The following is a 144179-nucleotide window of genomic DNA, read 5'->3' on the forward strand; positions in this document are numbered from 1 at the left end:
ACCCTAGGATGGAATGGAGTCTCACAAGAATGCCACCATGAGTTAAAGTGCCCAAATCCTTCAATTGGCATTTGAGTATTCCTAACAAGTCTCACCTGTGCAGAGATCTCCATTTGGTAAAGCGCAAATTAATAGGCTGCCCCTTCACTCAGCTCTAAAGTGCAGCATTCAACTCCTCCCTCAAGCCCTTAGAACTTTCCCTGTCAATTTTTTTAAGAGCTTATTTTTGTACTGTCATTGGATCAGCTTTCAAAATGGTGGCCAGGTTTTATTATGAGACCAGTTTCTAACCCCACCCCGCACCCCTCCCAGTCACCATTGAAGTTCCCCCATCATGCTGGAAGAGCATCATGTGCAGGTTTCCCTCCCTGCAATCATTATCCTTCCTTCCCTTCAAATCCTAGATCCCATCCTGATTGCTGTTGATATCCCAATCCTCCCCCTGTACCTTTTGACATTGATGTCCTAATGTCCCATATCGACCTGACCCCTCTCGATCTTGAAGCCCTATGCACAGTGACGTACTGACACACCACCTTGGCATGGAGTTGGAGTAGTGGTGAGTGCAGCGCAGGAGAAGGCAGGCGACCTGTTGCGCACACAAAACTCAAGGTCATGAGTGAAGTGCAGTTTGTCTGGTGCATATCATTTACATCCATTTACATCACGCTGGTCTGATTTGCTGCCGGCATGGCCATTTGATCTGGAATTTGGGGGTGGGGGGGAGGGGGGGGGGGGGGGGGGGGCACGTGATTCCAGTAGGCTGGGTTTTTAATGAGGATTCATGATATTCAGGCGCACACAGATGTATTATCTGACATGGTGTGGCGGGTTTACCCAACCCCACCATGAAAGTCGGGAGTGGAAAATTTCCAACTATTTTCACACTGGCAGGAAACTGACTCTTGGGCACATTGCAAATTTTCCCATCCCACCCGCCACGATGTCTGCCGCTGGCAAGATTGGAAAATCCTGGTCTTAGATTCAAACTGTTCCTAAACAATTTGGCTCCTGACTTCTTCCCTTGAGAGCCATCCGTGTTTATATCCTCAGCCTAGTGACAGTGTCTCCCTCCGTCTTTCCCTCCCTCTCCCTCTCTGTCCTCCTCTTTTCTCCTTCCTCTCTCCTTGCTCCTACCTCCATCCTCCATCTCTGCCTCCCTCTCCCTCCACTCATATACGTTTATTCTTGCTAACACAGATGGGAGAGAGAGAGAGACTGACTGAAACCTTTTGTCTCTCAGTGCATCAGATTGCCACTCCAAAGCAAAGAGTGAAAAAGAACCGTCCTCAGACCCTTCCTCTGCCCGAATGTTGAAAATTAGCTTGTTGAGCTATCTGAAATATCATCTTTCTGTTGTGGAACTCCATGGCACTTGCATTGTGTGTTTAACAAAAATGCCTGCCAGGATCAAATGTAATGAATACTACTTCTACTGTCAGGGTAGAAATGGCTTTGGAATAATTGCACAGTGACATTTTGTTGTTTGTCAAATATCATTATATGCAAAGCACGCACACTGATTTACCATTCTGAGTGGTTGTCTGTCTAGGGGAGTTGACTTTTGTAAGCAGAACCTGGCCTTGTATGAGTAACATAACATAAATTCAAGCAAATTAGATTTCAGGCAAAATAGGTCAAAGTCTCAACAGCCCCTTACAACTATACACATTATACTTTACTTCTTTTGATATAATGGTTTTCGAAAATAGGCGCCACTTCACTGGTGTGCACAGGGACCTGGTTTTGGAAATGGTGCTGGATAGCTAATGAAATAATTGGCACATTTCCCATGCCTACAATTCCCTTTACTGCTATGAAAGCCATGTGACACTCTGCTTCTTTCAGCCTTGGGTAGATCAGCTGATTTATCTAGGAGGCAGTAATACTGCTGTATATGTGGTCCATGATATATGCAGTGTAAGGAAAGTAGAAAGAAACATGGGCTCTTTTAGTGCCAATTGGTTCTATCAGTCACGAGTGCCAGCTGCAGCACTCTAACCTCTGGGCCACAAGATTTTGGGTTCATGTCTCACTCCAGGATTTGAGCACAAAAACCGAGGCTGAAACTCCAGTGCAGTATTGAGGGAATGCCGCACTGTTGGCGCTGCTGTCTTTCTGATGCGATGTTAAACCAAGGCTCCATCGGCTCCCTCATGGCATGATTTTGAAGAAGAGCAGGGGAGTTATCTCTGGTGCCCTGGCCAATATTTATCCCTCAACCAACATTACAAAAACACATTATTTGGTCATTTTCACGTTGCTGTTTGTGGGAATTTGCTGTGTGCAAATTGGCTGCTTTGTTCTTTGTGTTACAGCAGTGGCTACGCTTCAAAAGTACTTCATTGACTGCAAAGTATTTTAAGACATCCGGTGGTGATGAAAAGTGCTATATAAATACAAGGCTTTCTTTTATGAAAGTGTAAACATCCCTCATAGCCCCTTATAGCCTTCATGCGAACTTAAGGCCAACAGATGTCAATCCATGCCCCACTCTGTGACTTTACACCCTCCACATCAGCTCACCCAGTGTCCACCATGAACAGACATCAAGACAGCATATCCACCCTTTATGAGCATTTACAGCTCCTCCATAAAAGCGTGACTCCTACACTGTGGGATAAGTTGCTTCAGTGAAAATGAGGTCTGTTTGAACTTAGCACTGAGTTCAAATGGCCCTGCTAGTTTGGGCCTCCTGCATGTGTGAATCATGCCCTGCCCCTTTCCCCTACTGATAAAAATGGGATCTGCTGGAAATGGGATGGGATTTCCAGATCCAAGTCCTGCCCATGATTTTTAAAGGATCGCAGAGTGTCCAGAACTCTGAAAATCCGGCCTTTGGTATCTTAGTCACAACTTTCTTTCCTACCTATCTTTGTATCATGAGTAAATTTGGCTGTGATGCATTTGATCCCTTCATCCAAGGCATCAATATAGATCATAAATAGTCCAGGCCCCAGCACTGATCCCTGTGGCACTGCATTACTTACAGTTTGCCAGCCTGAAAATGACCCATTTATCCCGATTCCCTGTTTCATGCTATTTAGGCAATCCTCTATCCATGCCAATATATTATCCCCAGAGATCTTGTGTGGCCTTTTGGAAATCCAAATACACTCCATCTAGGGTTCCCCTTTATCCACCCCGCTTGTTACATCCTCAAAAAACTCTTAAGAAATTTGTCAAACACAATTTTCCTCTCATATAACCATGTTAACCCTGCCTTATGATTTTCTAAATTTCCTGCTACAACTCCCTTAATAATGGATTCCAACATTTTCCCCATGACCAATGTTAGTCTAGCTGGCCCATATTTTCCTACTTTCCGTCTCCCTACAGATAATCAAATAAACCTCATTCCCCATTAGTGAAAGGCCCATTGCCATGGTAACATGCTGGTTTGTTTAGGCATGTCGAGCTGCACGTCACCTGTCAAAAAAGTCACAGGCCACCATTTTTGTGGCTAATGAAAAGCTAAGTATTATTTAGTCTGCCATACTGCCTCTTGCCAAATTCGTATGAATTTGCACTGTTCCAGTTCTTCTTATTTACCATAGACAGTGCACAAAAGGCTTGGAGGCACAATTTTGTGGTCAATTAAACTGGATATTTCTGAATATAGGAGAGAAACAACATTTTATCATTATAGCAGATCACTGCATAGCAAATGGCTCTGTGCTAGAACATTTGATATTCATCTAGCTTCCCATCTGCTTGGAAATGGTTAAACTGTGTCAGTGATGACTATTATTGAATCACTTGCTGAGGTGTTATAATCAGTGGTGCCAAACCTTGATGAAGTCGTAATTCATTTGGCAAAAAAAATGTACTTGCATCAGGGTTTTTTTTGTGAACTAAGAACAAAAATAACCAATTTATATCTCAAGCCATTTATCATTTTTGTAATAATTTATACTGAACAAAAATACCTTTCCCTATGTGGCTGTTGGTAAAAGGCTGTTGAGGAATGCCCTAGGTTTGACCTCCACTCTGTGTTCCCCCTGATCTCAGCTGGACAGCTTTTGGTTTTGGCATAAATAACCTCATCCCAGAAGGAAAAGAGCAGTAAAAGCTGGGAAATAAGAATACTGGTCTAAACTGGTCTTGTATACCTTAAAATGGAACACCAGTAAAACTGGGAAATAAGAGCGCTGGTCTGAACTGTTTTTCCTTCTGGGATGTGAGTGAGGACAGAAAATAATAAAATGAAAAAGGATGAAGAATGAATAAAATGCAGAAAGGCTGTGAAGTAGTCATACAGACTCAAAACATTAGCCCAGTTTTTCTCTCCGCAGATGCTGCCAGACCTGCTGGGTTTTTCCAGCATTTTTTGTTTTTATTTCAGAAAATAATAAAGACAGGACTCCTGATTTGCAACAGTTTCCAGTAAACTGCATGGAATAACAGTTATGGGCAGGGATAAGACTCAGCTGTCTTACACAGCACTCTCACTCCCCTGCAATGTTTGAACATGCTGCTGGCGATCACTAACCAAGCTTACACTTTGGCTGTATTTTACTAGTCTCAAGTGAGGGAAGGTGCGGATGGCTTATAACTTGCTAAACATTTGTTTGTCCAATCCTGAGCTAACTCTGTAAACTCCTCCAGCCCCTACAACCCTCCCTAATTCTGTAACTTCCTCCAGCCCAGACACCCCTCCCTATCTCTAACCTCCTGCAGCCCCTTCAACCCTCCCTATCTCTGTAACCACCTCCACCCCAACAAGCCACCCTACGTCTGTAACCTCCTCCAGCCCCTACAGCCCTCTATCTATGTAACATCCTCCAGCCCCTACAACCCTCCCCATCTCTGTAACCTCCACCGCCCCCCACAGCCCTCTCTATCTCTGTAACCTCCTGCAGGCTCTACACCCCTCCTTATCTCTGTAACTTCCTCCATCCTGACAACCCTCCCTTTCTCTGTAACTTCCTCCAGCCCAGACACCCCTCCCTATCTCTGACCTCCTGCAACCCCTTCAACCCTCCCTATCTCTGTAACCACATCCACCCCAACAACCCTCCTTATCTCTATAAACTCCTCCAGTCCCTCCAACCCTCCCTATCTCTGTAATCTCCTCCAGCCCCTTCAACCCTCCTTATCTCTGTAACCTCCTCCACCCCATCAAGCCTCCCTATGTCAGTAACCCCCACCAGGATGGTCTGAGGGCTCTTAGCTTCTTCCTTGAACAGAGGCCCGAACAATCCCCATCCACCACTACTCTCCTCCGTCTGGCTGAACTTGTTCTCACTGTGAACAATTTCTCCTTTAACTCCTCTCACTTCCTCCAAATAAAAGGTGTGGCTATGGGTACCCGCAAGAGCCCCAGCTATACCTGTCTCTTTATGGGGTATGTGGAACATTGCTTTTTCCAGTCCTACTCCGGCCCCTTTCCACAACTCTTTCTCCGGTACATTGATGATTACTTCGGTACTGATTCATGCTCTTGTCGGGACCTGGAAAAATTTATTAATTTTGCTTCCAATCTCCACCCCTTCATCATTTTCACATGGTCCATGTCTGACACTTGCCTTCCCTTCCTTGACCTCTTTGTCTCAATTTCTGGTGATAACTGTCCACCAATATCCATTACAAGCCTACCGACTCCCACAGCTATCTCAACTACAGCTCCTCACAACCCGCTTCCTGTAAGGACTCCATCCCATTCTCTCAGCTCCTTTGCCTCCGTCGCATCTGTTCTGATGATGCTACCTTCAAAACAGTTCCTCTGACATGTTCTCCTTCTTCCTTAACCGAGGTTTTCCACCCACGGTGGTTGACAGGGCCCTCAACCGTGTCCGGCCCATCTCCCGCGCATCCGCCCTCACGCCTTCTCCTCCCTCCCAGAAACATGATAGGGTCTCCCTTGTCCTCACTTATCACCCCACCAGCCATCGCATTCAAAGGATTATCCTCCACCATTTCCGCCACCTCCAGCATGATGCCACCACCAAACACATCTTCCCTTCACCCCCCTGGCAGCATTCCGTAGGGATCGTTCCCTCCGGGACACCCTGGTCCACTCCTCCATCACCCCTTACTCCTCAACCCCCACCTATGGCACCTCCCCATGCAAACACAAAAGATGCAACACCTGCCCCTTCACTTCCTCTCTCCTCACCGTCCAAGGGCCCAAACACTCCTTTCAAGTGAAGCAGCATTTCACTTGCATTTCCCCCAACTTAGTCTACTGCATTCGTTGCTCCCAATGCGGTCTCCTCTACATTGGAGAGACCAAACGCAAACTGAGCGACCGCTTTGCAGAACACCTGTGGTCTGTCCGCAAGAGAGACCCAAACCTCCCTGTCGCTTGCCATTTTAATACTCCACCCTGCTCTCTTGCCCACATGTCTGTCCTTGGCTTGCTGCATTGTTCCAGTGAAGCCCAACGCAAACTGAAGGAACAGCACCTCATCTTCCGTCTAGGCACTTTACAGCCTTCTGGACTGAATATTGAATTCAACAACTTTAGATCTTGAACTTCCTCCTCCATCCCCACCCTTTCCGTTTCTACCCCCTCCCTTTTGTTTTTTTCCAATAATTTATATAGATTTTTCTTTTCCCACCTATTTCAATTATTTTTAAATCTATACCTGTTATGCCCAGTTAGTCTTATTCCATCCCACCCCCACTAGAGCTGTACCTTGTGTGTCCTGCCATCCATTCTTAATTAGCACATTCATTTAGATAATATCACCACCTTCAACACCTCTTTGTTCTTTTGTTTGTGACATCTTTTGATTATCTGCTCCTATCACTGCTTGCTTGTCCCTACAACCACACCCCCCCCCACTTCTCTCCCCCAACACCACCCCCCCGCCCCCCACCTTAAACCAGCTTATATTTCACCCCTCTTCTAATTTCACTCAGTTCTGTTGAAGGGTCATGAGGACTTGAAACATCAACTTTTTTCTTCTCCGCCGATGCTGCCAGACCTGCTGAGTTTTTCCAGGTAATTCTGTTTTTGTCCTGAGGTATGCAAGTTGTGTGTGGAATCCTTATATGGCAAGAAATCGAAATAAGATTGAAGCGAACCAACGACGTTTTGCACAAAGCTGCACAAATCAGTCTTGGAAATGCACCAGTGTCACATTCTTGATCAAAGATATGGAATTGGAATCACTACAGCAAAGGAAGGAAAAAATAGACTGACCATGTTCTATAAAATATGGAATGGACTGGTGGGAATTGACAGTAACAAAATACCTGGTGCACTCCAGCAATGACAAAACACATGGCAGCCATCCACACAAACTACAAAGACCATTTGTTTCCAAGACACTGTTAGGAAATAGATACAGTTTAAGTAAGTTTTATTGGTACTTGTGGGTGTTAGGAATGAGTTTTGGGTTTAAAATTTAAGTTTGATTTGTATTTCTTTATCTGTGTTAAGAAAGGTCAAATGGAGTTTTTGTTTCACTTTAAAAATGTGCTTGCATTTATAATAAGGAGTTTACGACTCTGATAAAGAGAAGGTAAACATACAAGAGCAGAAGGAATGGACTGTTGCTTAGCAACAGGGGCCCAGAGAGGCAGGTCCTTTCCACAGAAACACACACAAGAAGGAAAACGACAGTTTGTTTTGGAAGTTGTTTGAGTTCAGTTGGTTTAAAGACAGATGTGGAGCTGAATCAGCCCAAGCAAGTCCCAAGCTAAGGAAAACCCCAAAAATCCAGGGGAATGGAAGAATAGAAAGTCCAAAGATGATCATTTAGTCAAAGGAAGGACAGAAACCTGGAAAAGGTCCTGTTAAGTAAAGTTGAGTGAGGGGCAGAGAGAAAGGCTCCAAGCTTCAGATTTAAAGAGATGAAAGCTGAAGAAAGCACATTTAAAGACCTCCGGACACCTCAACCCCCTAATACCCTATCCACTTACTTTAGACACTTACCTTCACCTGGCCTGTCAACATAGCTGCTTTACAGCAAAAAGCATTGTAAAAAAAGTGGACATGGCCTCCTTGAATATGCTGGATCTAGACTTCGCTGGGGCCTGCGAGGATTCTTTCCATGCAGGCCCCAAGCAACTCTGGCGAATGGAAGTGGCAATGCAATTTTCAAGACCAGGTTAAGTGTGCATTTATTTCTTCTAACTTCTACAGGCCAACACTTTCTGACGCTAGTCAGAGGTTATGGCCTCTTATTTTCATTATCAGGACGACCATCTCAGCAGGTTTAGCTGGTGTTACCCATATAAGTGTGGGCAGAGTACAGATATTAGTCTGTAATGCCGACACGGCTAAAGCAGTAGTAGAAGAGTGCCTGTCACCTTCCAGATGACACACAACTTTATCAGTAGCAAGGAAGGTGTAGGACGGCTTGACCATCCAGAGGCCAAATGAAGCTCTTATGAGGCTAAATAAGAGCTACTATGGGCCTCTTTCTGCCTCTGCTGGCATTTTATCTTCAGCAGCTCGTTGGCCCCACCATGTTGGAGAGTCTACCTAGCAGAACCAGACTGGGCACCTATGAGCAATGGAGGGGACCCCTGGTGGCAATGGCCACCCATGAAGAAAGAATGTCCTGCCTGCAAGAACCGCCCTCTCCCCCACAACTCTCATTGGGACGTGCTTGATTGGCTCCAGCAGCCCCCAACGTCACTTACCTTGTTGCAAGAAAGGCCTGCTCCCATGGCGTCCTCCCAGCTAGATGCAGCCCCAGCAATGCTAGTGAAGTGTGGAGGTGGATTTTCATCCTTTAATGGGATGGAAGGTCCGGCAACTAATTAGTTGCTGGACAGCCGAAAGTTTCTGCTGGGTGTACCACACATGGCCAAGGTGGCGTTGCTCAATTTTGGGGCCTGTCATTGGGAACCCTTCTGCAAATCCTGGTCATTGAGTATACCTCAGTACCCATACTCTTTCCTGACAGACATCAGCTTTAATAGTAGCATTGTCCCTGAGTCTGAAGGTTGTCAGTTCAAGCCCCATCCCTGCAACTTGAACAAACAATCTAGGCTGACATTTCAGTGCAGTACTGAGGGAGGGTTACACTGTTGGAGAGGCCGTCTTTCAGATGAGGTGTTAAACCAAGGGTTCTTTCTCCTCTCTCAAGACAGTGTAAAAGATACCAAGGGCAGAATCTTCAGGTCAGCAATCAGGGGCGGGCCATGCTCACCGATGCGCAGTGACATCAGGCATGCGTCCCGTGGTCACTTCGTGTCATTCAGATCTTCAGTTAGGCGGGCATGCACTGGAGTTAGAGTGCGCCCATCGAACTGTCAAAGGCTTATTAAGGCAACTTAAATTACAATTGAAATAATTAAGTGAGCTGCCAGTCCAACTTTATGGTTGGCGGGCAGGTGAAGAGCCCAGGCAGTTTTCACATTTATCATGAAACCTTATCCATGGGCAAGGTGAAGTTTCATGAAGGTTTTAAAACATTAATAAAAATTTTTAATAAAATTCATAGAGATGTCCCAGCTCTGTGCCTCACGGAGATTGCTGCTCTCTTTCGCGTGCATGTGCAATAGAGCGCAAGCGCCGACTCAGCCTACTCCCCCTGCCCGCACAGGGAGCGCTCAGCGCTTCCGTGCGCGCGTCATGCTGGGCGGGCTTTAATTGGCTTGCCCACATAAAATGGCAGCTGCGTGCCCGCTCCCGCCCAAACACCCCCACCCCAGTGGCGGGGAGAAAATCCTCCCCATGACACTATGCAAAGAAAAACAATCCTCATTATTCCAGTATATTCAAGCTGTCACAAGTCACGGCATAGATTACAGCAGTGATTACACTTCATAAGTATTTATTGGAGTGCTTGGGAATGTCTGAAGGCTGTGAAAAGTGCCATATAAATCTAAATTTGTCCTTTTTATCTAAGCAAAAGTGGAGAGCTGGGTGAAGAAACAAATAAACAGGCACACAAACGAATGAAAACACTCAATTCTGCCTTTCTCTCGGTTCGGTGTGTATGTTTTGTTGTGACCTTGAATGATTCCACAGCGCCGAGAGTAAATTCTGTGTGAGTGCAGCCACAAAGTGGTGTCTTCAGCACCAATTTTTTGCTGTTGATTGAGTGCAGGACCCACTTTCTGATTGAAACTGCCAAAAGCTGTGGCCTGGCCTCAAAACATAATGGACTTGAACCTGATACTGTGCCTCGCATCACTTCACGGCACTCACAGACTCGCATCCCAATCATTTTGTTGCACCAAAGTGACAGGAAATCTATTTATTTTTCAAATGCTTAGGAAGCACACCATCACCAACCTTAACAGTTTCTTGGGCGTCTGACCCATCCAGCCTCCTGCACTGAGAGAACACGTTGCTATCTGGCCACATCGCAAAGTGCTCTCAGTCTCTTATTTTATGCCTGCTCTTGAATCAGTTTTCAGCAAAAGGAAAACTCCAACAGACTCTTAACGTACAGCTTTGGCAACCGCTCTCCTGCACGCTCCCCCCCCCCCCTCCCACCCCACAACTGCTATAATTTGAAGAATTGGGAAATGAGTACTGGTCCGAACTGGTTTTGTATACCTTAAAATGGAACACTAGTAAAAACTGGGGAAATAAGAGTGCTGGTCTGAACTGTTTTCTTTTTCCTTTTGGGAGGAGGTCTGCTGACTCAGTGGCATGTTAAACGTTAGTGAAGACTGCACCAAACATGTTCAGTTTTCAACGATGTGAGAAGTGTCCTCGTTATCCCGAGGAGAGCTATACGATTAAGTACCGATGAAAGGGGATAAAAGCAAAACACTGTAGATGCTGTAAATCTGAAATAAAAACAGAAAATGCTGGAAAAACTCAGCAGGTTTGGCAGCATCTGTGGAGATATAGCCCTGTAGAAGAGTCATATGGACTTGAAACACTAAGCGATGTAAGGAACTTTGTTTTGGTCAAGCAGAGTAGCACCAAACCAGTGGTTTCACTAGAACAAGCCTCAGTGCCAAACCCAGTACCAGTAGGCCCAAGAAGGCCATCAAAGTCCTTTTACATTCCCTCATGGAGTCATGCTAAAAGAAAATGGTTGCTCAATAACAGGTCAAGTTTCTGTTGAAGTAATACTTGGACCTCTCCTTGCAAAAGGCCAGTAACAATTAACTGGTTTTCTTCCAGATGTTTTTGAGTTGGAGTTAAGTTGAGATTTGATTTGTCCCATGACCATCAGTAAAATGTGACCTCCTAGATTAAGCAAAACGTAATTTTGTTGGGCAGGATAGTGAATGAGTTAACATCTGGTGTGGCCCTTTTTTGCCTGATCTAATGCTGAAAAAGTGCCAGGCTGGGGGGTTGGAATGAACCTGATAAGTGTTTTGCTTATGATGTGCATTTATTGAAAATCTTCATCATCAGTGCCTTCATATTGAGAAGAGGAAGAATAAACTTTTAAGTTCAGATTTTTAAAAAATATTTTTTGCTCCTCAGTGGAACTGTTCATTTCCAAACCCAACTCGCTGATCCAAAACTGCACACCTTATTCACCTCACTGAATAAATGGTTGTGAGGTAATTGAAAATGCGTTTTTGTTATGGTTTCACTTCAGCTGTACGAGCATTCTGTCATGGTGCTGTGGAATAATGGCCTCATTTGGAGCCTGAGAATCTAACGGCCCATTGCCTTGCTGGCTGTGTAACAAAACAGAGGCAAAGCATTTCTATAAAATGGCATGGATACCAGATCAGAAAAATCACTCACTAACTTTCCCTACAGCTACAGTTGAATAATTTGCTGATGGTCCACTGTTGAGGGAGGCTGATAAAACATAGTCATGTAGGCAGGTGTGGGAGGGGCTGCTTGAATATATGTTGGGAGTATCTAAATTGAGGGTGATGTCATGGATTTGTAGACCCTGTTTGCTGTAGTATTGTATAGCAATGGTGGAAGACCAATATCTTAGCCAGATTTGTCTTTTCCGGCTAATGAAAAATAAGCAAAGTTGCCAATTTACAGTGACTCAGTCAAGTTTTGTATTTAGTATGTGAAATTTTGGGCTGCACTCACATTTTGGAGATTTGCTCCAATAATAATTTGGTCCTTGGTTTATTGGGCCTGTGGTAATTTTATTGAGTTGATGGCTTTTCTTACGGTTATGCTCTGGGCTTCTAATTATTAACTAAAGAAATACAAATTAATGATCTTGTGTGTAAATTAACGTTTTAAGGCTTCTGTTCTTGTGTTTACAACTCTTCACTTACACTGTGCTGTTATTTAACATTCAGAATCTTGGACTGCATTAGGAATCTGTGTTCTAATTGCAAAATCATCTCGCACAAGTTGCGAAACTTTTGTCCCATCAGGAGACAGTTGAAATTGTTATCCATCCGTCATTCAACCCAACCTGGCTAAACATAAATTGGATTCCTGAAGTGTGTTTTAGAAGCTCATTTTTGCTGCAAAGCTTCCGTATCTTGGGATTTTCAAGTATGAATTATTTGGGTTTCAAAGGAATTTTCCTTTGAGGCTAAATGAACACCAGCACTCCAGCCATAATTTCATCCTTTACCTTTCTTTTCTGACCTCTTTCTGGATTTGGAATTGGGGATTAAAGTGGTAGCCCTGTCAAACATATATTAAAATTTCCATGTATGTCCTCAATTGGATGAGTCATACCTGTAGCTGCACATTTCCACCACTGGATAGAGCTTCAGTAGTTACAGATCCCCCCCCACACCCCCACCCCCATAGATACACACACACACAAAACACCTCCCCCCCACCACCTCCCCAACCTGTCCGGCCTCTAGACAACTTCACGAGTGCACAGTGCGAGAAATTCACTTTGTCCTGATTTTCTATGGCCAAGGGTTGTAGGAAATCTGTGGTTTTCTGGATTCTTTGATAGGGCCATGGGTTCCCCAAGGCTGAGACTCTCTCAGCTGCCTACCAAGGCACATATAAAATTACCTTGGACTTACAAAGACCAGTGGCCTGGAAGATGCCCAGAAATAGGGGTCTATGGAGCAGTTTTACAGTTAACTTACAGTGAGCTGTATGAGACCTGAGCTCAGGGAACCCAGCAACAGTATCACAATTCTCACGCAAGATGCAAGTGCTTTCTGTGGTTGGGTATTAATGCCTCCTTTTGCTCTTCAGTCATTTCAACTGCTTACCGACCCTCTCCTCCTCCTCTCAGTTATTGAGCAGATTCACAAGATGGTGGGTTTACAAATTAGAAATTTGTTTTTGTATTAATGACAGATCATTATTTGCTATCTGTCATAAACCTGGTAAGAAAGAACCACAGTGGAGTGTACTTCTGACTGTGTGCATCTTCAACAATGCAAGGAATTGTCCATTAACTGGAGCAATTTGATAACTGTTGCATTCTGCTTGCTGCAAGCCTTGGTGATGAGTTCTACTCTATCAACATTAACAATCCTGACGGTTTAAGTGGCATTGGAATGTATTGGCTTTTACAGTGCCTTTCGCAAATTCCAGAAAGACAGCAGTCCAGAATCCAATTACTTGACATTTAAACCAATTTTGTGTGTAAACCTATTCCTGATCATTCGTTCATTTCCTGAGACAGAATGATTATATTAATAGCTGGATTCAGATGCAAATTACAAGATACACTTGTATTGTGTATCAGTTCTGGGCAGTGATGCCAAAGTGACCTTTGTACTGCACTCTTTCTTCATTGTTCTTTGTCTCTCCTATCCTGCTGTTCCATTGGGCAGCTGATTCAGAAAAATGAAAAATTTACCTCCATGTTTCCCAATCAACCTCTGACAATCTTACAGAGCAGAGCCACAGGGTAATGTAAAACATTCTTCTTGTAACCTAAAAAAAATGAGGCCATAGGCCTAGAAGAAGCTTTGATTCAGCTTTTTGCTCACACCTTGAAAGTAATTCTTTGTTACGATGGAAAATATGCTGATGCACTGATCCAGCTCAATGCATTTAGCAGCCTAAATGATGGTTATTTCTTCCGACAGACTGAAGAAACCACTGGTCTAGGTTGCTGCCAAGTGTTGGAGAGCCTCCATGAGTGCTGTCAACTGTGGGAGACCTGCTTATAAGCCATCAAAGACACTCATGAAGTAGCAATGTTTGTTGACATAGAGGAAGAAGGCCCATCTGAGCTAATCCTACCACCTCCCACCTCCCACTGACCTCCCACCTTTGGAATTTGGGTTCACATTCAGCCTAGACTGATGGATTGAAAGTCTCTGCTTTCTGCTGACTGTAAATATCCTTTCTCGCTACGTGTTTGAGTGCATTTAAGCAGCCCACTCACACTCTAAGCAATGTATCCAAAAAAGATAGGAGTAAAATAGAGGTGCAAGTTTGCAGCTTATTGCAGCTCTGACAAATGATGGTGAATCCTTGAAACCTTGTGTCACTGGTTTTCACAACTGATCAATGTATTGACCTGCCTCACTTCTCCCAAAGGCTGATTAATGTATTCCCTTCCCTCTCTCCATCCATGCTCCCAATTACCTGATCCATTCCCACAGAAGTCCTTGAAGATAAATGAGAACTTGCACAGTGAGAATAAGGAAGAGGAAGAAACACTTGCCTTTGTATAGTGCTTTTCATGGCCTCAAGACATCCCAAATTGCTTTACAGCCAAATGCATACTTGTGAACCACTAAGACTGCTGCAATGCAGGAAATGTCCAATTTGCATACAGCTAGGTCCCATAAACAGCAAAAAGATAACCACTTTCAGTGATGTTGGCTTAAGGGGTGAATGTTGGCCTGGACATTGGTAGATCATCCCTGCTCTGTTTTGAATAGTGCTGTGCAATCTTTTATATCTCCCCCTGTGAGGGCAGACAAAGCCTCAGTTTAATGCTTCATTTGGACAGGCGAAAGGTGGCACCTCTGACAGTGCAGCACTACCTTCAAGTCAGCCAAGGTCTTGTGCTTAAGTCTTTGGAGTGAGACCTGAACCCGTAACCCTCTACTCCAAAACAGACATACAAGCTACTGAGTCAGAAATGACACTATCGTCAAGGTTACAGACTACACTCCAAAAGTCAGCACTGGGTTTTATATTATGTGTAAGGAGGTCTCTGGTGGTAATGTTTATGGTTAGTCACTGTTTTGTATGAACAGGAGCATTCTGTCAAGTGATGCACCATGTGTGTCCCTTTAAGGTCAAAAAGTGTGCAGGCACAATATGTAGTTAATTAAAGGCAAAAGGCTTGATCCTGAGGTCAGTTAATAGGTGTTGTTTTATGTTGTTGAAGAAATTTTATAAAACCTGAATGAATAATATTTTAATAAACTTTTTCTTAAAAGGAATAGAGAAAAATACAGATGGGATAGTTTTTTTTATTCGTTTGTGGTATGTGGTCTTCACTGGCTAGGCCGGCATAATTACCCCTGGGAAGGTGGTGGCGAGCTGCCTTCTTGAACCGCTGCTGTTCGTGTGGCTTAGGGCATATTCAAAACTTTTAAAGCAATTTCAATACTTTTTGTAAAGGAAATTGTCTTTTATTCAACTTGTGTGGTTTACTGAGAGCTGCAACTGGGTAATAAACTAATTTTTGACCAAATTGCTGCAGTTTAATAGAGTAATATTTTGAAGCCCATCACAGCCCAATTATACACTTTAATACAGCACATGTCAGACCTGAATGTGCCCTTGGGACATAAAATGACAGCCTTTGCAATAAAAAGGCAGAAGGGATGATCGCAATCAACAGAGATATTTCTCAAATTATAAGAACATTTTTGGTAATCAACAGTGAAAACTTCGGAGGATAATTTCATCATCAGAAGTAGCTATCATGCAGCCCAGCCTCTGTGACATTCAGCTGTGAAGAGGGCTTAACGTGCCATGCAGGCCACTCAATTAATTCAAGCACAGCTCAATTCTCATTTCTGTTAATCAGGACTCGAGGCTAAATGAAGGCTGCACCTTTAGGTATTTTATAATCAGAATATAATTCCTGCATTATTTACATTGGTACCATCCCTTTCTGCAAATATTTACGAATCATATTTCAACATTTACTTTTCTCATTTTTCAGGCTTTTCCCAAGCCCTTTACTAATGTCCATGTCCCCATGAGCTGTAGATCATCCTGAGTGAGCAATGGAACATGGACAGCTTACTCAATAACAGCGTTCCCCAAACATTCTCCTCATGTTTTCCCATCTTAATGCCTCAGACTTAGTGTGTGCGTGTGAGGGTGGATGGTGGTGGGGGCAGTTACCTTCAGCTGCTGAGCAGGATTGGGGGTGTTTAGTTCCTGGAATGGGGGGGTGTTAGGTGGTGATGCAGTGGTGGCGTTGGGGAGAGAAGTTCAGAGTGGTGGGAATTGTTTAAAGTGCAGGGCTTTCAAAGTAAAAACAAACACCTATCTTTTCACAAGTTTTTTTTTTGCAGCAACAATCTGGCCTCAAAGATTTGCCTGTTAGGCTTTGCCCACCAATAGAAAAAATGCGAGGATTTAAAGAGGCTTTGTTAGCACTCAGTCCAAGCTCCACAGCAGTCATTGCTGCCTTGGAGCTCAGAGCCCCAAAATCATGTATGTGGGGCGTGATCTACAGTTTGGGAAGCTCTGCCCTAGAAAGAAAGAACTTGCATTTTTATAGCACCTTACACAACCTCAGAACATCCCAGAACAGTTCAGAACAGTGAAGTAGCTTTAAAGTGCAGTTATTGTTGTAATGTGGGTAACACATCAGCCAACATGCACCCAGCAAGCTCCCACTGCAAGGAGATAATGGACAGATAATTTGATTTAGTAATGTTGATTGAGGGGTAAATATTGGCCAAAAACACTGGAGAGAACTCCCCTGCTTTTCTTTGCAGTTGTATCATGGGATCATGTGCACCCTCCTGAGAAAGGAGCTTGCCCTTACTTACACTGGTGTTGCTCTGTATTAGCTAGTGATCAATTGATATCTTGTGGCAATTCATTGCCTGGCTTCACACTCTCCCTGTGAATACATGACTCCCTAGAGTTGCCACCATCTGCCAAGATCAAGACTGAATAGTATATCTAGAATCCTAATGTTTTACTTGCTGTTGATGAAACATTGCAGGAAATGTTTAATACCTTTAATTGGATAGGAACACCATCACTTCCAAGTCCCTTTCTCAGCCATGTATCATCATGGTTTTGTTAGAGTGGATACAGAGAGAATGTTGTGGGCAGGACCATAACCAGAGGCCATCAATATAAGATAGTCCCTAAGGAATCCATTAAGGAATTCAGAAAAAAAAAACTTATTTACTCAAAGAGTGGTGAGAATGTGGAATTTGCTACCATAGGGATTGTTTGAAGTGAATATAGTATGGATGCATTTAAGGGGAAGCTAGACATGTACATGAAAGACAAGGGAACAGGGTTTTGGATGATGGATTTAGATGAGGAAAGATGGGAGGAGGCTTGATTAGAGCATGAATTGATTGGGCCAAATGGCCTGCTTCTGTACCGTATACTCTTTGTAATCCTATATGATCCCAGCTTGGACATTTATCATTATACTTTCATCATCATTAGCTCAAAATCCTAGAACTCTCTTATCTAACAAAACTGTGGGAGCACCTTGCAGTGATTCAAGAAGGTGGCCCCATAACATCTTCATGGGCAACCAGAGATGGGCAATAAACACTGTCTTGCTGCTGTTGCCTATATCTCTAGAATGATTTTTTACAAACTCGTTCCCAAAACAAATTAAAGGTAAGACTGTCATCAGTAAAAAAAACTCTAGTTTTCAGAGGGTTATAAATTATCACAGTGTTACCAAATATACTGAATATCGAAGAAGGGAAAATGTAATTGTTTTTTTCTGCAGGCACAAAATTCCAGAATTTCTTCTCTCAAATATATTGCTCTTAAAATGAATATATTCCACAGTCTGTCTCAAAATTTTATTTGTCGCTTTGAATTGAGAGATGGTTTGACAGTTTTGACAAGGTAATTGAAAGTTAATTATTTTCTGCCCTGTAAAGTATGCCTCCAAGTCAAAGCATGCAAGATGAAAATTTCTCTTCAAATTTTTATTAAAGCTGATTATTCCTGAGCAGCAATTGTGGTGCATAACGTTCAAGCATTAGTCAGGAAGGGAAGAAAGCAATCAAGTGATTGTGTTTTTGGAGGGTTGCTAAGAAGCCACATCGTCCTAGCTCAGCCATGGTTCTGCCACTTACCAAATTGTTTTCATAAGCATAGTTACCCTGCTCCCCAGAACCTCACTTGGACAAGCCAGATGACTGCAGGCTACTTGCCTCAGAGGATATCACATCTGTACCACATTAGGTTGTTCGATTGCCCAACATGTCACCAGGACAACTCATTGTTTGGGAGATCTTAACAGCCATTTGAAGGAAAAGCTAAGTGTTCATGTTGTGTGGCTAAATCTGCATTCTGAGATGGTCTGCCTTGTTTCATTTGTGACGTGTGATATATTGGCTCTAATAGCTACTTTTTGACTTTAGCTGTACAAACCTGAGATTTGACACTCAGTAAGCTGTTGATGTTGGCCAATCTAGACATTGCCAGTGGCCCGGGAGTCACTGTTTCTCTAGGAATTGGCGGAAAGTCCTTGTGGACCATTGTTGTGTTTGCCTGGCTGTCAACCTGAAGGCCAACATTGGCAGAGATCTGGGGAGCCTCCGGAAGGGGATGAGAGGGCTAACATATGAGGCCAAGCTGCTTAATTTTGAACTGTTTGCTGATGGGTATAGAAAATTGAGGTACTTATCAACAAGCAGTGTTAAGGTTTACACAAACAAATGACACTGGGATGAGGTGAAGCAGGGTGGAGGTTGGAGGGGTGGATTCTAACAGATGTTCATTCTCTGATGTCAGAATCCCACAGAGGAGTGAAAAAACTGAGAGATAAAATGGTACCACCATTCTTGTTAATGCAGCTGAAAGCAAAACCAAACAAAAAAATGTCAAACTATTTCTATCCCTTTGAAAACTCAAAATTGTGAAAAATTATGTTGCACTCAAAATGCACTGTTTAATTTAAACTGTTGGTTTATAATATCACTCGATACTGGTTAGGAGGAGTTATTGTGCCTTCATTGAGAATGAGCTGACTAAGGTCCACACACAATTAAAATAGCTGCCATCATTGAGTCATGCTGAGTAAATTACTTCCTCTTTGGATTTCTTTAGGATCTGACACTGAAGCCACCAAGGCTATGAGGTAAATTCAAACTTTTAGTCAGAAGCTGTGATTCTCAAGCAATGACTGCAGTTACATAAAAGTGGTCACATGGACTGCAGAGGATGGCCAAATAATGCAAGTATCACCTCATCTCCCATTTCTTTGCTCTGATGTTCTCTATCTTTGTCCCTTAGAACATTTAGGCAGCAATTTAAGCAAATCAAAACGTGAAAAAAAACTATTTATTAAATAAATATTTTTGACTAATTTTGCCATCTTTTCAGTTAGATGAGGTACACTGTTCTATAATGGATTCACTGGGGCAAATTTTATGCTGGGGACCGGGGCCCTGCACCCCTGTTGTAAAATGTCAGTGGTGAGCCTGCCTTGGTGAGTTTGCCCCAGGGCCACTTAATGGCTGTTGGGCCTTTAATTGACTTGAGGCAGGTCTTCTGCCCCCTTTCAAGAGGAAGTCCTGCCTCAGAGAACTGTTTGGCAAATAGCCAGCAGCTCTATTGGCCCAATAGTGCCACCAGGAGAGGTGGCAATTTTTGGGACAGCGACAGTCCCCAAGGAAGGAGTTCAGTGATGGAGCCCAGACTGAGATGAGTCTGGGGCCTTGCTGAAGTCAGGCTGGCAGGCCCCAGTGAGGGGCAGTTGGGGAACAGGGGTTACAGATTAAGGGGGTATGTTGGGGGGTGGTGGGTGGGTGGGTGCATGGAGATGGGGAGTTCACACCTTGGTAGTGATCTCCGATGGGCACAGGGTGCCTGACCAAGCAACACCCACAGCCCATCCATCAAGCTGGCAGCTCTTGCTAGGTGGCCTGGAGACTTGGCATGGTTCTGCTCACTGTGAGTAATATCCCAGTGCTGATGGGAACAGGGCCATTAATTGGCCTGTTGAAGGCCTCAATTGGCCAACATGCAAATGCGCTGCTCAACGCTGCAGTTAAAATACCTGTAGACAGACGATGGGCACTGTGCCACTGAAATGGAGCCTAATTTTGCTCCAACCCATCTGCCATCCCACCCCGAGAGGAATGTAAAATTCCAACTATTATATTCAGCATTATGTTACACTAACTGTTTGTTCAGTTCATGTAAAAACCGTGTGTTAAATGTTACAGGCTTTGAAATTTTTCTACCATAGGGAACTAGAGTGGATGCCCATCCCAATCTTGTTGGTAGGCTACATGGCATTGTGATCTCTCAAGAGGCGGCCAGTTAACAGGCTTTCCATGTTTGGCATCCAGTTAAGGACAGCGGGATGCCCAAACAAAGGGCCCCAATCTATGGATGGACGACAGGCCCACTGGGAGAGCTGGCACTGCTGAGGCAGTTTGGAAATCATGAGGGCACCTCAAAATGGAGGATTTCTCCTGAAAATCTAACAATAAAGGATGGCCGTAGCAGTCGGGCCTTCACTGCAGATGAGGAATCCCTCCACAGGATAACTTATGAGAAGGCCACAGCCATGGTCACCCCAGCAGCTCTGTGACAGGGGGATTCGGAGGAAGAGACAATGGCATCCCGCCCAGCTACCATCCTCAGCCATCAGGAAGTTCCTGATATTGTTAGAATCTTTTCCCTAATTGGTATAATTGGCTACGCAACACTGCTGGGCAGGTAGTCACTGCCCCATTGACGCTCTCTCCAGCAAAGTGCTCGGAGATGAGAATGTGTGTGGAATCTGCCCAGACAGCTATTTTCACAGCTCCTGGTCTCAGCTCCAGCCTTGCCTCGAAGGGGTTGTTGCGGTCCATCCTTCTGAACGTGATGACATCTCTTTATTTTGTAGACTTTGCCTTGATAAATGGCTGTGAGATAACTTCACTGTCTTGTATTATATCAGTACTTTCAGTTCAGTTTGGTGACTGTTAGCTGGTTGAACAAGGCAGCTTTTACTGCTGAATCCCAATTGTAATTTCTTGGCAGTTCTGTGTGATTCTGTGCATCACTGTGTTCTAAGTTCATGACACCATCACTGGAGTGTCAGAACTCTCCTATTGCCCAAAGAAACAATACAAAATGATGAGATTTCTGTGTTTTCAGCTGTATGTGATTACCTTAGTTAATAAAGAGCATTTCTGTTTTCCTGGATACAGCTTGCATTGGGATGAGAGCACATCTTCTTGATGAAAAATTTGTCGAGTAAATTGGTGCATTGTTGTTCAGTGACTTCAAAGAGGGAACAGAATGACTTGCAAAACTGCGGCTTAGAGAATAAGTGGACCGTTTCACGGTGTATGTTACCTTCAATTCAATTCTCAGTACATTTAAATGCATAGCACAAAACTATTCATAATTTTTAACTGAATTGGCAATGTCTCTCAGAGAAGCTATGAAGGTTGCTGATATCGGAGATATAAATGGTGTGAGGTTTGGATATGAGGCTCATTGTCAATATAATTTTATTTTGCACCTAACTTGCCCTGTTTATGAACTGGAAATGACTGATGCCGACTCTTGGTAGGAACGAAAACCCTTTCTCCATGACCAGCACAAAATCCACCAAAATGTTTACTGAAACACCAAAAAATAAAACGCTTGAGTGATTGTGTTTTGCTTTTTCCTTCAAGGGCAGTAAGCAGACTGTACTACATGGAGATTGGTATGTTCTGCCTGGAAGGGTTATATTCATGAGTGAGGATTCTGTGAACTTCTGACTTACTAACACTGGTGTAGCTGAAAAATTGAGAGAATGTGGCTATTATTGGGGCACTTGGTGAGGAAACACCGAAATGAAAATTCTGTTCATCGGAAAGTGCGGAGGTTCCATCTGAAACTTAGACCTTTAATGTCTGTGAAGAAAAGCAAGGGCATTGTTACTTATGTAGATTTTGGAAATTCACTTTTAATCAAAACACAATGACCCAAATCTTCCAGTCTCCGGATCATTGGAGATGGGATGTACGTGGGGAAATGCACGTCAGGATCCCCTAGAAGTCCTGTGTCACGGCCAGAAGACAGGAAGGAAAAGTTATATATATCTACATCAACCCAGCTAATTTATAAAATTATTATTTTTATTTTTAAAATGGGCTAGGTTTTACCCTGACTAGCCATGACTAATACCAGAGGAATTTCTAACCTTCAGAAACCAGCAGGGGCCTCATTATTTTTAGAGAGGTGCTAATGCCCTCTGTGGTGACAGACAATCAAATTCTAAAGAAATGCACCAACCTCCTTTGGTTTTCTAAGGCAGAGCTCCAGCCAATGAAGATGGTATGTTTTCAAAGAACAAAGGGACCCTGGCTCCTCTGTTAAATACCTCAAGTTTCCAGGCCTGGAAAAATACATCCTTTGTCCAACACCCAGGAGAAGAAGTTGGAGGTATTTTACTGACCTCCTCCAAGCTGTTAGAACCTGTAATATCACCATGTGGAGTTGAACCCAGGCAGTCTACCATTTTATCATCTAGCAGGTGGCAGCAGAAAGAGCTCTGTCCAGATGAAGTGCCTGGTCCCCAACTATGCTGTGAACAATCGGAACATTGGAACTTATGTATCTGTGCCTTCAAGACTAACTCATCACTACGTGCCTTCTCCCATTGTGGAAGTCCTCGCTTCTGGAAAGTCTGACCACCCTGCAACAGTTTCAGCCTGTTAACCTCTGAAGGAAACGCCACTGGACTATTGATTCTGGACTCTGGACTCACATGAGACCATAAGTGTTATTTTTATCATGGTCTTGCCCTGTACCCCTTTCTTCCCCTTATCCCTCTTTTATCGTATAAGTGCAAACAGGGTTGGATGTTGTAAAATCCCTTTCCTGCATTTTGTGGTGTGAGCAAAATAAACCAATCTTCCTATTTTACCTTATCTCGCTGTGGGGTTATTAATAGAGGATTCACTCCAAACTGAAGGGTTGGGGAAAACACACCACCACTTATAAAGGGGGGAAATCAGAAATCAAAAACACCTTTCTGTTTATGGACAGTTGGCGAAAGGAGAAATCAGGGCTGTTCAAATTAATCTCCCTCCGGTCCGTAACACCTGGTCACAGGTATACTTGAGAATTGCTTGAGATGTTTAAATTTCCAGTGGGCTGATCCCCTCCTGCCTGAGGCCCTCTGTGAATGTCTCCGACCCTGAATTCAGAGCAAAAACTTGGACCAGATATGCAGGACATACTTGCATGCCTAACCACGAAATGTTAGACAGTTCAATACCTGGTCTAATAGCTGTGTAACTCAACTGAGCATCACAAATGACCCCACCAATCACCTTCCCTGACCACCCGACTATCCCATCCAATTAGCCCACCCTCCAACAGCCTGACTACCACCCCTCAGACAATGTAACTACTTTATTGACCTGACCAAACCCCCAACCAGACCTGACTACCCCCCCCCACTGACCACCTACCCACCAATTTTTCACCCACCTATACTCTCACCCACCCCATGCGCCTCATCCATCCTCCTACCTCACCCTTTTACCCACTCATTCACTAACCCACACTCATTCTTTAAAAGACTTGGACCTTTAAAAACTTACCTGAATGTGGCAGCTCCTGTTGTTTAAAAAGGGGCGTGCCCTCTCCTTCCTCCAACTTCCCTATGCTCGCCGAACTTACCCTGAAGTTTCTGCGCTGCCCATTTCTGCTTCAGCTAGGTTTGGAAGATCCCAGAATAAATGGGCAGTATCATCAGGTTGAGAAAATCTTCATGGGCAGAGGCAATGTGCCCAGCACTGCGCCTGACCAGAAGATCAAAGCCATTAAATTATTTGAAATAAGTTTTCGGGAAGATGAGCAAGACTTGAGGTAGTCCCATAACAGCTGTGCTCTCAACACAGACTTTGCCGACCAACATTTCGCACTGAGGTGGCCTTTGTGGATGATGTTGCTAAGGGGCAGCATATAGATAAGGAATAGGAGGGGCCCAAGGATAAATCTAGGTAATATGCAGATGCTCCCTCTACATCCAGATTCCGATCCAAATTTGACTGGCTACAATATTGACTGAAAAATTACTAATGTTGACAATGGTTGGAGCTATCAGAAGAAGAGCACACAGTGCTGGCGAACAGGCTGCAATCTGTGCTTAGCAGGGTCTCTTCCATTATTTACTTTTACTGGATTTTCTGATTTTGTTTTTTGCAAGAATGTAGATGCTGAGGGCAACTTACTGTAGCATGTTTAAAGATTAATCCTAAACACTGGAAATTGAAGATTTGAAAAGTTATCCAACAATTTAAAGCAATTTCCGGGGCATTTTGACAGCACAGTCAGCCTCTTTCCCACAGGAGAGGAAGAGCCACCAGGCTTAAGCATCAAAACAGTATTGTGAGTACTCTAAATTGAAAGGAGAATAATGAGGTAGAGGGTATGCTAAACATTTGCTGAGAGTTAGAATTGTTTACTGTCAGTCTCAAAGTTTCATTTTGTACTTTTCCACCAATTTATCCCTCTTCTACTGGAAGCACTTTGAGTTATTTCCGCAAAATTAAAGAAAGTAATCTCACGATGTGTGACACCAACAATGTTTGTCTCTACTTGTCATGAAAAGTGATATTGGGCTGTGTTATTGAACCATTGCAGTCCACGTGGTGATGGTGGTAACACATTGTGTTTAATACAGACTTCTAGGATCTTAAGCTAGTGATGACGCAGGAATGGTGAATATACCCACATCAGAAAGAGAATTTGCAGTGAGGCAGGAAGTGAATTTTTATGCAAGAGGTTTTTCTCAATGTAGATCGATGGCGCACAACCTGCAGCCCATGGGCTGTATAAGACCATATGACATAAGAGCAGAAATCAGGCCATTCAGTCCATTGAGTCTGCTCCACCATTCAATCATGGCTGATAAGTTTCTCAACTCCCTTCTCCCGCCTTCTCCCCGTAACCTTTGATCCCCTTACCAATCAAGAACCTATCTACCTCAGTCTTAAATACACTCAATGACCTGGCCTCCACAGCCTTCTGTGGCAGTGAATTCCATAGGTTCACCACTCTCTGGTCAAAGAAGCTTCTCCTCATCTCTGTTCTAAAAGGTCTTCCCTTTACTCTGAGGCTGTGCCCTAGGGTCCTAGTCTCTCCTACTAATGGAAACATCTTCCCCACATCCACTCTATCCAGGCCTTTCAGTATTCTGTAAGTTTCAATCAGATCCCCCCCTCATCCTTCTAAACTCCATCGAGTATAGACTCAGAGTCCTCACAAGTTCCTCATATGTTAAGCCTTTCATTCCTGGGATCGTTCTCGTGAACCTCCTCTGGACCCTCTCCAAGGCCAGAACATCCTTCCTGAGATACGGGGCCCAAAGATGTGGCCCATCAGGGTTCTGAGTGTGGCCCGCAAGACATTTTGTTGACCGCTGTCTATGCGCAAGGTTGCCATATTCCGTTGGTTTCTGTACACGTAGACCAGTATTACTAAACTGATACGCACGCAGTGCAAGAGCACGTGAAGTGAGATACATGCTGACTGCACACAACATTGATTGTGAGAGCTGTGTGCTCCCTCTGTGCCCAATCAAAGTGCTGCTATGGTTCAGTTGGCACACTCCGCAAATTCATATTCATGGGGTCATGATTAGTGCACATGCCCGATTTCAATCTTGTGGCCCACTAAGATGAATGAGGGATACTCATGCACCCACTCACTAGCCTAGGTTGCCTATCAATGGTGCAGAGGCTGTTGTAAGGTGTTGGGTGTAGGTTGGTAGGTCTTAAGGTATTCGTAGTCCTAGGAAGTTCAACAGTATGTATATATTAAATGATAGAAACTATATACATGGGTACAGCAAAGGTCCAAGCTAGGAGCTGTCTCCGTGCTTACACACAGCTCTGTCCAACACTACATTGACTCCTAGATGCGAGTCATGGGCCCTCTTACATCACTGTGTGGGCAGAACTGTACTGTCTTAGGTTAACTCTTTATGTGCCAGGCCCTTATATTACAGAGGTTGCAGGGCTCGGAGTCCCTGTACGGGTACGGTGGCACAGTAGCTATGTTACTGGACTAGTATTCCTGAAGCTTGGACTAATGATCTAGAGATTCATCTCAACAGCTGGGGAATTTAAATTAAATTAATTAAATAAATCTGAAGTAAACAGTATCAGTCGTGGTAACCATGAAGCTACTTGTTTGCCATTAAAAAAAAAGATTCATTAATGCCCTTTAGGGAAGGAAATCTGCTGGACTCCAGACTTATAGCAATGGGATTCAGTCCTGACTGCCCTCTGAAAAGGCCTAGCAAGTTATTCAGTTGTATTCAAGAAAGGCAGCTCATCACAACTATTTCAAGGGTAATAAGTAACGGACAAAAATGCTGGCCATGCCAACAACACCCACTCTGTGAATAAATAAAAAGAAATCCCCTGGGCAGAACTGTATTTTTGTCATGCTTAGCCCCCTGTGTTAACTTTTCCAGACAGTTGGCAGGCAGTTCATGGAGGGCATAACAGATAAGCCTGGCTCAATTAACTTGGTATTCAGGCATGCACTTTTGATCAGGAGTCACTGGACATCAAGCAGGAGAGGGAAAAAAAAGAGGAAAACTTACATTTATAACAAACATTTCCCAATCTCAGGACAACCTAATGTATTTTATAACAAATTCAGAATTATTAAATTGTAGCCACTTGTTGTACCATGTAAAACGTGATTGTCAATTTTCATGCAGAAAGTTCCCACAGACAGCAATGCAACAACGACTAGAAATTCTGTTTTGTTAGGTTAGCTGAGGAGCAAAATTTGGCCAGGAACTCCCTGCTTTTCTTGAAGATAATGCTATGGGGTTTTTTAGGTCTAACTGAGAGGGCTCTCATTCAAAATACAACACCTCAGAAAGCGCAGCGCTTTCTGATTCACCAGCTGATAAATGCAGAGGTCAAATGAGTATAGTAATATTGACGATTTGGACGTTTGTCATGAACTAAATCAGCATATCAAATGATTGACTTGAGAACTTTTCATATCTGTTATGGTTAGTTCCACATAGTGTATAGTGCACATACCAACTCAGGTACTGGAGCCTTAAAATAGTTTCATAATCAATGTGCCCAATGAGACAACAAGTGCAAATCAAAAATCACAAATGAACATTATCATGGCTGATCAGGTACTTTTGGACATTTTTTCTTTCAGGTTAATGTATAAAGAATGTGCAGTATTATGGAGAAAAAGCAGGGTATTGGGGCTAATTGGACAGCTCTTTCAAAGAGCTGGCATAGGCACAAATGACCAAATGGCCTCCTTCTGTTCTATAAGAAACATGGGCTATAAAAAAACAAGTTGTTGTTGTTATTGTACTGATTCTACTTAGCAACAGTATTTTGCAAGATAAAACCTTGCCCTTTTATAACCTTTAGATTACTGGACTTGGCAGCTAAGACTGTAGTTGTCGGATCTTCATTCATGTGCGCTAGAGTAAATGGAAGCAATTGAAGTCTGACAGCCTCTCTCAGGGAGCAGCGTTTCGAAAAGAAAATTAGAAAACATGCATTTGTGATTCTTCTAAGAAGGTTCTAAAGAAGGTTATTCTAAATGCCCTCATTAAAATCTTAGGAGCTCTGAGATAGTTACTTTCCAACCAGCAAGCATCCTGGGATTTGGCATAATTATAATTTGCAACATTTAAATTACAGCTCATCCGAATAAATAACATTGGGTCAAACAAGTTAATTGTGTAATGTTGTTGATACAAAGTGATCCTAAGAGGTCTGAAGACTGTGATGGTGGCTGTGAATGGTAGGTGAGCGTAAATCCCATGGTTGTTGGCTTCTAAAAGTTCTGGCTGTCGTGGCTTTGGTGAAGTTTGTGTACAAGAAACATTTCTATCTAGGCAATGTCCAATGCCGTTAGGCTACTCCGCATTATGGAGTGATGTGAGCTGGATGAGGAGTTGGACCTGGGCCCTCTATTGCTCTTTGCAATGGTTCGAGTTGATGTTAACTCTCCCCTGGCATTAGCAGTGATGCTTTGGGAGTGCCACAGATAAGCTTGGCAGAAAGTGGTTGTGCAAAAAAACCGTGGGAAGAGAGTAAATGTGGGGACATTTAATGTTTCTGCTTTTGTAATGTGGATCGCATAAATTCATGCTGGTTGTGAATTGTGCACAAGTTGGTCAAATAGAGTTGGTGCATACAACAATAGATGGTTGTTTTCACAAAGTCATGACTATAGTTTGAAGCCTTAGGATTCTTTGCTGATTATGCAAACTCATAGAAAAACCTGAATCCCTTCACTCCCTTGATAGCTTAGTCAGTAAAATTGGCCCCTGATGCTATACCAGTTCACATAGACCCCGGGTTTGTGAATGTATTCCTGCCAAGTTAGTTGATCTCCACTAATTTGGTGCAGAACAAAATTTTCTTAGTGGCTCTTGGCTGGAAATCCACCAGGACTCACATTTCTGATTGCCACTGCTTCATTCTTGCTAGAAAGTATATGGGTTTGGCTATGTGATGAGGACATGTTTGAATTATATTGTGATAATACTCATAGTTGAATGACAACCAATACATCACGCACCAAGAATGGTCAAAGTTATGGCAGGCTGCCAGCAAAGGTAGAACTGTACCTTGGTAAGAACTGGGGCCTTCAGTGAGAAGGTGGAAGAAAATTAGGGAAAGTATCAATATCAGATATATCAATGCATTATAGCGTTCGACCTAAGCTTGCTGGTAAATAGACATGAATCTACATGCACAGAATGGAGTGGCAAGAAATTCAAGGGTTAACTTTCTTTGGAAGACATTTAACCAATTAGAATTCAAATTATAGTAAAGCCATGTGTAGCACAGTCATTAATTTAATGTTTCCACACAGGCTTCACAGTGCTGAAGTCAATTATTAAGAAAGATTATTTTTAAATAAAAATTCAATCTCTCCTTAATGCTTTGTGTGAGAGATTGTCAGGTAATGAACTTTCTTTTTTTATGGGCTATCATCAGAGATTCAGTTTCTTGATGAGTTATTTTATATTAATTTCAGAACTTGTATTAAATCTGTTTGTTCTAATTCATCAGCCACCTCACTCTTGTGTGTCGGTCATTAGATTCCAAAAAAAATACATTTTCATTACTTTATTCTGTTGGAAAAAGCTTATGGAATATCAGTTCATCAAAACTGAATAACTGCAAGTGAAATGGACTTTGAACAGCCACTGAGGGAAATAAATAGTGATAAAACATATCATCAGCAATTGAATCTGGTACATTTTATATCCAGTATTCACCAATCAGAGTTTAGTGTCGATAAATGTTTAAACTATGATATGCCTAGACTATATGGGCAATGCTGGAGGGCTGGATAGGCACTCCAGTTGGCAGCCCAGTCCCCACTGATATTGAAAGTTGATCTACCCTCTTATGAGCTTGACTGGCATTACTAAGCCACCTGGAAGAGAAGACCAAGATTGACACTAGCCTTTCCTCCTCTTTCTGAATTTTTCACCACAGTGATACTAGAAATGACAAGTTATACTTATGAAGAAAGACCTGAAGCATGGTTGATTTTTGGGTTTAAGGGGAAGTTGCCAACAGAGGATGTTGCAATACTGGAATCGTCCCAGATTTGCACTAAATGCGGTAGCAGGTGGGTAAAACGAAGTTTCACCGGTCGGCCGCAATGGCAGCTTTTCATGCTGTATTGTCCCAAACCTGCCACATTAATTATGCATTCCCAGGAAATATGCCATTTCCATGGCAGGCGGGCTCTCATTCGCCCACCACACCATCAACTCGCCACTTCATCACGCCAGGCGCCAGAGGGTATTTATGAAAAGTTGCTTTGGCTGTTTGACATATCAGCAGCAAGGGGACATTGACTCAGGATGATAACTGGAAGAATGAAGGGGGGATCCCCTCAGCATAGTTAGAACAGATATGTGGGCATATGTGTGGGTATGTGTGTATATATTGTTGAGTTACAAAGAATATACAGCACCCAAACAGACAGCTGGAATGCTTTACAAAGTGTCTGTTGAAACAGAGGCAATTATGTGGTTTCTACAGGTAAATGTAAAGAATGAATAGTATAAGATGTGGACAAAGAGCAGAGGAAAAGGGAATGATTTCATTCTGTGCTGAAAACATTCACTTTTTGTGAATAAACATGGCTGCTCATGGACTGAGAGTTGTAAAGACAATGGAGTGATACTTTGTTTGGCTAGACAAGATTTGTGGCTACTTTGAGCAACATAGCAGTGGTATGAGAGAGATTTGGCTATGGCACCAATATGGTTACCAGTGAGCTTTATTTATTTAAAATCAAAGATTTAAATATGGCGCCTGGCATGATGAAGTGGCGAGTTGATGGTGTGGTGGGCGAATGAGAGCCTGCCTGCCATGGAAATGACGTATTTCCTGGGAATGCATAATTAATGTGGCAGGTTTGGGACGATACAGCATGAAAAGCTGCCATTGCGGCCGACTGGTGAAATTTTGTTTTACCCACCTGCTACCGCATTTAGTGCAAATCTGGGACAATTCCACCCATTGTTCCTACAAATTGCAGAGTTTCAAAACCCAAGTTTGATAATGTCTAATCACAATTATTTATTTTGTCATCTTTTCTTATACATTTCAACCATGGCAGAGAACTGAATGTAGTCCAAAGGTTGAAAAGAGAAGTATTGAGGAAAGAAAGAAGATAGGAAGATTTATATGGCACCTTTCATGACTGCAGGAATTCCCAAAATGCTTAATAGCCAATGAAGTACTGTTTAAAGTGTATTCAGTGAAGTAGTGAAGTAACTCAAGATATAAATTGATTTGCCTCATGGAGGGGGTAAGTTACACCTTCACCGCCTGGACAGTGATGTGGTGAGCCAGATTGTTATCCCAAATCATAAGAGTTCTAAAATGCATGAATGATGTACCCTTAGACTCATAGACGTTTACAGCACAGAAAGAGGCCATTCGGCCCACCATGTCCATGCTGGTCAACAAAGATCTGACTAAACTAATCCCATTTTCTAGCACATGGCCCATAGCCCTGGAGGCTATGGCAATGCAAGTGAATATCTAAATACTTCTTAAATGTTACAAGGGTTTCTGACTCAACCACCCTTTCAGGCAGTGAGTTCCAGACTCCCATCACCCTCTGGGTGAAAACATTTCTCCTCCACTCCTACCCCTTACCTTAAATCTATGCCCCCTGGTCATTGACCTCTCTACTAATGGAAAAAGTGCCTTCCTATCCAACCTGTCTATGACCCTCATAATCTTATACACTTCTTTCAGGTCCCCTCTCAACCTTTGCTGCTCCAAGGAAAACAACCCCAGTTTATCCAATCTTTCCTTATAGCTCAGACCTTCCAGCCCAGGCAGCATCCTGGTAAATCCCCTTTGCATCCTCTCCAGTGCAATCACATCCTTCCTATTATGTGCTGACCAGAACTGCGTGCACTACTCCACTTGTGGCCTAACCAGTGTTTTATACAGTTCCAGCATAACCTCCCTGCTCTTGTATTCTTTGCCTTGGTTAATAAAGGCAAGTATCCGACATGCTGCCTTATCCACCTTACCTACCTGCCCTGCTACCTTCAGGGATCTGTGGATATGCACACCAAGGTCGCTCTGATCTTCAGTACTTTCCAGGGTCATACCATTCATAATGTAATCCCTTGCCTTGTTAGCCCTTCCCAAGTGCGTTACCTCACACTTCTCCGGGTTGAATTCCATTTGCTCATGCTCTGCCCACCTGAGCAGTCCATTAATATCCTCCTGCAGTTTTTGCTGTTACCCTCCTCACTATTTACCACCCTACTAACTTTTGTGTCATCCACAAACTTCTTAATCATACCCCCTACATTTAAGTCCAAATCATTTAGTACACGATAAACAGCAAGGGCCCCAGCATCGAGCCCTGCAGAACCCCACTGGAAACAGACTTCCAGTCACAGAAACATCCGTCTGCCATCAACCTCTGCTTCCTGTCTCTCAACCAATTTTGGATCCAATGTGCTGCTTTTCCTTGTATCCTATGGGCTCTTACTTTCTTGAACAGTCTGCCTTGAGGGACCTTATCAAAAGCCTTGCTAAAGTCCATGTGGACCACATCAAATGCACGACCATCATCAACACCTCCTCAAAAAAGTTGATTAAATTTGTCAAACACGACCTTCCCTTAACAAATCCATGCTCTCTATCCCTGATTAATCCATGTCTCTCCAAGTGTATATGTATTCTGTCCCTCAGAATTATTTCTAATAACTTCCCCACCACTGAGGTTAGACTGACTGGCCTGTAATTTCCTGGTCTATCCCTTCCTCCCTTTTTTAATAATGGGACAATGTTAGCAGTCCTCTGGCACCTCACCTGTGGCCAGAGGGGATTTGAAAATTATTGCTAGGGCCCCTGATATCTCTTCCCTTGCCTCCCTCAACAGCCTGGTATACATTTCATCCAGACTTATCCACTTTTAAGGCTGCTAAAACCTCCAGTATCTCCACTCTTTCTCTGTTAATTTCCTCTAATATTTCACAGTCCACCCTGATGCCTATAGCTGCATTATCCTTTTCCATTGTGAAGACCGATGCAAAGTATTAATTGAGGACTGTATCCACATCTTTCGGGTCCACACATAGATTAACTCTATGGTCCCTAATTAGCCCAACTCTTTCCCTAGTTATTCTTTTGCTCTTTATATATTTAAAAAACCCTTTTGGGTTTTTCCCTTATTCTACCCACCAATGCTTTCTCATGCACTCTCTTAGCTTTCCTAATTTCCTTTTTATTTCCCGCCTGCACTTTTTATACTCCTCTAGAGACTCTGCCGTATTGAGCCCTCAATATCTGTCACAAGCTTCTCTTTCTTTCTTAATCCTAACTTTTATGCCCCTTGACATCCAGGGTTCTCCAAACTTGGTTCCCCCATTGCACCCCCAGCACCCCCCCCGCCCCCGACCCTCACCTTGTCTTTATGGGAAAATATTTGCCCTATACTCTTGCTATTTCCCACTTGAATGCCTCCCACTGCTCTGACACAGTTTTATCTCCAGTAGCTGCTCCCAGTCCATTTAGGCCAAATCGTATCTCATCTTAGCAAAAATAGCATTTCCCCCATTTAGAACATTTATTCCCAGTCCAACTTCATCCTTTTCTATAGCTATCCTAAATCTAACGTTATGGTCACTATCTCCAAAATGCTCCCCTACTGATATGCCTTCCACCTGTCTGGGCTCATTTCCGAATATTAGGTCCAAAACTGCCCTTCCTTTGTTGGGCTTTCTACGTACTGGCTAAAATGGTTCTCCTGAATGCAACTTAAGAATTTTGCTTACTCCCTACTTTACACACTTAAACTATCCCAATTAATATTTGGGTAGATAAAATTCCCTACAAATACTGCCTTATTGTTCTTACACTTCTCTGAAATTTGATTACATATTTGATCCTCTATCTCTCCCTGACTGTTTAGGGGCCTATAATACACACCCAACACCGTGTCTGCCCTTCTTGTGTTTTTTACTTCTACTCATATGGCCTCATTTGATGATCCTTCCAATATATCATCCCTCCTCACTGATATAATTGATTCCTTGATCAATATTGCAAACCCCCCTCCTCTTTTATCCCCCTCTCTATCTTGTCTGAATATCCTATAACCAGGAATATTGAGCTGCCAATCCTGCCCTTCTTTTAGTCAATTCTCGGTCATAGCTAGGATATCATACTCTCATATACTTATCTGTGCCCTCAGCTCATCTGTCTTATTCCTCAGGTTCCTTGCATTAAATTATATTCCATTTAGCTTTGCTAAACTCATTTCTTTCTTATCTAGCCTATACTTCTTCTGCCTTCCAGAATCACTTACTAGCATTTTAACTTCAAATTCCATCGCAACTTCTCTCCCCTCTGAACTACTTTTCAGGATCCCATTCCCCTGGCAATTTATTTTAAATTCACCCCAACTGCATTAGCAAACCTCCCTGCGAGGATGTTGGTCCCGTTCCTGTTCAGATGTAACCTGTCCAACTTATACAGGTCCCGACTCCTCTATAAACAGTTCCAATGCACTAGGAATCTAAAGCCCTCCCTCCTGCACCATCTCTCCAGTCACGCATTCATCTGCTCTATCCTTCTGTTCCTATACTCACTACCTCATGGCAACAGGAGTAATCAGAAGATTACTACCTTTGAAGTCCTGCTTTTCAATTTCCTACCCTAACTCCCTAAAGTTTGCTTGCAGGACCTCATTTCTCTTTCTTCCTATGTCATTGGTCCCAACATGGAGCATGACCCCTGGCTGTTCCCCCTCCCCCTTCAGAATGCCCTGCAGCCATTCTGTGACATCCTTGACCCTGGCACCTGGGAGGCATGACATAACATTCTGGAGTCACCCCTACGGCAACAGAAGTGCCTGTCTACTGCCCTCACTAATTAATCCCCTACCACTATTGCCCTTCCACACTTCTTCCTCCACCCCTCCCACCCCCCTGCCAAGTAACTGGACCACCAACAGTGCCATGACCTTGGCTCTGGTTGGCATCCACAGAGGAGTTGTCACTCTCACCATTTTCCAAGACCGAAAAATGGTTTGCGAGCGAGATGCACTCGGGGGCCTCCCTCATTACCTGACTAGTCCCCTTCTTCTGTCTGGTGGTCACAAATCCCCTCTCAGCTTGCACTTCCTAAAGCAGTGGGATGACCACATCCTGAAACTTGCTATCCATGAACCTCTTAGCCTCGTGAATGCACCGTAATGCCCCCAACAGCCGCTCAAACACCAAAACCCGGAGCTCGCGTTGCTCCATTCAGAGGCACTTCCTGCACACATGTTCAAGAAGACCACTAGGTGTGTCTAGGATTTCTCACATAGCGCAGGATGTGCAAATCACTGGACTGAGCTCCCCAGGCATGTCTTAACTAAATAGCATATGGACCCTTGCTTTTACTTTACCTTTACTCCCACTTGAGTACAGAATAGATGCTAGATCCTCCAGATAGACTAGATCCTCTAGGTGCAGCTGTCTGCCTGTCAAAGGGTCCACCTTTCACAGTCTCCTCAAATCTTTCCTCCTCTCCCTCTCTCACGCTTTTAACAACCCCCCCCCCCCCCGAGTTCTCATCGACTCTCGGAATGAACCCCTGCACTCTCTCTCTGCGCTTTTATCCCTCGCTGTTCTTGCTGACTCTCGGAGTGAACTCCCATTTGCTCTCTTGCTGCACTTTTACTCCCCCCTGTTCTCACAGACTCTCGGAGTGAAGTCCCACTGCTCTCTTACCGTGCTTTTACTCCCCCCTGTTCTCGCCAACTCTTGGAGATTGTGACAACTCTTGCCAGATTCCATCTCACAACCCTAATCCCCACCCCCTCGTCCCCGCCTACTACTGATAATGGCAGGCTGGGTTTTTGAATATCAGTGAATGGTAAGGAGCTCCCCATTTTGGGGACTGGAAAAGAGTTGAAACAAGATGGTTTTCCCAGTTTTTAAAGGACAAAAACATGTTAGAAATCCCCTGAGGAGCTATTTGGTTTAATGTTTCATAAATGTGAAAGCAGAACTGAACCTGTGATTGCAGGTCTAACACTTGCTAATTATCTTCTTGTTTTGCATCGTAATCTGGCTGTTTGCCACTTGTCTCATTACGGTAAATGATATCTCATTTTATGCTTTTATAAAAATATGAATTAACCGTCAAGGATAAAATACTTCAACCTTCTACAGCTTGCCTGCTTTTAATATGCAAAAACCATAACTCTTATAAAATTAGTTGTGATGCAATTTGTTCTATTATTTTATGCCATAAATGTATTACTTTATGAATAGCACTAATCCACTAACTAATCATTTAATCTCTTCATACCAATTTACAATAATTCTACTGCTGAATTTATACCATTGGCGCAGGGCTTTGATGCAAACAAGGTGTTGTTGTGACATTGGAAAGGTCAGTGGTCAGAAACGCTGGAGCTGTTAAAGCGGCAACATCAGTGCAATATCTGCATACCTTCAGTTCCACAAAAATCATGATTTCATGTGTAATAAATTCAGAATACATTTACATTGCAAGGTTAGCGTCAGTGCAACTAAACTTGTGAACTGTAAATGCACAAACAGACTTCCAAGTGGAATAAGGCTCAATCCTTGACAAAGTCTCACTTCATTTCCCTCCACATCTATTTTGAATCCTGATCCCAGATTGAGGCTGCATTTATACTATAGCTGTGGCTTCAATGCAACACCAGCACAAAACCTAGTGTCATTGTATTCTCAGTGTCATTGGTGTTTCCACTCAAAGCCTTGCATGGTGTTACAACTGTGGCATGAAATGCTGTGTCTCAAGTAGTCCCAATGTGGAGTAACAAGCCTGAAGTTGTGTCGGTGTGGTGGAGCAGGACTGTTGGCCACCAGTCTGTTCTGGTTAAGATATTTTGCCAGCATACATTGGAATAAGTGTAAGAAATGTGAATCTTTTTATACTTTTTGTATTTTTATGTTTTTTGTACCTTTTATACCTTTTTATGCTCTGTGCTATGAATTATTTTTTATGTGTATTTTGTATGAACTCTTGGTGGATGAAGGGTAAATTCTAAATGTATGCTTGATTGACATATGGCCTGATGTGTGACTTGAGTTAAATCAAAGTCACACTGTAATGGGGATTGAAGGTGAAAACTGATAGTATAAATAGGAAAAGGGAAGAAGGGACAGATGCCTGAACTGTGTTACCAGTTGTGATCAAAGGCTGTGCTTTGAAATGTATAGACCCATTGACTCTGGAGCTATAACTAAATGAATGTAAGGGTTATTAAGTCTGGAAAATGGTTAGTAGGGAGAAGTTAACAATGGGCTGTTCAGTGTTGAGGATATCCAACTCAACCATGGGTACATTGACAAATGGAATAACAAGATCAAAGTATGACAGCAATAGTAGAATACAGCAAGAGCCCTGGTTACAGCAGATAAAAGGAAAGGACTCAGAAAAGCTTGTTGCGCAGATTTCAAGAAGACATAAGGCGAGAAAAGAAGAGCAGGAGGCATGAGCTATTTGTGTCGCTAGAAGGTGGTCGGAAGCATGAGCCATCTAAACAAGGATATCGACTGCCTTTGTTAAGTATAACTTTTGTTGCTTGATAATTTGTCCTGACACCGCTGCCTTAAGAGTGTCCTTGTGCAAAACTTATTGCATGGTCTCTGAACCACTTACAGGATCATTCTTGTGCATCTCATTGTGCTTTATTTGATCTGGTTATGCTAAAAGCAGGTGCCTGAAATGGTATGTGTTCTGTTCCCAAGCATTAACATCCCCCACCTCGATGAGCAAAAGCAAAACTCTGAACAATAGTTTTTAAAGTTGTAGATTTAACAAAGTAGCAAAACTACTCTTTCATCGTGCTACAAATACATGGTCAAATTGCAAATAAATCCTAGATATTTAGGGGTAGAAATTCATCTTGGGCTGCAGCATTAAATGGGTAAAACTAACATAGTGGTTATGTTACTAAATTAATAACTCAGAGGCCTGCACTCCCAATGTGATGACAAGTGATTAAATCTCACAATGCCACCTGGGGAAATTTAAATTTAGCTAATTAAATAAAAAAATATAAAAATATAAAAATCCCCCATCACTAATAATGACCATGTAATCCAACAGACTGTGGTGAAAAACAGGTTCACTGATGTCCTTTGGACAAGGAAATCTGATACTCTTATTCAGTCTGACCTCTATGTGACCCCAGACACAGAGCAATGTGGTTTACTTTTAACTGTCCTCTGAAATGGCCTAACGAGCCACTCGGTTATCAAGAAGGTGACTCACTGCAACCTTTTCAAGGGTAATTGGAGATTGGCAATAAATGATGGCCTTGACAGTGATGTCTGCATGCCATGAATAATCTTTTTCAGTTATCTTGCTGGCCACCTGTTATAAAGCCTGCCTGAAACTCACTCCTGTTGACTCCAAACACTTCTGAATATTCTCTGTTACTTGGCTGTCTCTCTCTTTGTGAATTCCCATACTTTCTGCCTTCTTCTCTGTAAGTCTCTCATTCCCTTGGGTGGGCTTGATCGGGAATGGAATTGATTAAGAGTATCGGGGCTGGTCTGTGATTTACATTATATGAAATATATCTGTATCCATTCAAGGTTTGTAGTTGAAATTAATGTAATATAATGAATAAAATACGAATAATTTGGCAGTTTAGCTACAATTAGTGCTCCATACATAGTATTTGTCATGTTTCTAGAACCTTATAGTGCCTCTCACAACTTCAAGATGTCCCAAAGAGCTTCACGGCTACTGAAGCACATTTGAGGTTTTGTAACTACTTTTTAACTGATGTAAACAAATAATATTAATTTACTTAATGCTTAATTTGAAAACCTATATAATATATAATTGAGCTAGGGGATGCACACATTAGCATGCACGCACACACACACAAACAGACACACAAATACACTCACAAACACCAGTGTTGTGAACTGAGAGTCTTCTGGTTAAGTTTGTAGGCATTATCTCTCCACAGAGTCAGAAAGTTCAAACTCCACTTTCAGGGTATCAGCACATATAGATCAAATGATTATTAATAAAAGAAATGATTTTAGACACATACATAGATTTACAAATTACTACTATGATAACTTCTAAATCCCTTAGTTAATCTGACTTCCAGTTACAATTTCATTAAGCCAACAGTAAGACACACAGATTTTAAAAGACCCAGGCAAGGTGACACCCAATAACCTGAACCAGCCGAACTTAAAGTGAGTTTTCTTAACTTCAGTTCTTTGAGAATAATAGCCTGAGGCATAGATGCTGAAGGCTTTTCACACCTGTTAGATCTTAAAAATGCCTACTGTTACACACAACCTTTGTTCCTTTATACATATTTTCCCCTTTGAATGCAAATTCCCATTGTTTCACTATGTCTTTGGACTTCATCCTTATGATAAAAAAACCTTTCATAGCACGAATTTTTACCAGTAATCTTTGGGAAAAATAAATACACTGTTTCTAAACTTCACCTGCCTAGGTGATACATTTCACCCCTTCTTTGAAAACAATCTAGCCTGGTTTATTTAAAAATGCAAATGTCCTTTTACACATTACATTCTAAACTTCCCCCATGTTTACATCAAATCCTTCAGACCAGCAGCCTTTAATTGAATTAAGTCACACAAAAACACACACACCACTATTTTACAATAAGTTCCAATAAGATTATGAGAATTATTTTATTTTCCTGAGAAACAATAAAACAAGTTCCTATGGAACTTGGACATCCTCATCATTTTCTTGGAAAGGCAAACAACTAAGTGCATCAGCATTTGTGATTTGACTGCCAGGCCTATATATGTAAATATACTCATATGATGCCAGAATGAAAGCCTTATTTGTGTTCTCATGACTCCTTTCCACGTGCTGTCTTCTTCCTAGCGCTGACCTTAATCTCAGCCTTCTTTTCGACTTCAGTATTGGCCAGACTACTCACAGATGCAAGCTCGACTTGAGCACAGTGGCTGAGTCTCCCAGAATTTCACCATTTGTCTGCTTCTTGGAAAGTTCAGCGACTTTTGCCTCCAAACCCTCTTTGATATCATTTAGCTGATTCTTCAGCTTTTCCAGCTCTTTTTTGTATTTGTTTACTGTCTCCTGGAAAATTGAACATTGTTGTGTCTTCTCTGCCAGCTCATTCTTCAGCTTATTCAGAGAAGTGCTGAATTCATTCTGTATCTTTTTGTACTTTTCCAGTGGTACAAACTTAGACCTGAGGGAATCTTGTCATGTGTGAAGGTCTTTCAACAGGTTTCCTTTTTCCTTTTGAATGTTGCTTACCTCATCTCAAGCTCTGTCACTAAGCATGATTTCTTCAAGTTCCTTCTGCTGTTCTACCATGTTTGGTTGAAGACAACCTGCATTTCTTCAGGTTGTTAGTCCTTACACAATTTTTTTTCAAAACAGGAACATTTCCAGCTTCCTTTTGGAATCCCATTGGCCATTCAAGGTCAATTTCCCTTAGCCAATTTTGCCCTTGAAGGCTGGCTCCCCTGCCTTTCAATTCCAACACTGGTAGCTTTACCGATTGGCTTCCATAATGGACAGTTACTCTACTTATGCCTCTGACTTGAATGTCTTCACCCATGTATGTTTTTAATTGGATAATTATTTCTTCTAAATTTAATTGATGTTGCCCATTTTTGAAGGTATGTTGCCCAATTACTGTAGCGAAAGCTCCTCTATCCACTTCCATTCTAACACATCTACCATTTACTTTCACTTTTACAAATATTGGTTTCTGTCTTTCCAATCTTCAAATTAAACAATTAGTAAATATCTGAATTTGTTGTTTCAGGCTCTTCTACATTGTAGATCTCATTGAGTTTTTTTTCTTTTGTTTAAAAGTATGCTTGACTCTTTCCTTGCAATGTCAAATTACATGTCCATTTCTGAGTTAATAAAAACATTCATATTTTTAAACTGGCAATCGTTAAATGACTGCTTGTTTCCACTTCCATTGAAATTATTCCTGTTTTTTGCTGCTGTCATTTTCTCTCATTTTCCAGTGCGCTGGGGCTGATTCCCACTTCTTGGCAGAGTCTTGCACTTTCACACCCTTTTTGGCTGGGGTTTCCTGCCCAATGTGGAAGACGGTGCCATTTTGCGATGGTTTTTGAATCTCTTACTGCATTTTCCATGGCCAGTGCTATCTCTAGTCCCTTCTTGAAATCCAAATTCACTTCAGATAACTTTCTCTTCTGAATCGTGTCCTCATTCACACTGCATACTAAACAATCTCTGAGCATGCTGGCTAGAGATGTACTAAATTCTCACTGTTCTGTTAACTGCTTTAAACTTGCCACATAGCAGGCAAATGTCTCCCCCGAAGCTCTATTTCTTAAGTCAAACTTTAACCTTTCCATCATTACCAAGGGTTTTGGTTGGTAATGACCCTTCATGAGGTCCACTAATTCATCAACATTTTTCGAACTTGGGGCACTAGCTGCCATAAAACTTTGAATAAAGCCATAGGTTTTATTCCCACATGTACTTAAGAAGATTGCTCACCTCTTCTCTTCCCCTGTAATCTCGTTTGCTTCGAAAACAAATGTAAGGCGTTCAATATAATGAGACTAATCATCTGTGGCTGGATTGAAAGTATCAATTCTTCTGAATTGCAGCATTCTGAGAGGGAATTATTTCTTCTATTTGAACAGAACTTCTACTTACAATTACTGTGTGAGGTATAGTGTTGATTTTGTTTCACTTCTGTTAAATTTGTTTTATCCTCGTTGCCAACTTGTTGGATCCTGTGGATCCTCGTCACCAGTTGTTATGAGAGGTGGCCGAGTTGTTACTGTTGTTAGATTTGACCAGCAGACACTTCTTAGTTTCCACACCTGAGTGGAAAAGCACTCAGCAGCAACTACATGTGTGCTTTCACTTCAAACTCCATCTCTACACTACTAACTACTGTGGTAACCTGTGCTACTCTCCTATTGGGTATTAAAGATTATGTGATCTTCCTTAACATTCTTCTTAAAGGTTTATTATACATTAAATAAACCCATAATTACCACAGTCTACGAATTTGCTATTGGATTTATGCCTCCAGTTGTAGGACGTTAAGTGGCTGGAACAAGGTGCCATGCACTTGAATAGCCAAATGTTCTTATTTCAATTCAGAACTCAGAAAGTTTTGGAGGAATGACATCCAATGGCAAAATATTGTCTCAGACAATGGGAAAATTCCCTGCTGTTAGAACAGAACCATACAATCTCTGAGGCATTTGGGATTTCGCTTCCACCTGAAACACTGAACTGTCAACTGAGATTAGGCACTCAAATCCTATAGTCGGCCTTGGACACAAAAATGTTCTGAATCAGTGGTAAGTGCTACCAGCTGAGCCCATCTGATCCACAGCATGGAGCATTGCAAAACAAAAACAGAATTACCTGGAAAAACTCAGCAGGTCTGGCAGCATCGGCGGAGAAGAAAAGAGTTGACGTTTCGAGTCCTCATGACCCTTCGACAGAACTTGCGTTCGAGTCCAAGAAAGAGTTGAAATATAAGCTGGTTTAAGGTGTGTGTGTGGGGGGCGGAGAGATAGGGAGACAAAGAGGTGGAGGGGGGGGGTGTGGTTGTAGGGACAAACAAGCAGTGATAGAAGCAGATCATCAAAAGATGTCAACGACAATAGTACAAGAGAACACATAGGTGTTAAAATTAAAGTTGGTGATATTATCTAAACGAATGTGCTAATTAAGAATGGATGGTAGGGCACTCAAGGTATAGCTCTAGTGGGGTTTTTTTTTTATATAATGGAAATAGGTGGGAAAAGGAAAATCTTTATAATTTATTGGAAAAAAAAGGGAAGGGGGAAACAGAAAGGGGGTGGGGATGGGGGAGGGAGCTTACGACCTAAAGTTGTTGAATTCAATATTCAGTCCTGAAGGCTGTAAAGTCCCTAGTCGGAAGATGAGGTGTTGTTCCTCCAGTTTGCGTTGGGCTTCACTGGAACAATGCAGCAAGCCAAGGACAGACATGTGGGCAAGAGAGCAGGGTGGAGTGTTGAAATGGCAAGCGACAGGGAGGTTTGGGTCATTCTTGCGGACAGACCACAGGTGTCCTGCAAAGCGGTCGCCCAGTTTACATTTGGTCTCTCCAATGTAGAGGAGACCACATTGGGAGCAACGAATGCAGTAGACTAAGTTGGGGGAAATGCAAGTGAAATGCTGCTTCACTTGAAAGGAGTGTTTGGGTCCTTGGACGGTGAGGAGAGAGGAAGTGAAGGGGCAGGTGTTGCACCTTTTGCGTGGGCATGGGGCGGTGCCATAGGAGGGGGTTGAGGAGTAGGGGGTGATGGAGGAGTGGACCAGGGTGTCCCGGAGGGAGCGATCCCTACGGAATGCCGATAAGGGGGGTGAAGGGAAGATGTGTTTGGTGATGGCATCATGCTGGAGTTGGCGGAAATGGCGGAGGATGATCCTTTGAATGCGGAGGCTGGTGGGGTGATAAGTGAGGACAAGGGGGACCCTATCATGTTTCTGGGAGGGAGGAGAAGGCGTGAGGGCAGATGCGCGGGAGATGGGCCGGACACGGTTGAGGGCCCTGTCAACGACCGTGGGTGGAAAACCTCGGTTAAGGAAGAAGGAGGACATGTCAGAGGAACTGTTTTTGAATGTAGCATCATCGGAACAGATGCGACGGAGGCGAAGGAACTGAGAGAATGGGATGGAGTCCTTACAGGAAGCGGGGTGTGAGGAGCTGTAGTCGAGATAGCTGTGGGAGTCGGTGGGTTTGTAATGGATATTGGTGGACAGTCTATCACCAGAGATTGAGACAGAGAGATCAAGGAAGGGAAGGGAAGTGTCAGAGATGGACCACGTGAAAATGATGGAGGGGTGGAGATTGGAAGCAAAATTAATAAATTTTTCCAAGTCCTGACGAGAGCATGAAGCGGCACCGAAGTAATCATCGATGTACCGGAGAAAGAGTTGTGGAAGGGGGCCGGAGTAGGACTGCAACAAGGAATGTTCCACATACCCCATAAAGACTGACCTCTACCTCGCGGAGGCTGAGCGTCAACTCGCAGACTCTTCCTCCTACCTCTCCCTGGACCATGACCCCACCACTGAACATCAAGCCATTGTTTCCAGGACTGTCACTGACCTCATCTCCTCTGGGGATCTCCCTCCCACAGCTTCCAACCTGATAGTCGCCCAACCTCGGACGGCCCGCTTCTATCTCCTACCCAAAATCCACAAACAGAACTGCCCCGGTAGACCGATCGTCTCAGCTTGTTCCTGCCCCACAGAACTCATTTCTCGTTATCTTGACTCCCTTCTCTCTCCCCTTGTCCAGTCCCTTCCCACCTACATCCGTGATTCCTCTGACACCTTACGTCACATCAACAATTTCCAGTTCCCTGGCCCCAACCGCTTCCTCTTCACCATGGACGTCCAATCCCTCTATACCTCATCCCCCACCAGGATGGTCTGAGGGCCCTTAGCTCCTTCCTCGAACAGAGGCCCGAACAATCCCCATCCACCACTACTCTCCTCCGTCTGGCTGAACTTGTTCTCACACTGAACAATTTCTCCTTCAACTCCTCTCACTTCCTCCAAATAAAAGGTGTGGCTATGGGTACCCGCATGGGCCCCAGCTATGCCTGTCTCTTTATGGGGTATGTGGAACATTCCTTGTTGCAGTCCTACTCTGGCCCCCTTCCACAACTCTTTCTCCGGTACATCGATGATTACTTCGGTGCCGCTTCATGCTCTCGTCAGGACTTGGAAAAATTTATTAATTTTGCTTCCAATCTCCACCCCTCCATCATTTTCACGTGGTCCATCTCTGACACTTCCCTTCCCTTCCTTGACCTCTCTGTCTCAATCTCTGGTGATAGACTGTCCACCAATATCCATTACAAACCCACCGACTCCCACAGCTATCTCGACTACAGCTCCTCACACCCCGCTTCCTGTAAGGACTCCATCCCATTCTCTCAGTTCCTTCGCCTCCGTCGCATCTGTTCCGATGATGCTACATTCAAAAACAGTTCCTCTGACATGTCCTCCTTCTTCCTTAACCGAGGTTTTCCACCCACGGTCGTTGACAGGGCCCTCAACCGTGTCCGGCCCATCTCCCGCGCATCCGCCCTCACGCCTTCTCCTCCCTCCTAGAAACATGATAGGGTCCCCCTTGTCCTCACTTATCACCCCACCAGCCTCCGCATTCAAAGGATCATCCTCCGCCATTTCCGCCAACTCCAGCATGATGCCACCACCAAACACATCTTCCCTTCACCCCCCTTATCGGCATTCCGTAGGGATCGCTCCCTCCGGGACACCCTGGTCCACTCCTCCATCACCCCCTACTCCTCAACCCCCTCCTATGGCACAACCCCATGCCCACGCAAAAGATGCAACACCTGCCCCTTCACTTCCTCTCTCCTCACCGTCCAAGGACCCAAACACTCCTTTCAAGTGAAGCAGCATTTCACTTGCATTTCCCCCAACTTAGTCTACTGCATTCGTTGCTCCCAATGTGGTCTCCTCTACATTGGAGAGACCAAACGTAAACTGGGCGACCGCTTTGCAGAACACCTGCGGTCTGTCCGCAAGAATGACCCAAACCTCCCTGTCGCTTGCCATTTCAACACTCCACCCTGCTCTCTTGCTCACATGTCTGTCCTTGGCTTGCTGCATTGTTCCAGTGAAGCCCAGCGCAAACTGGAGGAACAACACCTCATCTTCCGACTAGGGACTTTACAGCCTTCAGGACTGAATATTGAATTCAACAACTTTAGGTCGTAAGCTCCCTCCCCCATCCCCACCCCCTTTCTGTTTCCCCCTTCCCTTTTTTTTCCAATAAATTATAAAGATTTTCCTTTTCCCACCTATTTCCATTATATAAAAAAAAACCCCACTAGAGCTATACCTTGAGTGCCCTACCATCCATTCTTAATTAGCACATTCATTTAGATAATATCACCAACTTTAATTTTAACACCTATGTGTTCTCTTGTACTATTGTCGTTGACATCTTTTGATGATCTGCTTCTATCACTGCTTGTTTGTCCCTACAACCACACCCCCCCCCCTCCACCTCTTTGTCTCTCTATCTCTCCGCCCCCCACACACACACTTTAAACCAGCTTATATTTCAACTCTTTCTTGGACTCGAACGCAAGTTCTGTCGAAGGGTCATGAGGACTCGAAACGTCAACTCTTTTCTTCTCCGCCGATGCTGCCAGACCTGCTGAGTTTTTCCAGGTAATTCTGTTTTTGTTTTGGATTTCCAGCATCCGCAGTTTTTTTGTTTTTATGTTATATATATATTATTATGGAGCATTGCATTTTGTTTGTATTCATTGGTGTCTCATTGATCTTTGTACTACTGCATTGAATGCTTGTAAACAATTTAAAAAAAGGTTTGCCAAGCACGAAGATGGTATCTCTTTAATTTGAAATCAGCTATTCAAAATCCTAAACAAAACTGATATCAATGTAGGTAGTGACTGGTGTAAAGTGCTTTCTCTGAAAAGGTTCATTTTATGCATGAGTTTAACATTCACATAGGGTTGCATTATCTTTCAAGACTGAAAAGGAATTTACTATCTCTCCAACCCACAAAATGTTCAGTGAATCTTCCTAATAGTCCTGCAATTATCTTTTCTTAGCCTAGATGAGTGAATGGAAACACTGCTGAGGTAGTTGTCAAATATACATTTGCTAAAAATCTGCATAGTTAAAGCTTATCAAAATCACACAAGCTCCCTCTGGGAAATCACTGACCATTCTTTAGGGAACTCTGTATATGCAGCTTTGCAGGGTCTATACTTTATTTTTAGCAACAAACCGAAGCTATATGACTGTGTTATTTGACTTCTTTGTGCTGCATTCGATGGCATAGATGACAGAAAGCTCGTTTTTTGGAAGCCCATCTTTTTATCTGGATTCCAAAAGTCAGAATCGCCAGAAAGGCCCACATCACAAATGAAACAGTTTGACCATCAAGAAGGAGAAATCCCAAAAGTACAGGAGCCTTTGACTTCTTTGATGTACATAGAAATTTCTAAATGCTTCAAAAAGTGTAAAAGTCCACCTCGGTTGTCTAACAACCGGTTGACAAATTGCATTTCTTCTCACAAGCTGCAAGTTTAGAAGATTTAGGTTTTAAAGGTGACACATTAATAAACAAATGGGCAAAATTCTTTATTATGAGGAAAGTTTATGTGCAAATCAAAGTTTATTCATCGACCATTCCTTCTCCTCCCACCTCAGAGAACACTGATGATCTGCTGCCTTATAATGTCCCTATTGCTGGCAACCCCCTTCGAGCTCAACCAAATGACTTCATGTGCAGGGATCATCAAACTGAAATGTTAACACTGCTTCTACCTCCACAGAGACCACCTGGCTGTTGAGAATTTCTGGCATTTTCTATCTTCATTCTCACCGAACAACAGCCACGCTGGTAATTTGTCTTCCTTGAAGGCACCTGGCTTAGGTTCGCTAATTCCAAAAAAGGGGTATTATTATTATTATTATTATTATTATTATTATTATTATTCCATCTTCTCAGTACGTGGATAAGGCTTGCAAAGCTTAATGTTCTGTCCATCGACAGTTGCTCAAAAATGAACTCCTGCATTCCTTGTGCTGAATATATTCCAACAATGGGATTGAGTAGGGAATTCCAGAATTTTGACTCAGTAACTGTGAAGGAATTCAAGTCAGGATATTATATGGTTTGGAGGTGATGAAACAAAACTTGAGACATTTCCAGCACTGTAGTGGGGACAGCACTTCATGAGGTGGAGTGTTTAACCTTTGGAACATTAGTGAGCTGTGAGTACAGACTGAATTCTTTGCAATCCTTCATTCTATATAACCATGTTTCACCTCAAATGTCAATATAATTCTTGTGGCAAATTCCCTGAAGATGAAGTATCAAATTCACTTATGTTTTAACTGACCTAAGACTGAAAATTAAGTAACATTTTGCAGTTCTCAATCGTGAGATGGTCTTTATTGTTTCTATGCAGTGAGCATTATTCTTCATCTGTGAGATGAATTGTGGCAATGTGTGATGCCTGAGGTAAGGTGTGTTGTATTTCACTTTTATTCCAAAGGGACTGTTATTCTGAGGTGCAATTTATAAAGAAATCTGGCAAAAGAAAATATGAAACAGCTGGTGGCTAAGAAACAGCATGTCTGAGTCACCCAACATGGTGTTGCCATCGCTTCACCTGCGAAGCTATAATCGACAAGCATCTGGTTTTAGCATTGTTGTAGTTGCATGCAGATCTCGTATTAAGCAAATGCATTGTCTACAGTTTTAACCCTTTTTGAAATTACTGCAGGTTAATAAGTAAAGCAGCTTGGCAGTCTGTTTTCAAATACCATTTATAGTATACCCATTACACTGTTCAAGCTTTCGGTCCAGCTCCAGCACTCAGAAAGCTTTGCTCGTGACTGCTTGTTCTGCTATGACTTACTGACCGCCCTTCCCGTCATGTTGTTATAATGATATAGACACCAATTGTTCATAAGGGATTGTGTAAATATGTTGAGGATCAATTTATCTAGTTGAGGCACATGGGAACATTTACACATAGGTAGAAAGCTTGAAGACATCAACTGTGTGTCAAGCTGCAAAGCTTGAAGAACTGTGTGTCTGTGCTCTGCTTTAAAGCAAAAGTGAAGGTAAGACTGAACTGCATGACACACTTCACTTCTAGTGACATTATACTGTTATCCCTTAAAGGCATATTATAGCAGGAGACTAAGCTAGAGAGTGACTCATCATAGCTCTATATAAGAAAGGGACTTTTAAAGTGCATGGTCAGTAAGAGGCGCACAGTGACAGAGGAGAGACTTCAGCCTGAGTAAGACAGAGGCACAGTGAATATATTTGGGAATCTGGTTCGAAATGGCATTTTTGGTGCGTAGTGGGAGAGAGGTGCTTTATGTAAGGTTTACTGCAAGAAGTAAAATGTGCTGAGTGGGGAGTTCAGTGAAGGAAGGGGAGGACATGCATTTTTTTCTACTCTTTTTTCAGCCTCTAGTATTTGATTTCAACTTTGGTGCAGCAGAAGGATCAGGTAAACCAGTAACCACTGTTATTAGTTTTATTAGTGTCGTAAGCACTGTATTTTTTTTATCAGTTTATAAAGTAAACTGGCAGTTCAAAAACCTATTGAAAAGCATAATCTTTATTAATTATAAGTTCAAGGTAATCAGGTAGAGTCAACATGGTTTTGTGAAAGGGAAATCATGTTTACTCAACTTATTGGAGTTCTTTGAGGAAGCAACATGTGCTGTGGATAAAGGGGAACCAGTGGATGTACCATACTTAAATTTCCAGAAGGCATTTGCTGAAGTGCCACATCAAAGGCTATTTCGGAAAACAAAATCTCATGCTATAGTGGATAACAGCATGAATAGAAGATTGGCTGGCTAACAAGAAGCAGAGAGTAGGCATAAATGGGTCTTTTTCAGGTTGGCAAGATGTAATAAGTGGTGTGCCACAGGGGTCAGTCCTGGGACCTCAACTATTTATATTTTAGATAGATGACTTAGATGAGTGGGTGGGTGAGATGGTTGCCAAATTTGCTGATGACACAAAAACAGGTAGGAAAGTAATTTATGGAGAGGATACTAGGAGGCTACGAAAAGATACAGATAGGTAAAGTAAGTGGGCAAAAATCTGGCAAATTGAGTATAACGTGGAAAAATGTGAAATTGTCCATTTTGGCAGAAAGAACAAAAGAGAGGCATATTATCTAAAGCTTGCAGAGTTTGGAGATGCAGCGGGATCTAGGTGTCTTAGTGCATGAATTGCAAAAGGCTAATATGCAGGTACAGCAAGCAGTTAGGAAAGCTAATAGATTGTTATCATTTATTGCAAGGCGAATTGAATACAAAAGTAGAGAGGCTACGCTTCAATTATATAGAGCGCTGGTGAGACCACATCTGGAGTATTATGTGTAGTATTGGTCACCTTATTTAAGGAAGAATGTACATGTGTTGGAAGCAGTTCAGAGAAGGTTTACCAGACTAATACCTGGAATGGTTGAGTTGTCTTATGGGAGAAGGTTGGACAGGCTAGGCTTGTACCCGCTGAAGTTTAGAACAGTAAGAGGTGACTTGATTGAAACATTTAAAATCCTGACGGGGTTTGACAGAACGGATGTGGAGAGGATGTTTCCTCCTGTGGGAGAATTTAGAACTAGAGGGTCACTGTTTAAAAATACGGGATTGCCCATTTAAAACGGAGATGAGGCAATTATTTTTTTCTGAGGGTCGTGAGTCTTTGGAACTCATTTCCTGATAAGTTGGTGGAAGCAGAGCCTTTGAATAATTTTAAGGCAGAGCGAGATAGTTTCTTGGTGAGCAAGGGTGTGATAGGTTATTGTGGGGCAGGCTTGAGATGCAGGTTTGAAGTTACTATCAGATTAGCTATGATCTTATTAAATGCAGAGCGGGCTCGAGTGACCAAATGGCCTACTCCTGCTCCTTGTTTGGATGTTTGTATAACACTTCCCACCTGTATTTTACTCCATCTGGCTTTTTTTCTTCTTCCTGCTTTTATCTCCTTCACTCCTAAAGATTTTGACTCCTTACTGCAGTGTGGTTCCATGGACACAGGATCATATTTACCTTTTGGTATCCCATAATGTGATCATTATTAAACATGCGAGCTTGGGCAGTGAGTGACAGCAGGCAAATCCATCACAAGAGGCATTATAACCAAACCAACCCTTATGTGAGCAATTCCAGCAAGGAACCTAAATCCTTGGATGACAACCAGGAATGAGAAACCGAAACATACTTTACTCCCTCTTAAACAGTATAAAATCCATCATATTTCTACTTTTCTTTTTAGCTCTGAAGAAGAGTCATATGGACTCGAAACATTAACTCTGTTTGTTTCTCCACGAATGCTGCCAGTCCTGCTGAAGTTTTTCCAGCATTTTCTATTTCTATTTAATAGTTTTCTTAAACTTGCCAGTCCCACCCCTTATAACTGTCACTGCACCCTCACCCCCTGCCCCCTCCACCTCACTTCCTTAATCACTCCTAGGTGAAGCTGCACTCTGTACTGGTGAGCTCGGCTCAGTGAACCATAGGGTAACTGTAGTGACTTTTAGGATGAGGCTACGTCCTGCTTGCGATGTTCATGTCACATTAAAGCTATAAGCAGCTGCTAAACGAAATGGAGAAAAAAAATATTCAAAAGCTCCAAATTTGAAAATGAGAAAACTGTTTACACTCAGTAAGAGATAAGAGCACAGAGAGCTAACTGTTTTAGACAGGGACAAGAAATAGCGATCTTTTGTGTAAGATGTCACATCAGGTGTTGCATAAATACAAATCTACTGTCACTTTTCATATCCAAATTGATAAAGACAGATGTGACATTTTGTTCCTGGTTTCTGTTCTGTTTTTCTTCTTTCTGTGCTGCATTCTGAGAGAGCATTGAGAAATACTTTTCCGCGTGCACAAGTTGTTGTGTTGGTTTCATTGAACTTGTCTTATGCATTAAAAAAATCAAAACATTCAGGGTTCTTTAAGCTGTTCTTCAATTAGTATTTCATAGCTAAGGTGCTCACCAAATGTAGTTGTGAGTTTTTGGCCTTACTGAAGACTTTTAGAGTCAGGCAAAGGCATATTTCCATGTGCTTGTTGCCCTTGTCCTCCGAGGTGTTGGAAATCACAGGTGTTGCAAGTTCTGCTGAAGAAGCCTTGGCGACTTGCTGTAGTGCATGCTGCGACAATGGTACAAGAGTGGTGGGGCGAGTGGATATTTAAAGTAATAGATAAGATGCTGATCAAGTGGGTTGCTTTGTCCCAGTGGAAATGAACTATTTGCTGCAGACACCCTCTCCAGGCAATTGGAGAGCATTCCATCACACTCCTGACCCAATTTTGGCCTTGAAGTGGAGGACAGACTTTGGGGAATCAGGAAGTGAGTCACTTGCCACACCATACCCAGCCTCTTGTAACCACAGGTATTTATGTGACTGGCCCAGTTAGGTACCTGATTCATGGTGATTAACCCAGGATGTTGATAATGGGCGCTTGGCAATGGTAACACCATTGGATGTCAAGGGAAGTATATCTGTGGGTTAAAAATGTTATTTACCAATTGTAAACTGAAGCTACATGTTACTCAGGTCTTGCTGCACCTTATGATGGAGAAAAGGTAATTAAAAAGCAGCAGAGCACAGATGTATGCAGGATGCTGCCCTGTGGAACTCCTGCAGCGATACCCCGGGGCTGAAATGATTGACCTCCAATAACTACAACCATCTTCCTTTGTGTTAGGCATGACTTCAACTAGTGGAGACTTTTCCCACTGACTTCAGTTTTTCCAGGGAGTATTGGTGCCAAACCTGGTCAAATTGGTGTCAGGCAGTCACTCCCACCTCTAGAATTCACTTCTTATGTCCATGATCAAACCAATCATGTCTGTAGATGAATGACCCTGACAGAATCCTGTTTGAGCATTGGTGAGCATGTTCTTGGTGAGTAAGTGTTCCTTGATAGACTTGGCAACTCCTTCCATCACTTTGCTAATGACTTAGAGTAGACTTGTGGGTGGTAATTGGCCAGGTTGGATTGTCCTGGATTTGTTAACAGGATGCACATGGGCAATTGGACATATTGCCAGATAGTTTCTAGTATATTGTAGTTCTACTGTAATGGGAAGGTTAGATGCATGACTCATTTCAGGGACTAGATCTTTAGCACTACACTTGGGATATTGTTATGACCTGTGACCTTTGCTACATACAATGAACTCAGCTGTTTTTTGATATCACATGATATGAATCAAATTGTCTGAAGACTGGCATTGGTGATGATTGAGGTCTCATGAGGAGGCTGAGAAGCAAAAGGATAAGGTCAGATCCAACCCTAGGCACACTCTGAGCACAAGGGATGTAAGTTGTGAAGAGAGACTCAGAAAGCTGTATTTGCTTATAGAGCAAAGGAAGTTGAGATATGGTGAAAATGTTTAAAAGGCTGTGAGGCAGAAGTGATGAATGTGAATAAATAAAAGGCTGCAACTTTTAAAAAAATCTTTCACAGGACTTGGGCATTGCTGACAAGGCCAACATTTGTTGGCCATCCCTAATTGCCCTTGAGATGATGGTCAGCAACTGCAAAACTAGAAAGCACAAGTTTTAAATATGAACAGGTCTCAAACTGGATTAAAACATTTTCAGAATTGTAGATTTGTGGAATTGAATTCTGCCAAAACAAGTTGAGGACATGCAGCAGGAAAGTGAAACACTGACTCAATTTGCAGGGTGCAAAATACTTCATGAACAATCGCAGTTGCTCCCTTCTCTTATAAACTATTATGATACAGCCAATGGTAAAGGCTGAGTTGTTCAAATCCCAGAGGGAAACTTGAAACGACTGTCATAATCCATTTTTTACAATTTGTAATTTTGAAATGCAAACTTTGCATTTAAAAGGAATAAGACCATTGAGTCTTGTGTTTTTTTAAATAAAACTAAATTAAACATTTATTAATTTAACAACAAGTCAAACACATACACATGGCTACAAATTACTACTATAATAACTTTTTAACAAATCCCCAAATTAATCACCCCTAGGAAAATCTCCACTTAGGCAAAAGTAACCCATAGGCTTTAAATAGATACCAGACAAAAGCACATTTGACTTTATGAATTCCAAATGAGGTGCTTTTGCAAGTTGGTTGGAGGTGTACAGACTGGTTAGGCCTTAAATGCCTCTACTTTACACACACAAACTCCTTTCTTTAAATACCTAGCTTTCCCTTTGAATGTAAATTTTCTATTGTATCAATAGAAGGTCTTTTGAACTTCAGCTCTTCTAACAATAAAACCCCTTTCATAGCACCAATTTTATAAGTAAGCTGAAAAAAATAAACATGTTGTTTGGCTTCTTCTAGCTAGGTGCAAAATTTTACCCGCAGTCTTGAATGATTTATTCAATGAATGCAAATTAATACTTAACCTTACTGTTTTCCTTACACTTCATCTAATTAACATCTCAAAACTACTATACATCAAAGCACCCAGACTAGCTGGTTTTAATCCAGTTAAGACACACATAGACACACACCTAGACACAGACCCTCACTAGAATTCTATTTTAAGAAATAATTTTTTAAAACGTTATACACATTAATACCTCTTCATGACATAAACACTTTGTGGAAATAATCCAGGAATACCCAGTACTCCTGATATCTCTGTTAAATGCTATAAGGAGTGTAAATGTAAACTTTCGGGTGCAGTTAATTCAATACAGAAGAATGTAAAGGACAAGAAAAGGCCATTAAACTTACAAAAGCTCATTTACCTTGCACCCCATGTCTTCCACAGTGGCATTTAATCGCGCTTTGATGGTTCCTAATGTTTAGGGCTGGCAGATTGTTCTAAAACATTTATCACTTGTGGGGTAAAGTAGTTCTTCCTAATATCTGTTATATTTATTTTTCATGAAATACTCCAACCCAGCTATCGATTTCATTCCTATCCCTAGCAATAGTTTGAGATTAAGCAGTCTGTTCACAACTTTCATGTCACAATTGCTCCTGAGATGAGCTTCCACCTCATATTCATACCATCAATAAGACCATCTATTTCCACCTCCGTAACTTTGTACGACTGCTCCTGCCTCAGCTCATCTGCTGATGAAACCCTCATTCATGCCTTTTTTTATCCCTAGACTCGACTATTTCAATGCACTCTTGACTGTTCTCCCATATTCTACCCTCCATTAAACTTGAGGTCATCCAAAGCTCTGCTGCCTGTGTCTTAATATATATATCTCAACAACAGTTTTTTTTCCCCCCTGGACTGTATACCCTAAGCCCTTCTCTTTCCTTTTGGCTCATTCCCTTTCCATTTGGAATTAGCCTTGTTGAAGGCTTTCGGACCTTCTCCAATGTTCGTATTTCCAATATGCTTGAATTCATACTTCATACATTTTTACAGTTGTTAAATGGTTCATTTTGAGCTAAGTTTATAGCAACAGATATAAAATGACTGTCACCGTCTGCTCAGTTGCTTTTTCTCAAATCTACAATTCTCCATTCCAGAGGATGCATAATCAATATTTGGAGAGCTGGAGGGAGAACTGGCTCTGGTCTGTGTTTAAATGATTTTCTTTAAATGAACAGATTTAGGATGACAAGAATGATCAAAACAATTACACCCCCTTGCAAATATATTCACCTGTATTCTTGGTTTGAATATGGCATGTTAAATAAAACCCAAGGGTCACATGAACAGAATAAATGTATTTACTTTTTAGCACAAAAATTTGCCTTAAGTTCTCAATCTTAATATTAGCAGAGGTAGATCTTCCCTGAACAGTCATTAATCATCATCATGAGCAATGAAGGAAAGAAGATGGTCCTGGCTAAAAGTTAAAACAGTTTTAATCGCATTTTATTGAGTGATAAATAGGTGAACAGGTAGCTGGAGATGGAGCATTTCATTATTGTTTGGAAGTCCCAGTTTCAAATGCTGATTTCCGCTGCCATTGAGTGTCTTGACTGTTAAATATACTGATATTGTGCTTGGTAGCACATTTGGCTTCCTCTGAATGGAGAGGCATTACTTACTTACACTTCTGATGCAGTTATGTTGCAATTCAATTCAAGTAAGTTTGACTGCTGCTCTGATATAAGAAATTACTGAGGAGTGAAGCAGCACAAAGAGATGAAAAGCTCTTGCTTCTGAGGTTGGTTTCCACATCATCGAGTTACAAATAGCAAACACAGAAACAGGCCATTCAGACCAAATGGTCTATGCTGTTGCTAATTCTTCACATGAACCTTCTTCCAGCCTCTTCATCTAATCCTATTAGTATATCATACCATTCATTTCTCCCTCATATCACTGGAGTGTCAGCCATGGCTCAGCTGGCAGCACTCTCACCTGTGAGGTACAAGGTTCTAGGTTCAAGTCTCACTCCAGTACAGCACTACTGGGGGAGTTCTGCACTGTTGGAGGTACTATCTTTCAAATGAAATATTAAACCAAAGCTCTTCTTGTGTGGATGGATGGTGCTATTTTGAAAAAGAGCAGGGGAGTTTTCCCTAGTGTCCTGCTGTTTGAGAGTTTGCAGAGCACGTATTGGCTGCTGCGTTTCTGACATTACAACAGTGTCTACACTTTAAAAAGTAGTTCAATGGATATAAAGCACTTTGAATTGTTCGGTGGTCATGAAAAGTGCCATATAAATGTGAATCTTTCTTTCTCATGTGCTTATCTAGCTTCTCCTTAACAACATTTATGCTTCCTGCAACAGCTACTCCTTGCGTATTCACATTCTTACTGCACTTTGGCTAAATAAGATTTTCTTGACTTCCTTATTGGATTTATTGGTGACTATCTTATACTTATGGCCCCTAGTTTTGAACTTTCCACAAGTGGAAATGTCTTTTCTATAACTACCCTATCAAACCCCTTCATTATATTAAAGACCTCTATCGGCTCACCCTTCAGCTTTCTCTTTACTGCGAAAAGAGCCCTAGCTTGTTCAGGCTTTCCTGATATTTCTGGTTTCATCCTTGCCCATATATTTTTGCAACTTTTCCAATACCTCCTTTCATAATATGGAAATCGGAAATGTGCCCAGCTCTTCAAGTGTGTTCAAACTAACATGATTTCCTTACTTTTCAATTCTGTCCCTCTGGGAATGAATTGCAGTGTTTGGTTCAATTTATTTTTTGCCTCCGGTGTCCTTATAACCTGCATTACTAATCTGAGTGATTTGTGTATATGCTTCTCTACCTCATTTAGATTCTTCTTATCCAAGCAGTATCTGGTCTCCTTATTTATTCTACAAAAATACACCAACTTGCACTAATCTATATTGAAACTTGTTAGCTAATTAAAATGCCAATTCTGAAAATGTATTAATGTTGTCTTGTATTTTGTTGCATGCTTCCTTTGGATTAACTTTCCCCTCAACTTGATCTTATACACAAATTGAGAAATTGAATTTCCAATAATTGAGTCCAAATTGCAAGTTGTACAACTGGTAACTCCAGTGATCCTAGCAGTGATCTGTGTAAAATTACTTCTCACTCTTTGCCAGTAGTTTCCCTTATCTGCTCTCCATTTTCTGATTTGTAGCCAGCTTGCAATTTATTCTGCTACAAGTCCCCTGTGGAGTCTACTTTGAGGTACCTTATTAAAGGCCTAATGAAAATCCAAATATAATGCATCTGCTACATTATTGTTGTCTATTCCTTCTGGTTATTCTTCTAAGAATTCAATAAGGGTGACCAAGTATGACCTTCCCTTTTGAAATCCATGCTGACTAATTATTATATTCTTTGTCTCTAGAAATTTTTCTCTGACACCTATGAGTAAAGATTTCATTGCCCTTCCTATCAAAATTGCACTCGAGTGCAATTGAAACAAGTACATAGTTGAAATGTAAATCTTTCCTGGTTCCTTGTAAACTGTGAGGTTATCTTGTCCATCTGAGCCAGTGAAGCAGTTTTATGCTCATTGCTCATGTGCACATTTCCCTGGCCATTACGAATGGTGTGGTCACGAAATAAAAACAGGAAGTCACACCCATGTGAAGCACTTCCCTTTGTGAGCAACTCCACCTGTCAGCTTGGCTCGGTTGGTCACCGCTCAGCTTTAATTTGGAGGACTGTAGGTTGAAGTTCCATTTCTAGAAAGAGCACAAAATCTATGTTAACTAGTGGAGTCTTGAAGGAGTGCTACATTGTCAGAGGTGCCTTGTATGATAGACATGTTAGTCTGAGGACAAGTTTGGTAGTTCAGGTTTAAAACCTTGTGGCACTATTTGAAAATGAATTTCTGTCTCAAGCAAAATCAAAAATAGAGTCATAGAGGTCTACAACATAGAAAAAGGCCCTTCAGCACATCAAGTCAGCACTGGCCAAACAAGTACCTAACTATCCTAATCCCATTTTGCAGCACTAGGCCCATAGCCTTGTATGTCATGGCATCGCTAGTGCACATCCAAATACTTCATAAATGTTATGAGGTTATCTGCCTCTACCACCCTTTCATACAGTAAGTTCCAGATTCCCACGACCCTCTGGGTGCAAAAAATCTTCCTCACATCCCCTCTAAACCTCTTGCCCCTTACCTTAAATCTATGCCCCCTGATTATTGAATTCTCCACCAAGGGGAAAAGTTCCTTCCTGTCTACCCTATCCAAGCCCCTCATAATTTTATACACCTCAATCATGTCCCCCCTCAATCTCCTCTGCTCCAGTGAAAATAACCCTAGTTAACTAGCCCAGTTAATGTTGGGGAAGTTGAAATCCCCCACTATTACTACCCTATTATTTTTACACTTCTCTGAAATTTACCTACATATCTGCTCTTCTATTTCTCTCTGACAGTTTGGGGGCCTATAGTACACTCCCAACAATGTGATTGCTCCTTTTTTGTTTTTCAGTTCTACCCGTTTGGCTTCATTTGAGGAGCCTTCTAAGATGTCATCCCTCCTTACTGCTGTAATTGATTCTTTGATCAATATTGCGATAAGCCCTCCTCTTTTACCCCCTTTCTTGTCTCGCCTGAAGACCATTTACCCTGGAATATTGAGCTGCCAATCCTGCCCCTCTCTCAACCATGTCTCTGTGACAGCAATGACATCACACTTCCATGTGTTAATTTGTGTCCTCAACTCATCTGCCTTATTTGTCAGACTCCTTGCATTAAAATAAATACCATCCAACCTTGCCAAACTCCTTTGTGCCTTAACTGGCCTATAATTTCTATGCCTTTTAGACTCACTTTCTCTCTCTTCTAATTTTGGCTGTGCATCTCCCCCTGCTGAACTTCCTCTCAGGATCCCATCCCGCTGCCAAGTTAGTTTAAACCCTCCCCAACAGCACTGTCAAACCTCCCCACAAGGATGTTGGTTCCATTCCAGTTCAGGTGCAACCCATCCGCCTTGTACAGGTCCCACCATCCCCAGAAATAGTCCCAATGTCCCAGAAATCTAAAGCCCTCCCTCCTATATCATCTCTCCAGCCATGCATTCATTTCAACTAACCTCCTATTTCTATACTCACTAGTGCATGGCACCGGAAATAATCCATAAATTACTACTTTTGAGGTCCTGTTTTTCAACCTGTTTCCTTGCTCCCTAAATTCTGTTTGCAGGACCTTATCCCTCTTTCTACCAATGTCATTGGTACCACAATCTCTGTCTGTTTGCCCTCCCCTTTTAGAATGTCCTGCAGGCTTGATCCTTGATCCTTGATCAAGTGACATCCTTGATCCTGGCACCAGAGAGGCAACATACCATCCTGGAGTCACGTCTACAGCCGCAGAAACACCTGTCTGTTCCCTTTACTATCAATTCTCCTATCACGATTGCTCTTACCGTCTTTTTCCTCCTCCCCATGCAGCTGAGCCACTCACAGTGTCATGAGCGTGGCTGCACTACCCAGTAGAACCGTCACTCTCACCATTTTCCAACACAGAAAAACGGTTCCCAAGCGAGATGCACCCTGAAGATTTCCGGGTTACCTGCCTGACATCTTTCTTCTGACTGATGGTCACCCATCCCCTTTCTGTCTGCACTTCTATAAGCTGTGGGGTGACCATGTCTAAAAACGTGCTATCCACGACACTCTCAGACTCGCGGATGCACCTCAGTGCCTCCAGCTGCCGCTCAAACTCCGAAACCCGGAGCTCAAGTAGCTGCAGCTGGTGACACTTCCTGTGCATGTGGTCGGTCAGAGTGCAAGGAGTGTCTAGGGCTTCCCATATGTTGTAGGCAGTACATAACATGGGGCTGAGCTGCCCTGCCATGCTTCTAGCTGAAAAAAAACTTTACTTTAAGTTAAATACAGTAAAAAAAAGTTAAATTATTTATATACTTTTAATAAAAATTAGATTCCTTACCTTTCCTTAACTTAATCTATTTTAAACTGGAGAAAAAAACTGGAGAAAAACACTTACCCACTACTCACCAATCAGCTCTCATCTTTGTGCTGACGTCACTTTTTGAAGCTAACCTGCATTCGCTCTGGTTTTGACCTCTCCGCCTCGCTCTCGCGCTGTCTTGTGATGTCACTCATTATTTTCCAACAAGAACTCACTGCAGGATACTCTTCCCAGACTGCTTCACCGCGATGCTGACTGCAGGACATTATGTAGGCAGTACATAACATGGGGCTGAGCTGCCCTGCCATGCTTCTAGCTGAAAAAAAACCTTACTTTAAGTTAAATACAGTAAAAAAAAGTTAAATTATTTATATACTTTTAATAAAAATTAGATTCCTTACCTTTCCTTAACTTAATCTATTTTGAACTGGAGAAAAAAACTGGAGAAAAACACTTACCCACTACTCACCAATCAGCTCTCATCTTTGTGCTGACGTCACTTTTTGAAGCTAACCTGCACTTGCTCCGGTTCTGACCTCTCCGCCTCGCTCTCGTGCTGTCTTGTGATGTCACTCATTATTTTCCAACAAGAACTCACTGCAGGATACTCTTCCCAGACTGCTTCACCGCAATGCTGACTGCAGGACATTCTTCCCAGACTGCTGGGAATAGGTTAACTGGGCATGTGTTGTTTGCTGTTTTTGCACCCATTATACAATCACTTTCATTAATATGTTCAGCTTTCAAGGTTTTTAAACTGGGGAAAGGGAATTGATAACCTTAGAAATACAGGTTCTATATATTTGAGAGGCAGAACTGTGTTCCTTAACTTAGACTCTTCCCAACATAGAATTTGGAATAGGAGCAAAAAAGGAAGAGGTCTGCACTCGATATGTAAATTCCAGACTTCTAATTCTTATCCTCCTCTTAGCTCATATCTCTGAGCTAATGACATTGGAAAAGTGAATGGATGTTTGTAGACAAGGAGATTCAGCTATATATTTTGTCTGAGAATATAGAATAGGAACTAGAGTAGCCAAATTGGCCCTTCGAGTCTGCTCCATCATTCAATAAGATCAAGGCTGATCTTCTACCTCAACTCCACCTTCCTGCACCATACCCATACCATTTAATTCCCTTAGTGCCCAAAGATCTATCCACCACTGTCTTGAATATATTCAACAACTGGCAATCACAGCTCTCTGAGATGGAGAATTCCAAAGATTCACAACCCTTGAGTGAAGAATTTTCTAACCCCGATGCTAAACGGTCAACCTATTATTCTATTACTGACCCAATATTCTAGGTTCCCTTCCAGGAGAAACATTTTGTCAGCATCTATCTTGTTAAGCCTCTTAAGAATTTTAAAAGTTTCAATTAAATCACCTCCTATTCTTCTAAACTCCAGGGAATATATACCTATTCTATACATAGGACTTTCCCATCATTTCAGGAAGCAGTCTAATGAATCTATTTTGCACTCCCTCTAGGGCATGTATGTCCTTCCTTAGGTAAGGAGACCAAAACTGCACACTGTACTCCAGGTATGTACTGAAACTCCAAGTATTTTCAGGAACACTAAAGGACCATTTTGGATAGGTTGAATCCATCAGCAAATCAAGTTTTCTTTAAATTATTTTCATAAGAAGGGATGAAGTCAACTACTTAGAGGCATTCAAGTTCTAATGAAGAGTCATAGAACCATAGAAAAGTTATGGCGCAGAAGCAGGCCATTCAGTCCATCGTGTCTGCACAGGCCATAAAAAGAGAAAAAAGAAGCTAGCCGCTCATTTTTAATCCCACTTTCCAGCACCTGGTCCATAGCCTTGCAGGTTACAGCACTTCAGGTGCAGATCCAGGTACCTTTTAAATGAGTCGAGCAGTTCAGCCTCAACCATCAATTTAGGCAGTGAATTCCAGATGCCCACTACCTTCTGGGTGAAAAGGTTTTTCCTCATGTCCCCTCTAATCCTTCTACCAATCACCTTAAATCTATGCCCCTGGTAATTCACCGCTTAGCTAGAGGAAACAGGTCTTTCCTGTCTACCCTATCTAGGCCCTTCATAATTTTGTATGTCTCAGTTAAGTCACCCCCTCAGACTCCTCTGTTCTAAGGAAACCAACCCTAGCCTATCCAATCTTCCTTCATAGCAGCAATTTTCAAGCCCTGGCAACATTCTTCTAAATCTAAGATAAAAACAAAATACTGCGGAGGTTGGAAATCTGAAAGAAAAACAAAAATTGCTGGAAAAGCTCAGCAGGTCTGACAGCATCTGTGAAGATAAAGACAGAGTTAACGTTTTGCGTCTGTATGACTCTTCTTCAGAACTGTTCTTGGTACTCTTTGTTCTTGGTAAGTGTGTCACATATGGACACATCCTCCAACTCAGTTTCCTGCACCCTGTCTATACTGTATTTGTGCACAGAAACACACATCTTTCCCTTCTGAGTATGTCCCAGCTGGAAATCCATGCTTTCTTCATTGAGTCTCTGTTACAGGCATGCATGTGCCTCTGTTGTTATTAAACAAATAGGCTTTAATTATGGCTATTTTGGATTTACTGTGTAAAAAAAAAATCTTTGCCTCCCATGGTTTACTTTCCACTTGTAAAGTTTTCATGGAGTTTTGACTTCAGCAAGGTTCATTTGTGTGTCGACATGAAGGGCTTTGGAGGGAAAATAAAAGAAATGGGATCACATAAGAACAGATTAAAAGTAGCCGAGATGATGAATGATGTCAACATTAATAGCATGGAACTGAAATGAGATCAGAAAAGGAAAATGTGAATCTGTAAATTTTTAGTATTTAAGGTTTACACCTGCTGAGTGTGGTGAATAACCATTGTTTTCTCTACTTTCTGAATCTAACAGGCTGTGAATTTGTTATGTTGATTAGATAGCTTTCAGATGCCAAACTTGTTTCCCAATCTAGTGGATAGGTGGCCGGCCAGTTTTGAAGAGTTGACCCTCCCACCCGAAACCACTTGTGCCACACCACTGGGTTTCCGTAATGTCACTTCTGCCAACATCTCCAGGAATTTGCCCAGTCTGGGTTGGCAATGCTAGCTCAGGCTGAACCTGATGGTGAATAGCCTTGCCCTTCTGTTTGACCCTGCACTAACCTTTCAACCTCATATCCAGCCAATTTGCTATGACCACCTTCTTCCATCTTCTTGAGCTTTGTTGCTTACACCCTTACTTCAATGCAGTGTTTCTGAGATCCTACGGCAAATCTTATCATCCTAAGAATTGGTTTCTCAGATTTTCTCAACAGCAGCATCCCTATGCACACTTTTACCTAATCCAGAAATCTATCGCCTCCCATATAACCATCATCCCATCCTCACTAAGACTTGTCCTAGCAAACTGATTTCAATATCCGCGTTCTTATTTTCAATTACCCCCACCCTTTGTTCCACCCTCTCAGATAATTTCTCCAGTCGTGCAACTCAGCTCACACCCCTTGATCCTTGGATTATGAACTATTATTTCATCCACCAATAGGATCCAATCTTTCAATCATTACAATCCTGCCTTCTGAAATTCTCCTGTAGAAATGCACTGCCTTGTTGATTCTCCCCAATTCCAACAAAAAGCTTTTTGATTGTGCTCTCAACTTCTTTCTGTTCAGTGTTGACCTCTCCCTCTTGTTAAGAACTCTGTGCTCCCCATGTGAAGCAGTTCAACCTGAATTGTTGCTATGAAATAATACTTGATGGAGCACAGCAGTAGTACATACTTGTCTTAAAAATTGGTTCTCAATCCACAAATTGCATAATAAATTGGATTGTGCTGCTGAAAATAATTAATGTTTTCCTTTGCTTGTGAGTTATATAAATAAAAAGAAACTCCCTAATAAGGTATTGTTTAAAGATATCCCTTCAGGAGTTTCTTCTTCCTACCTCTCTTTCCTTCAAGGGGTTATTGAAAGCAGCAATCCCTCAGATCAAACCATGAATTCTTGCTGTTGGCCTGCTGCAGTGTGGATTGACCTTGATGTTCAATCAATCTTGGAGTACCTTCTCACTTGACTGCTAAATCTATCTCATTGTACTACTATTTTATTGTGGCTCCAATCCAGACGTTTAATAAGAAATTCAGTCAGAATTCCACTTTCAGCTCAGGTTATGACTAACAGAAAATGTTGAACAGACTGTGGTTTCTTTCTCCAGAAAAAAGAAAGCTGAGGGATGACATGATAGAGGCCTTTAAGATTAGGGAGGGGATTGTAAGGTCAGACAAAAGAAGGCCATTTCCACTTGTGAGGGAGTCCAAAACAAGGGCCATAAATATCAGATAGTCACCAACCATGAGTTCAGGAAAAATCTCCAACAAAGAGAGTGGTTAGAGCTTGCTACCACAAGGAATAGTTGAGATAATGGATACATTTAAAGGGAAGATAGGTAAGGGCATGAGGGAGAAAGGGATAGAGAGATATGTTGATGGGGTTAGATGAAAAAGGGTGCAAGGAGGCTTGTGTGGATCTTAAACACTGGCTAGACCAAATAACATGCTGTAAATTCTCTGAAAACTAAGCATTATTATTCCATGATTTTAATGTGCATTATCTACTGAATAGTGTCCATCACATGTGTTGTGTTTTATCAGCTTAACTAATGTTCCTAACAAAACATTTGAACGCCAGTGTGCCTAGCAGAGTACTAATAGTGACTATTACCATAGCCACACATGTTACCTAGTCTATCTGTACATCTCAACGAGCTGAGCAACCAACCATAAGGACTAAATTTGTGTTCTTCACAAATGTGCATACAATAATCTGTTCTTGTATTGCGAAACCTAAAATAATACAAAACTGAGTTATAATCACAAAGGAGCTTAGTATAAAACAATCAGGAAAAAAATACTATTGTAAAATCCTGGGACCACTCAGCTCAAAAGAAGACGTGTCATTTTTTTGCCAAATTGATGGAGGAAATTGAGAGCTTTATGCTCAGTGCAGTATTTCAGACTATATTGCAATGTTACATATTTATTCAGCAGACGGGGATTTCATTCTGCAGGAAAGGCTCGTAGCTAAAATATAAAGGAATAAGAAGTCATAACCTGACTACTGAAGGAATACGTGCAGAAGAAATGATTGGATTCCTGCAGTAGAAGGATTTGGTACCTAAAGGGTTAACATGGGATGAAGTACAGTACTGCCCACACAGTCATGTTGGAAGGCACATGACCTAGAGCCAAGACCTATCTCTAGACTGGTAGCAACATGTAAGGACTCCGTAAGGGGCCCTCTCCATTCCTTTATGCTCCACTGTAAATATGTACATGGTTCAGACTTCTTTGTAACTTCAATAAGACTGCTTCACCGTGTCCAAGCAGCACACATCACAGGTAGCGACAACAGAACAGATCAATTACAATGGAAACATTAGGTTTGTACTTTTTGTTGATGTGCCCAGTGTTTGCTTGCTTCTTGCTGCAGCTTCAGTAGTGCAGTCGTTACAAGGCTGGATCTCCAACCCAGTGGTTGTGAGTTCAAGTCACATTAAAATAAGTTGTCAAAGCAGCTCACTAAATCTCATAAATTCATGCTGGCATCAGAAATAAAGACAGTTATCTTGGGAGGCAAAAACACAGCTGATTCAGTGATGTCCTTCAGGGAGGTAAAACAACCACTCAAAGTTAATCTGGCCTACAAATGACATAAAAGTACATGGCTGACTCTTCTGCTCTCGGGGTGGCACCCAATTAGTCAGTCAAATCCACTTGTCATGTGTTGGTTCAACTCAACTGGATTGCTCTAGTGTTATAAAGTTGATCTTCAACTTTTCTCAGTGAAAACATTTAACTTTATTTACAAGACAGCAGCAGCAACTACACGTGTGCATCAAACTCCATAACTAAAGAAGAACTCCTTTGCCGAGGTTCCCCATGCTGTTAACACATTAGTTTACACAAATCATGTGATCATACAACACAAGATTATTCTTAATGTCCTATGTTTCCCAAAACTATAATTTCTATATCCAGTTTGTTATAAAACAATGGATAGCAAGTTGTGTCGCTGATTTGTACTAAAATTTCTGTTGGTTTCAGGTAAGGAAATACAGGAGAAAAATATTCTTAAAGGGTCAGGTGGACTCGCGATCAACATGAGACCTTGTAGTGTCTGTAAATTATCCTCAGACCGACTGTTACTTTAACTGATATAATCAGGACATTTTCCTTTCTTTTCAGTAACATAAATGACTGGATGGGCCACTGGATTTGAGTCCCCTACAAATTACGGAATGATTTGGCAATCCAGAACAAATGACTGTCTACCAGTCAGAAATGACAGGAAAATAATTTGTCTGTAATCTCCAGGAAATATAGGAGAGGAAAAAAATAATGTTGAGTTACTGGATAAAGCAGCTCAAAGGTGAACGAAGGGGATTAATTGACAGTGACCGTACTAATAGAAGAATGCCTTCTAAATTGTTTTTCCACTTTCTTTGAATTTGCTGATCATTGCATGTGGAAATTCTATACTGTCAGACTGCAGGCCGTTGCCATGGTAATCATTTGCTTAACGGCTGAGCAAATCTCAGTTCCCTTTAATTACGGCTGTAACTCTGATTATCCATCTTCCATTCAACAGAATCGCATCTGCTTTGCAAAGAGCTAACAAGTAGTTAAAAGCCACAGACCATGCAGATGATTTGAAGAAAATCTCAGTTGGGCATATAGGTTTGTGACAGGCCTTGCGATAGATTAGGCTGCGCAGATATGGACTAGACTTTGCTCTATCTGCACCTTGCTTGTCCTGCTTTCTACCCTTAATCAGCACATTCGTTAGATAATATCACCACTATCAACACCTTTTTGTCCTTTTGTCTATGACATCTTTTGGCTATCTCCACCTATCACTGGCCCTCTGTCCAGCTCTACCCCACCCCTTAAACCAGCTTATAGTTCACCTCTTTTCTATTTTTCCTTAGTTCTGTTGAAGAGTCATACGGACCCGAAACGTTAACTGTGTTCCTCTCCACAGATGCTGCCAGACCTGCTGAGTTTTTTCCAAGTATTTTTATTTTTGTTTTAGACTTTGTTCAAAGCTGCTTCAGCTTTGTTTCAAAATGTATTCAGTAGTACTGGGAATGGAGGAAACAATTTTGTTTGAGTGTGAACACTTGCACAGAGTCTCAACAAAACTCTCCTGTTCAAGTTCACTACAGTGATTAATTTTGCTTGTTTACTTGCTGTCGTGCTCACAATCTTGTCTGCTTAAAGAAGCTGTCATTGTTGAAACTCCTGTTTAACTGTTGGTGAAATGATTAGGTTTAACAAAATTCACTGGCAGAGCCTTCCATTGATCTCAGGTGATCTACAGAGACATTCTTCCCTGACAAAAACAAAAAACAAAAATACCTGAAAAAACTCAGCAGGTCTGACAGCATCTGCGGAGAGGAACACAGTTAACATTTCGAGTCCGTATGACTCTTCAACAGAACTAAGGAAAAATAGAAGAGAGGTGAAATATAAACTGGTTTAAGTGGGAGCTGGAGAGAGGGCCAGTGATAGGTGGAGATAACCAAAAGATGTCATAGACAAAAGGACAAAGAGGTGTTGACGGTGGTGATATTAGCTAAGAAATGTGTTAATAGATGACATTAAGGGTAGAAAGCAGGACAAGCAAGGTACAGATAGCCCTAGTGGGGGGTGGGGTGGGGGAGAAGGGATCCAAATAGGCTAAAAGGTAGAGATAAAACATTGGATGGGAATACATTTTAAAATATTGGAAATAGGTGGGAAAAGAAAAATCTATAAATTATTAGAAAAAAGGGAGATCAGAAAGGGGGTGGGGATGGAGGAAAGAGTTCATGATCTAAAGTTGCTGAACTCAATATTCAGTCCAGAAGGCTGTAAAGTGCCTAATCGGAAGATGAGGTACTGTTCCTCCAGTTTGCGTTAAGCTTCACTGGAACTGTGCAGCAGGCCAAAGACGGACATGTGAACATGAGAGCAAGGTGGAGCGTTGAAATGGCAAGCAACAGGGAGGTCTGGGTCATCCTTGCGGACAGACCAAAGGTGTTCCACAAAGTGGTCACCGAGTCTGCATTTGGTCTCTCCACTGTAGAGGAAACCGTATTGGGAGCAGGGAATGCAGTAGACTAAATTAAGGGAAGTGCAAGTGAAATACTGCTTCACTTGAAAGGAATGTTTGGGCCCTTGGATGGTGAGGAGAGGGTAAGTGAAGGGGCAGGTGTTTCAACTACTGCGGTTGCATGGGAAGGTGCTGTGGGAGGGGGTTGAGGTGTAGGGGGTGATGGAGAAGTGGACCAGGGTGTCCTGGAAGGAACCATCCCTGCAGAATGCAGAAGGGAAGATGTCTTTGGTGGTGGCATCATGCTGGAGATGGTGGGAATAGTGCAGGATGATCCTTTGAATGTGGAGGCTGGTGGGGTGATAAGTGAGGACTAGGGGGACTCTATCATGGTTCTGGGAGGGAGAGGAAGGTGTGAGGGTGGATATGTGGGAGATGGGCCGGGCACGGTTGAGGGCTCTGTCAACCACTGTGGGTGGAAAACCTTGGTTAAGGAAGAAGGAAGACATGTCAGAGGAACTGTTTTTGAAGGTAGCATCATCAGAACAGATACGACAGAGGCGAAGGAACTGAGAGAATGGGATGGACTCCTTACAGGAAGCGGGGTGTGAGGAGCTGTAGTCAAGGTAGCTGTGGGAGTCGGTAGGCTTGTAATGAATATTGGTGGATAGTTTATCACCAGAAATTGAGACAGGGAGGTCAAGAAAGGGAAGGGAAGTGTGAGAGATGGACCATGTGAAAATGATGGAGGGGTGGAAATTGGAAGCAAAATTAATAAATCTTTCCAGGTCCAGACATTTTGTAGGGGGTGGTGGTGTGTGTCAGCTTCATCTCTGACTTCTGAGCAGTCCAAATCGCTCCCACTCCCTGGGTTCTAGACCTTGGACTAATTTGGGGGTTATGGCAAAGTGCAGCAGACAACTGGTTTTGGTGCAAGAAAAAAACTGAGTTTATTGAAGTCACAAATGAACTTATAACATTAGGATTACACTGAGATTATACAGAACTACAAAGTACACTTAGTTAAGAATGGGGAACACACGGCATAATGAGGGAAAATCACGCTACTAATCCCCTTACCCTTGTTCCACCCTCAAAACCTAACCAAATTGAACTAAAAGAGGTCAGGGATCATGCTCACCAATCAGGGTTCCTTGACAGTTCGAAATCCAGTCAGGTAAGTCAGTTGCAGTTTTGGGGTATGCTCTTTGTGTCCTCTGGGGCCTGCTGTCCCCACATGGTCCTGGTCTGTGGAATCTGCGAAGGTTCTTCAGTTGGGTGGAGGGCATGGTTGTGGGTGGTCGATCTTCATGGAGGGTTGTGGTTGCGGCCTTGTTGTCTTCGGTTGAGCCTGCCACCCTGTGCCCCTCACCATGATGTTGCCTGCTGGCCAGCAAACCTCCAGATCTCCTCCCTCCGCTTGGCTCAGCTACCTCTCCCAAAACTGCTCAAACATCTTCCCTTGCTGCATCATTGTAGGTGGGGCAGTTGTTTCTTTAACAATGTAATGCTGTAACAACAGCTTCAATAAGGTTGGAAGTAAGGTTGGTTTGTCCAACAAAATAACAGGAAATTGAAGCATTTGCAAACTGACTCTGGGGTGGGTGAAATACAGTACCAAACATATTTTACCTGCATGATTTACAGAGGAGGGTCTTGCACTTCATGAATGTGTGTGTTAAAAATTAAATGATTAACAAGAATTGTTGGAACATTTAGTCTATCTCTGACACAATTCCATTCCCATTGACATTGCCAGTTATGCTGTGAATTTAACATGTGTTGACATGGCCAAAGTAGTTTCTCTAAGGAACCACATAACCTTACTTTTCCCAGTTAATTAAGGCACTTCAAGAAATTAAACTCAGCTTGTGTGACACTAAGCCACATATACCATAACATTTAAGACTCAATTACCAATGTGGATTGGAAGGATAAACAAGATGGGCAAATTGTGCCCTGCACTTATCTATATAACCTTACTTTTGTGGGCAAGAGTCATCAGCTGGGTCAACAGCTATGGCACTACATCATCAGCGTTGAGCTAGGGAGCTACAAAACAGTTTGGGTTTCCACTCTTGCTTTCTGTCTGCTGGCCTTATGTTTTAAGTGGGCATTTGGTGAGAATAGGATTTTGCTGTGACACTTTCCATTGTTAAGTAAGTGCTGGCACTCACTATTTTGGCACATGCATAAAGAGTGACCATTTGGTGAGCTGCTGGTATTTATGAACCCATGTTCCCCCAGGATCTGGGGTGGGAGAGTTGTGTTCTCGACATGAAAATGAAGATTTTCTGAAGTAAAGAGAGTTGAATCCTTTCAACTGGATTTAAACTCAGCGATAAAAATACAATGTTCTAACCCATCCCTGAAAACAAGCTGAGTTTAATTTCTTGTAGTAGTCATTTTAAGGCTTCATATACTTAATCAGATAAATGAATGTATCTGTCAAATAGATCGTTTGAGTTGTATTATTTAATATTATCAAAATAATTCATTACGAGAAACAAGAAAATACAGTTATTCCAATCCTGCCATAGACAGTTGTGCAATAGCAAATATCAATGTCCACTGAATGCTTAGATATAGAAATTTACTGAACCATTTAAATGACTGCATGCACGTTTAAGGAAGGTGAGCATAAATGCAAATCTTCTGTCTTTTAGGAATATAACCAATATCAGGTTATTCCTCATGGGGCACGGATCAAGATCAACGGTGAAGTGACTTTATTGGAAGTGTTCGCTAGTCTGTTAGCCTGGGGGGTAAAAGGAGACTGTCCCTTCCAGGCATGTAGCAAATGCTCACAAGTCTCGGGGGAATGGTGGATCCTATGTTGGATGAGCTTCTGCTAGAAACAGCAGATATTAAATCACCTCTAATGACACAACCAATAAAAATGGAATGCACAATACCTCAGTGAATTAAACAGAGGATAATAAATGGTTGGCATTGAATTACAAGGCAGTAATTAAATCCGGCACTTCGGATGTCATGAACTGTGAAGGAGATTTATGAATGTCACCAAAGGCCCACGATTGAATTACTGTCTTGAACTTGTCTCCAGACATTTATTATTGTTTACAGTATGTAGACTGAGATTTATTTTTAAGCCTTTTCCCCATGAATGACTATTTCTATATTTTTGAACTGTTACATATTGTAGGTGTTATTCTAATGCTCTCTTGGATGGTCTCCCATCTTGTACTCTCCATAAATGTAAGAACATCCAAAACACTGCTGCCTGTATCACAGCTTGTACCCTGTCCTGGTCATCCATCAGCCATGTGTTCATTAGCCTATATCTGGTTCTCAAATACCTCAATTTAAAAAAATCCTATTCTCGTGTACATGTTTCTCCATGGCCTCCTCTCTCCATGTCTCTTTAACCTTTATCATCCTTCCAAGGTCTCTACGTTCCTTCCACTCTGGCCTCTTGTGCATTCCCAAGTATTTTGGCCCACCATTGATGGCAGTGCCTTCAGCTGTTCAGACCCTCAGTACTGAAATTCCCTCCTTAAACCTCTCCAACTCCTTCTCCTTCATTAAGACCCTCCTCACGACATGCCTCTGTGACCAAGCATTTGGTCACCTGTCCTGCTGCCTCCTCCTATGGTTCAGTGATAACTTTTCTCTGATGGTGCTCCTAGGAACTGCCTTGGGAGTTTATACTACATTACAGATGCTATATAAATGAAAGTTGTTGTTGTTTGGAGGTATGATAGAGACACCACAATATTACTGAAAGAGGGATAGAACAACAGCAATATTCCAACTTCAGGCATATACGTGGCATATTAATAAACACCAAGTTGTTCTTTGTCAGCCCAAATTCATAAAATACAATATGGCGTCAAATCTTCCATGAAGTGTCAATCTTCGTCAGATTGCCACTCCCTCCCATTTTCCTACCTTAGACTGGAGTTCAACATTCCTTGCCCAGACCGCTGATCTGGACCTGCTGAAATATGTGGAGTGTACCTGCTCCTGAAGTCCTTCAGTGTAGTGTAGAATCGTTGGGGGAAGTGAAGACATGCCCCCCTTTTCATGGCATCAACTGTCCTATGCCTGTGAGTTTATATGTCCCAGCCACTTTGACAAGCTAGGAGAGAAGGTAAGTGTGTAAGGTACAAAGGTGAAAGGGTAGGATGGGTCGGGGGGGTAGGGTGGTTGGTGTGTCTTGGGGATAGTCAGGTGGTTGGGATGGTCAGGGAGTGGGGGTGTAGTTAGGTGCTCAAAGGGTGCAGAGGTTACTTGATGGTCAGGGGGCGGCAGGGGGCATTTGGGTGGTCTGACAGGAGTCGGGCAGGGGTAGTCGAGTGGTTGCGGGAGTCAGGTGGAGTGGGGGGGGTAGTCATGGGTGGGGGCCATTAGTAGGGTGTTCAGGGGTGGGTATATAATTTGATTGGTTAGGGGGTGGGATGCAGTTGGGGAGTTGAGGGGTTGTCAGGTGGTCAAGGAGAGTAGGGGGTTGGAGGATGTTGGGAGCTGTGAGGGTAATCTGGTGGTCAGGGGGTCCACTGGGGCATCAGTGGGGGTCAGTAGTAGAGTTATCCTGGAATTAAGATGGGTTTTAATCCTTTTAACTTTGCCTGGTATTATGCTAAGTAAGATGGAATCCATCCTAAGTCTCCATTTTAAATCATAGTTTCAGATGGTTACATGCACAGGGTAGTTGCTCAACAGAACTTGAAACTTCCTGGGCAATTCCGTGTAGTTCTTGTATGGAGACTTCCGAGGAGTCCCCCAGCACATCTTCTGGGGTAACTCCAGGGTACAACATTACCCCCCCTTCCCACCCCCTGGCTGATATATATGTATATATATATATATATATATATTCTGGGCCAATGAAAATATTCATCCATTTTTAATGGACTGTAAAATATTACTTGAAGAACTCTTGGTCCCAATACAAACATGGCAAATTTCTGAATGATGAGAGGCTAAAGTCCATTTTTGTAACAAATCCCTTCACACAAGGTGAATAAAACCACTTCATAGACCAATCGATAACTCGTCTCTTTGGGCTTTGTTTCCTTCCATTTAATGAGGATGAACCTGTAGTACAACTTTACAAGCCTGCAGCCTTCCTGTGCACTTGTAATGTGTGTGACATTAGCTGTGATTACCAATTGTTAGAGCATCTTCACTCTGATGGGACAATGATTTTTACCTCATGAATGCACATTGTCAGGCTGAAAAATACCAAAGGCGCTGTTAATTTTCTAGGATCATCAGTAACACTAGATTGAGAGAATTACTGTCAGGCAATTGGGCATTGAATACTACAGGAAATAGTCTTATGTTTTAAGATGCCATCCGCACCTTAGATGAAAGGGATTTGACTGTCCTCACTCAACAAGCTGGGCATGTATCTTTAAATCCTTCTGTCCTTGAGATAGCTTTTCTCGGCTGTTAGAAGTATTACTGGCTGATTGCAGAAGTCCATCAACAACCCCACTTTTACAATCGGCTGATTTGGTCACTGGATCTCATCAGATTTTCTTTAAAGTGATGCTGTTGTAGCTGATAAAGCCTCTGAGTAATATCCCTCAAGGAATAAGGGAATTTATTTACAATGGATGATAAAAGAAACCATACATGTTATCCCTGCTAACATCGATCCGAGTATTTACTGCGAACAGACATTTGCTGGGAAATATTTGCTGAAATGTATGGAGCCTAATTAATATAAGCATAAAAATAGCCTCATACAGTAAGTGTTGATATGTGCTATTTGATAAAGTTGATCAGCAAGGACACTGTTAGGAGAAAGTTCATAAGGTCTGAGCAGTTGCTGCAACCTCAGCATCTCAGATATCAGCATGGCAGTATTTATTTTAACAACAACAACGACTTATATTCGTATAACGGCTCGCACATAGTGCAACATCCCAAGGCACTGCACAGGATCATTATAAAATAAAGATCCATAACTTCCCTTCTCCGGGGCATCACACCCGGTTGGGGGTTTGGGGGCAGATCCCCCCCCCACCGGAGGTCCCCATGTAAGGACTGCACGGCAATTACCCGGGAAGCTCAAAACTTCTGTTAAGCAATTACCTTGCACTGGGAACTATCCAATACTCCAATCTAAATTGCAGTTTTAAGATGGCCCAGGCTGTCTTACAGGAATAGTTACCCAGGAAAAGTTAGAAGAAGTAAAACCACTTCTAACTCCTGGGTAACTATACTAATGATTTCCACCACCCCGACACCTGACCCGCCCACTGGACCCTCCAACTACCCCCCTGACGCCCTTCACCCCCACAACAGGACCCCCTAGCTACCCTTCCCAGCTCCCTGACTGCCCCATAGTGCCCCCTACCAACTACCCTCCCATCGCTTGCAACTACACTCCCGGAACTCTGGCGGGATTCCCCCAAGTACCCTCCCTACCCCTGACTAACACCCATCCTCTGACTACTCTCTCTGACCACCCCCCTACTCGCCACCTGGTCCCCCCTACCCACAGTGGCAACCTCCCCACTGACTACCTGATGTTTCCCCCACTGCCCGACCCCACCACCTTCCCGCAACTGTCCACACTCCCCAGCACTGATCAACCACCCCATTGACAACCTGACACCACCACCCCTCCTTCCGCCCCACCGACCCCAACGTATCCACTTACCTTGCACATTTACCTTCTCGCTGGCTTCTCATATTGGTTGGATCTTTCAACCTACCTGCTTTATGGCAGCTAGTGCCATAAAAAAGAGCCTCCTCAAGTCCCCTGTACTTGACTGAAGGCCTCAGCAACTTGCCGCACAGCACCTTTCTCACCCGGCCCGAGTTAGAAGGTAGAGCGAGAAAGCTGTGGCTGCATTTCAGTGTGGGTAACTAGGAGCAGAGTGGCAATCTAATTGTGATTGCCACTCCACAGAAGTTATGGCTCAGCGTATGATGCTAGGCATGTAAAGAGATACCAAAAGAGGTGTGTTTTCAAAAGTGCCTTAAAAGAGACAAGCCAGGCAGCAAGGCAATGAGGTGGAGAGGTGTAGGGAGGGAATTCCAGAGCTTGAGGCCTAGGCAACTGAAGGCATGGCCACCAACGGTGGAAACCATTGATTGGGAATGCAGAAGAGGCCAAAATTACAGGATTGCAAATATTTCAAAGAATTGTGGGGTTGGAGAAGATTATAGAGATAGGGAAAGGCAAGACCATGGAGAGCTTTGGAGACATGTATGGGAATTTTAAAATCAGGACTTTGCTTAAGCCAACATCGCTAAGCAACACAAAGCTGATAGGGGAATGGGACTTGCTGTGAGTTAAGACAAGGGCAGCAGAATTTTGGATAACCTCAAGTTTATGGAAAGTAAAGTGTAGGAGCCCAGCCTGTAGAGAGCATTGGAATAGTCAAGCCTAGAGGTAACAAAGACATGAATGAGGGGTTCAGCAGCAAATGAGCTGAAACATTTATTACCGTCGTGTTGCTTTCTCATGATTTTCCTCAGGCTTTCTGTCGGATTCTTGCTGTAATTCCAGTGGGAATAAGAAGATAGGGAAATGAGAAGGCCATTCAGCCCCTTGAGCCCATTCTGCCATGCAATCAGACCATGTCTGATATATATCTTAAATTAAATCAGGTAGATGGAGTTAACACCCTTGTCTAATGAAAATCGATCAATCTCAGTTTTGAAATTTTCAGTTGACCTAGCCTCAACAGCTTTTTCTGGGGAAGAACTCCAAATTCCCTCTACTCTTTGTGTAAATAACCATTATCTGGCATCACACATGAACAGCCTAGCTGTAATTTTAAGGTTCTACTCCCTTATTTTGGACTTGCTGAACAAAGGAAAAAGTATTTCTTTCCCCACCTAGTAAAACCCTTCAATCATCTAAAACACCTTAATTATATCAAACCGCAAACTTCTATACTCAAAGGAGTACAAGTTTAGTCTGTACAACCTATCTTCATAATTTAACCTTTTGGCCCTGGCATTTTTCTGTTAAATATGTGCCAGACCCTTACATCCTTTGTAAAATGCAGTATCCAGAACTGAATATGGTACTTTAAATGGGCTCTAACTAGAGGTTTATATAGCTGTAGCCTAACTTGCAGTCTGGTTTGTATTCCTGCCCTCTTGCAATAAAAGCCGACAGTCCATTGGCCTTTTTAATTATATTTTGTTCCTAGGCTTTCTAATGATTTCTGTATTTTGACCCCTAAATATCTCTGCTCATCCACTGTTCTTAGTTTCTTGACATTTAGAAAATACTATAATCTATCTTTATTATGTCCAAGTGATGACCTCACACTTCCCCATTTAACCTCTATCTGCCAGTTTAGCACATTCACTTAATCTATTGAGGCTTTTTTGCAACATTCTGCTCTCATCTACTGTGTCACCTAACTCGGTGCCATCAGCCATCTTGGATATATGGCTTTCTATTCTTTCTTCTAATTTATTTATAAATATATTGAAACATTGAGGGACCAGTTCTGACCCCTGGGGAAACAATAGTGATCACATCCTTCCACATTGTTCCTACTCTCTACCTCCTCACCAGTTCCCTACCCATGGCAAAATGTTGCCTCCAATTCCATGTACCCTGATTTTTATTAGCAGATAGTGACATAGTGCTAATGTCACTCGGCTAATAATCCAGAGGTCCAGACTAACGGCCTGGGGATATGGGTTCACATACCACCACAGCAGGTGGTAGAAGTTAAATTCAATTAATAAATCTGGAATATGAAGCTAGTCTCAGTAATGTTGCCATGAACCCATCTAGTTCACTAATAACATTTAGGGAAGGAAATCTGGTCTGGCATATACGTGACTCCAGACCTGAACAGTCCTTCCTGATAGGAGGCCAGTGCCAGTTTTTCTGACTGATACTTTGTGGCTGCTATTGCTACTTCATGCACATGAGATGCTTTCCTGCTGACCCCATAAACTCTAGCAGGGTTGGCACTGGTAGGTGCCAAAGCAACATAACCACTGGAGTCATGACTTGTGCATTGTCAAGGTCAAGATCTCTAGTCATGTCAACCCAATGAGATGAGAGGGACCAGGCTCTGGGGTGTGGTAGATTCTTCTGCTTATCCAGCTGACTTATCTAACTGATATAGAGCCTGAAAAAGAAGTGACAAATTGCCCCTGAAGTCCATAAAACATGATTCCTTACCTGAATGAGTATAGGCTCCATAGGACAGTGATGTCACCTTTCACAGATGGTATCTGACCTGCCAAGTGTTTGTTTTTGTTGCTAAGTGTAATGTCAAGCTTTTCTGAAACTTTTTCTTCTTATTCCTGTGGGAACTTCTGCATTCACTATGTAATAACCAAAATATATCTAAAATGTGGTATTCATCTGTGTTAGCCAGTAATAGCAATCTGATTGTACATACAGACGAGATCAGGAGTGCAATTGCAATTCATGCCTAATTTGTATGCAAAATCTATCCAACCTCTACTTGCTGTCTGGCATTAAGATCCATCCACAAAATAATATAGGGATGAAAAACCATTTTTAATCATAGCACAGAATACATACTAACATATATCCTGAGAGCAATGCACCTTGGAACTTAAATACCTTTTTTTCAACTGACCAGGGGTTGCTTTTCCATTGTATTGCACGATTTCTGCCAACAAACTTGCATGAACATAACATTTTTAACTTGGAAAAACATCATAAGATATTTTGTAGAGGCATAATCAACCAAAAATATATGCTCAGGTGGTAGTATTAGGACTGGTGACAAAAATATTTGTCAGAAATGTGGTTTTTGAGGAAAGCCTTAAGCAGGAGAAGAAGGTGGAAAGGCAAAGGTACTTAGCAAGGGTGTTCGAGAACAACAGAGTGTGGAGGGTGGAAAGCATCCAGGAGCGCATTGCAGTAGTTGAGTTGAGATGTAACTAAAGCATTAATGAAGGTTTTTGTGGAAGATGAACTGACAGAAGGGCAGAGGCGGATGATACTAGTGGCTGTTGAGTTTTTCTTTACTCATTGGTTGAGTTCTTGTACATGTTTCAGTTCAGCTCTGCATTTCTCTCATTATGTCTGCAAACTGAGAAAAAGAAGAGGACTTCACAAGATTCCAATGCTTTGTCAAAATGTTTCTATTGTAAGAATCGTGAACTATGCTTGCTCCTGCAGTTCCAGCTGAAAGGGAACCTCTGCTGCATACTTACTTGTTCCCTTTGTACTGACAGTTCTGGATGGGCAAGATAAATAGATATGGATTTTGCCATTTCAGACAAGTGCTTTTATTAAAAAAGGAGAGATGATGTTGCATATTTTGTAAGGAACTACTGGGGTTATGTTGCCTTGTTGTTGCCTAGCAACAAACAAAGGAGGCAATGTAAAAAGAGAAGAGGCCTGTGTTGAAATGTATACAGCATGATGAAAAAAGAAAATTGGATCACCTGTGTTCAGTAAACCATAGAAAGCAAATATTCATAGTGAGATTGGCAGGATTTTTTCTTTCAACATTAAGTCTACAAATATTTTTGAAGCTAAGACAGTGCTACAGTGGCAAGTGTGCTGAAATGGATATTTTAAAGATTATTGGCACTCCAAGATTGTCCTGGAGTCTCCAGGCATTAACAGTTAATCTCCAAGGCATTGCAGTGAGCTACCCAGTCTGGTATCATCATTGTGGGTCTTAGCTTAGGTTGTCCTCGGTTAGGCTCGGTAGAGACTACTGGAACCAAAGCTGTTGGTAAACTTTATCTTTTATTGAACATTCTTCTATGCACAGGATAAGGCTTAGTGCAAGGCTTCACATAGAACTATCTCTCAGCATACTCCATTGTCCTGTGATCTTACAATACTGATCATGTGGACTATCTATTTACACTAACCCTTTACGCTACATCTCCCCTTTACGCTACATTCCCCTTGCCCTGTGTAAGTCTCTGACTCTATTAAATGCATTATTTACATTATTCTACATGCAGGACAAAAATCGCCAGGGTACAAAAAAAGAATCAACTGTTTGTTGTATCATTTCCTTTGAACTCTCTCACTTATTAGTTAAAGAAAATATTGGTGATGGGAAATATCATTGTTTGACCAACAGTTAAGAAACATCCAATCAAATAACAGAGTCCGTTCACTTTCTAACTGGCATGGAAATGAAGTACACAAGAAGGATGGTTGTGTGAAGCAACTAATAGCATGCTTTGTGGGGACAGGGTGATTGGAGGCAACTGGTCATGTGATGAAATGTCCAGAAAAATGCCCAAACAGAGTTGACAACCCTAATAGTGAGGAGCATACTGATGCATTCCAACTGTCAGAGGTTTTGGTTCAAGTTGTCATGCGTTTTCACTTATGTTTGATTTTGTTTCCATGATCTGAACATCTCACCCTCAACTTCCCACATTCCAGCTCTCAATTCAGAACTGAGAGGCTTGCTGTGTACATTGTAATTAGACCTCATTTATGTTGTAGTCAGGCTATTCACTGAGGGCCAATTTGTTAGCACACACAAATGTTTTAATATATTTATAGAGCTTTTTCAGTCATTTTCAAAGCTAATGTGGAAACGTAGAAGCCTTTGGTTCCATTGTGCCCATGAATGTGGCCCCTCAGGGGTTTGGTTAGTATAAACTCTGATAGCATCCTTGGAGAGAATTGCAGAATAAGCCAATTCTCCCAAGACTGTGTATTATACATACTTCAGTTCAATTTACCTCTTTGCAGTTTTGCAACTGCTGTTCTAATACTGTGTGCCCCTTGTCTCATCAGCCTCTCCTTGGCTTTGGAGTACTTATTTTCGAGCGCTTTGTGCCATGCAAAAATAAATAGAGCATCTTAGAACATTATAGCACAAAGGGAGGGCATAATGGATGGTTTCACCAAGATTTAGGCTTGTCACACTTTGGGATTTTTGATTTTCTTCCTTCACTGAAATGCTTTCACATTGAGTTACATTTAGGTGTTTAAACAAAGTGGCCCTCACAGAGGTTTGAGAAAAGCTGCAGGCATTGACAAATGTGTTTTAAAACTTGATGAGCCAGTTTGTGGACTGTCACATTTCACACTGAGATAACGAGAGTGGATTGTTTCATCCCAGGTACATTACGCCTGCTCCTTTTGGGAAAGCTAGGAGATGTTTTCTTTAATTTTGCATCCTTAAAGTAGGAAGTAGTGTCTAGTTTTCTTGAGTGTCTGATTGGAAAGTTGCAGAACGGGAACAAAGTAAGAGGGCAGCCCTTGAGTTCGCTTTGGACACAGTCAACAAAAACATCAAGGGGATTCAAGGGCAGTCAGTCGGCCATCTAGATATCAGGAGAAAGCCTGGACTAGGAAGGGGTAATGTACCCATTTCAAACTCAGAGACAGTTAGAATTAGAAAAGACTGACCAAAAAAAGTCAAGCAGGCCATATAGGAACAATATAGTATGTTTCCTGTTTTTGAGATGAGTCCTATAGTTATGTGAATAAAGATGGAATTTTATTTCACCTGTTGCTCTTCATATTTGTTTGCTAGTACCAAAATAAAACAACTCACATCTGGCCTCACCTCATTTATGTTTTAGTGCTCCACCAAAGGAATTGGAGATGTGCATGTGCAAAATTGGCATTGAAGTTCAGATCGCAAGAGGAACATAAGAATATAGAACTCAGGAGCAGGGGTAGGCTATTCAGCCCTTTTAGCCTGCTTCCCCATTCAAGAAGATCATGGCTGACCTAGTTGTGTCTCAAATCCACTTTGAAGTCTGCTCCCCTTAACTCTTGACTCCCTTGTCTAACAAATATCTGTCTAACTCTGTCTTGGAAAAATTCAATGACCCAGCATCCACTGCTTTCTGGGAAGAGAATTCCACATACTAATGACCCTTTGAGTGAAAAAAATTCTCCTCATCTCCGTCTTAAACAGTAGACCTCTTATTCTTAAACTGTGTCCTCAGGCTCTAGTCTCTCCCATAAGTAGAAACATCTTCCCAGCTTCTACCCTATCAAATCCCCTCAGGATTTTATGTATTTCAATAAGATAACCTTTCATTCTATTATTACATCCTTGGGCTATGCTAACGTATGATAAGATATTGAGCTTATGAGAGTGATCAGTACTGTAGCCTGGATAATATCCGAGACAGACCCAAAACGTGTAACAATGTTCTTATAGCAAGGGAATGGAAAATGGATCATGGGAGTTTTTACAATATATAAATCAGTTGAAGTGTTCCAACAATATTTTAACAACAAGAAGGAAGAGTGAAATGCGTTACCTGAATCGTCTGAACTATAACAGTTTCAGCTCTGGCTTGTGTCAGCTGTGGCTCAGTTGTTGGACTCCTGCCTCTAAGTCAGAAGGTTCTGGGTTCAAGTCCCATTCCAGGGTTTGAGCACATATAATATCAAGGTTGACACTCCAGTGCAATACTGAGGGAGCACTGTATTGTCAGAGGTCTTTTGGGTGATATGATAAACCAAGGTCCCATTTGCCTTTTCACCCCAACTAAAATTGAATGTAAAATCCAACTGTTTCATTCAATTTGAAGTAGAATATCCCAGGGCACTATTTTGAAGATGATCAGGGGAATCCTGGCTGATATTTATCCCTCAACCAACATCACAGAAACAGATACAAAATTAGTTGGAAAAACTCAGCAGGTCTGACAGCATCTGCGAAGAGGAATACAGTTAACATTTCGAGTCCGTATGACTCTTCATCAGAACTAAGGAAAAATAGAAATGAGGTGAAATATAAGCTGGTTGAGGGGGGTGGGACAAGTAGAGCTGGATAGAGGGCCATTGATAGGTGGAGGCAAAGAAGAGATTGCCAAAGATGTCATAGACAAAAGGACAAATGGGGGGTTGATGGTGGGGATATTATCTAAGGAATGTGCTAATTGTGACATTAGTAAGAAAGCAGTACAAGCAAGTGACAGATGGCCCTAGTGGGTGTAGGGTGGGGGGAAGGGATCGAAATAGGCTAAAACGTGGAGATAAAACGATAGATCGTAATAAATTTAAAAATAGGTGGGAAAAGAAAAATATATTTAAAAAATTATAAATTATTGGAAAAAGGGGGATCAGAAAGGGGATTGGAATGGAGGAGAGAGTTCATGATCTGAAGTTGTTGAACTCAATGTTAAGTATGGAAGGCTGTAAAGTGCCTAGTCGGAAGATGAGGTGCTGTTCCTCCAGTTTGTGTTGAGCTTCACTGGAACATTGCAGCAGGCCAAGGATGGACATGTGGGCATGAGAGCAGGGTGGTGTGTTGAAATGGCAAGCGACAGGGAGGTCCGGATCATGCTTGTGGACAGACCAAAGGTGTTCTGCAAAGCGGTCACCCAGTCTGCATTTGGTCTCTCCAATATAGAGGAGACCGCATTGGGAGCAGCGAATGCAATAGATTAAATTGAGGGAAGTGCAAGTGAAGTGCTGCTTCACTTGAAAGGAGTGTTTGGGCCCCTGGACGGTGGGGAAAGGGGATGTAAAGGGGCAGGCGTTGCACCTTCTGTGGTTGCATGGGAAGATGCTGTGGGAAGTGGGTTGAGGTGTAGGGAGTGATGGAGGAGTGGACCAGGGTGTCCCAGAGGGAACGATCCCTGCGGAATGCCACCGGGGGTGGGGGCAGGGGGCGGGGGGGTGTGGCGTGGGGTGGTGGTGAAGGGAAGATGTGTTTGGTGGTGGCATCATGCTGGAGTTGGCAGAGGATGATCCTTTGAACGTGGAGGCTGGTGGGATGATAAGTAAGGACAAGGGGGACCCAATCATGGTTCTGGGAGGGAGAGGAAGGTGTGAGAGTGGATGCGCGGGAGATGGACCGGACACGGTTGAGGGCCTCGGTTAAGGAAGAAGGAAGACATGTCAGAGGAACTGTTTTGGAAAGTGGTATCATCAGAACAGATGTGATGGATTTGATGGAACTGAGAGAATGGGATCGAGTCCTTACACGAAGCCGGGTGTGAGGAGCTGTAGTCGAGGTAGCTTTGGGAGTGGCTAGGCTTGTAATAAATGTTGGTGGACAGTCAGTCACCAGAAATTGAGACAGAGAGGTCAAGGGAGGGAAGGGAAGTGTCAGTGATGGACCATGTGAAAATGATGGAGGGGTAGAAATTGAAAGCAAAATTAATAAATTTTTCCAGGTCCAGACGAGAGCATGAAGCAGCACCGAAGCAGTCATCGATGTATCGGAGAAAGCGTTGTGAGAGGGGGCCTGAGTAGGACTGGAACAAGGAATGTTCCACATACCCCACCTAGAGACAGGCATAACTGGGGCCCATGCGGGTATCTATAGCCACAACTTTTACCACAGAAACAGATGATCTGCTTATTATTACATTGTTAACTATATTCATAAATGTTGTCAATACAGATGTTATTCGATACAAAGCAGATCTACTTTTGTATCTGTTTAACTTTCAAGCTTTCAGTTATGAGTGTGTTATTTCTTTGAGGTAATTTTTTGGTGTTTATTGTGGTAGACATGACTGTCCATTTCTTTAATGAAGAGTACTCCATACATGGAAAGGTTCATGATCATTTCAGGCTTATTGCTAAATATTTACTGGGCGTTACCAGGAAATTTTATGCACAGTGCCTTCCAGGAGAAATACAGACAAGATTACAGTTGCAGTATTGAGCAGCATTCCCACATTGTGCCAGGCATAAATTATGCATTAAACATGTTGTTGGACTGGACAGAAATAAGTGGGAGAACCATAGTTACTGATGCGACTGCTCATTGCTTTTAACACAAACCATTAACAGAAGTAACGAGGGAAGTGATAGACCTTCTATTGGCCTGTTCACCATGGGCAGTTCAATCATGTTACACAAAAGACCATAAAACTTAAGCAGATTTTCTAGTAACATTTACCATTGGCTAGTTTTACATTTAATTGTAATAAAAATTGCTGTTGCTTGTAACAGTTCAGACATGAACAGCCACCTTCCTTAAAATCATGTACAACAGTATTGTATTGAAATTCTAGTTCTCATTTGTCATCCATTTTCATCCTGGAAATTTTGAGGATTCTCACGCTAATGTGAAGAAATGGCTGAGAATGGCTGATGCATACATACATTATTGGACACATATCATTGCTGCTGAGGAATCTTTTCTGATCACAATTAAATTAATGTGAGTCACCAGTAAAATTATTGTAATGCACTGCAGTGCACTTTTGAAATAGTCTCAGTGCACACGTTAAATAGTCACAAAGTATACATATGTTAAATTGTCACAAAACACAAGCAAGGTAAAATGTCAAATGTTAAAAACATGGTTTGGCAACAGCACAGATAATAAATAAATGTCACACAGCAATGACATATCAAATGTTCACACAGCAAAGTTTGTTAAAGTAAGACAATCACATAGCACAGTGTGATTATTAAATGCAATCACACAGCATAGTAATTCATGTTAACTAAAACAGGCATAGGCATTAACTAGTCACAGAATGCTGCACTTATCAAACATAGGCATACAACACACTATACTTGTTAAATAAACTAACAGCACAGTACACTTGTTAAAATGTCATATACAGCACAGTACATTTGCTATAAATGTGGTCAGATTGCACAGTGTGTTTATTAAACAACTACCATACAGAACAGGCATTTCATAGAATAATGGTGTCATTACATCACTGAAGGAGGCCATTTGGCCAACTGACTCCATACCGGTTCACTGCTGAACAATCCAGCCACATGTATTGAATAGAGTTACACAACCCAGTATACATGCTTAGCGCAGTCACAAGGGACAGGTACACACTGTTTATGTCTCTAATATCACACTATTACAAAAGTGCATCACCCTTTTCTGACTATCATTGACATTGCAAAATATTTTTTCTATGTGACAGTAGTAGTACTGAAATGTTTATCTGCTTTCTTCTATTGGACACATGCTAGTAGTTTAATTCATTTATAATTTCTAAGGGTTGACAGAGTTAAGAATTTGTGGGGTGTCATTGTACTCAAAGAACTTCTCTTTCATGTTCAACGGATTTTGAAAGGGGTTGATGTATAAGCCATAGGCTTTGGTGAGCTTTGTATCCATGATAAGGATACAACAATAAGAAGCAATGTAAAATATTAGAATGATTTAGTTAAGACTGTATAACTTTAAGCAAGCGTTGATCTTAACTGCCTTTAATCAGGAATGATGCCCAGATTGTAAAGATAAAGGCAGGGAAATAGCTCAATTAAGAGGAGCTTGGAGAGGAAAAAACTGTGAGTGAGAAGAGGGATGTGAGCAAGTAAATACACTGGGCAGAATTTTATGTTTGTCGGGTGGACGGGCCCAACCCAATCTCCGGCGGGTGGAGAGCTGATCCTGGCCAGCGAAACAGGATTCGCTGCCATTTTACGTGGGCGGGCCAATTAAGGCCCACCCAGCGTGACATCCAGCGGGAAGTGCTATGTGCTTCCTGTGTGGGCTGAGGGTGGGGGGGTGGGGGGGGGGGGGGGGGGGGGATTCCCTAAAAGTGAAAGTGTGCTCTTTTGCACATGCACACAAAAAAGCGCACATCTCCCTGAGGCTAAGTGCAGCCTCAGGGAGATCGCAACCACTTAGAACATTATTAAAAATAGAAAAAAAACAATTCCCTAACATGTCCCCCCTCATTCATAATTTACAGATTAACTTTAATAAAATTTTTAACACTGGTGGATGAGGTTTCATGTTTTCTCTATTTGCTGCCAGGGCTCCTGGCCTGCCCACCAACATTAAGGTTGGACAGGCAGGTCCTTTAATTGTTTAAATGATCCTGTCAATGGCCTCAATTGGCCATTGACAGGTCGGCGGGCCCGCAGCTGATTTTGCTGCGACCCTGCGTTCCACCCGACGTCATCCCGCATCATTTTATGCATCGGCGAGCGGGCCCCGCCCCCTGCTCGCCGACAGCAAAATTCTGCCCCCTGTTACTGTTTGGCTCATTGCTACACTTAAAAAAGACAAATACTGCGGAAAGTAAACCTGACTTGTTTAAGCTATCAAGCTCTGATTTGTGTATAATGAGCACAAGGTCCTGGGCTCTCTTCAAATTGTCACGTATGTTCTATGAAGCTATTAATGTATATAATGCTATTGGAAAATATTTTTCTTTTAAAATAGAAGTTTAGTCTGTGGGTATGTCTTAATTGGATTAAAGCCAGCTAGTCTGGATGCTTTGATGTGTACTTTTTTTGATATGTAAGAGAGATAGAGTGTGCTTGCATTTTTTGAATAGAGCATTCAAGAAGTAGTGTGAAAGCTGATGCCTATCTAGCAGATACCAAGCAAATGTTTATATTACTAATAAAATTGTTACTACGAAAGGGTTTTTATTGTTAGGGAGGTTTAATTCAGAAGTTGCTGATACAGTGAGAATTTGCATTTAATGAGTAGTGCTAGGTATAACTTCAGCAGTGTTATGTGTGTAGGTCAGAGGCAATGTGAGATCAACAGCAGTTGTAAGCCTCTAAATGTCTGCACAGGAACCAAAGTGAAAAGAGCCTTATTTTGAATTGGTAAGGTGAAAATGCTTTGCCTCGTGTTTGATTAAGTCTATGGGTTGCTGTTGCCTTAATGGAGATTAGTTTGGGAATTTGTTAAAAGTTATGTCAGTAGTACTTTGTAGCCGTGCATTTGTGTTTAATGTGTTGTAACTTAATAATAAAATATTTCATCTAGTTTAATATAAAACCTCTCAAAAACTGGTGGTCTGATTCCTGAATTTAGAGTTGCATCTCAACATAATGCTTAAAATTATCGGTTATGATAGTTGTTTAAAGTTTCCCTCTAGGATTTTTAAATAACTCAGCTGTACCAATCGCATTGGTCACAACATATGTTAAAGGTTATGAGTGATCACCCTTTTTAAATCAAACCCATTTCAAAGAATTATGAGCAACCTCTTTAAGCTATTCTTCTGCACTGACCAGAGGCTAGTATGGCGACGTGCTGGTTGAAGCCTGTAATTGGGTAACCTGTTTGTGTACTTCCTCATTTGGGACCAATAAGTGACAGTGTTGGTGATTAAAATTAGTTAGACCTGTAGTAAACCTATTTAAATACATAAGGCAACATTTCCTTTTTTTTAAAAAAAAGAGCTGTGTAAAATCAATCTCAGTTTTATATCAAAATTACTTTGAGTTTTGCTCCAAGAAAGTGCAACCTCAATCAAATGGGGTCAAGTACAAGAAGAGCAAACAGGGGAAGGAAGGAAAATGGAAACGTGTGTTTTTTTTAAAGATTTTCAACAGTCAGATCTTTATCCAAGAGGCTGTAATTGACAATTTCATAGATAAAGAGCTAATTCGGACAAATGCTGCAAGAATTCACAGGACTATGCGTTTGCATCTTTCATCTTAACTACCCCCTCAAATCGTTTAATGGTTTGCTTTTCATTGAAGAACTGGAATGGGAATAAATATCAAACAAGGTGTCTCAGTACACTGGGTGAGATATAAAAAGCCAATAACTTGAGTTGTTAGCGACCATTTAAAATATTCTTGACAAATGTGGGTGAGTGTACTCATTTACTATTTTTGTGAATGAATTATTAGATTAGTTTAATCTCAAAAAGGAATCAGGAGTGAAGTGCATAAGCCCTTTCCTCAGCATTGACATTTGTGTATTGCAAGTCCAATGTCAGCTCTATTGATGAGGATCCTACTTCTGGAATCAATGTTTGTTTTTTGACATCCTGCCCTGTTGCAAATGGCTTTACTTGTTAAATTCCTATCAACCAGGAACATGTGCCAATAACTCCTCCAATTTACAGACATAAAGGGGTTGATTTTAATTCCAACTTCTGGACAGAAGCTAGGTGGAAGGAGAGTGAAAAATGAACACTGGAAATTTGACATTTTCACATAATTTCCCATTTTACCATGCATGTTATGCAGATATTGAATGTGCCTGACCAAAGCAGGCAGGGGGCATATGTACAAATCTTAACATCAAAAGTATCCCACTTTGTATTTTTCCAAGTTGCTGAGGGTGAGGGTGAGGGTCCATGGGGTGCATCTGCAGTTTGCTACCTGGCTGAAGGTTGACAAACAAAATAGCCTCTCCAAGGTAAATGGGAACTAGGAGTGCTATTTCACAAGGAAAGTCACTGCCCCCTACCCGCTGCTTCCCTGGCTCACATAACCCTCATGAAACTCTCTCCCTCCGTGCTGATGACTAGCAGGGCTTCTTTTAATCTTAGTGCTAAGAAGCTACTGCTTTATGCCCTTTTGAGGGACCATTGCCAGGAAAGTGGAAATGAGGACTATGAGTTGTTTTAAGATGTTGTGTGTAGTTTAGTAGTTCTCATGAAGAGGTTCAGAGTCTTGTACGCTTTAACATTAAGTACTTATTAACTACTTATATATATATATATATATATATACACAGTATAAGGTCGAAGTTAGGAGCTGTCTCCATGTTTGCCTGTACACATGTCTCTGGCCAGTACAAGACTGCCCTCTAGACTCAGGCCATGTGTTCCTTTTCATTACAGTGTGGGCGGTATTGTATCTAGTCCCACATTAAGCAATTCCATACCAGACCCTTACACAACATGAACTTAAATACCTTAGACCTCAAATTTAATCCAGCAAGTATGTTTCAGCGAGTGGCGTCAATTGTCACAAGAAGCAAAAAATATACTCTGCCTGAAGCAAAGAGAATCTGCACAATGACTTGAGCTAAAATTAACATTTAATTTCTTCTTTCAGAGAAGTTACTAGGACAAAACAAGCTAAAAGCAGTCACAGACAAACATGACATCAGCACTAACATCTATCAAATCACTAACAAAAGCAAGAGCTTTACTCATTGCAATGTGGACTCTCTGCTGATCCCCTAAATAAATGTATCACACTCCTCACATCCTACACCAACAGATTCAGAAACATGACCAAATGGTTTATTGTCCGGATCTATCGATTCTGTATCTTCTATTGCTCCAGCAGTTCTAACTCTCTGGTCCATTGCAAATATTTTGTTATCATAAAAGAAAATTTGTGACAGTATCTTGCTTGGAGAGAGCAGGATGCAAAATAAACCCACGAAGGAAGCTAAAAGGGCTGAGATAGAACACTACAACCTCACAATTCTTTAGTCAAAATAAGCAAAAAACAAAAAACACAAACAGAATTTTCCACTCTCCTTCAACTCATTACAGCTTTACTTAATTTTCCCCACTTAAGCCGACTTCTAATTCCTGATCAAAAATAAAATTACCTGGAGAAACTCAGCAGGTCCAGCAGCATCTGTGGAGAGGAACACAGCGAACATTTCAAGTCCATATGACTCTTCAAAAGAACTAAGTAAAAATAGAAAAGAGGTGAAATATATGCTGGTTTATGGGGGCGGGGGGTGCTGGTGAGACAGCTAGAGCTAGATAGAGGGCCAGTGATAGATGGAGATAGCCAAAAGATGTCATAGACAAAAGAACAAAGAAGTGTTGAAGGTGGTGATATTATCTAAGGAATGTGCTAATTAAGGGTAGAAAGCAGGATAAGCAAGGTACAGATAGCCCTAGTGGGGGTGGGGTGAGGTGAAGGGAAGGGATCGAAATAGGCTGAAAGGTAGAGATAAAGCAATGGACGGAAATATATTTAAAAATAATGGAAATAGGTTGGAAAAGAAAAATCTATATAAATTATTGGAAAAAAAGGGGGGGATCGGAAAGGGGGTGGGGATGGAGGAGAGAGTTCATGATCTAAAATTGTTGAACTCAATATTCAGTCTGGAAGGCTGTAAAGTGCCTAGTTGGAAGATGAGGTGCTGTTCCTCCAGTTTGCGTTGAGCTTCACTGGAACAATGCAGCAGGCCAAGGACGGACATGTGGGCATGAGAGCAGGGTGGTGTGTTGAAATGGCAAGCGATAGGGAGGTCTGGGTCATGCTTGCGGACAGACCAAAGGTGTTCTGTAAAGCGATCACCCAGTCTGCATTTGGTCTCTCCACTGTAGAGGAAACGGCATTGGGAGCAACGAATGCAGTAGACTAAATTGAGGGAAGTGCAAGTGAAATGCTGCTTCACTTGAAAGGAATGTTTGGGCCTTTGGACGGTGAGGAGAGGGGAAGTAAAGGGGCAGGTGTTGCACCTTCTGCGGTTGCATGGGAAGGTGCCTTGGGAGGGGGTTGAGGTGTAGGGGGTGATAGATGATTGGACCAGGGTGTTCCGGAGGGAACGATCCCCTTGGTGGCATTCCGCCCTGCTCTCATGCCCACATGTCCACCCTTGACCTGCTGCATTGTTCCAGTGAACCTCAACGCAAACTGGGGGAATAGCACCTCATCTTCTGACTAGGCACTTTACAGTCTTCCGGACTGAATATTGAGTTCAACCAATTTTAGATCATGAATTGTATCCTCCATCCCCACCCCCTTTCTGATTCCCCCCCTTTTTTTCCAATAATTTATATAGATTTTTCTTTTCCCACCTATTTCCATTATTTTTAAATGGATTTCTATCCATTGCTTTATCTTTACCTTTTAGCCTATTTCGATCCTTTCCCTTCACCTCACCCCACCCCCACTAGGGCTATATGTACCTTGCTTGTCCTGCTTTCTACCCTTAATTAGCACATTTCTTAGCTAATATCACCATCTTCAACACTTTGTCCTTTTGTCTATGACATCTTTCGGCTATCTCCACCTATCACTGGCCCTCTATCCAGCTCTACCTGTCCCACCTCCCTCTTAAACCAGCTTATATTTCACCTCTTTTCTATTTTTACTTAGTTCTGTTGAAAAGTCATACGGACTCGAAACATTAATTGTGTTCCTCTCCGCAGATGCTGCTAGACCTGCTAAGTTTTTCCGGGTATTTTTATTTTTGTTTTGAACTTCTAACATGCGCAATTTTTTGCTTCCAATTCCTGATGTTACCTGCATTTCCCATTCTGCAGTGATTCAAAATCTCAAACCAACTCTCACCTAAACACACTGCATCCTGAAAAATGTCTCCCTTTTTTATCTGGGAGAGATGTGTATCTTGTCTTTTGTTTCAATGATGCTCACAAGCTGTCGATATTGTAGCTGAGCTAATTTTATTGATAACACATTTTCCTAACATAAACGCATATCTGTAGTAACTGAATTCTACCCGGACAGTCTCCAACATGCTCTATCTGACCTTTAATTCTAAGGTCAGGTGACCCCCTGTCTAGTGCAGAATTCTATATAGTATCTAATACTGGAGTCCACTAACACAATCAACTATTTATCATGACAATGTGATAACACAAAATCCCAATGCTAATACCACATCCCTCTAGATATGTTATTGTGGTCATTGAGTTGCCACAAATCCACAATTAATCCTTATATTAAATTGACATAGGCACACTCAATAACCACTTTCATATTTCCGTGTACCTCTAGAAATATGAACTCCTGTAATAAGATAAAAAGTTGAAGGCTTGCCCCGGTACCCAAAAATGCCTTGAGGATGGATGTCTTGTTCAAACAAGTGACCTTTATTGTGAGCAGCAAGCAGAAGACCCACTCTCACATGTGATCATAAGGGTCCTACAGTACAATGTTTAAGCAGTCAATTTATATTGTTACAGAAGTTCACTTGACCTGCTGCTTTGTCCTTAATTAGATTTTTCCACCCGACTCTCTGTCTGTTCCCCCTGATCTCGTCTTCTCTGAATCATATCTTTTCATATGACTCTGTCTCTTCCCTGATCTTGTTTCCTCTTATTTAGATTTTCTCATATGACTCTCTGCTTCACTGACAAGTTTTAGCAGCTTTGGTTTTAAATCAAGTATCCAATGAGTCCCATATGCCTTAAGTCATTTTCCCCTTACAGTCATCATAAAAGAAAATTTGTGACAGTATCATTTTGCTTGGGGAGGGCAGGATGCAAATTAAGCACATGAAGGAAGCTAAAGGGCTAAAATTATTGTGAATAATAAGAGGTAAATCAATCACATCAAAACAGAATGCAAACAAAATGTCCTGTGATTCTCAGAAACATACATTGGACAGTACAGTGATCTACAGCTCTGCTATCTGCCATGTTGTACTGAACTGTTTTCACTGGGATGTGATGTTGGGACTGTCCTTTCTTTGTGGATGGTTTCTCATGAGACAAAAATGTTGTGTGCTCCATGGGAAGAGAAAACTCAATACTGCAGTTTATTTCTCGAGGAATAGAGTGCAAAAGCGGGTGGGTAATGCATTATATAGGACCTTGATTAAATCAGTTTATACTTCAAAAGAAATACATGAAACTGAGGAGGAAGCGCATGAATGATTTACAAGGATGTTAAATGAATTGAGACGATGCAAGACTGAACAGGCTGGGGCGCTCTGGAATATTGAAAACTAAGAGAAGATCTGATAGCGATATTGTTACAATCACGTGAGGAGGGATGAAATGACTCTCCTATCTTCCCTCTCCAGCTCTGACCATAACAGGAATTTTTTTTAATGAATTTGGAGAGAATGTGCTTTGCCAATACTACAGGAGTTTCACTATTTATGCTTACAGATTGTAAAGAATTAATCAAACAGGTTTTCTCAGGAAAAACAAAGAACAAGGTAAGTTTATTGAAACTGTTTCCCCAGTTTAAAAAAAGAGGTAAATCACAACGTAAATCACAATCTGTCACACACATTTGCCTGGGCCCACACACACACTAGTACAGATGGCAGAACAAGAGGATAGACTTCAGGATTTTTTACAGCTTGGGAAGAAGATAAAACAAAGGAGTATACGGTTAGCTGACTTTTGGCTGGTCTCGACGTGGTGATTCCACATTGTGGCCATTTTGTTCAATTGTTTTCCTGGGTGCAGTTGTATGGAGCAGATTTCCATGCTTTATTCCCAAAAGATCTCGGTTTGTAGTAGATTTCTGTCCTCAGGATGGTTACAATAATTCCGAGAGAGAGAGATATATAGAGAGGGCAAACAGCTTTGGCCTGTTTTACTACAACGTTGTCTTGATTTCTCTCTCTTGCTTTGTAAACAGTGTCTTACAGTACCCTGTTGGAAGTATATTCCAAAGAAATTCTATTCATCCATTCCTGCTGCAGTTATTGCTTCAGAACAGGTAATTGCATTTTGATATCTCATCTCAGGCACATTTGCCAAGTTTCAGGGTCATGTAAAGCCATCAGAGATGGGGTCTTTCACACCCCCAGGGGATGGAATGTCTTTTTTTCTCCATCTCACTTGGTGGAATGCAAACTGGATTGTAGCCACCTGGGCAGTCTCCATTGTCTTTAGACGGTGTATTTTTAAAAATCCAGCCCAGATGAAGGAAAATTAGAGATTGTTGTATCTTTCAAAAAAATAAAGCACATCCTCATAACAATATTTACAAATGAAAATTATGAAGAGGATGGATGGTGTGGATGTGGAGAAATTGTTCCCAGATTAAGAGAACCTAAAGCAGGGATATTCATTAAAAGATGAAACACAGCATTTTAGTGGAAATTCTTGGCATTGAGAGTTGATTATGTGGATCTTACTGCCACATGTAGTGGCTGAAGTGGAGAACATTGAATGTATGAGAGAAAGAAGGGAATGATGGGATATTGTGGGCAGGGTGGAAAGAAGGAAGTAGATGGGAGGAGATGTGCGTGTGTGGAGTATAAACCCCAGCGAGGACCATTTGGGCTGAATAGACTGTTTCATTACTGTAGATTCTATGTACAGAAATTGAAAGCAATTTTTAAAAGGTGCAAGATCCTTTTGATTGAAGTTGCTTTGTATTAAGGAGTGCATGATGAATAATAATTCAAAATTATTGATGAACTGTGCTCTATCGGGGACTTGTGGAGAATCCTTAGCATAAAAACCTCACAGAAAAAGAGCTCTGACCATGGCCAACAAGAGGAGTTAAAGATTGTATTAGATCAAAAGAAGAGGCTTATAATGTTGCCAAAAAGAGTATATTCATAACCTATTAATAAAAAACAAAGTGAAAGAAATGGTGAGGGAAAAAAAAGCACATTGTGTAAGAGGTGAAATTGCAGGTTCAGCTGCAAGAAAGGAAGAATTTGACATGAACAAGGCAGGTTGCCCAGTGACTGTATACATGTGGCACAGCAAAACACTTAATCTACTTGGGGCTGGACTCTATTTAGATACTCTCGTCCAGAACAATCGATTGCTTGGGAGGCTAAGATGAAGATAAGGCCACCTTTTAACTGACACCATTTCCACTGACAGCAGCACTCCCTTGCAATAGCAGAAAGTATAGTGGGCAAGTTTGGATGTAATCCAACATCCTGCTGACTGGCTCAATCCCCTTCATTGTTAGCAAATTCTTATGATTTGGGGAGGAAGGGAAAGTTGAGAATTGGCAGTATTAGGAATTTAGTGCCACCATGAGCAGACATCCACTTCTATAGTTAAGCCCATGTGGCACAGTTGGCTGGACTAATTGGTTTGACACGTTCAGTTTGTTCCAGTGGTTTTCCTGCAGGTGGACAAGTGCTACACATATCAACTCGAGATGAGCATTTCAATGACGTATGAAACATTGTTTAAACTCATTTGCACTCCTAGGGAACAAGGCACAGGAAAATAAAGTAAGGAAAGCTCTGAAGAAGATTTACATCAGCTACTATACTCTATATTACAGCCTTCTACCTCTTCATAGTGTTACAGCAATCTCCAAATATGTTGGGGAAGAATTTTTCTTTGCACACAATGGGCAATCCAGATGAAAATTGCAATAGTTTCTCAAGTGAAGTTACCGTTCAGATTTCTGCTCAAAATCATTCTCATAATCATATGTAAAATCACCTCTAAACCAGTACAACTGGGTGCTGTTTTAGAATAATTGTCTCCTTGCATTAAATATTTTTTAGTATATTTAAAAGCACTAATTTCAGGTTTATTCAAAGAATTGGAAATGTGTTTATTATGAAAATAAGTGTTTTTAATAGGAGTGCTCATCCTCCGACTGTGAGTAACCCGATTTTAAATGTGGTTCTGTATAGTTGTTTTTTTAATTCATTGACATACACTAGTCTGTTCCCTGTTCAATTGTCTTTTAAATGTGCCTACCTATGTCCTTGCACCTAAAAACAAATTTTAAAAGCCAAACAGGTGAAATTTGAAGAGACTGCAATTGGTGAAATATACAGAAACTCAGGGTGGCGCTTGGTTTGGTCTGGGGCATGGCCAGTTTGTGCGTGGGACCAGCTTTGAGCAAAATGTGCAATATTTATGCTCTAATTTAGTGAAAACAATTGGATGTAATATGAGCTTACAATTCCGTGATATTTTGTGCTGGTTTGGGAACTCCTGTTAAAATTAAGTTGAATCTCCTTGTGTGAAACATTAACATCAGGTCAGTTAGCCTGTTTCTGTGTTGCATGTACTTTGTAACAATGTGCTCTTAGGGCTCCAGTGCAGCTGGAGAAGGGGAGTTTCCAGGTTCAAATACCCAAGATCCTGCAACTGTTACAAGGTTAACAGAATTGTCAGGCAGGTGACCCAGCTTTTATTTGCACAGTGGATAGTTTCTCCTTGTGTTCAATATAAAACAAAAGGATGGTCTTTAAAATTGTGCTCAACTTTACAGCGATCGCACATTTCTGTACTTTCCTCGATAGATCAAAATAAAGAAACATTGGCCGGGGTTTTCCGTGCCCGCTGGCGGTGGCGCAGGTGGACAATATGCCAAGAAGGCCAAAAATCAGTAAACCAATTTGCAGTCTCCGTTCCGCCCACCGATGGCAGGGCCACGTTTCCCACTGATCAGACATCGGGAGCCTGATTCAAATAGATCAGCATAGTGTTATAGGGCCAGCCCACTGGAATCGTCCCCCCCCACTGGAACATCCGCCCACAAAATCACGTCAATATGTTTTACAGCAGCATATAAACGTATGGCAGGCTGCACTTTGAGAGGAACTCGGAGGTGAGTACACAGTAATGTTGAGACACATTGTTGTGGGGGGAGGGCAGGTAAGGGCTGCCTTGCGGTTGAAGGTAGTGCACAAGCAGGTACGGGGTGGGAAGGGGTGGGTGAGGGAAGCGGCCACGCATGAGGGAAACCTTGTATAAAGTGACCATTCTTCTGCAGCCGATACGGTTCAGGCGCAGCTACACTGATGTGATTGGAGTCGGGTCTCTAGCTTCTCTGCCCACTCAAGTAATAAAGATGCATGAAAGTGCCACCAAGTGCTCCAGAGCTTTTCACCCCTCGGGCACAGACTGAAAACTAATGAGCCTTTTAGTGGACTTTGGAACAGTTGGATGACCGGGCACGTTGTACAATCTCCTGGCTAACGCTGGCCATGGAGCAGTCACTGGTGGAGCTGCTTATAGCCCCATGCAATGTCACCATCCTGATATGGACCAGTGTTCCCCATGGTTCAAGCTAACGGTGTAGTGTGGATTAGGAGAATGCCTGCGCCTGAGCTGAGAGCACAGCATGCAATCCAATGGACAAAGCTACTGCCAATCAGTTGGGCGGAGTTGGGTAGAGGTGGGAGGGGTTTCAGGCAGCCATGTAACACACCAACCTTTGGCCACCCAAGTGGTGGCCAGCACTCTCTGGGATGCATCAAGGAGCCTTCAGACTTAACCAACAGAGGTTCTTAGTACACCCAAGCTATCCCACATGTCTCTCTCTTTCATCCTGCAGGAGGAGTACATCAGAAGCATTGAGCCTGGTGAGCTATCTGTATGCCTCGTGGCTTACAGAGAGCGAAGACGACAGAGAAGAGAGTGACTGAGGCATCTGGCTGCGCAGAGGGAGAAGAAACACTCTCTGGAATAAGGGCCGCTTGGGCTTTCCCCCACGCCGCTGAAGAGCCACAGTGAGCCATCGGTGGTCGGCGCCTGGCTAGACCCAGGGTCGTTTGACTCCGCCTTTCATTCCTGCAGATGACTAAGAACCAGTGTCGCTGAAGACTGCGCATGTCTAGGGAACTGGTAAGTCGCATCTGCTAGCTACTGCAGGATTTGGCACCACGGGAACATGGAGGGTATCCACTGCCAGTGGCCGTGAAAGTGACCCTCTGCTCAATTTCTGTGCCAGTGGCTCCTTTCAGGGCTCCACAGGTGAACTTTATGGGGTATCACAAGCCTCCACCCACAAATGCATCCATGAGGTCACAGATGCCATCTTCATGATGGCACATTTGCCTGGGAGCGTGACAGCCGGGATGCAAGAGTCCAGATCTTGGGTTTCCCACAGATGCAGGGTGCCACTGATTGCACTCATGTGGCCCTTAGATCTCCATCGCAACATGTGGTCTACTATGTCAACCGCAAGAGATCCCATTCGCTGAATGTTCAGCTGGTATGTGACCACCGCAAATGCATCCGGCAGGTCTATGCATGGTTTCCAGGGAGATCCCATGACTCCTACATTCTCAGTAGGTAACAGATCCTTGGAATCTTCCAGGGTCCACAGAAGCTGCAGGGATGGCTCCTCAGGGACAAGGGCTACCCATAGAGGCAGTGGCTGATGACACCCTTGCGGGACTGCAGCAGAGTGAAGGTATAATGAGGCTTATTCTGCAACTCACAACTGGGTGGAGCAGACCATCGCGATGCTGAAATGAGGTTCCGGTGCCTGGACCGGACTGGTGGAACCCTGCAATACAGTCCGCAGAGGCTGTCATGCATTGTCGCCGCCTGCTGTGCCCTTTACAACCTGGTGCTGCGACGGGAAGAGAAGCTGGTTGAGGAGGAGATGGAAGTCCCCCCAGATGAGGAGGATGCCAATGGGGATGAGGGTGAGGAGGTCCTCGAAGGTGACAATGACGGCAATGAGGCCCTCCCAATGGCCAGATGATGCAGGCGCATTTGGGAGACCCTTATAGCTGCTAGACTTGTGGAGGACAATGACGACATGTAGTGAGGTGACACCATAGATCCTCACATTGCATCTATGAATGTTTGACTCCAGTCTAGTTATGCACATACCCTCTGAGAATGTGCCTGTCATAGAGACACAGTGGAGGCCCCCTGTAGTAATTATGGTTTTGTTTAGTGTGTAATGTACCTTTAAGAATAATATTTGTTAGGAAAGATCACATGATCTGTAATAACCAATAGGAAAGTAGTGCGGACCACCTCAGCTGACGGTATAGAAACAGAGTTGGAATTGAAAGCACACTTGTAGTTGTTGCTGAGTTTGTTGTGAATAAATAATAAAGTTTCCACCCAAGAAGTGTCTGCAGATCAACTCTATTACTAATAGGACAACTCAGCCACCCTTACAACACTCCAACGCTCACTCACCTGCAGGGGGATGATGATCCATTGTCTGCCTTCTGCACCTGACCCCTTCAGGAGCACAGCATCATGGTCACAGATTCTGAAGAGATGGGGGCCAGCCCTACCTTGAAGGTGCTGAGAGAATGAGAGAACTCTGTGACGCCTGCCCACAACATTCTGGCAGTAATGATAAGCACCGTCGAGGTGTAGGAATCAGTAATGTGTCCAGGGAGAGTGAGGCTGGACCTAGTTGTAGGAGACAGAAGGATGCTTTAGTGATTGGAAGCCAGTGTCCAGAGCTGTACCACAGGGAACTGTCCTCGGTCCGCTATTATTTGCCATTTATATAAATGACATAAATGACTATGTGGGGGGTAGGATTAGTAAGTTTGCGGATGACACAAAGATTGGCCGGTTGGTTAACAGTGAGGTTCAGTGTCTTGGACGACAGGAAGATATAGATGGGCAGATAAGTGGCAATTGGGATTTAAACCTGAAAAGTGTGAGGTGATACACTTTGGAAGGAGTAATTTGACAAGGAAGTATTCAATGAACGACACGGCACTAGGAAGTTCTGAGGAACAAAGGGACCTTGGTGTGTGTGTCCATAGATCTCTGAAGATGGAGGGGCATGTTAGTGGGGTGGTGAAAAAGGCATATGGGACACTTGCCTTTATCCATTGAGGCATAGATTACAAAAGTAAGGAGGTCATGTTGGAGTTGTATAGTACCTTGGTGAGGCCACAGCTGGAGTACTGTGTGCGGTTCTGGTCGCCACATTATAGGAAGGATGTGATTGCACTATAGGAGGTGCAGAGGAGATTCACCAGGATGTTGCCTGGGATGAAACATTTAAGTAATGAAGAGAGGTTGGATAGATTTGGGTTGTTTTCGTTGGAGCAGAGAAGACTGAGGGGCGACTTGATCGAGGTGTACAAGATTATGAGGTGCATGGACTGGGTGGATAGGGAGCAGCTGTTCCCTTTAGTTGAAGGGTCAGTCACAAGGGGGCATAAGTTCAAGGTGAGGGGCAGGAGGTTTAGGGGGGATGTGAGGAAAAACTTTTTTACCCAGAGTGTGGTGACGGTCTGGAATGCACTACCTGGGAGGGCGGTGGAGGTGGGTTGCCTGACATCCTTGAGCACTTGGCATGTCATAATATTCAAGGCTATGGGCCAAGTGCTGGTAAGTGGGATTAGGTAGGTAGGTCATGTGTTTCTCATGTGTTGGTGCAGACTCGATGGGACGAAGGGCCTCTTCTGCACTGTGATTCTGTGATCATTTTGGACTAAAGGCTGCACAGGGCGCAGGGAAGAGGCCCTGAACTGAGACACCGGCCTTTATCTTGAGCAGAAAGGTTTCAAATCTGAGTGACAAGAACACTGTTCATCAAAACAGGGAGCCACAGGCAGGGAGACATTCTTGGGAGTTTATTAACAATAGTGAACATTATGTACAAGTGATTAACACCCATGTCCAGGCTGTGCAACTACATCTTCTTAACTTTCCCAACCCTGCTGCTATGTCTTGGTGCTCTCTGGCCATCCACAGCGGAAGTGGAGCCAGCCTGCTGACTGCTAAGCCCTGTCTGTGATGAACTTGGTGGGTGTTTTCTGGAGGCTGAGACCTGGAGGGCCGTAGCCTGCTCTTGGGGCCCTGCTGTGTGGCAGTAGCACCCTCCTCGGCCTGTGGAACTGGAACTGCTGAGGACACAGGAAGAGGGGATTTGGATGGGCCAGACACTCCTGGAGTCACCTGGATGGATGGCGCCGGATGGTACACCTGTTGATCCTCCTCCCTATGGGCGCCCAAGGACCCCTGGCTGACTCCTTGAGGAGAAGGGATAGCTGGAGTGAGACAAACCTGCCCTGCACCCCTCGTGCATACACACTGTTGGAAGCCAACTAGAGCATCAGTGATGTTGTTGAGTCTGTGCAGCAGTGCAGGAGCGACACCCTGGACCAAGGTCTCCATGGTGGCCAGCATCCTACCAGTGTTGACCAGTGTGTTGGCATGTCAGCGCTATCACCTCAGAGTGAAGGAAGACAGACTCCTCCATTGTGTCTTGCAATCTGCGGAGTGCAGCAGACATCCCTTCCTGTTGTTCCCTAGCTTGCCTTTGCAATTCCAGCAACTGTGACATGACCGAGTCTGGAGGCTTATTATCTGACTGGACTCAGCAAACTTCTGGCCTCCAGCAATCTTCTGAGTGCCGGGCACCTGGGAAGTCCCAGCTGCCGCCTGCTGTGGATCAGACAGTGCGATATGCTCACCAGATTATGATCCCGAGGCTACTGTAAAGCTAAGTCCCACCAAAGTGTGTATCTCTGCGCTGGTGGAGAGTGTGTGTGAGTGCTGTAATGAGACTTCAAGGAGGGTGCCTCCAGATTCCTCTTCAGAGGTTTCTTCTGGGCTTGATTGGAGGCCCTTGGGTCATGGACTCCGTTGGCAGTTTTCCAGATATGCCTGCAGAAGCAATGGGAGATAATTAGTGCATGGCAGTGGCCTGTGAAACAGGACACATCACTCACAGCATGGTTGTCTGATGTATGTTGCACTGTTGGATCCTCCCTTGGTCGAGTACCGCCAACCTCACCGTCAGCACAGGAACGGTCCAGATCCTCGCCGGCCAGCTAAATGGCTATATTTTTAAAGTCCGTAAAGACCTTGATTTCAAGCATTCCTCCATTGGTCTGCAACCTCTCCTTGTTGTGGTGTGTCAGCTTGTCCTGCATAAGTAGAGATGGAGAAAGTAGAAGCAGACACCTGCCAGGCCAGATGATAAGTATCCCTGGCATGTGTGGGTGGTAAGTGGTCCCATGGATGGGTGAGGACAATGACGGTGTGCATGAGAGAGTGAATGGTGATGTCCCTTGATCTGGTAGTGAGTGAAGGCCCTATGGATGTGTGATGGGTTTGTGAGTGTGAGAGTCGAGAATGATGAGAAGAGTGACTTACTCTGGCAGAACGGAGGAGATCATTCATCCTATTGCAGCACTGGGTAGCTGTCCACTTTTGTAGGGCATTGGCGCTGACCACCGCTGCCACCGCCTCCCAAACCTGGTTGGTCACGCTGCTACCCATCGTGCGCCAGAGCGAGGGAAGAAGATATCACGACAGGCTTCCAGAGCATCCAAAAAGCGCTCGAGGGACGCGTCAGTAAACCTGCAGGCTACAGTCTTTTTGCCTTTTGTGGATACCTTCCCTGCAGTAGTCTTGGGCTGGAAGCACTGAGAAGTGTGCGCTCGGCGTGATGAAGTGGCGAGGTGATTGCATGGAGGGCGAATGAGAGCCCATCCACCATGGAAATGGCGTGCTTCCCTGGAATGCATAATTAATGTGGCGGGTTTGGGACAATAAGTTGTGAAAAGCCGCCATTGTGGCCGGTGGGTAAAACGTTGTTTTTCTGCCTGCTACTGCACTTAGTGCAAATCTGGGATGCTTCCACCCGCTGTCTGAGAACTGATCAACTTCAGGAAATGTGCTTTTGTTGAAATGAATGCGCTATTCAGAAATGGCAAGACAAGGGTGTATGCTCAGAATGCAGGCTATGCCATAAACCATATATCTGACTTAATCAGTATCTGTGATCAAAGCTATTTATAAATTCATGCTACTTTACTGCTTGCTTGATCTCTATTGTCAAATACACATGGTGCTATGTCTTTTTCGGAAACTAGTTATTGTGCCCTGGATTTTCTATTTGCATAATCAACAGAAAATCTAATTTGGTTTATTGCTTAACCAATTATTTCAGTTAAAATGAACAGAAGAGCTGATCCTTCATTAATAAATGAAGCAGATGTTTATCTGACATTGCTACAGGTTTGGGTCAGCTCAATTGTCCTCAGTTTTCCATTCCCTTTTTTCTCTTTCCTGATATTCCAGTCACAATGCTCTCTTCCTGGTATCCACCCACACCATTTGTAACACGGAGCTCTTGACATTACAGAGTCTGTCTGGCACTTCATTTGATGGGATGACATGTCAGATATGAACTTCAATTTTACATTTTCCGTTCCTGCGCAACTTGTAATTTATATCTGTATCTGCATGGTATGATTCATAATAAACGGTCCATTGGCACGTCATTGGTGTGCAGTGATAGATTTGCTGTTGACTGGTGCACTGATCAGATTTCTTGTTTTAATAACTCACTCCTAAATTAAGATACAATTGACAAGATACAAGACCTGGGATCACAAATGCACTTGGTTGCTTCTGTACTGTGTGACACTCTTTGAGCTACAACTAATGCATTTAAACCCATTGACATATTGATGTTTCCAATGGTTAATTAAAAAAGATCAAATCAATACTTTGGGTCAGCACCAAACTAACTGAGCGCATTTGGGGGCTAAATTGGATAGTCCCTGGAAACGAGCATGGAGATCAGGATATGGGGTGAGCCCACACCATTTCAATGTAATGCAGGCAGCACACCAATTTCACGCTGCTTGCTCATTTGAATGATAGCTGTGTGCACCAGTGCTGATCACGCTGGGTAAGGGCCGCAAAATCATAACTTGTTCCCATCGCTTAAAATGAGCCTGCTTAAATCTAGCCAGTACCACTTTAAAGAGGAGCTGCCTTGTGATTGGAGCTGGCAATTATGCAAGAAGTGAATCTGACCTGGGAACCATTGATAGATAGTGAAGCAGGGGAGCAAGCAGGCTCCAAGGTTTTTGGAAGCTGCACTAAAGGTCTTGCTGGAGAAGGTAGAAAATAGGATAGATGTTCTGTATCAGCAGGGGACCAGGAGATCCCCAAATGCATGCTCAAAAGGCAGTGGGAACAGATAAGCATGGAGGTCAATGCCAGGAGTCAAACTCTTAAGGGCCTGAATCGTAGAACTTGATTTGCACGAGATGTAAGTTGCACTTGAAATTCTCAATCTTCTGTGCTCTTTTGGCCAATTTTGGGCGAATGGTGCTGGATCAGCTTGACCTATAGTGGAAACTTGACTCTCATTGTTTTTAATTTGATTATTGCTCTCAATGGGGGATGGGGGAAGCGGGGTGGGGGGGAACTAGTCTCTACCTTTCCAGAAAAAAACCCTGAAAGTTTTGAAATAAGAAACTTTTCTTTTTTCATGCATCATTCAACCAGATCATTGCCAAATAACAAATACAACACAATACAACACATCCTCCAATGCAGAGCATTCAATTTTATTTATGCACTGGTTGATCTCCAATGGTATTGTTCTAAAAAAAAATACAATTTCTCTGTGACTCTGTTCCTGTGTGTGACTCTGTAATGTTTTCCATTTCCTTTCTGTCTTCAAGTTATATTCAATTCTATCTGCTCTGTCCATTCCTGTATGCCTCTCATATGTTTCCTTTTTGTCTCCTGTATCTCGTCCTCTCTGCCTTTAATTCTCCCTATGTCTTTATCGCTTCTCCTTATGGCCCACATATTTTGGAGTAGTAGTGAAAACAAAACTGTCAGCCTTTGTTGCCATTACTCTTCTGAAACTGACAGCAAGGTTTGGAGTCTGCACATGCATAGTTCAATGCAGAAATCCAGAATTTGTTGTCAGTGATTCCAAGCTTCTCCAGAGGGGGTGCTGTTGAACCCTTCCCGGAATGAAATCAATTAGAAATCATTGAACTGATGAGAATTTCCACTTTCATGCTATTATTCTTGCAGTCAAATCCCTTAAAGACTGGGTTTTTAATGGCATACTCATTTCACAATTACTGCTAAACATCATTGCTGGACCTCAAAGCGTGATTTTATATTTGTTAGATGTCAAATTTCTCCATAATAAATTCCACATCTATTTAAAATAATATTTTTTTTATAGAATGTGTTTGATATTTTACCTCTACTTAAATCCCATGTGCATGTCCCAATTATTTATTGTGCTATCTGGAAGAATGCAAAGCAAAATCGTTCAGTGGATTTCACTTCCTGGTGAGAATACTTCAATGTGAGTGGCTGTTTATCCTGCTCACTAACATCATTGTTCCTGGACACCAGGAGGTCTCCTTGATTTGGAACCAGATTAAAACTGATGCTGGAAAAGGGGAAATCTGTGCCACAGAGATCGCCGGATTTTTGGCTTACTTCAGAGTTGGCGGTGTGTGCTGTCACTTCACTGCTTACTGCTAGGTTTAGCCCACTTTTTTTTTGTTTTGTCTGTTCCTCCGTATATCTTGTTCCTTATTCCTCCCTGCGTGTCTGAAACTCTCAATGTCTCCCATGCACTTTCATTTTATTTCTACATAAATTACTCGCTTTCCTTTTCCTCCCACCTGTCATTGAAAATTGGAGACAAGCTTAGGGATCTAACCCTGTGGTATGATCCTGCTTCCCTCGTGGTAGTGGGATGGCAGCAGACATCTTCTTTCTGCCTTCATGTGAAGATTTGGCATTGGTTGGAAGGCACCAGAGCCCATTGGTTGAACAGGGTTAAAACAGGATGTGGGAGACTAGGTTCTGAGTGTCATCACTGTGAGAAATACTATAGGAGATCTGGATAGTGAGATAAAGGAGATTTTTTTTAATATGTATGTCTACAATATAATAAAACATAAACACATGAATACCAGGAATACAGTGGTATTTCTAGTACTCAATGTGGCTATGGTGCAAATGATAGAAATGCATCGTAATACATAATTGTGTCATTTACATTTATGTCCACCCATATTTCCAAAGCATCCAAATCAGTTATCAGTCAGTGTCCACAGGCATCTACTTACCTGTAGCAGTTACTGGACAGCACTGAGACAGGGACTTTGTTTGGCTGTTTCTGTGTAGAACACTAGATGCTGAGGGCAACTGAGAATCTTGACTGATGTCCTGACTGTGATCAAATAACTCAGCAGAGACTGAATTTATGTGAAATGTTTGTGCCCCAGCAGTTGCCCTAAGATAGTGATGGGCCAACATCATGGTCTCACATAGGGAACTTCAGGACATTAATCTAGTGATACTCAAGAAATCGTAATATATGCCCAAGATGCATGGTGTGTACCTTGGAACAGAACTTGGAGGTAATGGTTTTGCCATGGTAGTGTCACTTTTGTGCTGCTGTGTCGTCGGAGTTTCAGGAAGATACTGTAGAAGCAACCTTAGTGAATTGTTGCAATGCACCCTGGTGTTAGTACATACTCAGTCAGAATGCACTGAATTTGGAAGGGTGACTATTGAGTGCACTTACAAACCACCCTCTGGATGGTTTTGAACTTCTTGCATGTGGAGTATTCTATTATGCTCCTGATTGAAGCCTTAATGATTGAGAATCTCTGCAGGGTTGGGGGTGGTTGAACTGTTCAATGCAGTGTACCCAATCTCTATTGTTTTTTAGTTGTTGATAAGCTCCTGTTTTTTAGTGGACCCCTAAATATTGAAGGCAGTGGCTTGGCAATGGTGGTTAGCTCCAAGATTGTGGAAGAAATGGCTGGGCTTTCACGTTCGCAAGAGCCCATTACCTGGCAGTTGTATGGCATGAACACTTCCTGCCATTTACCAGCCAAAGTCTAGATATTGCCCTGATGTGGCTGACATGGGCAGCTTCATTATCATGAGGAATTGTAAATGGATTTGAACTCAAAATCAAACAATAGGCACTGATTTCAAGTGGGAAGATCTGAAAGCTGGGAAAAATGCTGGGCTAAATGAAAACTCAAATTCATCTGCAGACGGTTTAGCTGACAAAGTTGAAGTGCTAATTGTGATTGTTTTGGTGTTGAAAATCCTTACTGGTAATAGTCACACAAAATGATTGACAATCTTCAGGAAGTGTGTACATTTCTGAGCTTGACTGTTGATCACTTCAGAAGGTTCCACAACAAAAACATTGGCCCAGATCTTCCAATCATCATTGGAACTGCATAGTCTGACGCCATCAGACTGAAAACTACCCACTTACCTGGATACATTTAAAGAGGCCAGACTTCTGATCCGCAATGCAGAAGAACTCCCTCAGCGCAGGAATCCATGCAGAGAGCAGTGAAGAGAATCAGCGCAGAAGCCACGTCCCCTTGTATGGCACAAAGCTGCCATAAGGTAAATTTAAATGTCCAGTGTGAATGTTAGTGAATGGGTGAGCAGGTGGGTTGGTGGTTTAGTCAGGTCGGGAGGGGTAGATGGGTGATGGGGCTAATTGGAGTGTGGGAGTAGCCAGTGCTCAGTATGATTGATTGTCAGAGGGTCAGCTGTATTGTTACCCAGGAGTTAGACTAGCATTTTTCTGTCTAACGTTTCCTGGGTGACTATCCAGGGAAGTACCCAAGACTGTCCGAAGTCTCCGACTCCAATTCAGAATCAGAGTTGGAGACTTTTTCGGAGAATCCTAGGGAGCAGGGAAATTGCCCATCACAAGTTCAAACTTCTCGGGCAATTCCCAGAGAGCCAACAAGTCAGGACTTCCACGGGGTCCCAAAGCACATTTTGGTCATGCACCTAGTATCCGACCCAGAGACCAGGAGACCTGGACCATTGTGTTACACAAATAAGCCAGTCCAATTTTCTACAGCAGAATCTGTATAGGAATGAAAGCATCAATGCAGCAATTCTGTTGCCTAATTAAAATGTGAACTATAATGTTGCTGACTCTCCCTGTCTGTTTCTGACAACTACATGAGTCTCTCTCCATCACTGGACACATGTAAACAACTAATGTCTGCATTTATAGTAATAAAACTACCTTGTTTGATGTGATGTTTCACATCTGAATTCAAGTTAATGCAAAAGTTAGTTATGATTTCCTTCAAATTTTAGCGCACTGACATCTAAACAGGTTGAGTTTATGTGGCTTTTTGTCCCGCCTCACTACCTCCTACCCCACCATTTCTCCTATTGTGAAGGCATTTACTAAAATGCCAGTCACCTTCTAGTCCTCCAATGTTCTGTGTTAGACAGTGGGGGGAAGGTTGCTTCACAGCTGAGCCCAATCCATGAACACATATTTTATAGAATTACCTGGAAAAACTCAGCAGGTCTGGCAGCATCGGCGGAGAAGAAAAGAGTTGACGTTTCGAGTCCTCTTGACCCTTCGACAGAACTTGCGTGCGCAAGTTCTGTCGAAGGGTCATGAGGACTCGAAACGTCAACTCTTTTCTTCTCCGCCGATGCTGCCAGACCTGCTGAGTTTTTCCAGGTAATTCTGTTTTTGTTTTGGATTTCCAGCATCCGCAGTTTTTTTGTTTTTAACATATATTTTATAGTTGGGATGGCAGCTGGAGCAGAAACACTGGCTGATTTACATAACGCACCCCCAGACCCATCCTCACCACCTAAACCTTGCAACCATACAGAGGACAATATTACCATATTGTCACCTTGGCTAGGATTAATTAGTGCAACTTAAACTGTTGTTTCAATCTATGATCTTCCTGGCTTGTGTGACCCAGTTCTATGAAGCACAATGAGCTTAATTGGCTTTGTTGTTTAGGGGGTTCCAGCTTGTTTATTTGAAAAAAGCCTTGCTTAACTTCTTTGGGATTTAGTAAAAACCACTGCTCCCACTCCCATGACATTCAGTATGTTCTATAACATAGTTGACAGCTGGTGCTTTCTAAATTGTGGCATTAGGGCAATAATGAAAGGTTTTACAGTGACTCAACATATTTTTAGTAATAAAAGATGTCTTAATTGTAAAAGAGAAATAGAGACTTGTTTATAAGTATAATTTAGGATTTCCGTTGAGAAATAGAAAACAAAAAGAAAATAAATAACAATTTACTGTTCTTTGCTGAGATATTTTGCTGGCTGATAGTTTTACACAAGTGGAAATTGCTTTTTGGCCTGGTCAATATTACTGCAGCAATGATAATCTATTCTTGCCACCAACATTTTGAAATAGCCATGATTTTAAGTGATCAGCAGGACATTGTTTGAAAGAGATTTTGATTTTTTTTGGCAGAAAAAACTTGAGGGGAAAATAACCTTGAGTTCACAAATTCAAAACAAACCCATTTACCATTAAAGAGATTGTGTGGGTGTGGATGGTTCACTATAATTCACCCACACACACTCTACCAAATATAATCGTGTTCATTTATTCCAGAACAGATGATTGAAGTTGGCCTTAAACTTCAGCCATACGTACTTTATCACCTTGGATATTTCATTATTAGGTCCAGTAAAGGAACAAACTAGAAAGTTTCAAGTTCAGGGGATATATTTTCTTCTGTTTGCTCATTTTCGTGAAAAAATACCCATACTTAAACAATGACACAAGATCTATCAAATGGACGATCAACCGAGAATAGTTTCTGTTGAAGAGTGGGTTCAGCACAAGTTATGAAAGAAGAATTAAAAGACATGATTTTAACCACCACCCACCTTCAACCCCATGGCAAATGAGAGTGGGAGTTGCGGGGGCATGGGGGAGTGGTGGCAGGGGTTTAAAATGAATGTCGTGTCCTCACCTTTTTGGCGTGTCTCCATTCTCATGGCCACTGCCAGTTTAACTGACATATTTTTGGCAGCATGCAGGCACAAATATGCAACAGTTGGGATCCTGAGACATTAGGGTTGCAATACAATTTCAGAGTGCAGCAGTGAGATCAGTGCTAGGCTTGTCACAGAAATCTAAGTCAAAGCAGACCAAGGAAGTTTTTTGTTCATTTAGATTTTCTCATGGGCTAGAAGAAGCAGGAGTGCTCACCCAGGCCCAGCTTGGAGACTTTGAGCTGCCCTTGTTGAAGATTTCCCTTTCTCCTTCTGCTGACTGATCTGTTCTGTTGTCGCTATCTGTGATGTGTGCTGCTTCGACCCCACGAAGCAGTCTTGTTGAAGTTACAAAGAAGTCTTTGTTAACAGTACTGATCTATGTACATATTTACAGTAGAGCGTAAAGGTTTGGAGTGGACCTCACACTAAGTCCTTACAGGTTTCTACCTATCTCTAGACTGGCCTTAGCTCTAGGTCATATGCCTTCTTACATCATCGATGTTGTACTCAGTCCCATGTTTGCCCTTTAGGTATCAGATCCTTCTAGTACAGAGACCACAGTTGACTTCAGATGTCACCCCACACACACTACCTGACTGCCAGGGGCTGTAAGAGTTCCAGGAACCCCTCCCATACAGGTAGGTGTAATTGCTGTCCCAGTTTGTAAAATTTTAATTATAAGTTAACATCCTCCTCCAAATTCCTCTGTCCACAGTAAGCACTGAACCATCGTCAGGCACCCTTCCCCCTCTCAGGACCTTAAATTTGTTGTTGCCACTCAGGTCCATGCCCATCTCTCCCACTTTGACTCCATCCAATCACCTGATCACACAGGACCCAGTTGGCCCTAAAGGCATAGATGAAAGTCCCTGTCTCTGCGTGACTTGGGTATATTATCAATTTTTTTTTATCTTTCCAACTAGTATGTAGTCCTTGATATCATTAATCAGCATCTAATGTCTCTGCTCAGTTTTTCAACTCCATTAGCTTCACTTAACTGATTTCAATCTTACTTATTAGACCATAGAAAGAAGATCACTAATAATGGCTTCTCTTTCTACCCCCATGTTATGAACTTTGACATTCCTAATTATCCATTCTGATCCCCTCCATTTCTTCATGCACATCCAGCTCTGGCAGCATGATTCGCTGACATGAGGTCCACTTACATATTATTAGAAAGTACATCCAGCACTGAAATAGGCCATTTAGCCAACAGATCCATGCTGGTATTTATGCTCCACTTGGTACATGATGACACCTAACTGGAACCCTTCAAACCCTCGACTAACCCCTCTACCACTTATGTGCCAGATTGCATGGTTTGGAATTCCAAACTTACTTCAATGAAGTATGAGGTATTTTTGGTACCAGAGCAAACTCTGCACCCTTGCTGCAGACTTTTCCCCCTCCTCGATCTCAAGCAGATTACAGGGAATCTCGACACAGCACACAATGTCAAGTTGACATTCTGACCTCATTTTCTCACTGTCACAAAGGTAATCAGTCACCCCATATCTCAGCCCGCCTGCTAACAAATTTTCCAGGCACCCTTCTGTCAACCCTAAATTTCCTTAGTTAACTGCTTTGCTTTCCATAACTCCACTGTAAAAGTCCAGCTCATCCAAAATGCAGATGGTTGTAGCTGTACCGCACCAAGTCACGCCGTCCTGTCATTTACCACCTCACCTATCTACATTGGCTCCTGATCACCAATCAAATTGGCCTCAATCCTCCATATCTCTGTAACTTCCTACAACCTTAACCTCCCCTAACCATGCTCAAACTTTCAGTTCCTCTGACTTCAGTGCCCCCCCACCCCCGCAACCCCAACCTTTGCCCCAACATTAATATCTACCCCTTCAGTTGGCCATTTCTCATATTCTGGAAATTCCTCCCTCAATCCAATGCAAATTCAAAACACTGCAGATGCTGGGAATGCTCAGCATGTTTAGCAGCACCTCTGGAAAGGGAAAAAGAGTCAACATTTCAGATCTGATTGCAAGGTCATCAGCCCAAAACGTTAACATTGCTTCTCTCTCCACATTGCTGCCAGACCTGCTGAGCATTCCCAGCATTTTTTGTTTTTATCTTTTCAGCTCTATGCCTATCTCTCCTCACTTAAAATCCCTCCTTAAAGCACTGCTTTTTGACCAATTGTCTGGTCACTTAATCTTTCCAGGGCGCACAATTTATTTTTCTGATGGCTAGGTGGGCCAATTGTCCTGATCTGTCTTCTCCGGTGCCAATTTGATGTGGTTTGTGCATCCATCCATTCATTTTCACACTGCTTCTCCTGGCGAGGGTTGCAGTGGCAGTAAGCTGAGCAGGGCCAACCAGACTTCCCTTTCCTCAGCCATAGATTCCAGCTCATCCTGGGGATTCCCAGGCCAGCTGGAGAGATGCAATCCCTCCTGTGTGTCCTGGGTCGGCCTTGGGGTTTCCACCCAGTGGGCCGTGTCCAGTATAGCTCCAGCGGGAGCCTACCCGGGGACATCCTTATCAGATTCCCAAAACACCTCAACTGGCCCCTCTCAATCCGGGAGGACCAGCGACTCTACTCCAAGGCTCTGCTGGATTGCCGAACTCCTCACCCTGTCCCGGAGAGTCCCTGCAGAGAAACGTCATTTGTGCCGCTTGTACCTGCAATCTTATCCTTTTGATTATTACCCACAGTTCATAACTATAGGCAACGATGGGGATGTAAATCGACCGGTAAACCGAGATCTTCTTCCTAAAACTCAGCTCCCGCTTCACCACCATGGACCGGTAGGGTGCTTGAAGAACTGCAGCTGCTGCACAAGCTACTGGTCAATCTTGCGCTCTCCCTGGCATCACTCGCGAACAAGGTTCCGAGATGCTTGAACTCCTCCACTAAGGGAAGCTGTTCCCCACCCACCCCCCCCCACACCCCTGAACCTGGAGAGAGCAACCCACTCTTTTCTAGGAGGGAACCATGACCTCAGATTTGGAGCTGATTCAATTCCCAGCCGCAAAACACTTGGCGATGAAACATTTAAGTGTGCACTGGACATCACAGTCGGATGAAGCAAGAAGCACAACATCATCTGCAAACAAGTAGAGATGCCACCCTCAAGCCCCTAAACTGGATACTCTCAGCACCTCAGCTGTGCCTTGATATCCTGTCCGTGAAAATCACAAACACACAAGATGCACCCTTGGTGGAGTCCAAGGCCACCTTGAACAAATTTGACTTAATGCTGAAAATGGGGACACAACTCTCGCTCCGCAAATAGTGGGATCTGATAGCACGCCGAAGCAGCACTGGTACCTCCTATTCCCATAGCACCTCCCACAAAATATCCTAAGGAACGCGGTCATATGTCTTCTCCAGGTCTATAAAACAAGTAGACTGGATTAGCAAACTCCTACGAGCCCTCAAATATCCATGAGAGGCAAAGAGCTGGTCCACTGTTCCAAGGCCAGGGTGGAATCTGCATTGTTCCTCCTGAATCTGAGGTCCGACTAACAGATGAAGTCTCCTCTCCAGCACTTTGGCATAAGATTTCCTGGGGAGGCTGAGGAATGTGATCCCTCTATAATTGGAAGACACCCTCTGGTCCCCTTTCTTAAAGATGGGGGCCACCAACCATTTTAAAACATTTTCTGTGTCTGAACCAGACAGTAAGGGCAGGAATTTAGCACCAAAAAATGGGTTTGGAGGGGGTTTTGGGTGGACAGAGCTTAAAATTTGAAAATCACAGTCCTGACCCCAATCCAATTTAAATATGTAAATAAGGCTGGAGTTCTTTAATTCAATCTGTTTTACAGTTTTATCTAGAACCAGTTGGATTTTCCCATTGTGGCTTGTGCAATAACCCAAAAATTATTCTCCTATAGGTGCTGCTTTTCAATTTAGAGCCTAACTCCTTTTCATCCCTCAGCAGGATCCCCAACCGCTACCCCCACTCCCCCCCCCCCCCCCCCCCCCCCCCCCGCCCTCAGTGTCCTTAACAATGTTGCTTGTTCCAACATGAGCCACAACAAATAGATAAATCCCCCTCTTGTTCCAAATCCCTCTCTAGCCACACTCACTCTGGGTCGGTAACAAACAAACTCCATTGGATTCTTGTTCATAACTGTAGAAGACGCTATCTGTAATATTTATTATTGAAATCCAATCACTAACACATTTCTTTTCTGCTTTTCCCTTCTTGTCGGGTAGCCTTTTACTTCACAGTGCTTATGTCTGCATTGTAGCTTTCCTGCTCACAGTCTTTTACTTTTTTATGATCTCTGTAGATAGAGATAACTTTTCAAATAGGAAGGAATCCCATGAAACCAATGGAAAGGAAAGTACTGGACAAGGTTTCACTTTTGAATACTTCTATTGTAACAAACCAAATAAAACCAACATACGCACTTCTTAACAGATGAAGGATATTCCAAATAAAAGGGTAAATGTCATTTTAAATGGTCAATGCAACAAAGATACTCCTTGTGTAGTTACAAGCAGTCACATAACTACCGACACAAATTTGACACCATGTGTAATCTCAATCTTTCCAATTCAGCCTTTCAGTGGGAAGTGAGATCCTACAAACCAATCATTTCAGCTCTTGAGTCACTTTCATAAGCATATTCCATCTGAAGTCCCCAGACATGGTTACCACCAAAAGCAGGCCTGTTGGCACAAAATCCCCAGAGGCTCATTTTTCTGATCCTTTAAACAATCTGGAACCAATTCAACAACAATGGCTTTGGTCCAATCCACAAGCACTTGTTCTTCCTGCCTTTAGTGTTCTGTCCTTTCCAGCTGTATCAGACACACAGTGACAGAGTACCTGCTCTGTTTTCAGAGACCTGCTTCAACACCAGGACCTGTTCAAAGACTGCCAAACAGAAAACTATTCCATTTGGAGAGAGTCTTGCTTGTCCTTTGCACAAATTCTCTGTGTTCTGAACTGCCAAAGATAAAAAAAAACAAACTTAAACCTGATCCCAATGCAATTAACTTTCTACTTATCATTTGCTTCCTTGCTGTTCATCCCCATGGCAACCTCCGGTCATGTAGGCATTTCTTGGAATTAAATGATACTATAATCAGGAAACCAATTAACCTTCTTTCAAAATACTTCCCAGCTTAGTTTGTTCTTAAAGGGACATTGCACAAAAAATGTATGCTTCCCAAAGCACATGTGTCATCAAACCTTGTCCTCAGAGTTAACCAGTACATCATACCAGTCAGGCAGAACCAGGATCTAAGGGGCATCCTTCTCTATCTCTCCCAGGTCCCCACTACCTGGGCCCTTAATAGTCACACCTTCCTTTACCTGAATCTGTGCTTTCTTCTGGGGTGTGACTGTGTTCTGGTTAAAACTATCCAGAAACTCTTTCCCTTCCCTTATGTTTCAGAAACTCTAACTCCCTCTTAAGCTTAATGCCTCTGAGCCAGAGTGATTGAAGACAAAGATGTTTCCTTTGGGTGTAGGAATCCGCTGTCCACAAACTCTCTTATACTACATTTCTGGCACGTATCTTGCCCTGCTATCTCCACTTTATTTGCTTAATAGTAGCCTGAATAAATTTAATTTGTTGTTTAAAGATTATTTATAGGTGAATTAATTAATTAGTTTATAGAGTTAAGTTATGGTATGTATACGCTAGGTCATCTGAGAATACGACAGGTCTGTCCAGTTCAGTGACATTAAAGCCCCTTTGTGGAATCCCATCCACATCCTTCATAACCGCAGCTAGGTAGTGTTATGCCTTTAAGAGCATGACGTCACCAGAATAGAAATGTATCATGCGATCCAGTCTTACTTTTACTTTTGAGCAGAGCAGACACACATGCACAGCTCTGTTGCTGATGTCTTCAAGTTTTCTATGTATGTACGGTGGTCCTTATGTGCCGAGTCTAAATTAATGAAACAGCAACTTGTTTACCTAACCCCTTATGAGTGATTTGTGCCTTTCTATCATTACAACAACACCATCTTAATATTCATTCATGAATCATTCTTTCTCTTAGGGCAAGGGAGGAAGTATTGAGAGGTAGCAATGGGGAATGGGAATGGCTATCTTGGGCCACAGCATTGAGAGGGACAGCATTAGTAATGAGATGGAACTGGGAGTACTCAGTTGAAGGTAATTATAATGAATAGGTAAGTTTAAGTGTGACAGACTGGAAGAAAGCTTTATAATTATTTCTGTGTTACAGGTGCTACATAGAGACATCTGGCGGTGCAGTGGTAATGTCCCTACCTTTGGGCCAGAAGCTCTAGGGTCAATTCCCACTTCAGGACCTGAGGGCCACAGATGATGCATGCATAATGCCGATTATCAATTTGTAAATACTTCCAGTATGCCTGATGGCAGATGGTAAGATTGGGACAGTTTCCTGGTCAGCCATACATTCAGAAAGCAAAGGCAAACTACCGCAGTACTTTGCCAAGCATAATCATGGACCAATCTTCCATGGTCACCAATGGCCTCTTAGGTCATGGTGCCAGAGGAGGTGGTATATAAATGGAATTTGTAATTGGCATGTTTCTCTTTAAACCTCCTAATGATCATTCTCCTACAGTTGATAAAATGTGTAGCGCTATTTCAAACAGTTACCACTTGAGTTAACAGGGCTTGGGAGCAAGGTTTAGTTTAGTTTCTATTTTTAAAAACAATCTTCCAAATCCTACTGCATTTGCTTTATTGGAAGAAATAATAATATTTCAGAAATTCACCGTGAAGCTAAGAACTAGGTCTGGCCACTAAACATGGACTTCCCTGAGGGCCACCAGCAATGATGCAGGATGTAAAGGACAATCTTCAGAAACAACTGGAGGTATTCCTAATTATTTTACAGAAGTTTATTTTCCACTGCCTGAGGATGGGAATATTTGTTGGAAATGGATTAAAGTGATCCTTAATTCTTAAAAAAAAATGAGCCCAGAGGACTCGATTGTAATCGATTTCTTGCTATTCAGAGTTGACATCTCATTTTAGTTTAATTGAATTAAACGTATTTCAGACAGCTCCCCATCTATTAGTGAGCGACGATTTATAATGGTAAATGTGTTTTGTTAAATGGAAATGTGAAATTCTGATTGGATTTCACTCAGGAATGTGAGAGACTGGTGGTTCTGTTAACATTACATTCAAGCAATGTAAATATGCTGATACTGTACAGTCACATTGTACTGGACGTCACATTATCATTGACTTCACAGAGATAGGAATCATCACCGGACATTTGCTTGCAGCCATCTCTGTTCTGTCCCAGAACTTTAGTGGAAGCTCTGCTGAAATATAGGCCAGAATATAACACTCGTCGGGAGCGCACGCCCGACCCTACTGAACGTAAAATGACACACAATGATGTTGGGCAAGCGTCTCAATGTCATTGCGCGCTTGCGTGATATCTTGGTCGGTGGGGGCGCGCTGGAGTCGGCCAACAATCAAAAGGCCTATTAAAGCCAATAAAGCTATAATGGAAAGAATTTTTTCACCGCCTGTCCAACTTTACAGTTGGCGAACAGGGGAAAAGGCCAAGTGGCCTTTGCGTTTTGAAGGAAACCTCATCCACAGGCAGGATGAGGTTTCCAACAGCAAATAAAAATAAAATAAACATTTTAACAGTTCATTAATAACCTGTCTTTGCTCATGTGAAAGTCACATAAGAGAACATGTTTTATAATATTTTAAAAACCTTCATTTTTAATGCTCAGAACTGTTCATTTCCCTGAGGCAGCTCAGTGAGCTTTTCCAGCGCGCGTTTGCATGAACTTGTGCCCTCGTCCTTCTTCCCCCACCGCCCCGATCGCAGGCGGTGGTCGGCTTCCCAAACATCTGCCTCCACCGAGCCTGCCCAACAAGGGCAAAATTCTGCCCTTAACAACGGAGTGGGATAAACCCTGGGAAGATTCCCGCCTCATGTTTTCCTGCTGAGTGCGAAGACCATCAGGATATATTTTCCTAACGGTTTCAAAGAAACACCAATGGCCTTTTTGAGTTTGACTTTGTGGAAATAATGGCAGATTGCCTTTCACCTTCATACTCTGCTCACAATCAGACTTTTCTTTAACAATTACTCTCATTATCTTTGCTTTAAGGAGGCAGTTTAGTGTTTATTGTGGCACTGTAAACATCTGTATGAACAATGCATTTCCTGTACTTCTCATGACACTTTGACAGGGGAGGATCATGTCTGCTCATGTGTTGACTATGGAACTTGTGCACCACACCCTGGGCGGGATTTTCCGCACCCGCCTGCCGTTGGGATCTTCCGGTCCTGCCGCAAGTCAATGGACTTCTGGCTGGGGCGCTGCCTCGTCCATGGCTGGTCCCGCCCATGACAGGGATGGAAAATCCCGTATTATCCCTTCAAGGAGGAATCACCTTAGCCCATTCTTGAATAACCCTGAATGACCAGTTAAATGTATACTCCACACATGAATTACTTACAAGACTGGACTTGTTTATTAAAACTGTAATAGTGTACGGTGATGAAGATGTTATACAACTGGACTTGCAAAGCTGAACTGAACTAATCCAGGGAACATGAGTTAAAATCCTAACATTGTAATTTGAATATTTTTTGCAAGTGGAAACAAGATCCCTGTAATATCAGTAAAAGCGACTGTGAAGCTGTCAGAGTGCCTTAAAAACCCACTGGTGGTGGATACTAAATGCCTGTCTCACCAAGAATGATGAAAATATATAGTAATTGTAGGTGCTAAGTCCAGATTTTGAGGTAATGTGGTTTGGGTCTCATTGAATTTTGTCACCTGAACTTTAACACCAATTACTAATAGGCTATGGGCAAAGGAGGGGACTATGCAAAAAGCTTTTGTCTTATGGAAATTTGCCCTGGCTTCACAAAACCTGGCTCTTAAAAGATGTTGCAATGGTGGCAGAACTTGGGACTAACGAGCCACCTATCAGGTTAAGTGCAGGCATCAGTTTCATGATGTCAATGCAATCACTTAGCTCATTCATGCTACCTGTCTTAAGCAGACTTGAGTTGTTGGGTATTGCCGCGGATAAAGACAAGTTTAAACACATACTAAAATGAAGGACCAAAGGAAAGTTGTGAGAGGTTTCTAGCTCTTCAGTTGGAAAATGTTGACAGAGGGAGAAGGTATGGTGCCAGCTGTGGATGTGGCTCCTGTTTAGTTAGGATTTGGCTCTTGGTATACGACCGATACGGCCTGTATTAAATAAGACTGATACTTGGAGGAGCTGCCTGTGAACGTAATTTGTCAAGGGCATCAGTGATGTTATAGTGCTTTGCTTTTAGTCAACATGAGTTTAAAATAACTGTTATTTATCAATAAGCTTCAGAACCATGCAGCATCCTGATGGTAACTGATTACATTGCCTGTGTCGCAAATAGTTTTGCAGAATTGCTTTTGCTGTGAAATGAAGTGATGAATTCCTCAGACATGCTTGCTGATTGTTTGATATTTTTACAAGTTTAATTTCAGTGTTGCATTTCACGAATCTGTGAACAGAGCAATTTCACCCCTTGTCAAATGAAAGGGATAAGGTTTTCAGCTGAGCTACACGGTTGATTTACAGGTGATGCGTTTTATTTATTTTTCCCTCCAATTTTTTTCTCTTCTACTGTAGGCACTGACTGATGCTACTCTACAATCCCTCTGGTGCCATTTTCTCTAAAGTACCTCAAATAACTTGTGAATCTGGATAGTGAATGTGAACAGGCTATTTGGTCATAGTGGTCAACCCAGCTAAGCCCACCTTGCGTCCTCAGCTTAAGCTTTGTTCAATTGTAACGATTGATTACATAATGATTGTAGGGGAAACTATATGATTCCAGATGGATCAGAGTCTTTAGCCCAAAGCCTCAGTGTAGCATTTATTACATAATAAACTGGTTGCCTCCAGTTCAGGATTCCCTTGATGTACATCAGATCAAGCTGACTGATTCTTCATGAAATCAAAATGTTGTGCAGATTGTCACACTATTTAAACTAAAGCTCTGTGACATTGTCCATGGAAAATTCAACCAAACTGTTTTCAGTTGAAAATCTAAACATTGTGCACTGATAAAGCTGCCATGAAATAGTAAAGAATTAATCCTGTAAGGAGTCCTACATGAAATGGCTATAAACTGGTCTTATCTGGTATATTCCTAATAAAAACATACTCCTTACTCCATTGTTTTGTACATTCATTATTATGCAATAAGTGACATTTAAGATGTACTCACTGATTTCAAAGCAGCTTTGTGTACACAAATAATCTTTTAGACAGATATTTAGTGAATCCTCTGCTTAGCTTCGAGAATCTAGCTGGATTAGGGTATCCACCCCCTTTACAACTCTCTCCAATGCCCCTGTATCTTGTGGTGTAAACCAAATATGAGGAGCATTAAGGAAAAAAAAAACATCGAAATTATACACTAAGATAAAAGCAACATACTGTGGATGCTGGAAACCTGAAACAAAAACAGAAAATGCTGGAAAATCTCAGCAGGCCTATCAGCATCTGTGGAGAGAAAAGACAAGAGTTAATGTTTCGAGTCTGCATGACTCTTCTTCAGAGCTAAAGAGAGGTAAAAATGTGATGAAATTTACACTGATTAAGGGGAAAGGAGCAGGTGAAGCTGGAAAGAAGGTCAGCGATAGTTTGGAGCAAAGAAAAGATTGACAAAGATGTCATGAACTAAAGGACAAAGTGGGTGTTAAGGGTGGTAGTAAGGGCTAAAGGAGGTGCTGACAGTAGCATTAAGGTAAGAAAGCAGAATGTAAAAAAGCAGGACAAGGGTAAGCACTCTGAAAAGAACAACATGAACAAGTGACAGCTGGCCCTTGTGGGGGTGGGGTGGGGGGAGGGGATTGTGATGTGGAAAAAAAGATCAAAAATAGGATAAAAGGTGGGGATAAAACAATGAATAAAAATGAAAATAAATAAAACTAAAATAGGAGGGTAAAAAATAAAAAAATAAAAATGAATATGAAAAAAGGGATAAAAAGGGTGAGGATAGAGGAGAGAGTTCATGGTCTGAAATTGTTGAACTCAATGTTAAGTTCGGAAGGCTTTTGAAATTAATGCAGCCTCTGAAAACGCTGACCTTCTTAATTTAATAATGTAAGTAGTGACTGGGCAAGAGATAGAATGAATAAAATGTAAAATATTTTGTCAAGGGTTAATTGGTTATTACTTCAAAACATGCTAACTTGCTAAGCAAAAACAGAGCAGCATTTCCAAGGGTCGAGATGAAAGAAGAATGCCAGAACCAAATGATATAGTCCACGTTGCTGATCTATACTGGCTCCTTGTGAAACAGCATCTTTCTTTTTTAATTCTCGTCCCTGTTTTCAAATCCCTCCAAGGTTTTATCCCTTCCTATCTTTGAAGCACCTTTCAGCCCGACAACCCATGCCTCCTTAATTCTAAAGTTTTGACTTATGATTGGCCCACCACTGATGACCGTGCCATCAGCTGCCTAGGCCCTAAGCTCTGGGACTATACTCCTAAATCTCTCTGCCTCTCTACCTCTCTTTCCTCCACAACCTAAAGCCTATTTCTGCAAGCTTTTGGTCTTTTGCCCCAGGTTGCCTTTCATGCCTCAGTGTAAAATTTGCGCTGGTGATGTTTCTTTGATGTCCTTTGGTGTTTTTATTGCATTAACGTTACCATATAAATACAAGTTGTTTTTCAATTGTTTAATAAAAAACAGATATATTGTTAAAAGGGACATTGGGTAAAAAATTGTGGTGCAGTGGCTAATGTTGAAGATGCTAAATGAATTCCTCATGTCCAGGTCAAATTCTAGACCCTGTCAACTGATCCAAGATCCAATAATATAATCCAGTTAATCTTGTGTAATGGAAATAATCAAAGCTTTACATGTTAAAGAGCACCTGGATGCATATATTTCACTGTGAATCACCTGTATTTCTTTTTGAGCTTCAGCCTATGTTCATTAGAAAGGATTCAGCCTACCCGATATTGCCCATGCCTCCATAAATGGTAAAAGGCACATGAAGGCCTTTTATCTGAAAGGCCTTTTATCTGTTGTATTGCTTCCACAGAGGCAATACAACAGTTCTGCCACATACTTCATGAGGATCTGGACTCCTGGTCATCTGCCTATACTGTTCTCTCTGTGGCTATGAAGAAGACTACTGCACTCAGCTTTGGTGGCATGGCTTCATTTCAGGCAGCCACAAAGGATCTCTGTAATATCACATTCAATGTCGGTTGGCTGAACACTGTACAGAGGAGCTATCAAATTGAAAATCACAGCATGGCAGCAGCGAGATAGGGCCATCCAGTTTTAAGCAACTGCTGGCTTTTCCAAGGTCCTGGATGAAATCCTGGCATACAGGATGCTTTATGAAGCCCCATTTAAAAAAAAACCTCAACTACTTCAACAGGAAGGGCTACTACTTTCTCTGAATGAACAACTCCTGGGCGACAACATAGAAACATCCAGATTGTCATTGCCAGACACATTGGAAGTCATCACATTGCAGTCAACTTTTGGAATTCTGCCCCCACCATTGCCTCTTCATGAAAGAATTATCATGCTAAGGTATGCTTTGTAGCTAACTAAACCTACCCCATGGATGATGACTTCAGTAAGATTTTACTAAACAGCAGATGATGAATGCTACAATGAGGTACATGCCTCTACAAGATTGATCATTTCGAGCACCACTGGGGGTGCTTCTGTTACATATCAGGGTGGTTCTGCAGGATATATGAGCATCAGTCCTGTGGATTAAAGAGACAGAGGAAAGGGTGGAAGTTTGTGGGCAATGTGGTGCTTCACAAGATTACTATTGACGGTGTTGTTCGGTTGCTAGCACCCAGTTCCATCTCCCATGGCAAGGGCAGATTGCTTCCCTGTAAGTCCCATGACCTCCTTACAGGGCATAATGTGTCTCTGGTGAGCTACCTCTTATCTGTATTCTGTGTCATTTTCTTCTGCAACAAGATTGAGTAAATGAAGGGAATTCTAACAGTTCAGGAGTGTGGGCTAATTGTCATTGTAGATTAAAAATAAGAACTGTGATGCTGTTAGTTTGTTAAAGTGGGAGATCTCTTTAGGTTCATGTACACAACTGACTGTTAGATGAGTTGTGTAGTCATTCTGTAACATTCAAAGTTAGTGCTTCCCATCCCCTTGAGTGTGTTGCAAAGGATTCGTTGGTCAGCTGTTACTGTGAGAGGATGAAGAGTTTCCTGGTGCAGTGTGGGTAAGGAAGGAAAAGGCAGAATCGTCACTCATGCCAAGTGAAGGGAGCTGTACTGTCACTAATTAAGAATTCTCTTACCAACTGGACTGCAAACTAGTGCCACAACAACTAGATGATTGGAGCAATGGCACTGAACTTTTTGAGGCATGGGTTTTCAGCCTTAGGATTGAGAAAGTTGACACTTAGTACAGCACGTAGAGCTCCTGTGATATTGCTTGAGTGACATTTCTGGCTCACTTCCTGCTATAGGCATTGAGCTCAGCTTTATTGAGCAGGGCTTGTAAATTGAAATTGTAGCTTTATCTTCCATGCCACTATGGCAAACCCTGCTCCCTTATTTGGCAACATGTGGAAGATGGACGGCAACAGTGCAGCACTCCCTGAGTACTGCACTGGAGGTGCTGTCTTTCAAATGAGATGTTAAACCAGGGACCTGTCTGTCCTCTCTGCTGGATGTAAAAAATTCCATGGCACTTTTTGAAGAAGTCCAGAGGAATTAACCCTTGATGGCCTGACAGGATATTTATCCATCAATCAACCTCACAAAAAAACAATTATCAGGTTGTTATCATATTGCTGTTTGTGGGACCCTACTGTGCATTTTTTTTGATTCATTCATGGATTGTGGGCTTCGCTGGCTGGGCCAGCATTTATTGCCCATCCCTAGTTGCTCTTGAGAAGGTGGTGATAAGCTGCCTTCTTGAACTGCTGCAGTCCATGTGGTGTAGGTACACCCACAGTGCTGTTAGAAAGTAAGTTCCAGGATTATGACCCAGCGACAGTGGAGAAATGGTGATATATTTCCAAGTCAGGATGGTGAGTGACTTGGAGGGGGACTTCCAGGTGGTGGTGTCCCCATCTATCTGCTGCGCTTGTCCTTCTAGGTAATAGCAGTCATGGGTTTGGAAGGTGCAGTCTAAGGAGCCTTGATGAATTCCTGCAGTGCATCTTGTTGATGGTACACACTGCTGCTAATGTGCGTCGGTGGTGGAAGGAGTGAATGTTTGTGGATGTGGTGCCAATGAAGCGGACTGCTTTGTCCTGGATGGTGTCCAGTTTCTTCAGTGTTGTAGGAGCTGCACTCATCCAGTCAAGTGGGGAGTATTCCATCACACTCCTGACTTGTGCCATGTAGATGGTGGACAGGCTTTGGGGAGTCAGCAAGTGAGTTACTCGTCACTGGTTTCCTAACCTCTGACCTGCTCTTGTAGCCACAGTATTTATATGGCTAGTCCAGTTCAGTTTCTGGTCAATGGTAACACCCAGGATGCTGCTAGTGGGAGATTCAGTGATGGTAATGTCATTGAACATCAAGGGGTGAAGTTTGGATTCTCTCTTGTTGGAGATGGTCGTTGCCTGACACTTGTGTGGCGTGAATGCTACTTGCCACTTGTCAGCCCCAGCCTGTTTATTGTCCAGGTCCTGCTGCATTTGGACATGGACTGCTTCAGTAACTGAGGAGTCACGAATGGTGTTGAACATTGTGCTATCATCAGCCAACCTCCCCACTTTTGACCTCATGATGGAAGGAAGGTCATTGATGAAGCAGCTGAAGATGGTTGGGCCTAGGATACTACCCTGAGGAACTCCTGCAGTGTTGTCCTGGAGCTGAGATGACTGGCCTCCAACAACCACAACCATCTTCCTTTGTGCTAGGTATGACTCCAACCAGCGGAGAGTTTTCCCCCTGATTCCCATTGACTCTAGTTTTGCTGGCGCTCCTTGATTCCACACTCGATCAAATGCTGCCTTGATGTCAAGGGCAGACACTCTCACCTCACTTCAGGAGTTCAGCTCTTTTGTCCATGTTTGAACCAAGGCTGTAACAAGGTCAGGAGCTGAGTGGCCCTGGCGGAACCCAAACTGGGCATCAGTGAGCAGATTATTGCTAAGCAAATGCCGCTTGATAGCGCTGTTGATGACCCCTTCCATTGCAGTACTGATGATGGAGAGTAAATTAATTGGCTGGGTTGGATTTGTCCTGCTTTTTCTGTACAGGACATACCTGGGCAATTTTCCACATAGCCAGGTAGATGCCAGTGTTGTATCTGTACTGAAACAGCTTGGCTAGGGGCATGGCATGCGCTGGAGCACAAGTCTTCAGTATTATTGCCGGAATGTTATCAGGGCCCATAGCCTTTGCAGTTTCCAGTGCCTTCAGCCATTTCTTGATATCACATGGAGTGAATCGAATTGGCCGAAGACTGGCATCTGTGATGCTGAGGACCTCCGGAGGAGGCCGAGATGGATCATCCACTCAGCACTTCTGGCTGAAGATTGTTGCGAATGCTTCAGCCTTATCTTTTGCACTGCTGTGCTGTGATCCTCCATCATTGAGGATGGGGATACTTGCGGAGCCTCCTCCTCCTGTAAGTTGTTTAATTGTCCACCACCATTCATGACTGGATCTGGCAGGACTGCAGCGCTTAGACCTGATCCGTTGGTTGTGGGATCGCTTAGCCCTGTCTATCATTTGCTTCTAATGCTGTTTGGCGTGCAGGTAGTCCTGTTTTATAGCTTCACCAGGTTTTAAGTATGCCTGGTGCTTCTCCTAGCATGCCCTCCTGCATTCTTCATTGAACCAGGGTTGATCCCCTCCCTTGATGGTAAGGTAGAGTGGGGGATATGCCGGGCCATGAGTACAATTCTGCTGCTGATGGCCCACAGCGCCTCATGGATGCCCAGTTCGGAGTTGCTAGATCTGTTTGAAATCCATCCCATTTAGCATGGTGGTCGTGCCACACAACACGATGGAGGGTATCCTCAATGTGAAGGCGGGATTTCATCTCTCCACAATGACTGTGTGGTGGTCACTCCTACCGATGCTGTCATGGACAGATGCATCTGCGGCAGGCAGGTTGGTGAGTATGAGGTCAGGTATATTTTTCCCTCTTGTTGGTTCCCTCACCACCTGCCGCAGACCTACTTTAGCAGCTATGTAATTTAGGACTCCGCCAGCTTGGTCAGTAGTGGTGCTACTGAGCCACTCTTGGTGATGGACATTGAAGTTCTACACCCAGAAAGCATTCTGTGACCTTGCTTCCTCCAAGTGATGTTCAACATGGAAGAGCACTGATTTATCAGCTGAGGGAGGTGGTAGGTGGTAATCAGCAGGAGGTTTCCTTGCCCATGTTTGACCTGATGCCATGAGACTTCATCTGGAGTCGATGTTGAGGATACCCAGGGCAACTCCCTCCCGACTGTATACCAGTGGTGATGATGGAGCCTGGGAACATTATCTGTAAGGTATGATTCCGTGAGGATGACTTTGTCAATCTGTTGCTTGACTAGACTGGCCAATTTTGGCACAAGTGCCCAGATGTTAGTAAGGAGGACTTTGCAGAGTCGACAGGGCTGCGATTGCCATTGTCACTTCTGGTGCCTAGGCTTATGCCAAGTCGTCTGTCGGGTTTCATTCCTTTTTTGTGTCTTTGTAGCACTTTGTTACAACTGAGTGGCTTGCTAGGTCATTTCAGAGGCAACCATGTAGTGTGTCTGGAGTCACATGTATGACAGATTTCCTTCCCTAAAGGGCATTCATGAATCAGATGGGTTTTGTTGACAATGGTTTCATAGTCATCATTGGACTTTTAATTCCAGATTTTTATTGAATTCAAATTGTACCATCTGCCATGGAGGGATTCAAACCCAGGCCCAGAGCATTACCTTGGGTCTCTGGATTACTAGTCCTGCAACAATACCACTATGCCATTACCTCTCCTTGGCACATCTCCAATATTACAACACTTAAACTTCAAAAGTACTTGATTGACTGTAAATAACTTTGAGGCATCTGATTGTTGTGGAAGGTGTTATATAAATGCAAGTCTCTCTTTTTTAAAATTTCAAGTATGAACCTTCAACTGCCCTGAGAACATGAGAGAAGAAACTGGAAACGCACATGAAAGGGATACTTTTGTGTTGAATTCCTGAAAAATCAAACGTTTCTGACAATACATACCACATAACCAGCCCAATGAAGGTGTTCAATTTCTGGGTTGTAAAAGTATAGCAAGGCAGCAACCAGGAAACACCCAGAAAAGGCACCAACTGCCATTTTCCAATGACCATACTGTGATGGGTAAAAAAAGTCCACAGGCTGGAAGAATACCCCACCCAAATTTTATCAATTTAATCATTTTTCCGAGCACAACATGGAGGAGCTTTGTGACCACTTTCTGAGGATTTAGTGAACATTTTGGACTATCATCAGGCAGCTATTTCTTGTAGAGTAAAGGGTTAACGCTTATGATAGATATGGAGCATGTGCATAAAGAGCTATGTCACAGCGATGTCACTCACTTAGAACAGTTGAGTGTGAAGCATCTCAGAGATTGCTCCAGCTATGTCTTGGTCTTATTTAACCTTTGTAAATTGTTAGCATATAAATGAATGATTTAAATAAAAGACCATTGCTTCCAGCGAGATCTCTTCTAGAGTAAGAAACCAATGAATTCCCAGATAAACACACAATAACAGATGGTGGCAGCAGTGACTACACCCACAGAGGGACAGTAGAAAAAGGTGGGAAAAGCCTAAAGATAAACCCAGCAACAGTGCAGAGCAGTGGGTGAAGGACTTTGAGGCCATCCCATCAACCACACTGGACGTGACCAAGTAACAATGGCAGCCTAGCAACTGGCAAGACAAACTGCATGGGAAAGAACAACTTCAAACCAGGGTGAGAAATGGTTACTACTTTGCCCCTCCAAGAATAATTTCAAAATAAAGAGGGCCCCAGACAGGCTGAGCAATGGCAAAATTGCCAAAGATGCTTTACATGGTACTGCAACACCTCAGGTTTTGCGAGTAAAGGGAACAAAGTTCAAGTTAGCACTTTGTTGCACTGTTGGGAACATAGCAGACAACGTGCTGGCCAGACAAGGGGTGAACAAAGAGGCAACCTGTTACGAGGATGTCATTGGAACCTTTGACTCATGCTTAAGTCTTTGAAAAAATATTGTCATAGAGAGGGTGAAATTTAATCAGCACAGTTCGATAAAGAGAGAAGAGATTGTCTCATTCATTAACTCATTGATGAAAATTGGGAGTATGGAACACTAAAAGGTGACCTGATCAGAGATAGAATAGTTGGTGTTTTAGTTGAGAGTCTCTTTGAATTCATACAATCTCAGGAAGATTTAATTTTAAGCAAAGCTGGACAACTGGCTAGGCAGACCAAGGTGGAGGCAGGATAAGGCTTTTGTCAGAGATGTGAGGGAAATTTCCCAAGAATAGCCCGATGAAGCTGGTCAATTTCTGGGTTGTAAAACTGAAATTATAGCAAGGCAGCAACCAGGAAACACCCAGAAAAGGCACCAACTGCCATTTTCCAATGACCCTACTGTGGTGGATAAAAAAAAGTCCACAGGCTGGAAGAATGCTGCATCCAAATTGTGCAGTAACATGGGTGTTGCAAGTTAGGCCATTTTAAAGTGGTCTGCCATTCCAGGAAATCTATATTTACCAGAGAGAATGTGAAATCTGTTAAAGGAACCTCCTTTCAAGAAATTTTGACTCAGAATTTTGTGAATCAGTCTTCATAGTCAAAACTCCATTTCTATAACCACAAGGGGACATCACTGATCTTTCATTTCTCTTTGAGGTGAGGCTAGATGCGGTGAGAGACAGGGGCACCAAGCATGAAGGTTACCAGCCACAAGATGATATTCTAGACATTAATTTGTTCTTTTGGGAAAGAGTGGAAGAGGCTGATAACCACGATGGCACTGATATTGATGATTTGTTGCAGGAGGAGATCCCAAACCTTGCTGTACTCTTTGAAGACAGCATACATTCTGATGAAGTTCCAGAGGTGCTCAGACCCACTGAGGAGCAAACTCACCCCAAAGAGAATGTGCAATTTGAACCACTGCCTACAGGAAACTCCTACCATATTAGCAGGATAATCTTCGAATATTCTTCGCCCTTCTCTTTGTCCATTTTATTTGTTCAACGGTGTGGCATTACATAATATTTTGACCTTTGTAGCACTAGATGGTTGTAGACCCTCTGCAACTGTGCAAATCTTCACAGGAATTGAACACGACTCATTCTTTTGAGCAGGAGCAGTCAGCAGTCCACACTTTCCTCAAAATACTAAGAAGAAGGAAAAGAAAAAAGAGAAGAAAAGGAAAATCTCTGTACATCACCTTTATACTGTGAAATCTCTGCCTGAGGAGGTCAATGCCTTCCAAGGAGATCATTCTGGAGAATCCTATACATCCTCAAAGAGAGCCAAGAACACAGTTGGCTCAAGAGACTGGGAGGGAGAGGTATAGGAGAATGTGTGCACAAAAGTATGGGGTAAAGACTCAGGATGTAGGGTAAAGGGTTAATTTTAATGATAGCTACTGAGCATGTGTGTAAGGAGCTATGTCACAGTGATGTCACTCACTGATAAGAGATGAGTGCGAAGCATCTTAGTGAGTAGCTCTATGTCTTGATTCTATTTAACCTTTATAAATAAATGTTTTTGAACAAAAGACCATTGCCTCCAGCTAGATCTCTTCTAGAGCAAGAAGCCAACGAATCCTGAGATAAACCTACAATAATAGATTCTCTTTCTAACTGTCTCTACAAATACTGAAAATTTTACATTATGTTAATTTCTCATGGCTATTTAAACATTCCATCAAAACTGTGCTTATGACAGTCATTTATCATGATATGTCAAGAAAGCTATGCATGTGTTATTTCTAAGGGAAACTTTACAGGATTGCAGCAAATAAAGTATATTTATATAAGTAATTTTGAACATAGAAAACAGGTGTGCTAATTGGTCCAGCTCTTTTAAATTTAATATTTAATCACACCTTTTTTACAGCAGCCGTATTTTTTTAAAAGCTTCTTTAAAAAATCATTCCAGGGAGCCAACATGGGCTAGATGGGCTGAATGATCTCCTCCTGTGCAGTAATGACTCTGACACTTATCAACAGGTAATGGGATTGGAAGTTCAGTTTTGGGACCACTAAAAGCTGGGATCCCTCAGAAATGTTCAGCCTTTATTGTCCCATCTCTATACTGGCAATGCTTTAATTGCGGCAAAATAGCACAAGTCTAAATATTTGCAGATTACTTTGCCAGGTACTAATTTTCAACATGATTTTAGCCATTCTCTTCTGGGGTGTGTATTCAGAAGCAGGTTTAATGACAGCTATCAGTCTTGTGCCTCTCACTTCAAGGAAATGATTCTGGTTTTGTAGCATTCAGTGGAATGTGATTGAAAGATGTTTCTTATATTAAGAATTTGGGAATGAAGTTGGATAAATGCATGGCCTTCAGATATCATCTAGCTGTGCGACAGATAGTATGACGATGGAGGTTTCAAATTGTTGGTTGAGGATTTGTTCTTCCTAAGTTCACCTGTGCTATATCAGTTTGGGCATATACACCAACAATTTATATTTATGCCACCAAAAGAATATTATATGGCACATTGAAGTTTTCTCCAGCCAAGATTAGTTGGTAAATGTCTTTAAGAATATGATAGGGTTGACACAGAGAAGGTGTTTCCACTTGCGAGTGAGACAAGACTTGAGGGCTTAAATATAATATAGTCACTAATAACCCAACAGGAAATTCAGGACAGACTTCTGTAACCAGCCAGTGGTTAGAATGTGGAATTCACTATCCCAAGGATAGGTTGAGTTCATAACCACAGATGCATTTAAGGGAAAATTGGATGAGTGTATGAGACAGGAATAAAATGATATGTTGATGCAGTCAGATGAATGGGTGGGAGAAGGCTTGTATTAATCAAGAATCACTTGGGCCAAATGGCCTCTCTCTCTGCTGTAAATACAAACTCAATTCCAACAATCTATCATTGTAGAGTTGCACAAATGCTTGTCATTGCATGTATGATGAGTCTTCATAAAGTTGCCTATATTTTTATAATCTTGTATAAAACTACTTGTTGATTAAAACTTCTTAAACCAATGTCTGAAATTAGTACGCACATCAGATAACAATCCAGTTCAAACTGGACTCTGTCTCCAGCTGAGTCATAACATTCTATGTTGAATTTCCCCATAGAGTAGAGGATACATTTGGGCATGCAGCTCTGAGGGCTTTGAATATACTGTGTTGATTAAAATGCTCGAAAATTATAAAGGACTTTATTAATTGGACTAGACCCAGAATGTTGCAGATTTAATTGAGTTGCATCAATTTCTAAATGCCCATATTGATATGTAACACTATCTTCAGCATTTAATGCTATCTTTAATTTGTTTTTCTTTAAATATTCTTATCACATGACTATGTGAACATGATTGAGCATAGTCAGGATTCATTCTTCTTGCTTTGCCCTGACTTTGAATTGCTCCCGAAAGTAATAATGGAAGAAATGAAGGCTCTCTGTTCTAAGCCTTTAAACTTGATCAGCCAGCTGAATCACTGTTTGGCGAGTTCTGCTAAGCCTGTATCTTGTTGCAGCAGTAAGCATTGTGATTTGGCCCTGCACTCTTGCTTCCCCTTCCTTCCCTATACACTCTTGATCATGATGTAAATGGAATGCAAGACATTTTCTCATAGTGATGGCAACAAGGAAAATTTGTGGGAGTCACTGTCTCCAGCTGCTCCTTCAGTGTGAGCCTGCAGTAGGTTCCAATGAAGGTATCAAATGTCCCTCTGGCACCTCTAAAGGAAACAACAATTTCAACAATTGAGATAGGCTCTGATATCACTTGTAGCAATCACAGATAAGTTGCTGAAAGTAAAAGGCACAGCAGTCTAGAATTATTTATTTGTTCCATGATAATGAGAAATTATATTCGAAAGATGTGCATTTATATAGCGTATTTTATGTCAAGACATCCCAAAGTGCTTTGCAACCAATGAAATGCTTTTGAAATGTTGTTGTAATTTAGGAAACATGGCAGCTAATGCGAACACAACATCCGACAAACGGCAATGCGATCATGACCAGGTCAGTTAGACTTTTTTAAAGTATTGGTTGAGGGAAAATATTGGCCAGAAGACTTCCTCAAATAGTGCCATGGGACTCCTTACTTCCACCTGAGAAGGCAGAGGAATCCTCAGTCTAAAGTCACATCAAAAGACAATGTCTCTGACAGTGCACACTCCCTCAGTACTGCACTGCGGTGTCAGTTGAAATTATGAGCTCAGATTTCTGGAGTTAAACTGCAGCTTTCTGACCCAGAAGCAAGACTTCTCCCATTCAGTCACAGCTGACTAGAGATTCTTAATATAAGAAACAACTTTGAAATCACATTCCATTGATCGTGATATTTACTTTGCTGCAAACCAGAATCCTTTCCTTGAGAACTGAAGCTCAACTCCGTCACCCCACCTCTTTTGAGAATAATCCTTATACTGAAGAATTACTTCCTTCCTTGTGAAGGAACATTTTCATTCAGCACCTTCATATAATAGTGTGGATAAAACATTCACTCCCTCCATCACTGACACACAGTAGCAACAGTGTGTACCATCTACAAAATACGCTGCAGGAATTCGGCAAGGTTCCTTCAACAGCACCTTTCAAATGCAGAGCCATTACCATCTAGAAGGACAAGGGCAGCAGATAGATGGGAAAACCACCACCTAGAAGTTCCCCTCCAAGTCACTCACCATCCTGACTTGGAAATATATCATTGTTCCTTCACTATCACTGGGTGAAAAATCCTGGAACTCCCTCCCTAACAGCACTGTGGGTGTACCTACACCACACGGACTGCAGCGGTTCATGAAGGCTGCTCACCACCACCTTCTCAAGGGCAACCGGGGATGGGCAATAAATGCTGGCCCAGCCAGTGAAGCCCACATTCCATGAATGAACAAAAAAACGTATTAACATGGTGTGGCAGGAGACGGAATCAATGCAAAAACAGAATTACCTGGAAAAACTCAGCAGGTCTGGCAGCATCGGCGGAGAAGAAAAGAGTTGACGTTTCGAGTCCTCATGACCCTTCGACGGAATCAATGCTTCATTGCTCTATAGTTTGAATACATCCTACCAATGTATTGGACTAATCTGTCAAGGTGTGAATTACCGTAGTACTCCTCTCCTGCTGTTTAAGTCATTTTTTGGGATCAATATCCATGAGAACAGGGGATGGCTTTGACACCCACAAGCCAATGTGATTTTTATCCTTGAAGAGGACTGGGGGCTGAATTTCGAAGGGTGAATGCATCGTGACAACTTCTAACAGATCGTGTGGGCAGTCCTTTGCATGTTGTTCCACCCAAGCTACACATGCAGTGAACGCAAGCTCTCTCTGTTGACGGAACTCTGTATAGAAGTTCGTGCAGCAACGTGAGCACCATCAATTGCACCCGAACCTCGAGATGCCATCAGTTGTCTTAAACTGAATAGCCCTATCTTGGTGCTGCAATTCCAAAAGTGGCCTCCTCTACAGTGTATCAGTCATCTATTGAATGCATACTCATTCTGCAGCTAGGATGATATTGCTGAGATTGTGTGGCTGCCTGAAATGAGTCAGTGATACAATAGATGAGTTTGGTAGTCACCTTGATGTCCACAGAGAGCATAGTGTGGGCTGAGAGGGGTGGCTTCAGATCATCATGTAATAGAGCTCCCCTATAACCTCTTTGGTGAAGTGTACTCTTCTTACATCTCTTCAGTGTGCACTTGATCATGATTTAACTGATCTGGGAGTGCTTGATGCTGTCATTTTGGGATCCAAAGCAGAAAGTGTTCCATTATCCAATGCTGTAACCCTTCACCTCACTAAGTGCAAAAATTCACTGAAGAAAATATCACCTTGTCGTTTCCCTTTCCTGAGTAATGTTATTAGAAAGCAAGAATAAAACTACTGGTTCTTCGTAATGTTCACAGGATAAGTATTTTGGAAACAGTACTTCAAATGTATAGTTATAGCATCACGCAGCAAGCACAACACTATGGGACTAATGCATTATTTAAAGAACATTTGAAGTGGGGTTGGATAGAAAGAAACAAAGGGAAATTATGTCAATAACTTTCCCAATCAAAACTGCTTCAGCACACATTTACGAAGCAACACTATTTTGAAGGTATTGCTTTCACAAATAGTTAATGACTACTGACAATTATCAATGGCTTTACATTTCAAGCTAAAAGAAATGTAAACTGTTATATTTGTCAATATGTTACATTTCAGAAGGAAGATGTAGAAATGTAATGCTTCCTTCTGTATTTCCTTTGCACATACGTGGACTTGAAGTTTATCTTTTGAACCATGTAATTTCCCACAAGACCCAGTGTTAAGCAATCTTCGTCCAATATACTGTTAGGATATATTGAAACTATAGAGCTACAAGACACATTTAATCTCCCTTGCCACTAAATTAATGATCTTATCCACACTATCATGGGGAAGGTACTGAATGAAGGCAATTCAAAAGAAGGAAGGAATATCTAAGGGTTTGTGTCATTTTCGCAGGAGTGTTCCCTAATTTTCCTACAGCTTTATTTCTTTCTGTCAGTATGCAAATACATCATCGAACTTATCTGCTCATCAAAAAAGTGTATTATATCAGGCACAGTTAATTAATTTTGTTTGAGACGTTTTAGGATGTCTCCCATAGATCCCTCAAGCATTGTCTTATAACTACCACTGCATTTATTGAGTAGAACCTGATTTTTCTAGCTGATATTACTACTGATATTACTAGCCGAAACGATCACTATGATCATTACTTTAACCAGCTGAATGGTACTCAGCGCAGATTGGCACTTTAAACAGCTGGTCAATCAGCTACTGACTTTCTTCTCTTAAAATCAGACTTGATTTAAACCCAAACCTACACTTGAGTGGAATGCAGTTCAGCTGTTATTGGACAGCCAAGTACACCGACTCGCAATTTAAACAGATTATCAGCAAGTTTGCATTATTGTCCATTTAAGAATGCTTAGTTACTATCCAGAATGAGGGTTTACCTATAAGTACTGTGCTCCAAGTGTCCATTTGGTATTAAACCAAGGTAAATCTAGACTAATCACTAAACACCAATCTTCAGAAGAGAGGTTGAGAGGATACGTTGAGCAACTAGTTAACCAATTGTTCAAAATGCAGCCCAGCAGCAGTACAAATGAAAAAACAGGTTTGTGTCAAAATGAACCTTTTAGCAGATGTTTTGGAAAGCAGTTTTGGCACTTAAAGAAATAACATCCACTTGATTGCAATTACCAAATCCCGTTGCATTTCTGCACAAGGAATGCACATTTTCCTTCTGTTGCCTGTCAACCCAGGGCATGACAGTACCAGACCATTATATATGACAGTTTGATAGCAATAACTATGACTTGCATATGCATTGAGTCATTAATGTAGGAGAACATCCCAAAATTCTTCACAAAATTGTATTCAGGCAAATATTTGACACCAAACCAAGGAAATAAATATTAGGAAGGACTTATGAAAACTTCTTTAAAGATGTAATCATGAAGGAGCATCTTGGAGGAGGAGAAAGATCGTGAATTGGAGAGATTTAGTGAGGGAATTCCTGACCTTAGGGCCTAGACAGCTGAAGGTGGAGACACCAATGGTAGGGCAAAGAAAGAGATTCAGAGAAGATCGGCATTGTAGGAATACAGAGCTCTCTGACGGCTGTAGAACTGTTGGAGGTCATAGAGATAGGGAGGGAATAAGGCCATGGAGGGATTTTAACATGAAGATGAAAATAGAGGTATTTGGTGGGCTTTACACATTAGCGAACGTAGGGATGATGGGTGAATGGAACTTGGCGCAGGTTACGATATGGGAAACAGAGTTAGGGATGAGCTCAAGTTTATGGAAGATGGTGTCACAAAAACATGCTTTATACCAAGTAATGATTTTTAATCCACCGTCTAGAAAACTAAACTGAACTTTTAAAAACAGAGACTTTTTAAGACACAGACTAGAAGTATGATTTGAGCTTGCAACAAGCTGGCTACCCTGATTTGTATCACTGTACTCTCCACATTGCAACCAACTGAGATGGAGACACCACATCTCAAAAGACCCAAAAAAGACAATGACTTGTGGAACAAGGCATCTATGCCATCATCTGACGCATTCAACTGGTAGTGGCAAAATATTAAGCTTAATCGCTGGGACAATAGGACCCTCGTCGAGGGGGTAGGGGGTGGATGGAGGTGGTCCCCAGACATGAACTCATTGAGCTATAATAGGAATGCCTTATGCCAAATCGCTTGAGAGGGGGTTCCCAGATATGATCTGATTGAAGTTGCAAGGGAAATACACTATTGATGAATACATTTGAGTGACTCGGTGATGGTCATGTAACAGGTCCACCATTTGTGTGTTTTAAGCTTTCGCTTTCTCTGCAGTAAGAGAACAAGCAGCTGAGACACTGGTGAGAAAAGGCCCAAGTTTGGTCCCTCCTTCTTCCCTCTTTCTCTAACCACCCTCAAGTTTTGAATCCTGTTTGCTGACTGTGATAATCCAGGGATGCCCCTGCTGCAGGCAGAGAAATCTGAAAAGAATTCAACCCAACCCAAGCATCTCTAGGAGAACAGCAAAATCGGCTGTCTGCATCTTTAAATCAGAAGCATTGGGACCACTAAAGGATATTGCAAGGTCACTGAATTCAGCCTGAAGCCAGCCATATCACCAAACTACAGACTGTTTATTCCTTTTATTTTTACGGACTCTAATTTGACTAAAACAAAAACAGAATTACCTGGAAAAACTCAGCAGGTCTGGCAGCATCGGCGGAGAAGAAAAGAGTTGACGTTTCGAGTCCTCATGACCCTTCGACAGAGTTCTGTCGAAGGGTCATGAGGACTCGAAACGTCAACTCTTTTCTTCTCCGCCGATGCTGCCAGACCTGCTGAGTTTTTCCAGGTAATTCTGTTTTTGTTTTGGATTTCCAGCATCCGCAGTTTTTTTGTTTTTATCTAATTTGACTAACCTATCCTTCCCAACTGTCTGCATTCGTGTGCATTTTATTATTTTACTTAGACAGGTTTAAGTATAATAAAACTGACCTGTTTCTATTTTAAACTCAAGAAAATCTGTCCGATTGGCTCTTTTATGAACACAGCTTGTGAACAGTTAAGTACTCTCTGAACTGCCAAGTGTGTCCTTTTCAAAACAAAAATAAAACCTTTTATGGTCAGATGAGGGAAGGGAAAAAGGGAGGAGGCATTTGCCCCCTCTTCACCTGATCGAACAATGGGAAGCCAGCCAGGAGAGTGATAAATAAGTTGAGTCTGGAGCGAACAATGGTATGGATGTGAACATCAACAGCAGATAAAGAATATAGCAGAGGTGGAGATGAAGAGAGTAAGGGCCAGAAGGTAATCTCAAGTCAAATAGCATCCAAGATTGCAAACAATCTCAACAGCCTCAGACACCAGGGAGGGAGATTGAATGGGGATGGAATTTATTGCATCTTACACAACCTGGTGCTTATAATTTTGTATACCAAGTCCCAGAGACAGTAGAAACATTGGCTTCTGAGCAGTTCAACCAACAATAATTCACTTGCTCTAATTATATTTACTCATTTAGATTCATGCAGAGCCAATATCCCTGAATTATTCAACTGCTGTGAGGTATGGTCCTTGGGAGTGTAGAGCTTTGCTCATGGATTTTACATGCTTTCTTCATACACTGGGCATTTAAATGTTAATGATTCCAAAAAGTCTAGATCAGACAGTGAGCTTTCTGGTAACATTAAGAAAAATACTCAAAATAGAGTTTAAAAAGGCTCCCAGGTGCTTGAGCGGAATGCCTGAGAAGCTGTTAAATTTGGCTTCACAGCAGACTGCCTTTGTATTGCAGTCAGCATGAAGCGAGACCTCCTCCCAGAGGTGGTCTCATACCTCCTGCCTAAATCGATTCAAGTGGCTTCTTGCCAGGATTCCACTGAAGAGTTGGTGACGATGCAAAGCTGGAAAGTGCTTCATGTCAGCACAAACTGTGAAATCTAAATGGGCTTTCCACCATCCTTCTTAGTTAGGAAAATGATTGTCTAAGCACTCATTTCTTTCAAAAGGTTCTGTTTTTGGGGGAATTCCTATTACAGCTGCAGCATTAGTGCAGAGCAGTTTCTTTCCATGGAGGCTGCAGATTCTGCCAATAACCTAGTGTCAGCCCCTGACTTGAAACCTGACTTCAGTCATTCCGAAGGAGAGGAGGCATTCTCACTCAATTTTGCTTTGGCACTTGGTTTTGGTTTTGTCCTTGGCACTGCAGTTGCACTTGAAATTTATTGGTAGCGTATTAAATAACACAACTGGTCAAGTGTGAATGCACCTTTGTCACTAGCGAGATAAAGAACTGTCTGAGATAGTTAAGGTGCTGTACATGAACTCATTGGGCTTCAGTGAACTACAGAAAAATCTAAAAAAAACACATCTTCAACAGTGGGTGTAGGGAGCAAGGTACAAATAAATGTTGCAGGGAAATCATCCTTCATTTGCCTGTTTAAAAAGCTATACAACTTTAGAGCTTTGCAGTGCAGTTGAAAACATCTTCAAGTCAAAAGGTTAAACCTTTTACCTGTAATTTGTACCAAACATTCAATTTGAAGGCACAACCGTTTTTTTAAAATCACAATCCTGTGCATTATAGCATTTCTCATTTCAAGCTTAAAAGGATCCGTTCCTTTTAGATTCAGTGCTCTTGCCTCCATCAGACAAAAGATGCAAAGTGAATATAAATGCTACATTTAACTTTGATGTGATGATATTTATTTATGGTCACAAGTTTAAGCCTATAATTTTTTTTTTTAAAATTCATTCACGGGATGTGGGATTCGCTGGCTCGGCCAGCATTTATTGTCCATCCCTAATTAGTTTTGAGAAGCTGGTGGTAAGCTGCCTTCTTGAACCGCTGCAGTCCTTGTGGTGTAGGTACACCCATAGTGCTGGTAGGAAGGAAGTTCCAGGATTTTGACCCAGTGACAGTAAAGGAAAAGCGATCTATTTCCAAGTCAGGACAGTGAGTGACTTGGAGGGGAACTTCAAGGTGGTGATGTTCCTAACTATCTGCAGCCCTTGTCCTTCTAGATGATAGTGGTCATGGGTTTTGAAGGTGCTGTCTAAGGACCCTTGGTGAATTCTGCACTGCATCTTGTAGATAGTACACACTGCTGCTACTGTGCATTGGTGGTGGAGGGAGTGAATGTTTGTGGATCTGGTGCCAATCAAGCGGGCTGTTTTGTCCTGGATGGTGTTGAGCTTTGAGCGTTGTGGAAGCTGCACTCATCCAGGCAAGTGGGAAGTATTCCATCACACTCCTGATTTGTGCATTGTAGATGGTGGACAGGCTCTGGAGAGTCAGTTACTCTTCACAGGATTTCTATCCTCTGAGTTGTTCTTGTAGCCACAGTATTTATATGGCTAGTCCAGTTCAGTTTCTGGTCAAAGGTAACCCCCAGGATGTTGATAGTGGGGATTCAGTGATGGTAATGCCTTTGAACTTCAAGGGGCTATGGTTAGATTCTCTCTTGCTGGAGATGGTCATTGCCTGACACTTGTGTGGTGCAAATGTTACTTGCCACTCATCAGCCCAAGCCTGGATATTGTTCAGGTCTTGCTACATTTGGACATGGACTACTTCAGTACCTCAGGAGTCATGACTAGTGCCAAACATTGTGCAATCATCAGCGAACATCCCCACATCTGATGATGGAAGGAAGGTCATTGATGAAGCAGCTGAAGATAGCGGGACAATATAGGAAGTTTATATTGATTTTTTAAAAATTGACATACCAAGGAATAAGCCAAACAACAAATCACAGTCAGCATGGGTTGCTGAACAGCATCTTATCAGCAATGTTCCAAATAAACTGCAGTGACCAGTAGAGTCCCACTGGGATCCAGTACTGAGATCCATGCTGCTTTCAATATTGATAAGTAGAACAGAATATTATAAGTAGAACAGAAAAAAGATTGTGTTCAATAAGATTGAAGTAATTGATGAATTTTTTTTCAGGTAGTATATTTGTACCAAGTAATGGGTTTGCATAAAGTCCAGTTTAACTTCTTGATATCATGGAGATAATATTGATTGATTGCAGTGATTTAGTGTTTGTGTCTGGATGATTGTAAAATTGCACAGGCTTTACTCTTAAGCCCATATTTGCAGAAGTCTTTATTTTTGAGTTTTATCTTCTTGACTGTACATCCCAAGGGAGTGTCCATGTTGGAGAACCAAAAGATCTTTGAACACATTTGGTGTGAGTGTTACCAAGGCAATTTAAAATGTTTGAAAAAGAGTCATCTGGACTCAAAACATTAACTCTGTTTCTCTCTCCACAGATGTTTTCAGACCTGCTGGATTTTTCTTGCATTTTCTGTTTTTAGTTCAGATTTCCAGCATCTGCAGTATTTTACTTCTTTGTAAAATGTTTCTTCCTGTGTGGTCTTTGGGGAAGCAGCTTCAAAGCTAGCTCTTTGTAACTTCAACCAATCTTTCACCGTAAGCCCCTTTTTAAAAATAAAATGTGTGAATGCAGTTGGCTTTAAATAAGGGACACCTGTTAACTTATCTCCTGACTCCAAATCCTTTCTGAAGAAAAATAAGTCAAAAAAATTCCCAAACATGAAACCTTCCTTATTTAAGTTCCACATATACATCAGCTCAGCTAAAGTGATGAGTTACACTTGACTTATTCAATTTTTCTATTTCTGTTGATATTCGGCAGGCTTTTGATGCAGAGGCACTGATTATACTGACGTCAATTGTTTCAGTATCTACAGTGCTAGTTGGGGGTTTATCCACTGAAGGAGGTAACAGTGTTGACCCTGATTTTGTCCTAACAAGGCATTCAAATGCACTTCCCAGCAAGAGTTGCTAAAAGGCAACCTTGGCTAATTATTCCTGTCTCTAGCGCAGGGGTACTGACGCCAATTATATTTCTTCACCTACTGGCCTGGCTGTGATGAGTTAGCTCAGTACAGCTCAAGATTCAAACCCATATAGCAAAGTACTTCATTGAAAAACGTTTTGCCAAACAACCCATTGGGAAGCTATAAAAAACAGTGAGATAACTTGACGAATGAAGCAACTTTTTCTGCATACTTTGAGAGACTTAAAAGGAATCATTTTAAAATTGCTTTAAAATATATTATTAGTGACAAAAAAAACTACAAGAGATGCTCAAAAGACAAAATAATCTTTACATACAAAATAGTTCGAAATTGGGTGATCCATTGAATGAACAAGCTGAACAATTAATATTACTGTAAATAATCTCAGTGCATTCTTAATGTTTCCACATTATAGTGAATGAATAATTACCTTTTGAAATTGCTTATTTTTCTGTGGAGAGCAAAAGGCTACTTTACAAAATTACTGAATAAGAAGGCTGATTAATTATATTCCTTATTCTGTAGACTTCAATGACTTTTGCTTTCATCCTTGTTGAAAGAGAAGCACGTGTGATGCTGTACAAGGAAAACTCATCGCTTGAGGATATGAATCAAGAGCATATGACCTGGCGCAATCAGACTTGACTGTGAGGCAGTTAGAAAGTCATTAAAAGGAGTCCTTCTTAATACCCAAACCCGTTGGGAAATTGCACATCTGCAAATGAAGCTTGAATAATCAAAAATTGCTGGCTCGATCTCGAGTTAATGAATTAGAAAATATTGCCGTTCTGACAACTGCCATACAATTTGGCAGAGCAAATGCCACAGATACTATCACATAATTAGAGTAACAAATGTCACCAGTAGAACCAAGGAAGCCAGAGTGATGAGGTTCCCCATTAATATCAGGTGGCCAGTGACAAGGTTTTGAGAGATCTCTGAAGTTGCTCAAATTTAAATACTTCTAAAAAGGGCTGTTGTTATTTCTACAGCTGGGGAAATGACAGCCTCTGGATGTGTCTGTCAGAAATTCATGACTGCATTCAGTGATGTGTACCATTTAGCACTGAGTTGCATATTTTCCAACAGCCATCTGTTCAAAAGAAAATGAATATATTATATTCAATGAGAGTGGAAAAAAATATTACAGAATGAGAGATGTAGAGTGAGAAATAAAGGATTTAATGCCAGTTCTTTGACAGTTATGGGTGGCATTAGATCTTCAAAATGACATCTATGGCAAGCTTGCACACTTTGTGAGACAAACCTTGTTGGTGAGGGCATTAGCGTGATCAAAGTATGTGGAGCAAACAGGACTTGATGGATTTGCTGCCAGCGATACCATTTTGGAGCTCAACACGCTGGTGGCAGCAGAAGGGAGCCCCCCCCCCCACCCCCCCCGCCAGCCCCCGACGCCCCCACCAACCGCCCCACCAGTTTTATTTAAAGGGATCATTAATGGCTCAGGTTTATTAAATTAATGCTGCGCCGAAAGTATTATTCCAGTGGCTGCAGCACAGCTGTTGGAAAACTATTGATTTTCAGTCGGGAGGTCTGTGCCCTGTGAAGCCACTGCTACTCCCCTGGGACGGAATCTCATCAATCCTAGTAATTTCTTGGAGCGTTGATTTCTGGACAGCTTTGATGAAGTGGATTATAATCCTAGCCTGAATCAGGCATACTCTTTGGATGATTACTGTCCTTTAAGGTTGAGAAAGATGGGGCCCAAGACACTTAAATGAGTCTGAAGAACTGATCCAACTCTTCCTGAAGGAAATGAGCCACCAGAGAATTTTACTGTCCTTCAGGTAGACTTTTTAACAAGCTTTAGATTATAACAACACTGATATTACAAGGGCCCCGTTATCTCTCCTCAATAAAGTACCAATTCACTGAAGATTGTACAGTGATGGGTTCTCGAGTTTGGATTCAGAAGACTACATGATACAAGTTCTGTCGAAGGGTCATGAGGACTCGAAACGTCAACTCTTTTCTTCTCCGCCGATGCTGCCAGAACCAGACCTGCTGAGTTTTTCCAGGTAATTCTGTTTTTGTTTTACATGATACAAGACCTTTTCTAAATTATATAGAAGTTTATTAAAGAACCGAACATGCAATTCATTTATGTTGGTAATTGTAACATTGATAGTTCTAGGAAAGGTAAGTATAATCTTGTTTTCTTAAAGAACACAGGGGTCTTAATCATTTTACAGGGAGATATTTAAGATATTCATCAATATTTGAAATCTCTTAGTAGAAAGTTACCGACCGGTGAGGTACCCCTATCCCAATTTAGGGGAGAACTATCATCGCTATGCTACAGCATACCTTTTCCTTGAGAGACGCTGGAGTAAATTCAATGAATGTAAAAATCCTACTGTGTGGTTCCACTTTTTATACCATAAAAGAGCTGAACCAGCAAGAGCCATGTTGAGCACAAATGTTGGATAACATCCTTTGTTTTAGTCAACATCCTTCAAGCAAACAGGATACTGAGAGTTGCAGATGGTGGTCACTACACTCAGTTCCCAGGATTCAGTTGACAACTTATTTAGGGGCATCCTTAATGTTATCCATTGTTGGACTTTAGTATCTTACAATTTATCAATTCCTTGCTGAGGATGTGGAAGCCAGTTCCTTTTTTTCAGGAACTGTAATGTGTTAGAGGATATACCATCTCCTATGCCACAGGATGCTGTTGTCCTTGAGCACACAAATATGCAGTGTCCTGTCGCTTTATCTAACTGATGAACTCAGCTTTTAAATTTTAATCTCTACTTCATAGCAGAATAACTCGTTACTCTTAATACTCCGTATTTATAGCTGGATTCTCTTATAGCTTCATGGGTAAAATTTTACGACAAAGGGATTTTATGTTCCAGCTGTCATCAGTGGTATTTATAATGTCTCGCCGCATTTTATGGCCCTGTCCCCGCTGAAATGGGGCCGTAAAATTTTGCCCCATTTTTATAGATGCATTAATTGACATTGACACCTTGCAAGCCTCTTTGAACACTAAAATCCACAGTCATGAAGGTGGTAGTCTGAGGAGATACTGCTTGTGCTGCAATGGAAGCTGTGACAAAAACAAAAATTGCTGGAAAAACTCAGCAGGTCTGACAGCATCTGTGGAGAGGAAGACAGAGTTAACATTTTGAGTCCATATGACACTTCATCAGAACTGATGCTGTCAGACCTGCTGAGTTTTTCCAGCAATTTTTGTTTTTGTTTCAGATTTCCAGCATTTGCAGTATTTTGTTTTTATCTTAATGAAAGCTGTGACAGTGACCATGAGACCATGAGACATTACATCATGGCTGGGTTCACAATTGTGCAGACAAAATTGGCCACCAGTTCAATGCTGGGTGGAATGGGTTCTAAGCTCCCCCGTAATCCTGTGTCAATTTGGTGTAAGGCTTCTCCATGCTTCTTGACATTACCACAAGCTTTCTGACAGGCTTATGGGGAGGTGATGGCATAGTGGTATTCTCACTGGATTAGTAATCCAGAGACCCGGGGTAACGTTTTGGGAAGCCCAATTTGAATCCCACCACAGCAGATGGTAGAATTTAATTCAATGTAAGTCTTGAATTAAAAGTCTAATGATGACCATGAAACCATTGTCGATTGTTGTTAAAAACCCATCTGGTTCATTAATATACTTTAGGAAAGGAAATCTGTTGTCCTTACCTGGTCTGGCCTACACATGACTCCAGATACAAAGCAATGTAGTTGACTCTTATATGCCCTCTAAAATGACCTAGCAAGCCACTCAGTTGTATCAAATCACTACAGAAAACTGGATAAGGAATAAAACCGGATGGACCACCCGGCATCAGAAATGACAATGACAATGACAAACTCAGCCCTGCCAATGTGGCTAAGTCCTTCTTACAAACACTGGGGAGCTTGTGCCAAATTTGGGAGAGACTAGTCAAGCAACCGCCTTAACTAGTTATACTCAGGGCATCATACCTAACAGATAATGTCCCATGTGCCACCATCACCATCCCTGGGTAAGTCCTGTCCCACTGGCAGGATAGACCCAGTCGAGGTGGTGGCAGTGTGATATACAGTGGGGTGGGAGTTGCCCTGGGAGTCCTCAACATCAACTGCAGACCGCATGAAGTCACATGGTATCAGGTCAAACAAGGGCAAGGAAACCACGCACAGACCCCTCCCCCCTCAGTTGATTAATCAGCACTCCTCCATGTTGAACACCGCTTGGAGGAAGCACTGTGGGTGGCAAGGGCACAGAATGTACTTTGGGTGGGGGACTTCAATGTAGCACCACTACAGGCTGAGCTGGCTGAATCCTAAAGGACAGAACTGCTAGACTGCATCTGTGGCAGTTGATGAGGGTACCAACAAGAGGGAAAATTAAACTTGACCCCATCCTCACCAAGCTGCCTGCTGCAGATGCATCCATCCGTAACAGTATCAGTGGGCATGACCACTGCACAGTACTTGTGGAGACAAAGTCATGTATCCAAATTGTATTGTGTGGCACTAACTCCATGATAAATAAGCTAGATTTTGAATAGATCTGGCAACCTTGAGGTTCTATGGGCCATTAGCAGCACCAGAAATATACTCAATCACAACCTGTAACCCTCTGGCCCGCCATGTCCCCCGATCTACCATTACCACCAAGCCAAGGGGTCAACACTAGTTTCAATGAAGAGTGCAGGAAGGCATGCCAGGGGCAGCACCAGGCATACCTAAAAATGAGGGGTCAACCTGCTTAAGCTACAACACAGGACCACTTGTGTGCCAAACAGCATAAGCAGCAAGCGATAGACAGGGCTAAGTGACCCTGCAACCAACGGATCAGATCTAAGCTCTGCAGTCCTGCCACATCCAGCCCTGAATAGTGGTGAATAGTTAAACAACTCACTGGAGGAGGAGGCTCCACAAATATCCCCATCCTCAATGATGGAGGAGCCCAGCACATCCATGCAAAAGATAAGGCTGAAAAATTTGCAACAATCTTCAGTTAGAAATGCCAAGTGGATGATCCACCTCGGCCTCCTCTGGAGGTCCCCAGCCTCACAGATGCCAGTCTTCAGCCAATTTGATTCACTCCATGTGATATCAATAAACAATTGAAGGCACTGAATACTGCAACGAGTATGGGGCCTGATAACATTTCAGCAATAGTACTGGAGACTTGTGCTCCAACACTTGTTGCACCCCTAGCTAAGCTGTCCTAATACAGCTACAACACTGGCAAACACTCAGCAATATGGAAAATTGCCCAGGTATGAACTGTACAGAAAAAGCA

The sequence above is a fragment of the Carcharodon carcharias genome, chromosome 8, assembly GCF_017639515.1.
Source record: "Carcharodon carcharias isolate sCarCar2 chromosome 8, sCarCar2.pri, whole genome shotgun sequence".
Taxonomy (NCBI): Eukaryota; Metazoa; Chordata; class Chondrichthyes; order Lamniformes; family Lamnidae; genus Carcharodon; species Carcharodon carcharias.